Source organism: Myotis daubentonii, chromosome 18 (assembly GCF_963259705.1).
Source record: "Myotis daubentonii chromosome 18, mMyoDau2.1, whole genome shotgun sequence".
NCBI classification, from domain to species: Eukaryota; Metazoa; Chordata; class Mammalia; order Chiroptera; family Vespertilionidae; genus Myotis; species Myotis daubentonii.
In genome coordinates this window covers 19,781,239-19,890,239 of record NC_081857.1, presented here as the reverse complement: position 1 = coordinate 19,890,239, position 109,001 = coordinate 19,781,239, and the positions used below count along the sequence as shown (strand labels likewise).

The following is a 109,001-nucleotide window of genomic DNA, read 5'->3' as shown; positions in this document are numbered from 1 at the left end:
TATGCTACTTCCCCGCCTGGTGCTTGTGCTGGGAGAGGAGAATAATGCCTTGCATGTACTAGTATAAGGAGCTTGGTGGTTCTAAGAGCCTTTCTCATATGCAATTCTCAATTAATACACACATACACTCTCTAAAGTAAGGTACACCCATTTTCAGATGAGGAAAAAGAAGTCCATCATAATAATGAGAGCTATGGGCTCTGCATCCTATTGTCATCATTGCTACTGGATATTGGACACTGACTGTCATAGCCATCAACACTGCTGCCATTAGAATAGCTGCTGCTTCTTTGCCTCACTCTTAACAGTCATAAAGCTCAGCACAAGAGCTTAAATCTCATGTTCATACATTAAGTCTCATGTCAAAATTTCAAGCAAAACAGTATCTGGTATTTTTGTGGCATCTGCTATGGGACGAAGATACCCTCCACCTAACAGGGCTCACAAAATGCTAGATGCCCCAAACATAGGAGGAAATTCAAATTCTGGATAGTAAATATTAGTAGTAGTAGTAGTAGTAGTAGTAGTAGTAGTAGTAGTATTGTCTATCCTATTCATATGCATGATAGCCTATCATCTTTTGAATCTCCTTCCTATATTTGGGGAAATATCCAAATTGTGAGTCATCACCACTCCAACAAAGGAATCAGGATGCAAATTTCCAGCCTCCCTTGCAGCTAGGATTCAGGTACATGCATTAGTTACTGCTGGTCAGGGACGCCATTATAAGATTTTTGATTCAGAAATAAGCAACAAGAGGAAGGAGGCTCTGCATGGACCTTCCATCTTTGCATCTTTGATGTTGAGGGGGAGGCAGAGGTGTGTCATCTTTTGTGGTGGCGGCAGCAATGGTGGCCATTTCCCAGGGGCTGCAATGGTGTATTTCTGATGTAGAAGTAGCATCTCTGGAGCAGGAGCAGTTTTCCATTAGATCTGTGGTCTGGATTGGGGCATCATTCCTCCAGGCATATCCTCAAGCCCAGTTTTCCAGTCCATTCAACAGTTCTGTGATCCACCCAATATTTTTTAAATAAAATGCTTTTCCATCTACTTTCAGCTTCTATTGCTTAGAAAACTCTAGCTAATAAAAAAAAAAACTCTGGCTGATACAATCATTTTCTTTATTTCCCAGCTGTTAAAAACTGAGGCTTTAAGAGGTTAAACTGCTCAAGGTCACAAAGTTAGTCAATGACAGAGCAAGGATTTGAACTGGGGCTATCATAATCCAAAGTCCACCTTGCAAACCAGAAAGTTCTTCGGTTGACCTCTTCCCACACACACAGCCCCACCATCCCTCTGAGATTCTAGTGACTAGTCTGTTCCATGCTTCTATGTCTCTGGATATATTTTGTTCCTCAGTTTATTTTATTCCCTAGATTCCACATATGAGTGAGATCATGTGATACTTGTCTTTCTCTGACCGGCTTATTTTGCTTGGCATAATACTCTCTAGGTCCCTTCATGTTGTTTCAAAGGGTAAGGGATCCTTCTTTTTTACTGCCTCATAGTATTCCATGGGGTAAATATACCACAGCTTTTTTATCCACTCTTCCACTGATGGGCACTTGGGCTGTTTTCAGATCTTACCTATTGTAAATTGTGCTGCTATGATCATAGGGGTGCATATATTCTTTCTGATTGGTGTTTCAGGTTTCTTAGTTCACTCATTCTTGAATGATAGTTCTGTTTGATATAGATCTCTAGGCTGAACATTATTTTTCATCAACACTTTGAAGATACTATTTCACTGTTTTCTAATATCTTTGTGACTGGTAGAAAGTTTGCTATTGATCTACTTGTCCTTCTTTTGTGATTAACATGCTTTTTCCCCCTAGTAGTTTTTAATATTTTATTTTACTTTAATAATCTGCAATATCAACCCAATGTGAGGTTCATTCTTATTTATCTTGCTTGGAATATGCCCTGACTTTCATTCTTAGAACCCTTGCCTTTCATCAGTTCTGAAAGACTCTCATTCATGATCTCCTCTATTATTGCCTCACTACTGTGGGGTAAACAGTTGGTTGCCCTACAATATCCATTTTCCCCTACTTTCTTTGAGAATAGAACTATCCATTTTTTTTCTGGGAACATAGCTAAAACCACTTTCTGCCTCCCTGGTGGTTTTGTGATATAAGAAATGATATGTGTATCTTCTGAATAGTGCTTTTTTGCTTTTTTTTTATGGAACGCTTCACGAATTTGCGTGTCATCCTTGCGCAGGGGCCATGCTAATCTTCTCTGTATCATTCCAATTTTAGTATATGTGCTGCCGAAGCGAGCACTCTGAATAGTGCTTTTAAAGAAAACAGGCGTGCATGTCCCTTTTCCATTCCCTGCAAACTCCCCACACGGCCCAAGATGCAGACCCGAGGGCCAGAGCTCATGAAGCCATGTGGGATCCTGAAACAGAAGCCACAAATTGAAAATAACAGAGCCGCCCAAGCTCTTGACGTCTGGCCTGTTATATGAGAGAGAAAGAAATCTCTATCTTGTTTAGACAAGATATTTTGGGGTCTTATCTTTCAAGCAACTTCTATTATATAGTAACAATTATACCTCTGTCTCTGTACTCTCCCCTTTCCTTACACCTTCCTTAATGTGTGTGTGTGTGTGTACATGACCTTCTTACTCTAACCTCCACCTATCCTATTCATGTTTGTATTTTCTACCTCATTGTTCTCTGTGCTGCATTCAAGATGATCGTCTTTCATCTTCAAGGTGGCTTATCCTCCTCAGATGCCTAATGTGCTAGTTAGCATGTCCCTTTGACTTTCTAAGGTCAACAAGGCTATTTTTAATTGCTACTTGGTTTCTTTTTCCATAAACCTGCTCTCTTTTTTTTTAATAATAAAATGTTCTTTCATTCTATGCTTTCCTTTATGTCTGACATTTAAAAGTTACTTATTTCATAATGTCTTCCAGATCTTTTTAGGTTAACTCCGTTCTCAGATTGCTGATTTTCCTGTTTATCTTTGGTTTCCCCTTCAGGGTGATTCATTTCCTCATTTGACTTGTAATTTTTTATTCAGACTTCATCTTCAGCAGGGCTGGTCATCCCATTAGATACCTGTATGCTTAAATGGTAGGGGTACCCCCACAAAGCTGTTGGTTTGTTTCTGGAGAATTTCTGAGGGTTCAAAGGTCCTGAACCAGCTTTTATGGTAATTTCTCAGGTTGAGGTTTCTATAATCCTTAGGTTGTATAAATCTGAATCTTACATTTACTCACGTTAAGTCATGGGGGGACACACATTTCCCACCTATAGCCCCAGACCAACCCCAACTTTCCTTCCTGCTTCCCCACAATAGTTATCAATATTTTCTCTTGCCGCCCCCTTCATGGGTGAGGTACCCCCTCAGAGCCCCAAGGTGTACTGAGAGAACTCTGTCACAGTTAGGGTTAGACAAAATACAAGACACCCAGTTAAATTGGAATTTTACATAAACATTTTTTTTTTTAGTATAAGTATATCCCATTCATCTTTTGGGCTATACTTATATAAAAACAATGATTCATTGTTTATCTGTAATTCAAATTTAACTGGGCAGCCTGTGCCTTTATTTGATAAGTCTGACAACCCTAGTCACAGTGCTGTGCCTAAGCTTGGCCCGAGGCCACATTTCCTACCTGAGCCTCAACACCACAGCCCCCAGATTCTAGCACCTACATGCAGGTCCAGCAACATTAGCCCAGTGATCACACCGGCTCCAAGTTCCTTTTCCGAACTAGACTGTTTCCTTTACTCTTTGCAAGACTGGTTGTATATAAATATTTTTAATGGCTGCCACATGTTATCTAGCCTTTCCAGGCGACAGCAGTGGGAGGGAAGGCTTGTCCATGACAGCTGCCTGCCATGTGTCAGACATCCTTTCACGACTTTCTCTGTGCCCCTCGCCCTCCAGGTGAGTGCTCCCTACAGCGGAGCACAGAGGGTTAATTCAGCCTCAGGAACTGGAAGACAAGGGAGTAGCAGGGACAAGTCCTCAGGACTTAGGCTTCAGGGATGCTGTCCATCTCAGCAAAAGGACGTTTTCTTTTTTGGATTACAAGGGATGGATTTTTCAAAGAGAGGCAGACATGTCCCAGTTTTAGCTAAGATTTGACTTCCAAAGAACCTGATTATCCAGAGATTTTCTCTGCATTTTGGGGGCACAGGAGAGGAAGAAGAAGTCTTACTGTGCTGCATTTTATTTTCAGTGGGTTAACTGAAAGATGAGAAGCTAGAGGGCGAGGTAAAAATAGAAAATTATTAACTAAAAGGGCTTCAAACATGTATATTTTAAGACCTTAGTCAAAACCTAGAAAACGGAAGACACCGAGTCATAGGATGAGAAAATAATGTGCTTTTGTGTTGAAATGCTTCAAAGAAAGGCCCCTTTCAAAATAGTTCTAAATAAAGTTCTCGGAATAGAAAGCGCGTATTTTGTTTTCACTTTAGACATGGAAAATCCCTGCAGGCCACAAATTCCAAAAGCCTTTCCAGATATTTTCCGATTTTTTTCAATAATTCCACATCCCCCACGTGGTTTCCAGGCAGGGCTTTGGACATAATCTCCAAATGAAGTTTTACCTTCTGTTTTTATATTCTCTGTGTTAAAGCTATTCATTTGTTCAAGATAAGCATTTAAAATACACCACATTTTTAAAGCTATATATATATATATATATATATATATATATATATATACACACACACACACACACACATATATATATATATATATATATATACACACACATACATACATATATGTCTTTGTTTTTCAGCATCCCAAAAGTCTTCAAAAGTGATCCATGCCATGGGCTTTCCGCCCCCTCTGATACAAAACTCATGATTTATAATCCTCTGAGTGTGCATACCTCCCAAACATCTCCTACCTTGATGTGAGTTCACAAAAACAACATATACATTCTGCTAAATAGGAATTATTTCTAATTCAAAGGAAATGGAGCCCTGGCCCATGTGGCTCAGTTGATTGGGCAGCATCCTCACACCAAAAGGTTGCCTGTTCAATACCTGGTCAGGGCCCATGCCTGGCTCTGGGGCTCCATCCCCAGTAGGGGGCATGCAGGAGGCAGCCAGTTGATGTTTTATTCTCACATCAATGTTTCTCTCTCTCCTTCTCCCTTCCTCTCTCTCTAAAAAAAAAAAAAAAAAAAAAAATGAATATAAATATTCTTCTAAAAAATGAAGGAAATAGAATCATACTCCTGGCGCTTGTCTCTTGTCCCAAAACTTCTTTGTTGTGTGAAATCATTGGCTCTAACTGCCTCTACCTCCACCCCATAGGTCTGCAGGAATCTCTCTAAAATAGGTCTGCCCATTTTATGAAAACTCACTGGATGACAAAGTATGACTACCCAAACTTTGAAAACAAATTAAATCAAAGAACCATAGGGTTCTAATACATGTTTTATTAGAGTTAACCATGTAGCCTGGAAAACACTTGGAAATTACACAAAACATAAAGAAGTAGAAATCGTATCTATCTTCACCACTCAGGTACGTTTCTCTGCACAAAACATATTTTTAACAAAAATTGAATCATGTTTTACAAGTTTTAGAATTTGCTTTCTTCAATCATCTATGTATAGTAAACATTTCCCACCATATTAAATATTTTTCTCTAGTAGCATTTTAGTGACTATAGATTCCAGTTTATAAGTATGTGTTAATTTGTTTCATCCATCCTCTGTCTGGGGACTATGTGATATCTACAATTATCCTTGCAGAAAAATTATTCTTGCAGTCAGCCATGATTAGAACCTTGGGATAAATTCCCAGAAGTAAAACTTACCTTCGGTCTGAATAATATACACATATTCAATATCCAAGGTACACACTGCCAAATTACTTCGCAAAACCTTTATTAGTCTCACCAGTGGTATTTAAGAGTCTATTTACCTGCTTTAAGGATCTTTTTATAAAGATAAACTAGTCAGTAATTATCTATCATGCAAAAGTATTCTTCGTTAATGAAAAGGATTTACAACATGATTTCTTTAAACGCTGAACTCTCCTAGTACATGTAAAACATTACTCAATTTCAAATATGATTCTAAGTTCCTGTGGAAATTTTCTGTAACACAATAAATAAAGAAAACGTATTTCCCTATTTAATTTTTGTTTTAAATGGAGCATTCCACCTCTCAAAGAATTCTTTCTCTTTCTGTCCTCATCCCGATGGAGAAGAGATACCACAGTGCAGCACAGTGATTCTGCTCTTAATCTGCCCCCTATTTCATATTCAGTTTCCCATCATGCACTGCTAAATACGGCAGCCTGACATGCTGAGAAGCCTCTCCTGAAGACTGCAGCCCACACTCACCCATCTCTTCACTGAACTCCTATTATACTTATTGTCTGTACCACACAATTAGCACTTTATTATATACTGTCTTATTCTCTAATTGTCTGTACCACACAATTTAGCACTTTATTACATTCTGTCAGATTCTGTAATTGTGTCATGTATTTTTGTCTTGTCTTGCCACCTAGATCACAAGCGCCAAGGTGGCAGGGGCCGTGTCTGGTCCTGCTTTAGCATTTCCCACAGCACCAAACACTGTTCCAGGAACAACAAAGTGGGTCTTCGACAAACACTGGCCTTATTGGTCGGTGGGTGGGTTGGGAGACTGGTTGACTGACATTCTGATGGGCTTTACATAGGCTGAGTTATGTAGAACCTGGAGTAGGAAATAGATATGGTGCTGGGTAATATGAGAGTTGGTCATTCCAGCCACTATCCTTCAGCCCAACCTGCTTTATCACCTAGCAAGCCATTTAGTCTCTCTCTACCTACATTTCTCTGTGAACAAATAACCCAAAACATGTGATCAGACAATACTGGTTTTTAAATCACATGAAAATCATGCTTTTCACATAAAGATTTTACATTATAACATTGTCCACTTGGGCAGGCACTGCCATGGAGGGGAAAGAGATCAGGTTTTAGAATTAAACAGCTGTGTGATCTTCAACAAATTATTTAACCAATACACCACCCCCCTTAAATGAAACTCTCGTTCCTTTTCTCTGAAATTATTCCAAGGACTATAATCATCTGTGATATTGCCAGTGAGTGTCCGTAAGCCTGCTAGGGTATGTATTCTTATTTTTTCCAATTCTGCAAATACCATGCCTTGAAGTAAGTGTTGAGTACTGTTATTATCATAATAAACATAATTAGTACCTCTGTCTCCCACTAGCTGAAGGGTATCTGCCTCAGCTGTGATTCATGGGATTACTTCTCCGAGAATAAAGTCAGGTAACTACACAATTTATCTTTCTTGGTTGAAGAGTTGTTTACTGCTAGTGGTCCATCCCATGACATCAGACTTACTTCTAGTGAATACTAAGAGAAGAAATATTGATACCCAGCATGAACAAATCCACACCCCACTGTCACTTTCCCTCTGCTATAAACATTTAGGTGAAGTGAACACTGAGTTCACCATATTTCTCTGAATTTGGGATGGAGCGAGTAAAATGTTCTGTCCCTGTGTCATCTGCTTGTTCCCCTTCTGATCAATATGTTTTGTCATACTGTTTTGGTTTTCATGTTTCTGTCTTTGTTTTTTCAGTTGGCAGGTACACAATAAAATGTAACTAGTCAAATAGTTGTTCAACATGTTATTCTCTCAAAACAAGATCAGTTTAAGCCTCTCCTGGAAGTTCTGCTCTAACCCTGCATATTCTCCACCCCTGAGGACCACGGGGCCCAGAGAGCTTTGAATGGCTACTTTGTAGGGTGGACGACAGCCTTGAAGAACAGCTCCCTCCCTGTGTGTGTGTCACCTGAGCATCCTTTTGGTAAAGATGGGAGGGGCCTGAGCCTTCCTGTGCCCATCGTTGTATACCTATGCTGAGTGACTGTGTTCGATTATTCTTTCAAAAGGATCGATCAAGGTCTGCCATGTTACAGGCAGGAACAAGGTGCTGGAGACCACATAGAGGAAAACCACACAGTTAGGAACTCATGCTGGAGGAACCCACAGTCTAATGGGGAAGCAGACATGTCAACAGATAATTGCCATGCAGGGAGATAAGTGTGAATAGAAAGTGTGGCCAGGGTGCTAGCCTGGGCCCAGCTGTGCCCACCACTAAGAATGTGACTGATCTAAGGGAACAGCTGACCTGGTGAGAAGCTGATGAGAGTAGAGGGAAGTGACTGCTTGAAGCAATTTCATGGCAGCCTTGAGGTGGAAAGGATGATAGGAAGGGGTAGCCTTGGGGTGGGGAAAGGGAGATGGGAAAGAAAACACGCCTGTCTTGTCCCTGCCTTAACTCCCTAGACTTACACCTGAGCCTATAGAGGAAGATCGTGCAGGTAGAGTGGGAAAGGGCTCATTGAGGCACTGCTTTGGGATTTGGGTGAAAAAAATATGGCAAAGTAGAAGAGAAGGGGTCTCTCTCCAGGTCTTTAGGCCCCGGAGGAGAAGAACAAGCTTGGTTGAGTGTCTGACACTGGTGGAGATGAGACACTGCCCCCCAGTGGCTTCACGGCAGGGGATATCAACAAGGAGCTCAAAGTAGAACAGGAAAGGATAGGAGGGGCCACATTGGTGGTACCACCGTGCCTCCCTGAAAAACTGGGGGAGACTTGGTGGGCAGGGCGGTTGTGTACTAGGCAGTTGGAGGCACAAGCCAATGTAATGTGAGTCAGAGCCACTCAGACAATGGCCAATACCGCTAGTGCTGAGGCCCAGGTAAAACTCAGGGCAACCCAGCTTCTACATACCCAAAGTGTGTGAACACACAAAAGCACTTATTTTATGGCCACAAGATTAAGCAGAGTGACGTCTATACTATAGTTAGTAATGGGACTGAGCTCTGGTAGGTGGAGAGACCAGAGGTCCAAGGTAACAAACGGAGATTCGGAGACCAACGTGGGGACTGGGGGTGGACACGGAGTGACGGTGAGAGGGAGGTGAGCCAGGCTGCTCCTTCCCCATGAGTAGAGGAGTTTAAACAAAGCTCTGATGGAGGCGTTTCCAGCAAGATGGAACTAAAGAAAATGGCCCTGAGGTTTCAGACAGACTGGAGTCAGATGACTCATGGTGAGACAGAAATGTCCAGAACCAAATTCTAAAAATCAGGAATACCACCTGAGCTGAACAGAATGAAATTCAATCTCCCAGCACATGGTTACATGGAATTCAAACAAACAAAACGCATTTCCAGCAGTACTAACGGGAACACTGAAAAATAACTCCCTCAGGCTCTCAATCCCCTTTCCCAGGAGAAATGACTGATAGCTGCTGGCTCAGTAATACAAATGTGGAAGTGGTTAAAGTATGCAACTATTTCCCTGTAGGTTGGTAAACAGCCATTGCTTTAAGCCCCTGGATTGCTGCCCCTCCCCCTGAAATTTCAATCCATCATTAAAGGTTAAAGCTTAGATGTCGGAGGATCTGCATCCCTCAGGCTCACAGCCGGCTCAAGGTCAGCATCCCTGTTAGCCAACGCTAAACCAGCTGTTTAATATTCTGAACATCACTGTTTTCCTTCCAGAAACTATCTATGCATTTCCAGGTGCACTCCTACACAGGCCTCTTTTTTTTTTTCTCTTTCTGTTAATACAAATGGAAGAATTGAAAAAATACTGTTATGTACTTAGTTTTGTTTTTGTGTTTAACCTACTTGGTCCACCTTTAAGTGCATGGCCAAAAACAGAGTGCATATTTTTCTTTCGGAGCTAGCAGAATTTGGCTACAGCTGACACACCTAACCTGAGAAATGGAGGACAGTAGTAAAATGTTGGGGTACTTCACAGGCCAGTAGGCCCAGAAGAACTTGATCAATGGGACCGTGCAAATGACGCCGAAAGATGGAATCTGCGTGAGCTACTCCAGGATAACAAGGCCCTGATGGTTTGGGCAGAAGGAACAAGGAGAAACAAGACCAACAAATTCTCCCCCCGTGCCCCTCCAGAGGCCATCTGGGCCCCCTTCGACCAACTGACGGGAGAGGCCTGAGCCTTCCTGTGCCCAGACTATTGGCACCCAAAGTCAGCTGTTACCCAGAATCTAACCAGCCTTGGGTGGAAGCAAATTCAATTTCAATGGCACTTATCGAATTCTTTCCAGGGAGTTTTCCCTTCATTCAAAAGGAACATAAAGTAAAAGTTCTTCATAAAAGAGATAAAAACATATTTCTCCCAATCACCCCATTTTTACCTCAAATGCTAAAAGGAAGCAGAGTTATATTCACGAGGGAGAAAATACTAAATTAAACTTGAACCAGATTTTTAAGTATCCTCTACATATCAAAAAGTTAAGACCACTGAGCATACTCTTTTTATAGCCATATTTATGTTCAAAACTCAAAGAACCAGTATTGGGCGGGGGGGGGGGGGGGGAGGATTAATTTTCCATGTCTAATTTCTGTGTTTCTAAACATCACTTTTTCATTATTTTAATATTAAGAGACAGATTAAAGGAGAATGTTAAAATTGAGATTGTCAACTGCACAGATCTGGGGGGAAAGGAGGACAGGGAAGTGGGATCAGGAAAAGATTACCTAATATTTGTATTGTTACTGATGTTCCCAGAAACTTCCAGTTTGAGTCATTAAAAGAGAAAGCAATTTCTGCGGATAGACTGTCACCTAGTGGTGAGTTTTTTACCTTATTCATAACGTGAGCAGCTAGAGTTTGGGGATGCTCTTAGAGGACACTGCACATTCCTCTTTGAGATCCTTGGGGAACGTTTAGTGTATTGTCCCAGTAGAATAGACTCACTTGTGTGTTTCTGGAAGGCCTAGTGTTCATGTGGCCAATAGCTAACACACAATGAACCTCCTTCAAAAGGAGTTTTGCCTCTGTCATTACTTAAATTATATTGTCAGAGACCCTGACAAGCAAAATTAGTATTAACTTTCTCTCCTGTTTTCAACCAATGGCACCTTCACAATTCTCTCTTTCTAGTAGTCATACTAGGCCCGAATTTTCTAATTAATAGGAAATGACAAATGAATGTGCTTAACCCATTGGCACATCAGTCCAAAGGTACAATTCAGAAAGAGGGTCTCCAAGTCAGCAAGGAGGCAACAATGTCCAGGTTTAACCCACACCCAGAATTCCTCCCTTCTTGTCCTCTAAGAGGCACGACACTCCTCTTCCTCCAGCTCCCGTGCCTGCCGAGCTCCCTAACTTCCTGCTCTCTGTGCTGACACCAATCCTCCTGGCCACAAGGGCCCCTACTATTGCATCAGCACCCGCCAACAAGGAGGCGCCAACCTCCCCTCACTGCTAAAGTCTATGTTCGGTCCACGGAGGTAGCATTCTGTTCTCAGTTACCAACATTCGTTCTGCATTTGATACTAATTCAACTATTTCTTGAGTGCCTGCCATGTAGCAGGCACTATGGGTGTCCCAGGGAACAGAACAGACACACACAGTCCTCAGGAAACTTAACAACTAACGGGGAGAACTAAACACTACATCCCCAAGCTATTTCCTCTTCATCACTGGGTTTCAAGCTTGAATTGTGGTGGGAGAAAAAGATGATGTGGAATAAATAAATATTTATTTATTTATTTATTTATTTATTACAAAACAAGAGAGTTGAAGGGAGCAAATTTCTCCAATCCCACCCTCCCTGCACTGCACTGTGGGAAAACAAAGAAGCAGGACATGCTGCCAGCCTCGATTACCTCCCAGTGGAGTTAGAGGTCAAGAAATAAAAGGATGGCCCTAACTGGTTTGGCTCAGTGGACAGAGAGTTGGTCTGCGGACTCAAGGGTCCCAGGTTCGATTCCAGTCAAGGGCATGTACCTTGGTTGTGAACACATACCCAGTAAGGGGTGTGCAGGAGGCAGCTGATCAATGTTTCTAACTCTCTATCCCTCTCCCTTCCTCTCTGTAAAAAATCAATAAAATATATTTTAAAAAAGAAATAAAAAGATGAAAAGTTAAGTGGTGATGATGATAAAATACTGGACAATACAAGAAAGGTCATAGAGCCCTTGCCACTTATCAACAAAGTGTTAGAGGCTAGTACTCAGCATTTTGTTGCTTCTTCCCTTCTTCTAGGGCGGCCCTACTCTTGTCTGACTTAGCTCAGTTGTTACCTCCCCCAGGAAGAATTTCTGAAATAGTTTCCTGCCTCGCCATGTACACACACACACACACACACACTCACTCACTCACACACACAGTCACCTCTCAGCCCCGATTAGTCTCCCCTCCATGTTTCTTAATATCTTTGCAGAGGTCTATTGCTGCGCTTACCATGTTTTTAAAGTTAAATGTCTTTCCCACAATTCACAGTAGAGGCTGTGGGTTTCTTAAGGCCAGATAGTGGATTCTCTGATGTGCCCTCCTTCAAACCTCCTCATCAAGGGTGCAGTGTGGAACCTCTGTCCTGGGAAGATGGGCACCCTCTCTCCTTCCACAGGGTCAGCCCTGCATAACAACCTGAAGGCCCTCCCTGCCTTCTATAGCTCCCTCCTCAAGGAAGTGCTGCACATCAACCCCATTTTAGCATCTGCTTCTTAGTGACCTAACACATTATTATAAGGAATTGCTTTGGCTGCCATATTGATATAAACAGGAGTTTAAACATTTAGAATATTGGTTATTTGGCTGATGATGTTAAACTCATTGACCCATACCTTTGGGCATTGAAATACTTAATTTTGCATATATTAAAAATATGACTGAAAAAAATTTGCAAACATTGTCTCATTAGGATACAATGTTTTTGTTAACATTACAAAACAGACAGATATAACTAGGACACTTCCTCCCTTCCTCTCCTTCCTTCCTTCCTTCCTTCCTTCCTACCTTTCTTCCTTCCTCCCTTCCTTCCTCCCTCCCTTCCTTCCTTCCTTCATTGAAGGATAACATAACAGAGTAGTGGTTAAAATATCAGCTCTCAGACTATCTGAAAACAAATCAAATCACAACTCAACCATTCAGTGGCTCTATGGCCTTTGGCAAATCACTTAAGCCCTTTAAACCTCTGTTTCTAATCTGTAAAGTAGGATGGTGCTTCTTCATCTGTAAAATGTGAATTTAAAATATAATGCTCATGCCCAGGCAGTTTGGCTCGGTGGTTGAGCACTGACCTATGAACCAGGAGGTCACAGTTCCATTCCCAGTCAGGGTTGGTTCCATGCTTTGGTTGCAGGCTCAGGGATCGGTGCAGGAGGCAGCCAATCAACGATTCTCTCTCATCATTGATGTTTCTCTTTCTCTCTCTCCTTCTCCTTCCTGTCCGAAATCAATTTTTAAAAAATTAAATAAAATAAGTAATAAAAAATAATGCCTGCCACATAGGCTTGTTTTGTGAATTGGTGAATTAATTACTGGTGCTTTGTGTAGTGAAATAACGGTTATCATGGATTTAGAAGCACTTTGGAAACTAGAAAGCCTTGGGGGTGGGGGGGGTCTTTTCTCTGAGTGAAATAATAAGCATCAGCCCTTGGTTTGTTTGGAAAACGGAGGTTCCCTCACATCAGCGAGAAAGCAGGGGGCCTACTTATGGCGGCGTTTCTGATTTATCGGCACAGGACATGATGCTAGAAAATAAACGTGCCACTCCTGCAAGCGGAGGTATTTTGGTTAAAATTATGTTTCCCTTTCAAAACTCTTTTTAATTATTCTCAAGAATGAACCAGAAAAGCTGCTGCCTTAGCACCCAGCCCATCTTGTATCAGGTCACCCCTCTTTCTACCGGGAGCGTGTGCGGGGTTGGGACAGCGACCTGTGGGGTTCAAAGCCCACAACCTCCAAATACCTGTGGCTGCAGGGCCCGGGGAGAGGGGTGGCAGGAGGAAGGGCGCCCCGGGGCGTCCGCCAGCGGGAGGCGCACGGGCGACAGGCGACCCGCGCTGCGGCCCGGAGGTGCCGGCGGGCTGCATGCCGCCCGCGGGGAGCCGGCGCCGCGCCGGTGACCGCTCAGCCCGCCGGGTCCGGCGAGACCCCGGGAAGCGCACGCTCCACCCGCGCGATGCGGGGCGCGCGACTCTGCGCGACTCTGCGCGACTCCGCGTGTCCCGCCGCCCGGCGCGCGTGCAGGAAGCGCCGCCGAACTACAGCCCCCAGGGGCCTGGGCGTGGCGGGCGCGGTGCGGGCGGGCGGCCCGCGGGGATAAAGAGCGGGGCGGGGCGGCGGCGGCCACGGAGAGGGAGGCGGACCCGGCGTCTCGGGTGAGCGCGGCCGGCGTGGGCGCGGGCGGACGGGCGGGGACGGGGAGGCCCCGGGATGCGGGGAGAAGGGCGCAGGGGACGGGCTCCAGGGCGGGCGAGGAGGTGCGGGCCCAGGGAAAGGAGGAGGCGGGTGACGGGGAAGCGGGGCCAGAGGAAGGGGGACGGCGACCCCCCGGGGCCTGAAGCAAGTCAGGAGATGGGGGCTGGGGACCCCTGGGTTCCTGCCAGGTCCTTTCGTCAAAATGACCAGGATCGGCGATGGAGCAGAAGAGAGTTGAGCTATTGAACTTGATACAATCTCTTCATTTTGGGGGAAGTTGGTCGTATTTCTGTGCTTTGGTTTTAGTTTTGTTTCTCTATTTCTGTTTCTTCCTCTCCAAGTATTTGTCTGTCAAGTCATTCTTCTTACCCAGAGTTGCCCTTTCTCTCTTTCTCTCTTTCTCGCTTTCTCTTTCCCTCTCTCTCTCTTTCTCTCTTTCTGGTTGTTTTTCTTTCCCTCCCCCCCTTCCTTCCTTCATTACCTTTTTTTATTTTTTTTAACTTCGCCCTCTTCAGAGAATTTGACTAAGGTCACCTGAATTATTTGCGCTAAGAATTCTTGTCTGTGGATAGTGTTTTGAGTCATAATATTCTAAATTCACATTAAACCTTAAGCCGGTGAACATTCTAACCATTTGCGTTGGATACAAGCTATAAAGAATTTCAAAGCATAACATTACCAAGTTTATTTAAAACTCAAATTGACAAAATTTCCATGCTTCTCCAGTTACAGCTGCTGTGATCTTTTACCTTTTAAGGTAAGAAACATTCAAACCTGTGAAGACTTTTGGTGAGTTTATTTGAGCCAAACTGTTGACAATTGCCAGGAAGCAGAATCTCAACGGATTGAGATAATGCTCTGGAGAATGGCAGTTTTGCACTTTGTTTGATACGTTACAGTCAAAAGAGGAGGAGACATAAGTGGGTTACATGGAATCCATTGGTGATAGATTAGGGAGGTGGGAGAAAGCAAAGTGGGGAGACCTCTGGGATTGGATAAAAAGTACAGTGATAGACACAAACTTCTTTTATTTAGGTGGTTAACAGTCAACAATTAGCAGTAACATATGGGGATCTGTGGTCTCCCAAGAGCATTATCTGTGGTTTGAGGGGTCTGGAAAAAGGAAAATTACTTTGACATTCCAGTGATACGCTATCATAGCTGCAAAAAGACAATAGGTCCAATTAAAGTAAAGATTGACCTTTGTCAGGGAAGATACCAACCAATGACACCATAAACTAACTGCTTTTAAAAAGTTTTAATTTCAGACCAACTTTAGGTCTCTGAGTTTGCAAGGCCGCCCTGAGCTAGTCAGGTTAGCACGTGGCCCCTTTTTATCCACAACCCCATCCCTTCCTGTAGGAGTGTCACGGTTCACAAAGTCAGCAAACTTTGCTCATTTATTTAGCATGTTACTCTGTACAAAGATACATTCCTGCTCCCAGATGGCTTACAGATTAGAAGGGAAGCCCAAACTACCCTGCTAATAACTCTGACATAAGGCTCTTAATAAAAAGCCAGTGTTTGGGGGGAAATTCTAAGGGGTACAAAATTATTTTCATCTTGGGGGAATCAGGGAATGTTCCCTAGCTTTTAAAAAGTTGACTAGACTGAAGGGGCTGAAATGGGAGGTAATGGCATTCCAGGTAGGAGAACCACGGGAGAAAGGCAAGCAGCCAGACGAGTGAAGGTAGGTAGCAAGAGGAACCAGCTGGGCTAGCGTACTTGGAAGCATAAAGAGATCATCACAGAGATCCGGGCCAGGGAGTTTAATATTTATTTTGTGAAAGCCAGGGTAGAACATTATTGGCAAAGGCCAGGTCAGAAATGTCCATGCTACTGGGAGATTAATCTGGCAGCCTGTGTGGATTGAAAGAAGATAAAGAGAGCGGGGGTTAAGACAGTGGTTCCCAACTCTCATCTCATTCCCGCATGCTTTGAAAGTTTTAACCCATCATTTGTGCGTGTGTGTGTGTGTGTGTGTGTATGTATTGCCAGTCTGAGCTTCTGACCACCGTAAGAGTATCTGACCCTAAGCATGAAATAAATGCAGCCCAAAGCCCAAGAACATGGAAGTGCAGTGTGAACAGCCTAGTGCTGTTTGATTTAGGAGACTCTCTGTGCTGAACCCAGCTCTTGGGACACTTATCACTTGAACTTTCTTGAGCCCCCATGGGCCTCTTGGGACCTGGGTTGGGCCCATTGGTGTAGATAAGAGGTAGCAAAGGGTAAGTTATGAGAGGGGCAGTAAGGGGAGAGGGAAGGAATGCAGGAAAGACGATAACAGAATTGAAATGACTTAGCCCCTGAATTGGCAAGAGTAGCTAGGGCTGGGGAGGAGGTACCAGTAGAGCTGGGATGACAGGAAAGAGCTGGTGAGGGAATAATGATAGTACTTGCTAATGTCCTATAGCCATCAGACAAGACTTCATGGAGGAGGCTGAACTTGTACTTACTGTGTGTCTGGCACTCTTGGAAGTCATCATTCAGCTACAACCTGAACACTTCATTCAATCAACCAGAAAGTCATCAATTTTTCATTGGACACAGGTGTCTGCAGAACACTCAGTGAAGGAAAAGCAAAGCAAATGAAATGTATTCCTTGTCCTGGGGAGCGGGGTCTAGAGGGGGAGAGGTGAATAAATACTTGTGATGTGGTTTACTAGAACTAGGAAAGCAGGACAAAATGGTCAAGATTAGAATCTGAAAGGAAGATGAGCTGCAGAGATTACACTGAAGGCTTCAGACTGGAAGAGCTGATTCTTGCTTAACAGAATGAAGATACAGAAAGATAGGAATGTCCCAGTTCTCCTGACCATATTCCAACTTAAATAATAGTAATTCTTCATATATCTGAGCTCCCTGAGTTAGGATCATGTTCTTTAATCTCTTGTTTTTTATCCCTGCTCTTTGAGGTTTGACATTTTCTCAATCATCTAGATCAGTGGTCGCCAACCGGTGGTCTGTGGACCACTGGTGGTCCGTGAGGTCTGAAAGGTTGGCGACCGCTGATCTAGATAAAGTTGGAGGCCTTTCCAATGGTATGTTGCCAGGCCACTGTTCTCCTGACTTTAAAAACATAGTTTCCTCTCCTTTCGAATTAAGCCCTGAAATTCTACATTCTCAAACTTGCTTGCTGTGTTTGCATACTTGCAAGCATTTTTTTTCACAGTTCTAAATGGTGAACAGACTTTGCCCAGGAGTTTTATCATTAATTGACATTCCTTGAAGAAGAGAGTAATTCTGTTGTATTTTTTTTTTTTTTTCTGCAGCTCAATGGCCTCCCGGAAGAAGAACCTTCAAGGTCTGGTTGCTGCAACCATCACGCCGATGACCGAGCATGGGTAACTACTATTTGGGACCTTGAAGGGATCTGTTCTCCACCAAAATGGACTGATGTTCTCTGCGTAACAGTCACTTAATCTGTGCACTTCTGTGGTACCGTTGTCTCTGGCCCTAAGTCAGAGACGAGGTCTCTATATCTCAAACAGAAAGAGAGAAAAGATACAGCAGCTCTCCTTTCTCCCAGGGTCTGTAGCTCCACAGTGCAAATTCTCCTTGGATTTTATCACAGCTTTGGCTTCCCAAAGAAGGCCAGTGGAATTGGATGAGACTTTCATTTTAGCAGGATTTGACCTCACACCCTGACCTGGCTCCTCTAGATCCTGTCTCTAGACATCTGCATGATTCCACCTCAGGCTGGTCATAGACAGGATGAAAGTGGAGAAGGTAGCTGTAAGAGGGACCCCTTAGGCATGTTTGCAGTCTCATTTCAACATCGGTTACATGTTGGGGAGCCTGCAGGAGTGGGAGGTAGCAACAGATGCTGAGAAGTCATTGGCCAAACAAGTATTTTGACTTCCACATGAATAATATGGCCATCCATACTGTTTTGCTTAGACTGTCAGATAATGGTCATGTGCCGTACATGTCCATACGTGAAATATAACTTCTCCCTGGGACGTTGCCACTTAGGAAAAGGAGATTCATCCACCTCTTGCATCTAAATGTTTTTGACATTTTAGAGAAGTCAGTCTGCCAAAACCATCAGAATTCTGGTTTCTTTAAGCTTCTTTCTTCCTCTACAAGATATAAATGATCATGGAGTTATGTGTGCTAAGTGAGATTATCCATAGAATAGTGCTTAGCTTAGGATCAATATGCACTTAGATCCATAAGTTTGAACTGCTTTTGTGGCATAAGAGCGGGGGTAAAAGGAAGATGAGGAATTTAAGATATCTTTAAATAAGGCTCTTACTTATTTTTGGTCTTCTGTTGCTGAATTTGTAAACATTAATCCTACCCCTTTAAAGTAGATGAAATTTCTTTAACTTTTATTGTTATCAAAGTTGGCCATATTCCAGTTTTCCTTTTAGATCATTGTGAATTCAAGAATTCCAGCTTCTAGGATTCATGAAAATTCACATCTTTGCTAGTTCTAAATAAAACTCTTGCTGAGATGCCATTTAGATTACTCAATGGTTAGTAGCATTATTTTTTTTCCTGTTGCTTCTCTTTTTCCCCAAGTTCTAAGAAAGACTGAAGTCAGCTCCTTCTTGTTGTGTCAGCCACTTGCCGGACAGATAAAACAGAGGACATGTGATTGCATGAGCAGGCAGAATTTATTTCCTGTTTGCAAACTCAAAACACTACATCTGGTCTATGCTACTTTAATCTTTTCAATCAGACCCCTGTTAGCCTAGAAGTGGCTTTAAAAGTCTCGTTTATTCATCTGGGACCCATTGAGAGTGTCAGTGTGTTCTTCCTCCCTATTCTGCTGTTTTCCTGTGGCCGCATGTATAGGAGCTTACTAACATAACTTTGCTCTGCTGGCTCCTTCGTTTCTCAAATACTTCTGGCCCTCCTGCCTCCACTTCACTGTTTCCTCTTTTTTCATCAATTCAAATCAAAATAAGAATGTATTTTTTGTAAGAAACTTGTAAGAATTAAATTAGTACATTAAAAATGTATATAGCAGCCCAGCCAGTGTGGGTCAGTGGTTGAGCCAGGAGGTCACAGTCCCATCCCAGGTCAAGGTCCATGTCCAGGTTGCAGCCTCAACCCCCAGTGGGGGGCAGACAGGAGGAAGCCAATTGATGATTCCCTCTCATCATTTACGTGTTTTTTTTTTCCCTCTCAACCTCTCCCTTCCTCTCTCTGAAATCAATAAAAACACATTTAGAAAATAAAATATAAATAGGGCATAGTAGGCACATGAGCTGTGTTGGTTCCCTGTTCTCCCACCAGCTGCTCCATCCAAACAGTCCCCTACATACAAGTCAGGTTTGGAGCACCTATGAGGAGTAGCTGGCTTTTAACTTACTTGCCCACAAGGGAATCTGCACTCCTGACATGTTTCTAAGAGATAGGACAAAAAAAAGGGTCACATGGAATCTCACACTGAACATTCTGCCTCGTGACCTGCCATTGTGGGGTTCTTATACGTGGCTCATACTGTATACCATGGCCTCCATAATTCTTGGCTGAACAAGAACTATTTATTCCCGTCTCCTTTTTCTTCATGATTCTAAGGCATTCTTATTACCAAACCAACTCTCTGAATATAATTTGATGTCTTTAACTGGGGAAATTGGCAAAAAGAACATGTTAAATGGATTGTCTGAGTTGTTAACCTCCAGCTTTGCCACCAGCTAGCTGTCTGACCCTGGGGCCGCCCTGTCACCTTTTAAAAGTTCCCTTTCATATTCTGTAAAGAGAGGAAGTCCAACCACATTCTCTCGAAAGGCCATTCTAATTCTGGGAGTCTGCAGTCCTCCGATGCTATGTCATCGGGGATATCTTGGTGATCCCCATTAAGTAAGAATGAATAAAATACCTGCAACTCCGGTTTCTCCTCCACACTATAGCCCAGTGAGCTTCCTCGTAAACCAAAATGCAATGATGTCACTCTCCTCTTTAAGAATCTCTGTTGAATCTAAGCCTTGCAACTCATTTTATGATCTGTGGACCATTTTCTCTAACATCACATAGGAACTTGCTAGAAATGCAGAATTTCAGGTCCTACTGCATAGGATCTGAATGAGCTGGGTGAAAGGTGAAAGCCTAGCCCTAGACCCTCTGGGATGACAGCGGAAGTCCTGTACAGTCTAACCATCCTGCTACACTTCCATTTCCCCCAAGCACTTCATACCCTCCCTTCCTCTGTGCCTTTTCACATTCTGTTCCCTCTGCCTGTTTCTACCGCATCCTCTCCTTTCTCTGCTCCACTTGAACACTTCTTTCCATCTGTCAAAACCATCCTTTGGTGATTCTTTCCCATTTTCCCTAAAAAAGAGTAAGAGGATCTCTCCCATGTGCACACCATTTTCCATTAGAATTACTTGTTTATAGTAAGTGTTAGAGTAAGCTGTTTGTTACATGCCTGTCTCTTCCAGGAGGCTCTGAGTGACTTCACCGTATTCAATAGACATTTCTCAAGTACCAGGCAGTACACAAGGATGGAGCATGTATCTTATTTATCTTGGACTCTTCAGCATCTAGCACAGTGTGTGGTGAATTTTGGTTTTTCATGAGAGAATATATTACAGGGATGATTAATGCTGATGGTCAGGCAAACAGAGGGAAGGAAGCTAACACTGATTGGCTAAACACCGTGTGTCCATCATGCTGGGTATTTCAATGTACATGTTCCAATTTAATCTTCACAACAAGTCTGTGACAGCTACCATCCCTATTTTTACAATGAATGAAACCAAGATCCCAAAGACCTTGCCCCCAGCCACATAGCCGGAAAGGAAAGTCTCTACCCAGTCCAATCCCTGTCTGTTTCTACACTGGAGTAAAAGATGTTTGCTTTCCTTCATTGTTTCAGTAAGTCACTTTTTCCTTCAGGCAAGCACAGTCATTAGAACAGAAAGTCCATTTCAGATTGGTTACAATGTCAAGAAAAAAAAGTTGTGTTTTCTCCCTCGACTGCCCTTGGCTTCACCATGGGAATCTTCACCACATTCTCTAGTAAAACAAAACCCATTACCCCAGTCAGAAAGGGCCTGGCCTGCTGGCGTCGGAGTTGTACAGATTACCATCTTTTTACCTGTGTTTGGGAGACTGTGACCCATATTCCCAGAACATGCCCTGGCACGGTGGGGCTGACATAATCCCTGCCCGTGTCTCTGCTGAAGGAGCTTCAAAGTAATCAAGTAGTTACTTTGCCAAAAGCACACATAACTTCCATTGATTTCAAAGGCTGAAAAATGTAGGGGAAAGGCAAAAAACTTGGAATGTCAGATTCCCCGATATGCACGCCCAATCAAGCCCATTGTGAAAAGAGCCTGCCTGTCCTCTTGATTCTGTATACACAGAGCCTTTCCTGTGTACTGTGTGCCAGGAGAGGAAATACACAGTAATAGGGATTTTTCTCTGAAAAGACACTTCAGAAAACTCTATTATCCTTATACTGTAAGAGAAGAGATCGGTATAGTCTACGTGTGGTTTCCTAGTTCACCACTCAGGGCCTCGATTTATGGTTAGAAATAACGTGATTAAAGATCTCTCTTCTTACAGAGTTTGTAAATAAATGAAATGTCTAAGAATAGAGCATTAGCTAAATTAATTATGTGTATTTATACAATGAGATGCTGTGTAGCCAGTATAGTAACAGAATATCTGAAGAGGTGGGGGAAATAGTCAATTTAGAAATGCTGTGAAAAAAAATATTACAATACTGTATAATATGCCTATATTTACTTAAGAAAATACTATATTGTGTATTTATGAACAGAAAACTATCAAACTAATAAGAGTAATCATCTCCAGGGAGATCCTGAGTGGTTTATTTTTTTCCTTTCTTATTGTGTGGACTTTCTAAAATACATGATGTAGCTTCTGTAATAAGAGAAAAAAAGTTAAATACTTTTATTTAAAATACAATCATGGACCTAAGGCAAAGAATCTGAACCCATGGGAACTGAAATTAAGATATTAAATTGGAGTTCAGACTGAGAATGACTCCAGGAAGCATGGGGTTGGTTCAGGCCAGTCTCCCCCGAGATTACTGGTGAGCTGTGTTCTTGGGGCTCCTGGAGGAAGGGAAGGTGCAGTAAAAAGCCGGTCCCGCTTTTTCAAGTGGCCTGGCTGGTGCCCCCTCTCACCTCCATGAGCACCGAGCCCCAAACAGCTAGTGAGGAGAAGAATAATTCATTCTTACTGTTTCCTTCTCTCCAGTGACTTCTTGGTAACTGACAGAGTGCCTGCAGCAATGGACATGAACCCAGATACCGAGGGGAGGTGGAGTAGGTGGGAAAGCAGGGAAGGGAGTAAAGTCCCCAGAGAGAATTATCATCCTGTTACCTCCCGAGCCCTGCTATTTGGGTGCCCTTGTGACAAATACGGTAGCAGCTCGAGGCGGTTTCACTGGGCTCTCTTGTGGCTGGGGCCACAGCATCCTGCCAAGGGCCTCCGCCTTGCATCTGCGGTCAGACAGGGACCCGAAGTCCCTGCGGTGGACGGGGGCTTCTGTGCCTCCATGGGGGCAGCCACTGCGCCCCCAGCCATTGGTGCCGTATGGAAATGCAGGCCTGGCCTTGTTAGATCTTCTGACTTTTCAAATAAAATCATTTTTCTTTTAACATAGTGAAAGTCAACAAAACACATTGGGGGACCATCCCTTTTCAACCTCTGACCTCTGTAAGGGGATTTAAAAGTTCCAAAAGGCCATACGTCTCAGAATGTTGGGTCACTCTGCCACTGCCCCAGAAATCTCACCATTAGTATCACTCCTGTAGGCAAGAAGCATTTTATAAGAAGCAGCAAACTTTCTTGGAGGGTTAGGTCATCTGTCACCCATTGGCAGCCCTAACCTGAGTGAAACTGCTGTAGCCTGTCAGTCATCCAGGCCTAAAAGAGTGGGGGAGGTGGTGGGAGACAAGTGTAGATGTTGAGCATTTATGCCAGGGGTCCTCAAACGTTTTAAACTGGGGGCCAGTTCACTGTCCCTCAGACCGTTGGAGGGCCGGACTATAGTTTAAAAGAAAACTATGAACAAATTCCTATGCACACTGCACATATCTTATTTTGAAGTAAAAAAACAAAACGGGAACAAATACAATATTTGTATTTGCATGTGGCCCGCGGGCCGAAGTTTGAGGACCCCTGATCTATGCTGTGCCTGGTGCTGACCAGGGGTTGCAAGGTATAAAAGACACTGTCAGGAAGTTCTTGCTGCAGCATACATAATTGATATTTATAATAAAGGAGACTGTGGGCTTGGCTGAAGGTGTGGGGTACTTTTAGTTTTCGTCACTGTGGAGCAGTAACAGCAGTAATGCTTGAGCATTTCATTGGAGCCTGAAACAGTGCCAAGCATTTGTGCTGGCCTGGCCGTTTAAGGCCCCCGTGGTGGAGGTCTCTGCTGAGTTTAGGAGTCCACTTTGGGGGGACACACATGCACACTAACAGATGGAGTAAGTCAGTTTCTCTCTGTAAGGATTTCTGAGAATGTAAACAAGCTCTCCAGCTCCCTTTCCCAGATGAGAAGGTATTAGATGAAAGGGAAAGAATGCACAGTGCCTACCAGGCCTGGACCAGAGCTCTAGCTTCTCCTTGGTGACAACCACAGTGCCTCTGTCAGGGTCCTTGAGTTAGTGGTGAGACTGGGGAGGTGGTAACACTTCGGTGAAAGGGTACAGGAGCCACTGTGTTTGAACCTGTAACTCCAGCACAGGCTATCACCCAGCCAGGTTCTTCCCAGTTTTTGCTCCGTGACTCAGAGCTGTTCTGTGACTGTTTGCATGAGTAGATGGACATCACTGGTCAAAACCAGAGTTCATGTCACACAAACAAAGCCCCTACTGATTGCTCCTGCGTCTCAGAGCTTATCCCAAGTGGGGAAAAACTGATGGAAGCAGTAAGGAGCTGGGATATTGTAAAGATACGGTTATAAGTGGTCAGAAATGCCCAAGGTGCAGAGAGATTTCAAGAAGTTGAGCAGGTCAAGCTGACCTACTAACTAGTAAATGAGGGTCCTGAGATGGACTGTCTAGGCCAGCGGTTCTCAACCTGTGGTCGCGACCCCTTTGGCGGTCGAATGACCCTTTCACAGGGGTCGCCTAAGACCATCCTGCATATCAGATGGTTACATGACAATTCATAACAGTAGCAACATTACAGTTGTGAAGTAGCAACGAAAATAATTTTATGGTTGGGTCACAACATGAGGAACTGTATTGAAAGGGCCAGAAGGTTGAGAACCACTGGTCTAGGCAGATAACACATCCATCTTATCTTTCAGTAAGAGCAACCTAAATTCGTCCCTGTCTCCAGGGAGCCTCCCTGCTTAGCAAATCTGAGGGGCCAGGATTTGGCATGTAAGCAAGTGGGCAGGGAGGGTTAAGGTAGTGATACCTGTACACTCGCCATTATGGAGGGAGTCTGCTCCCCTTGGCGGCACACCTGCTCCCAAGGGCAAGCAGGGGGCTGGCTGTCATTTGCATGTTGTGGGCAGTGATTGTGAATTCCTTGTTTTGGTCTCTGGTTCCCATTCCATTTGACAATACCCTTTGATGTCTTTGTTTTCTCTATGCATCAGATTTTTTTTTTTGTTTGGAACACAAAGTACTAGCTGGCTGTCATTTGCGTTTTTGTCAGTGGGGCCAGAGAATCCTAATTTAATTTTAACTTCGTTAGCATTTTCATAACATTTAACACAGACTTGCCCCACACTTCTTTCTCCTTTGTATTTTCGCTCTCTGGCCACCATCTGCCCCGCCTCTATTTTGACTGAGAACAGGTGGTTTTATATGGCTTGTGTTTGAGTCAGTTTGTAGATTTCACAGTCAACATGATTTTGAGGAGAAGAGCTCTTACTGCCTTAAGCATCAGATGCTCACAAGGTCAGTACGCTGCAGAGCGCCTGCAGATGACAGGGGATCTTGTTACAATGCAGATTCTGACTGGGTAGGGCTGTGTGGGGCCTGGGACTCTGCATTTCTAAGACTCCCTCAGGTGCTGCTGCTCCACTGACTGCACTTTGAGAGGCAAAGTTCCTTTCCAACTGGTAATCCTCTCTGACTTAAAACTCGCAAATGCATATGGAGTTATGCTTTCATTTGTTGTCACAACTATTAAGTGCTAAAATTCTTAAATTTAGTAAGATTGAATTTTCCTATTTAATAAGCCTAAGAAATTATTGCTTCTCACCAAGTAGAAAATGTTCTCATTTAACCATGCCCCCAAACGTCACTCTTCCCAAAAAGAACAAAAGATGATTCCGTAACTTCCTTTTGAACATTATTTTTTCAAGATGCTTTTTTAATAATTAAATGTAAAGTCTTTGTTGACTAATAGTGTTTTGCTCACATAAGTGAGGAACATGTGGCTGAGCAGAGAAACCACCAGACAGAAGAAAACAAAACAAGAAAACAGGAATTATGCAGAGGAGGCTAGGAATTTCACAACTTACTAGGTGGATTTTAAAAACTATTAACAACAGCCTGGCTAGCATGGCTCAGTGGTTGAGCGTCGATATGAACCAGGAGATGATGGTTTGATTCCCGGTCAGGGCACATGCCTGCCTGGGTTGCAGGCTAGATCCCCACTGGGGGGCATGCAGCAGGCAACTGATCAATGATTCTCTCTCATCATTGATGTGTCTCTCTCTCTCTCTCTCTCTCTCTCTCTCTCTCTCTCTCTCTCTTTCTCCCTCTCTCTCTCTCTGTCTCCCCCTTCCTCTCTGAAATAAATAAAAATATATTTTTTAAAAAACTATTACTAACAGAGAGCAGGTGATAGACTTGGGGACTGATTGAATAATATTCTAAAAAAGACTAAATATACATTTTTTCCTATATTTTTTCTTGTGTCTTTTAGAGAAATCAACCTTTCAGTCATTGGTCAGTACGTGGATTATCTTGTGGAAAAACAGGGAGTGAAGAATATTTTTGGTAAGTCACCTTTAGAGATTTTTCTACATAACTAGCTCTGTCCATAACTCTAGCTCAGTCCATAACTCTAGCTCAGTCCTTAGAAAGTAGCCAGGAGGTCACAGTGTCATTGTGTCATAGGTCATGAGTGAGCCTGGCTAAGCTATGTCAGATTTGTGAATTTGTAGACGCATTAATTTTAGACCTAAAAAGCCCCTCGAAAGATTATCTAATTTAGTGGTGTGCCTTCACAACCGAAAAGGTATTGTTTTTACCCCCACTGGAAGAAAATCATGGTTCAGGTATATTATTTAGGTTGCCCAAGTCTATTCTGTCAAGAAGTGCTAGAGGAATAACAAAACGCAGATTTCTCTTTCGCTCTCTTTTTAAAAAAAAATTTATTGATTGACTTTAGAGAGAAAGAGAAAGGGAGAAAGAGGGCGAGAGACATCAATGTTTGTTGTTCCACGTGTTTATGCGTTCACTGCTTGATTTTTGTACATGCCCCGTGGGGATCGAAACCCCACATTGGTGGACTGGGACGACGCTCTAACCAACTGAGCCACCTGGCTAGGCCCAGGCTTCTCTTTCTTAAGAATGGGCTTTACTCTCCCTGCTCCCAGACCTTTCCTGTTGTATGTGTAAGAAAGACTCTAACTGCAGCACATAAAGGAATTGCAGGTCGAGCAGTTATCCTCATTTATTCATACAGTAGAAATGAGAAAAATCAGACCTTGAACATTTTAAGCCTGACAACTACTAGTATACTTACCTGTGATTACCCGGCCCCTTGTGTTGTGTTCTGGGCCTCAGCCCCTTGGATAGAACACTACACCTTGGCCCCGAGCTGCGGCTCTACCAACAGGGTCCCTTTCAAAATTGGAGGCACCGTGGTCATAATCAGAGCAGGTTAAACTTCTGTGAAAAGGTCACCAGGCCACTTGTCACAACCAAAACCTGAATCCAGAACCACTCAGGGTCCCCCTCCAGCTGGAAGCCATAGTGGGGAAGACAGATTCTTCCTCCTCAGAAGGCTCTAGGGAGCATGCTTAAAGTGTCTCAAAACACCAAGAGTGATACCACTTCCCAAACTTCCCCTGGCCTCCCACCCACCTGTCCCAGCTGATGCTGGCGTTTGGAGAGCCAACGTGCTGCCATATGCATTAGGCGCAGTGATGGATCCTGTGTCATTTCCATACTTTCTGTGACCCATTAAGGGATGACTTTGCTAGAAGGGAACGTTTTGGAATGACAGAGATCTGGATTTAAACTTGGATTAGTTAGTGATTCAGAGCCTCACTTTTTCATCTGTAAATGGGAAGAATGATTTGTACTTGGCAGGGCTATTGTGAGAAGTGAACATATAAGAGTGCTTGCTACAGGAAATAGTAACATCCTGGTGCTTTCTTTTGAATTATCATAAAAAAGTTGTCCTAGCCCGGCTGATATGGTTCAGTGGTTAAGCATCAACCTAAGAACCAGAAGGTCACAGTTTGATTCCCAGTCAAGGGCACATGCCTGGGTTGTGGGCTCAATCCCCAATATGGGACGTGCAGGAGGGAGCCAATCAATGATTCTCTCTCATCATCGATGTTTCTATCTCTCTCTACCTCTCCCTTCCTCTTTGAAATCAATACAAATATATTTTAAAAAGTAAGTTGTCCTAGAGTGCTCCCATGCCAAACTGCGGACAGCGGTCATGACCCGACATCCCAGGACTGGAGGGTGTTGACTGCCCCGCCATTCAAGCCCAAATATCGAACTGGGTGGTGTGTTGGAGATTTGCCGAACACACGGGCAGTTATCCTTACCTTTGCCCTCTATCCGATTGCAGAGGCAAATTTGTAATTTAAGTCAGAATTCACCTTCCTGCTACTTTCGACAAGGTGAAGAAAATAATACTGAGTCTGAGGAGAAAATGGAAAATGGCGGTTTCCCTCCCTGAGTGGATCCTCTGCTGTTTCTCCCTATTACTCCCTCCTAAGCAGGGATTTCTGATCTTTCCCTCCCCACCCCCATTGTTGATGTTGGATGAGTGAAAGGTATTGGTTGGTCCCACTGACTGCCTCTTTATTTGGAACAGTGAATGGCACCACGGGAGAAGGCCTGTCTCTGAGCATCTCAGAGCGCCGCCGGGTCGCAGAGGAGTGGGTGACAAAAGGAAGGAACAAGTGAGTGGCTCCACCCCAGTAAAAACACTCATCTGTCAGAGCTGTATCGCCAGCGGCTCTTCCTCGATGACACAGCCTCCCTGTCTTTCAGTCACAAGTCAGGCTCAAGGTCAGCTTGTGGGACAATGAACAGGGACCCGAGGATCCTAGCACATGGATGAGGAACCCAGGCAGAGGGGCCCCCTTCTTTGTATGGAAGGGCAGCCAGGCTTCAAGACATGCCTGGCTCTAGGAGATCCCACCCGGAAACTGGAACCTGCCTCTCGGCTGTCTACCAATCCCTCCTCTTGGGTTACCTGGCCCTGGACTTGCGGGGAAAGGGAAGGTGCTGGTGCCTGGCTCCCCTGGGCTTCTGGCTCTTCTACAGAGAAATTCATGCTTCTAGGAAGTGAAGACATCTGCCCAGAACAAGGAGTTGGGTGGAATTTAGAGCTTAAGGAGAATAGTGAAGATCTGGAGTAGCCACTGCAGGAAAATTGGAAAGGCAAGTAAGTCAGGTCAACCAGAAGGCCTTTTGGAGCCTCCTTCTCCTGAATCGGAAATGACAAGTTTGTATTCAAGCCATACAGTGGTTTTCTCTAGCAGCATCTAGCACCAGGGTGGAGGGGAGCAGGAAATGGATGATTGTCTTAACTTAAGCCTGTTAACAGGGACAAGGAGGTCATGCAATAAAGTTACAGGTAAGAGTCAAACAGGTCAGTCAGCTTCTTTTCTCCTTTCAAAAGTCTTATCTTTTAACAATGCAAACCCAATCATATCACATACCATTTTACCCAAGACAGAACAACTCGGGAATCAGTGCAGGACGCAGTGATTGGGCCTAAGTGGAAATGCAGCATCTCCATCCCTTGAGCATGGGGTCCGTCTCATTCAGAGTCCCTCAGGAGACGCACTGGGACACCTGGTTTCACTGTGGGATCTTGTTAATTCCTATCCTGAGAAGACCAGTCTCTGTGGCCTCTTCCCCCGGGGCCACATGGAGCACTTCTAAAGATGAACAGTGGCGTCTCAGAGAAAACCTCTTAGGGCCAAATTCTAGGGACTTACAAGATTGGAAAAAGCTTTTTACAGTGACTTCATTTCTCATATGACTGGTTCCTGATTGTACTCTCTGAGAAACCTCTTTATTTCTATCTCCCACAAAAAAAAAAGAAAGAAAATCTAAGTTTTACACCTATCTTTATGTATACAATCACCATCAAATACCGCATCTAAAACAATGCTTTGTCAAAAAAAGTATTCAAGTATTGATTAATCAGTTATTGGTTTCAAAATTCTTCTCAGTTGAACCTTAAAATTTTATTGTCTGGACATTCTTTTTTTAAAGTCCTGAATTAGATTAATTATAAATAGGCCACTGCAGAATTTAATAGTCATGAGACTGAAGTTAATCAGTTATTAGCTAACTGCTAAAACCCGCACAAACCAAAATAGTGCAGCCCCTCTATGTTGTCATAAACTTCAGATGATGCAACTGAAACCAGACAACCGATGGATCCAGGCTGCTTGTCACTATGTGAACCGATTAAACAGAGACAAGGTTGAATTATATATGAGCATTTATTCCAATACTGTTGGCAGTATGGGAAAGCAGCAGGTCATCCACAAAAAAATCTGCTCTGCAGCCCCCCCATAAGCCAGCTGCTTATATTGGGTAGGACAAAGATTACACTGGGAAGTATGAATTACAGGCATGGGGAAGTAGGCAATATGGGCTGAGGAGGGACTCCATTGTTTGGGCAACAAGGTTGCTAATCTTTCTATGATATTAGGCAGTTCTTGAATGAGAATGGACCACATTCCAAGGTTGACTGGCAGGTCCAAGGTTGACTCCCAAGTCCCAGGGGTGTACAACTCCCAGGTTAGAATGTCTTTTCTTTCATCAGAACAGGGCAATCATGGTTAATGGAGCATGATTAATATTTCTTATAACTATACTTAGTCCCCAATATTCTATTTTTGCCCCTAACACAACTGTGCCTTCTCTTTTGCAGGTTGGATCAAGTGGTAATCCATGTAGGAGCCCTGAGCTTGAAGGAGTCCCAAGAGCTGGTATGTACATAGGTCCATCTGGGAGAGTCACTCTAGCAAATCAATCAACCCAAGGATTGGGTAGTTAGAACTTCCAATCTATAGCCAGTGAGTCCAATCTATAGCACAGGTGATAAGATAACCTGGGATGGTGACTGGAATCTGAAGTGGGGGCAGGGGGCTCAGGGACTGAACCCTCAACATCTGGAATCTGACTCTATGTCCAGGTAGGGAGTGTCGGAGTTGAGTTGAATCGTAGGATACCCAGCTAATGTCAGAGGATTGCTTGTGGTGTGGGGAGACCCTCATACCTATTCACATTAGAATTGTGACCAGATCCATAAGGGTCTTCTTTCTTCTCTTAAAGGCCAAACATGCAGCAGAAATTGGGGCCGATGGCATCGCTGTTATTGCACCTTTCTTTCTCAAGCCACAGAACAAAGGTAATTAGGTCTAAATGCACAGCACCTCATGTGGTCTACTTCTTCTTGCCTTCATTCACAATGGTTATATTTAACTCATGAAAGTAAAGTTTTATAGACTAGATGCATGGCACTGTAATGGTACAGCAGTTCTCCAGAATAGTTGGCCTCCCTGGATCGTAAAGAAAAGACTTCATTAAAGGATTTCAGCTCTTTTGCCAAGTAATCTGATTGGGTCATCCACCGAGCTCAGGTGAACCTATAGGTGCCTCTGTTTAGATCAGGTGTCCACTCCTTGTTGTATGAGTTGTGCAGAGTGTCAGAGTCACATGGCAAAGTTTGGGACCATTATTCTCAAAAAAGAGGAATATGAGTACTGAGCTTTTGAGACTACATGTTCTATACAAGGTTGAGAGCGTGACGAATTTGAAATTTTACAGACACATCTAGTGTCTTCCAAAATATCAAGGTATTGTTTTTTCCTCTTCTACACTCTCAATTAAAAACCATTTGTGGTTTCCAAGAACCCTGAGTCTTTGTAATCCTTTTGATCAGAAAAAAAAAGAAATACAAATTTTAAAAGGATTAGAAACAGTTATTTGCATGCATGATTAAATATATCCATACTAAATGTATAATAGGTTGAAATTATCATGAAATATCATCTATTAATGTTAATATAAAGTAATTTAAATACTGCTATTTTGGGAATTTAAAGTGAACAATTTGTAAGGTTTTTTTTTCACATGGCTTTAAATTTTTTTACATGAGTACTTTTCTCAAAAGAGATAAGAGAAAAAGAACAAATTATACATAACACTTCTGTCTGAAATATTCATCATCGATAATATATCATTACAGTATTCAGGTGGAGAATGTAAGATTCTCTCCCATTCTCTAGTGGTATAAAAAGCAATTCTGATGGATTTATTTATTATCTGCAGCAATATTGCAGTTGAAGCTCACATTGGATAATGTAAAATAACAGTTCCTAAGTAAACTAGAGTGAGCTCTCTTCTGATATACCTGGATTTCTCCCCAAAAGGAAAAAGTACCAAACTCTGGTTTGAATTATTGTGGGATGTGCAACTACTCTCATAACTCCCTTTGAGCAGATGTTGCTTATCCTTTTGTTGGAGAATTTCCTCAGTTACAACTTTCTCATTCTGATCCTAATGCAAAGTCTTTGTTGTTCGTTGTTCACTGACCACATTTAGCCCCTCTAGGGTAAGAGGAGAAGAGTCCTACCGGATGGGATTCTCATTTTTGTAAGAGTATTTCATGAGCTTCTCTTAATAGGTGGGAAGGTTCACACCACTGTTTTGTTTTGTTTTTTAAAAAATACATTTTTATTTATTTCAGAGAGGAAGGGAGAAGGAGAAAAAGATAGATACATCAATAATGAGAGAGAGTCATTGATTGGCTGCTACCTGCACACACCCCCTATTCGGATCAAGCACACAACCCAGGCATGTGCCCTGACCTGGAATCCAACCATGATCTCCCAGGTCATAGGCAGACGCTCCACCACTGAGCTACACTGGCTGGGCCATACCAGTATTTTAACAGTACTTTACAATAGTAGGAAAGTGAGCATCTTATTTTGGCCTTTCTACAGAAAGGAAAGTACCACTTCCAGTGAAGTGATTTGCAGACACTGCAGTAAGCAATCACAGGGTTGGTAAGAGGGGCCAAGAATTTCCGGCTTCCGAAAAGGATGGCTGCATTTCGTGAGCTGGTTCATCTACCAGGGAAAGCCAGTGTTTTACACATGTTCACACCCGGACTCTTCCTGCTTTCTTTCAGATGACCTCACTGCTTTCCTAAAGGAGGTGGCTGCTGCTGCCCCGGCGCTGCCATTCTATTACTATCACATCCCTGCCTTGACAGGGGTAAAGAGTAAGTGCTGCTTCTTTCCATGTTGCTCTCTCCCCGCCCTCACATCTTACCCTATTGCACTAAGAGCCCACTCCTTCCCACCCACCCCATGTCATAAAAGCATAACGCTGTTGACTAGACCGTTCCAATTGCTCCAAAATAAATCACTCTTATCAAAAATGAAGTCAGCCCTTTTCAATCATCGACACCACCCGATAACGGAGGTTGTGAGAGAGGAGTTGACCCCTGGGCACTCCCAGCAGACACCCTGTGTCTATCACCCACACCCCTCCTCCTTATACAGGAAGACACAGCCTGGAAGCCCCACTAGGACAGGACTGTCTACCTTGTGTCCTATTGTATTCTCAGTGCCTGGCACATAGGAAGGTCCTCGGACCTTTTCTTGCTTCTAGCTGTCTTTGATTGTTACTATCCTTATCTAGTAATAAGACTGTTACAATTCAATGAAATATTTTAGATTATTTTTTGAATTCCATTTCTTTCTTTCTTAAACATAAAAATAGAAGTTGTGCTCTACAGATACCCAGTGATAGTCTTCAAGGAATGGGAGACTTGGAGCTATAATGTGACAATACATAGGACCTGCTGGGCGAGGGCCAGTGGCCCTGTCCAACCTGCGGTCAGTTAAGGCGGGGCAAAGCTCCTGGAAGCTCCGTGCAGATGGGAAGGGCTCCATGGGATGGTATTTGACATTTACTGGAGGTGTGAAGACCCATGAGGCATTCATTGTTTCGAGCAGTTCGTGCTGAGGAGCTGCTGGATGGGATTCAGGAGAAGATCCCCACCTTCCAAGGGCTGAAATTTAGCGACACAGATCTCCTAGACTTCGGACAGTGCGTTGATCAGAATCGCCAGCGGCAGTTTGCTTTCCTTTTCGGGGTGGATGAGGTAAGGCACCCTTTGGCACATCTCACAGGTTAGTTTCCCTCCAAAACAATTTATGGAGCTGCTTATACAGGAGCATCTTCTCTTTTTCATAAAAATAAATACTCTTTGTCTGTTTCTGATTAGCAACTGCTGAGTGCTCTGGTGATGGGAGCAACGGGAGCAGTGGGCAGGTAAGCAGGTCTGATTTTCCCCTAGTGGTTACACACGTACAAATGTATAAATGTCAAGTCCCCCCACAGAGGCATTCATCTCCTAAGTAGTAGTACTTCCTGCATGTACACCTTTTCTATGGAAATTGCCTTTCTTCTCCACCATCTTTCAGTGAGAGGGAATTCAGTAGGACTGAGCAACTCCATCGTTACTAGAAGCCTCTGTTGCAGTGAGAGGTTAGGCACAGGAGCTGAGAGCAATGCACAGAATTTCTTGGTCAGAAATTATTTGGTTACAAATAACAGAAACCCATTGGAACTATCTTATGTGAACTAAGTTGTTATTATAAAATACTAGGAAATTATATAAAACTCAAGAGGAGAAAGTATAGCCAAGCCTAAGAACATGAGCACCCAGAACTACAAAGCTCTCAACAGCCAAGGCAGCTCATTCTCCATCTGCAGTCCTCTGGAGACGCTCCCCTCTGCCTCTCTCTGCAAAACTCCTTCTTTCCCCCTCCCTTTCTCTCCAAATGGGTTTTCTGTGCTTCCACACACACACGGTCAGTCGTGGCTGTCCACATATGGCATCTCAGGATATGACTAGATAGTCAAGTGTCCGCCCAAGCCCTCGCTAAGCTGCTGCAGGACAGTAGAATCGTGTGGCCCCATGCCTGCTCCGGGAAGGCCGGCAATATGATCAGTTAACTGCACATGTTAAAACCAATTCATTAGAAATGTGTCTGCAGGCAGATGGATTGAAATATTTGCACTAACTGAAAGTGCCTTCCTTCCCTTGCAGGAAAGGTACAGGGGGAGCAAATAATATTCACAGCGTGTCTTGGTGAGCATGGCTTTGGCGAAGAGTAACTGAGTTAGACAGCCTTAATGGCTTGTGAACAAGCCGGGATGGCCTGTATCCTCCAGCATCACCGTAGGGCCATTTCTACCAAGGAAAGCTGAATGCCCACATCTGCTGACTGTGGAATGGTTTTCCCCCTGGAAGTTGTGACTATTTTGACTCTTGTTGTTTTGGCCTTGGTATTAGATATGTTAATTCGGTCAACATAATTTATAAGTAGAGTACATTTGGTTAGACTCCACGTCGTCTTCATTAGAATCACGTTCCTCTCTGAGGACACATCTATGACCCCTGGGATATGACTGTACTATTCTGAACCTCCTCAGACATCCATGTACATTTTGGGACTTAGGAGTGTTTCGTACCTACAAGTGACTTTTTTCGGCTATGGTATTTTATTTTTTTTGCACTTTATTACCGGACGATAATAGGAACTTCAAGTTCTTGGAATTCCTTGCTGTTGACTCTAGTGTCTACACACATGAAAGACATTCTATTCTTGGTACATCAAGATAAGCACGTTCCCTGATACTGACTGACTATACGAGACTTTGTTAACAAATGGGGAAGCATTCTAGTTATAAATTTTTATAACCTATCTTTCTGGTTATAGATGTTCGTGATTTGTCTTTATTGCTAGTTGGAGCTGTTTGTTTTTTTCTAAGTCCACAAGACCATTTTATCAGATCAAATAACTTTTGTTGTTGTTGGATTATATGACAGGGCAGCCTGAAGTGATGGAAACTTTGTGATAACTCTGTAGCGCTTCTTGAGCCATAGTTTCATCACCGTGAAATAGAAACCAGGCCTACCTTGCAGGGCTGAGAGAGAATGAGACATGACTTATGTCAAGCACCTAAAATATCATGGGCACTGAATAAATGGCCTCTCATTTTATTACTGTCATTATTATTTTCTAGAAACTGGTCTCTAGGTTAATATATAAGTTGTCAAGGGATTTAGGTAATCCATTGGGATTTGCCCCTTTTCCTGTGGTGCCTCCTTCATCCACTTCCCCAGCAGAAGGTTTTTAGGACTCACATTTTACCTACAGCTCTTATCTGGCTGTGCCTCTGTGTGTGCCCAGAGACTCAGTGGTTCCTTACTAAACACACCTCCATCTATTTTTCTTTCTTTCTGTTCTTTCTTTCTTTCTTTTCTCTTTCTTTCTTTCTTTCTTTCTTTCTTTCTTTCTTTCTTTCTTTCTTTCTTTCTTTCTTTCTCTCTCTCTCTCTCTCTTTCTTTCTCTCTCTCTCTCTCTCTCTCTCTCTCTCTCTCTCTCTCTCTTTCTTTCTTTCTTTCTTTCTTCTAATTTTATCCTTTTCCACTCTCCTTCATTTTCTTCATTAGTTTTGGGTGTTCTCTGCCTCCTCCTGGCATTGCTTAGTGCTGCTGGAAAACTTAGAACTGAAGACACCTGACCCGCTGATAGGTTAGGGCCTAAAAATAGACTTTCTGGGAGCTCAGTGTACTTGTGCCTTGCAAGCAGCAGTGGGGTTTGAAGATCTGGACCTTTCCCGCGGGGTTATTGGTTCTACAGTGTGTGCTGTTTTCTTTCAGTACCTATAACTACCTGGGAAAAAAGACAAACCAGATGTTGGAGGCTTATGAGCGGAAGGACTTCTCTTCAGCCCTGAATTATCAGGTTAACTATTTCTTCCCTCTACCTGAACCACAGCCTCTGTTCTTTCCCACTGGAGAATTCCTAGTCCCTCTCATCCTGCCATACCTGCCCTCGTTAAAATTGCCTCCCTGCCTCTCTCTTTCCTTTCCTTCTGTTCCTTGCTTTTTTCTTGATGAAAATCAAACCTGTCCCCATTGTTCGTGCTCCCCACCTGCCTAATCAGGACAGGCCCCATGCAGGAACGACTCCTCTCTGTTCCTCCTAGAAATAACCTTATTTTTACTCTATGTTCAAGATATTTTTGTGGCTGTAAAAGAATAGCAATAGATTTCTGGGGAAAGGACCACATGCCATCCCCTTGAGGACGTCACAGCTGAAGTCATCAGAAGCTGTGAAGCTGGTGACCTTAAATGGGGAGACTCAATTCAAAGTCAGAGCAGGTCAGTCCTCTTCAGCTGGGAAATGTGCTGAGAATGGAAAACATTCAGCAGGCAGGAAACAGGAGCCACCGGCTTTGAAGCAGGGAAAGGAAAGCAGCAGGAGCTCCTGTGTGATGGGGAGGAGCCCAGGGGACATGTGGCTGCCATGAATGTCACACGGAGGACGGCCTACCTGTCCGGGAAACACAGAGCCTTGCTGGGTGGAACCGGTCTCAGCAGCTGGTATGTGTACTTCAGGTAAATGGAATGAGCCGGAAAGAAATAGAGTAGGCACAAGAGAAAGACTTTTGGAGGCCAAGAGGCACAGGGATTTTCAGGATAATGAAAGTGACCCAGAGGACTATCCCAAAAGACTGAGTGGGAATAAAAGGCATAAGCAAGATCAGAGCAGGTGGTCTGTCCTGAGCAAGGAGCCGACCTAAATCTACTTCCTACTTAAAGTTTAAATAGCTCATTTAAATATTTACCTTTGTTTAGCCCCAGACCAGGTGAAGTTGAGAGCAGGAACAGGGTAGGGACTTAGAAAGGTATGCAACTAAATTAAACATTGGCAAGGCTGTGATTTAAATCACAGCAAGTCTGAATTATATGGACACTGCCATCCCTTTGCATTCATGGTTTTCTTTTTCCTCCGTTTCCCGGAATAAGTTACTTCTGAACATTCTAACCTTTTATGAGCTGAAAGACAGGGAAAGCATAGGATGGAGTAAGCTCTGAACCAGCTGAGATATGGACCCTTAGCGGTTCCTTTTTTCTGGCTGATCCAGTTTCTATCTCTTTTTACCCACTCCACCCCTGCTTCAGTCCCACTCAAATAAACCAGCCTACTCCAAACAGTATTGGCAAGGAAATCAGTTTACCGCATTCTCTGTTTCTTCTTATGGAAGGCAAGTGGGTCTCACTAACTCATCTACACGGATGCCAAGGGCCAAGTCCAGTTCTTAATTTCAGTAACGCTCGTCTCTGCCCTAAAGGAGTTTGCAGGCTAGTGAAGAGGCAGGCAAGTAACAAATTAGGGCTAACCTTAGCCATTCTCATGAACTTAAATTCCATTTGTTATAGTTACTTCAGGGAAATGACATGTGTACAAAGATATTCCTTCCAGTATTATTTATAACTGTAAAAAAGTGGAAACTGCCCAAATACCCATCTATAAGGAAATAGTTAAACACATTATGTTTGAGTTACACAATCAAAATACACTTTCAAAGGATGAGATCATTCTATATGTACAGATCCGGAAAGATCTCCATGGTACGTTAAGTGAAAAAAAGCAGCAACATGCAGACTTGAGAATGTGGTGTGCTATAGTTCGGTGTGAGGGGGAGGCTCTGGATATCAAAATTATATTCTGCACTGAATTTTTATTCCAGTATACAATTGATGGAAACAGCATAAAAGTAAAATGTTACTGAAAATGCACCTCTTAGTGAGATGGATGGGAGTCTCTTTTTTTTTTTTTTTATGAATTCGTTCATGAAATCCTGGATGAATCTTACTTTCTGCTAAGACGAGTTAAAGTTCAGCATCAATACTATTTCTGTTTTTTTGTTTTTAGAGAATAAGTGCTCTGAAACCCTGTTCATGTAAATGACTAGATAAGAATGGAAGAAATTTTATCACAGTGCCACTCAATTCTGTCAGCTGACAACAGCAACACTGAAAGCAGTGTTGGAAGCAGAAACTGAAAACCTCTTGTTTTTATAGAGGACTTGTTATCCATTAGTTAGAGGAATCTCTTTCTTTATTGATGCCAATACCAACATTTTGATTTGCTCCTTTATTTGCTTCGCAGAGGTGTCCCAGGGAAGTGATGTGGGAGCTATGTCTTTGTTTTTTCAAAGGTGGGAGAAAAAGGACTGTGAAAGGGGAAATATAACAGGACAGCCCACACCTCCACTGTGTGTGAATTCTTATTCTGACCCATTTTAGAAATTAGCACTTAGAGAAGTTGAGGATCTAGAAATGGATTTCCCTAAATCTTTGCCTTGGCCCATTGCCCCTTAGGTATCTTGGAAAGATATACCCCAGAGGTTAGTGTACCCCAGTTTGGAAACAACTGCTCTCTCTGATAAGTTTACCTGCGTGAGCTTGATGGGTTAAAAGGCTGTCTTCTCTACTTTAACTCTCTATTGCACAATTCTATCATTGGAGCTTCCTATCTGCCCGGGCCCATTTTACAAAGCTTAAATGTATGAAAAGATCCTACCGTATCCTGAATGGATCTCAACCATCCGCACTTGGCTGTTTTTCTCCACTCTGACAGACCTTCAGAAAACTAAGGTGTCTGGACTTTTTGGTTTGGGGTTTCTGTAATTTGACCTCTAAGTTCTTTATATTGTTTTCACAGTTCAGTAATGCTGACTATAGATTTTTTGTTCCTTTTCAGTTTTGTATTCAGAGATTTATCAACTTTGTGATCAAACTAGGTAAGTTTCCTTCTTGTCTGCTTCTGGAGACTATAAAGGAAATGGGCTTTCTCTGAGGATTTCAGAGAAAGTGATATGATGCATTTTGATCCCATTCTCTTGAGGGTTCAACAAAAATATCTTTTAATGCTAATGCTAACCTTCAGGGCCAACCTGATAAAATAGTGAAGTCAACCTAGTTGGAAGGCTTGGGCATCTTCCTTAAACCTTTCTCCTCCACTTTAGCACTTTGTTCACTTCCCTGCTCTACACACACACACACACACACACACACACACCATTTTCTATTCCTTCTCCCCTGCACCTTCAGCACTCCCTCCCTTTACTTGCCTGTGCTCATTAAAATTCCACTACCACACTGTCACTGACTTCAGCCTAAGTGCTTGGAGGAAGGCAGTCTGAATATAGATCGTACTAAATTGTGAATGACTGACAGCTCTCCCAAGAGTATCTGCAACTTAAAAAGAGTTTATAAACACAACTAAGCTTAAATGGATGGAGGATTGGATAATATGACAACGTAGAATCTGAGGGAAATACTGTGAATTTGAGTAAAGAAACCTTTGTAGAGTCTCCTACATCTTATCCTATGATACATGGCAAATGCCACCATTCACTCCACTTCTGCAAGAGACTGGCCCTTCCTGAGAACCTAGGTCAAGTCCAAGAAAAATTTAGGCTGCCCTGACTGGTTTGGCTCAGTGGATAGAGTGTTGGCCTGCGGACTGAAGGGTCCCAGGTTCAATTCTGGTCAAGGGCATGTACCTTGGTTGCGGGCACATCCCCAGTAGGGAGTGTGCAGGAGGCAGCTGATCGATGTTTCTCTCTCATCAATATTTCTAACACTATCCCTCTCCCTTCCTCTCTGTAAAAAATCAATAAAATATATTTTTTAAAAAAGAAAAGTTTAGGCTTATTCTTGGCAAACCTGCTGCACCTCCCTTTCAGAGCCTTTCTGACTCACCCTAGCAACCCCGAAACACCTAGATTGTGTTATTTCCCTCATTCTCACCGGATTTTCAGCTAGCTCTCTTAATCCTTCAAGGACAGTGTTTCCCATTTGCTTTACCACTTCCATTTTTGTCATATTTCTGTGCCACCAGTACTATTAAGGACCTATTGTTATTCCCTTGCCCTAAGCAATACTTTTTTACAGAATTGTGGGTTTGGTATGATAGTTATATGTTCCTAAAGTGCATTGAAGTAGATATTGAACTATTGACTTTTTAAAAGAACCAAAAGTTTATCTGTATATGTGATTGTTTTGCATATCAGCAGTGATACTGTAACAGTTTTACAAAACATAGCTCTAAGATATTACTTTAAGGATTTCACTTTGCCAGAATATTTGCATTTTAAAAGGGGACTCTTGAAGATAGATTTTATTGTGCTTTGTGTTTTTTTTTTGAAGATAGTTATTATGTTCTCAAAGAACACATCTTAAAAAGCTCATTTCAGACTTTCTTGGGAGTTGGAGTTGAGTTTTCCTGGTTTAGTCAAAGAGAAACTTATCTTAATAAACATGTAGTCCTATCATGAAGGTAGCTCCCTATTCCACCATTTATAATAAACATGGGTCATTTTGCACTCATCAAACTATATGCTATTTCTTTAGTCGTTCCCGTATTTTCCTTCCCGATGATAAATTGTTACTCTAACTAAGTTAATTTAGCAAAAGGAAGTTACTTCTTATATTGTACCATGGATCCAAAAGCAATAGCAGGTTAAGAAAACAAATACCTTTTTCTCTATTCTGGATTATTTCCTGAGACCTACCTTCAAAAACACTAATTCTATCTTTAGCTATGTTTAGTTTCACTGATTGTATATTTTTCATTTCCAGTGTTTCTTTTAGGCTGTTGTTTTCAAGTCTTCCTATTCTTTATTTCTATGCCCCTTTCTTAGCCCATGGCTTCTACTTCTTTCTTTTACCTCTGTGAAGTCTCTTTCAGAATTCTGTATCAGTTCGCAGGACGTGAAACTTGCTAATTGTGCCTTTGCTGGCTTTCACACAGCTTCTTTTCCCTTATGTTCTCTGTCATTTTTAACTGAATGCACCTTCAGAGACTCTTGTTTTCAGGGCAACCCACTGAGCGCAGGTTGTGAGGTGTCCCATCAAGCCTCTGCTAGGACACGTAATTTCACCAGTTCTAACTAGTCTTTAGGTTATTTCTTAGAGTCTGGTTCCTACATCAGATGCATAATGCAAATATGGATCTATCATTCATGTATGGCACGGGCTTGGGACTTCTTTCCTGTGATCATTTTCCATCCACAGCCCAGGCAGAAGTCAAGAGCTGTGCCTCCATCCCTAAGTCGGTGGGCCAGGTTTTTTTTCTCTTGCTTTTCATAGAAGGCTGGCTACCACTTTTACACAGAGAATTTGAGTCCAGCTCTTTACTATGCACAGACCCAAGGCTTCCTCGTGCTTTCCTGCCCCAGCCCAGAACAGCAACACTGAGTCACAAACTACCTTAAATAGTGCATCTCTCAGGGACTTCTCAGACATGCTTGAACTAAATTCTGTCCTAGCGATGAAGTCCTATATCATTTGATCAACCACACTATACCCCTGAATCAGATTATTCTCATGGACCATTCGGCTTCAGATCTTCACTACTCTGACCTCTTTATCCCTGATAACTTTGGTGCCTCCTTTTTGCTTTTGAGGTTAACTTTGAGTCTTTCTTCGTTTTATTTTATAGCCTGTCAATTTGTTTAAAACATTCTGCGCCCCCCCCCCAGCATTCCTATGTATTTGAAGCAGGAAGAGGGATTCCCTGTCTTCTCAGTCTGCCACATTGACTAGAAACGTTCCCATCTTTTAGCTCATCTTATGCTGTCGTAGTAGTCACTGTAAAAACGTGATCTCTTCTTGTGGGTGTTTGTGGTGGAGTGGACAGTCCCAGTCACATTGCCTCCTTTATTTTTTTCTGTGTAGGTTTTGGAGTGTCACAGACCAAAGCCATCATGACTCTGGTGTCTGGGATTCCAATGGGCCCACCCCGGCTCCCACTGCAGAGAGCCTCCAAGGAATTTATTGATAATGCAGAAGCTAAACTGAAGAGTCTGGGTTTCCTTTCTTTTACGGATTTAAAGAATGGAAACTTGGAAACCTCTAGCTAATGCCACTCTATCAAGTCAGGGTGTGTACGTTGGGATATAATCCACCTTGAATAGTGCATTCATTTCTCAAGGACTTTATAGACGAGCTTGAACTAAATTCTTTCCCAGCAAATGAAATCTCCCATCAAATCAACAAGTATTTAAGTACCTACTATGATCTTTAAAAAAAATTTTTTTTTTGTGAAGGGACAAAAACTCCAAAAGGGTCCATGAGCCCTGAGTCATTCAGTATTGCACAAAATTTTCATGGAGAAATTTCTGCTTCTGTGGATGAAATGGAATCAAGAGGAAAATTGTAATTAATTCCATTTGCTTTCAGAGCTCCCATTATCTTGAATTCTGGTTCTCAATCCTATCTTCAAGTTTTCTCATCTTAAACCACTTGTAATGTACTTTCATTTCAATAAATATTCATTTGGAATCTAGGAAAACGCGGAGCTACCTTGAATGCCAAATTACAACATGACTTAACAAATACACAGCTATTAACAACCAGCTTCCTTGGCTGCTCAGCATGACTCTAGAACACCTGCTTTCAGATTAATTGTGATGTCACAGATTTCCCCCAAAAGATTGGGTTAGGTGAGAACTTGCTTCAGTTCCTATAATGGAAAGGCCCATTAGGGTGGTTTTCACATAACAAAGGACAGGCCTTCCAAAAAGAATTCAGGTCTCCACATGTTGCTAAATGAGAACTTTAATTAGAGCTCCAAGTTTCAAAGAACCAAAGAGTTGTGCTCTGGCCACCACAAACTTCCCCTTCCTCCCCTGAGAAAAAGTAAAACATCCTATATCCCTATAGAAATGTATGAATAGCAACAAAAGCTGATATAAAGCAGGCAGCAAAATGCTCAAATCTACACCTGCATGGGGAAATAAAGCCCCACTCCTTAATACGGGAACCCTAACAGCCCATGTGAATATGGTGTTTCAATGACCGCAAAAGTAAGAAGCAAGCCAAAGTGTAAACTAATGTTAAAGTAATTTCTATGAAATAAAGGCAGAGAAAACAAAGATAACTCTAAAAGTAGAACAAAGCAAGTTACAAAGTCCAATAAACTTGAGTAAATTTCTGTACAGGAAGTCACAGGGCTTGTAGACAAATGTTTCAATAGAAATTGGTACAGTGGCTACAGAAAAGTAATATCCGTGAATGACCTCCATTGTCATGCTTGCTTATAAAAAAGAATGAATAGAATCATGCCGGACATTTAAGCACAATGAAGTGTCAGTTATTATTAGTTTTTGTAGCTATTCAAGCAATTCAGTGTATGTTCTTTATACAACTGAGAACATGACATCACTGCTAAACCTTTTAACTAAGAGTTGGCAAAATAACATGCACAGCAAGCCATAAAAAAAGAATTCTAAAAGAAATTGGCATTTCAATGAATACCAATAATTTTAAAGTTATCAGATATCTTCTCCATCCTCAAAATCTAGACAATCATTTCTGTTGGAATCCAGATTGTACACTCCACTTGTGACATTCATCACACTAAAAGTCATCAGTCTTAAATATTAAGCCACTAACGCTACCACTATCAATTCCACTTGTAAAAAGGATTTAACTTTTCTCTTGTTGTAATGTATTGTACTTGCTGTGTCTAGACTCTAGAAGCTTTCAGATCTGTCCTTATTTTCTCAAACTGTATTGTTTGCTCAGTTAGTGGGTACAGGACCCCGACTCCCCAAAACGTTCAAAAGGGGCCACTACCGGAAGCGACCTTCGAGGCGCAGCGGATCTCCTAGGTGACGGGATGTTCAGGCTCCGCCTCTTCCGCGCGGCGTCCGCGGCGCCGAGCTCGCTTTCTGCGCCTGCGTAAGCGCGCTGACCACGCCCCCCGTCGTCGCCGCCGCAGCCATTTCGCCGGCGCCTCGGTGCGAGTTGCGGTCCGTTCAGCGGGTTTCTCCGAGAGAGGCCGGAACCGCGGACCGTCCGAAGAGGGCTGTGCTCTCGGGCACCAGGCAGCGGAGGCCGGTAAGGGAAAGGCGTCGTGGCCACCCGCTGTGACGGGCGGCGTGGGGCCCCACCGCTCTGCAGCCGGGCTTTGTTGCTAAGCGCGGGCCGCGGTGGCGGGTGGGGGAAGGGCGAGCCGGCGCACCGCGTGCCGGGATTGCGGGGTGCGTGCTTCTCACCCCGCCGCGCTTGCGCAGCCCTGGGTGCGTCGTGGCCCCCAGCCTTTCTCCCACTAGTCCCAGTCCTGCCTCCCTAGCGGCCAAAACAAATCCCACTTCCTCCTCCAGCCGCGCCTGGGCGTTGTCCGGCCCATCGAAAGGGGGACCTTTGCCTGGGGGCGAGCCCTCCTGACGCCACACACACCCCGGGTCTTCCCGTCGTTCCTTTGTCCCGCAAACACCGGGCGCTGTCCCGCAGGCCCCGGGAATGGGGCCGTAAACAAGTTAGGCACAGTCTTGCCCCTCACTCACCGAGGTGGCGGGGGGGATTGGAGGGGTAAGGGGGCCGGAGGAGAGAGAAAACGTCTGCTGGTTTCGATAAAAAGACCTTGTAACCGGGCAAACAATGGGTCCCTGCTGCCTGTCATTACTCGAGCCAATTAAGCAGAGACAGGGTTACTTATTCCAATATTGCCGGCAGTATGGGAGAGCAGCAGGTTAGCCACAAAAATCTGCTCTGCAGCCCCCATAAGCTAGCTGCTTATATAGGTAGAACTACAAAGGAAAAGCAGGCAAAAGAGCAGTTTACAGATATGCAACAGGACTAGGTGTCTGCAAAGGGCGTAGTGATGTGCAAGGGCTGGGGTTACATGAGGAAACAGCCAAAGGGAATGCCGGATAGGCAATTAACGGGTAAACAGGCTGGAGGTTTGCAAGGGCCTGCAGGTATGCAAACAGCGCTGGGGTACCTTCAAAGGGCTGGCGATTCTCTGGTTTCTGCAGCATCGTTGTTCATCTTGCCATGATAATAGGCAGCTCCAAATGGGGTGGAAGGGCTGCATCTTCAGGTCAGCTCCAGCCTGGGTAGAATGTGCCTTCTTTAATCAGAATAAAACAGTCATGATTAACAGCATGATTAATATTTCTTACAATACGAGCTGGTTCCCCAACATTCTATATCTGCCCCCTTTCAACGTGAGAAATTAAATAGTGTAAAGGGGGAGAGCCGCATAGGGTGGACAGGGAGGAAGGAGATCTTTGAGCTGAGGGATGTGGCTCATTAGCCTTGAGGACAAGGAAAAGCAGAACTGCAGAAGTATCAGGGATTAGTGAGCGCTTGAGGGCAGAGGTTGGGAAGAAACTGAAAAGGTCCTGTGACTGCTGTGTGGTGAGAAGGGTTTATTGATTGATTTATTTTATTGTCTAAAGTTTTATATGTGTCTCCTTTTTCCCCAGTTGACCCCCTCCCCACCATTCCCACCCCAGGCAAGCCCCCACTGCCCCAGTGTCTGTGTCCATTGGTTATGCTAATAATGCATGCAAACAAGTCCTTTGATTGCTCTCTAACCTCCCTTCCCTCCCCTGCCATTTGTCCCTGGATCTATTTTTGTTGATCAAATTATGTTGATGAGTATATCCCACATATGAGTGAGATCATGCGATATTTCTCTTTCCCCGACTGGCTTATTTCGCTTAGCATAATGCTCTCCAGTTCCATCCATGCTGTTGCAAATGGTAAAAAGTTCCTTTTTTTTATAGCAGCATAGAATTCCATTGTGTAGATGTACAATAGTTTTTTAATCCACTCATCTGCTGATGGACACTTAGGTTGTTTCCAAATCTTAGCTGTTCTAAATTGTGCTGCTATGAACATAGGGGTGCATATATCCTTTCTGATTGGTGTTTCTGGCTTCTTGGGATATAGTCCTAGAAGTAGGATTACTGAGTCAAATGGGAGTTCCATTTTTAACTTTTTGTGGAAACTGTACTGTCTTCCACAGTGGCTGTACCAGTCTGCATTCCCAGGAGCAGTGCAGGAGGGTTCCATTTTCTCCACATCCTTGCCAGCACTTGATGTTTGTTGACTTGTTGATGATAGCCATTCTGACAGGTGTAAGATGGTACCTCTTTGTTAAGGTGAAAAGGATTTAAAAGAAAACTGGATTTCAGGGTGGCCAGAGTGAAAAGGGGATCAGTCATTGCAGTCTACCAGGTGCACAGTAGTGGTGGGAGAAGGAGATGGGAAGGTCCAGACCGGTAGAGAATTTTTATGAGTTTATTTGAGCCAAACTGATGACAATTGCTGGGAAGCAAAATCTCAATGGAGTGCTCTGGAGAATGGCAGTCTTGCAGTTTCTACATTAAATCAGAAGAAGAGGTCTAAGGAGAGTGACATGAAATTCATTGGTGGTAGATTAAGGGTGGGGGAAAAGCAAACGGGAAATCTCTGGGATTGGGTAAAAGTAAAACAAACATTTCTCTTACATTTGGGGGTACAGGGCAGTTAATAGTTAACATTTGAAAGGTAGTTAATAATTAACATAGAGATGGTATTGGGAGCAATATAACAATGTGGGCTTCTGCAATAGGTTGTGCCCTAAGGGGTCTGGAGAAGTTTCAGAGGTGTGTTATCTTAGATCCAAAAAGACAGTAGACAGGTTCACTTAAGTTAAAGATTGACCTATGACAAGGAACTCACTGGTCTCTAGGACAGGACTACCCACTATGGCTCACTTCTAGTTAGGCATTTTTATGTTCAGACCCTCCTATGTGGTTAATTCCAGCCTCGATGAGTTTGTGGGGCCTACCATGCTGGCCCCCCACCCCACTCCCGGAACTTGTCAGGTTTAGTATATCCCGTTTTTCATCCACAGAGATAAGTTTTGGAGGCAGAATTGTATAGTAGACTAGGAGTCAGACTATCTGCCTTGGAATTCTTGGTTTCCCAGTTAGGGGCTCAGTTTACTCATCAGTAAAAAGGGAATGCCAATACTTTTTCTATATAGTTGTTGTAAGGGTTAAGTAAAATAGATGACCTATGGATACTGTCCAGCACGTAGTAAAAGGCTCTGCAAGGATAGCTGTGAAGGATCTTGAGTAGATGAATCGCAGTTGGTTGATGACATAAGTAACTTGGTGGATGGTGGTGCCATGTAGGGAGATGGGAACACTGGAATTGGGGCACGGAGAGGGACGAGTTTGGGAAGGAAATTTAAAATTCTGTTTTGACGGAGATGCCAAGTTAGAATTCAAATGAGTATGTTAGTGCTGCAGTTAGATGAACTTGATTTTGTACCTTAGGAGTAAATTTTCTGTGTTTTGGGGCACATTAGCATGTTTTTGATATTTGAACATTATGGAGTTAGATGAGACTACATACCTAGGGAGGAAGAAAATAGATGGCATAGTTTTTCCTATTTTGTTACTTATTGAAGTAACATAAAATAGGAAGGCTTATTTTTTTAAATTAATTATTCAGGGGTGGAATTTATAACTTTAGCTTTAATATTAATAGGATGTCCCCAGGGTTAGTCTGCAGCAACAGAGTGAACAGGTTTATACAAACAGAGTCCAGTTTGATGACAATTAGATACAGTTATTAACAAAATGCACTAAACATTAATTAGCAAAAGACACAAAGGTTTGATGTTAGTTGGGTTTCTTCCCACAGCAAAAAATTCGTAGTTTTTGTTTTGGTTCTAAATTTGGTTTCAAATCCTGCTTATAATTTGCAGCCATGTTTTAGACTCTGGCTTTGTATCTGTTGGTATCTTGCAAATTGGGAAGTAGAGGGGGAGTCCCAAATTGCTATGTTGCACCTCAAGAAAACTTAATATCCTCCAACTGTGATAACAAGGCCTAAAGGAGAGATTGAAGTTAACAGATTACTGTTTTTAGTTCAAGTACAGCATATTTATTGTATATGGACTTACAATATACAGTCTACAGCTAGGAGACATAATCAGAATAAAAATGGACGACCATTTCTTAGTAAATAGTTTGAGTTTGAATTAGGCCTCCACAGCAGGTAACTGAGAAAGGTTACTTAAACTTTGTATGCCCTTGTTTCTTTCTCTGTAAAAAGATAATAGTATTTACCATATAACATTACCTACCATTGTTGTGAGGATTAAATGAGTTAAAGCACATAATGTGCCTAATTGTAAAATGTAGGGCATTACATAAAATTTTTAAAAGTCACCCAAAGATAACCATTTTGGGGGACATTTCTAGTATTGATTTATGCATATATACTTTTATGTAGTTCTAATTGTACAATTTTGTTTCCTTTTTCTTAAAACATGTCATAGACTATGTCATTAAAATTTATTCATAGGCAATTTTAATAGCAATGCTTTAGAACAGCAGTTCTCAACCTGTGGGTTGAGACCCCTTTGGGGGTCGAACAACCCTTTCATAGGGGTTGCCTAAGACCTCGGAAAACACATATATAATTACATATTTTGTGATTAATCACTATGCTTTAATTATGTTCAATTTGTAACAATGAAAATACATCCTGCATATCAGATATTTATATTACAATTCATAACAGTAGCAAAATTACAGTTATGACGTAGCAACGAAAATAATTTTATGGTTGGGGGTCACCAGAACATGAGGAACTGTATTAAAGGGTCTCGGCATTAGGAAGGTTGAGAACCACTGCATTAGAATATCCTGTATTTAACCTAGATTTTTAGTAAATTCCAGTTGTTTGTTTATTTCCAGCTTGGTAATTTCCAAAGTTTATCCTTATAAGTAATGCAGCTTTTAACTAACTTTTGTTTTCTTAGGTCTGAAGACAACACCTGCATCATGGGTGATGTTAAAAACTTTCTATATGCCTGGTGTGGCAAAAGGAAGATGGCCCCAACCTATGAAATAAGAGCAGCGGGAAACAAAAACAGGCAGAAATTCATGTGTGAGGTACTAAAGAATACTGTATATTGATATGATTTTTGGTGTTAAAAGAACATTGTTTTCTATTTGGAAATGGTCATGTGTTACACATCGGATAATGTTCTTGATTGTGACTTGCCTGCTATTATATATCTTTCTAAATCATTTTCAGGTGAGTATTATTTTTAAAACAATATGCTAGGTGAATTATTCTAATTAGAACATGTATCTTCTTCAGCTTCTATAGTACCAGTAGCACAGATTAGGAAAGTTAGAGCAGTTGTTCACTGTTTTGCTAACTCCTGTAGAAAGTAGAGCAATTCTTCATGGCTTTAGATCAAAGTGCTTAAAATAAATACAAATAGAGAGCTTGTTATAAGATTGCATTTTAATGTGGAACATTCTGTTGCATGAAAGGAGAATTTCTGATTCACATAATTTAATATTCTTGTTTTTGGATTAGTTTATCACTGGATATCATGCTTCAAGCTTTTTCATAAGGCAGCCAGTCCATATTCTCTTAAGGTAGATTTGTTATTTTTAGTGTGTTTATGGAGTATATCTCCAATAGTCAACTGTTACCCCTTAATGGATTGTTGAATTATGATTTTTTTTTTTAAGTCCCAGAATTACTAGTACACCCAGGCCAGTCTCTTAGTAAATGTTTTTCTTTACTGTTAAAGGTTCGAGTGGAAGGATATAATTACATTGGCATGGGCAATTCCACTAATAAAAAAGATGCACAGAGCAATGCTGCCAGAGACTTTGTTAATTATTTGGTTCGAATAAACGAAGTGAAGAGTGAAGAAGTCCCAGCTATTTCGGTAAGTACTTATGGCCAAGCACTTGAGGATGTATGTTATAAGCTTATGCTAATCCAATGTGTATGGAGACTTACAGTGACAATTTTTCAATGTTGTTTTCAAATATGTTAATGTGTTCCTTGTATACCTTGGCATTGGATTTTTTCAGAGCTCTGGGGTGAGTTCCTAAAGATTTTACTTCATTATAATGTACCTGATTTGTGGGCTTGGGAAATACCATTTTATATATTACGTTAATTAGTAAACTGATTTTTTTCAGAGCCTGTTGTGTTCTGTGTACTTCCAAAGATAACACGTTAAACAAAACATAAAAATCAGTAACATTTTAAGACACAATGTTGGGTCCCATTAACACTTTGTTATATAGCAGAGAGAAATAGCATTTCATACAATAGAATATCACTGTGGTGTTTTTGCTTTTTGTTTGTTTGGTTTTTTTTAATATATTTTATTGATTTTTTTACAGAGAGAAAGGGAGAGGGATAGAGAGTTAGAAACATCAATGAGAGAGAAACATCGATCAGCTGCTTCCTGCACTCTCCCCACTGGGGATGTGCCCGCAACTAAGGTACATGCCCTTGACCGGAATCAAACCTGCAACCCTGGAGTACACAGGCCGAGGCTCTATCCACAGAGCCAAACCGGTTAGGGCACTGTGGTGTTTTTGATACCATGATTATTTTAATTATATGTAAGTATGCAGCAAAGACCCCTCTCTAGTATTTTTAAGAAATAAACTTTATTTCTCTTAATTAAAAAGAAAGTTGGACTATAAAAAGGTTCACATTATGATTTAAGTAGACCCCTTAAGTAACCGAAATGAAAAATTCAGTTTTATAAAACTTGTAGAAATAATATCTATAAATTTTTACGATTTATTTTCACTGAACTTTTGTGTTCTGACTTATAAAGGTACATGTTTTATTTTCTTCCATTGCTTTTGACTCAGAAGTCAAGAGACTTTCTAGTATATTGTATATAATCATAGGATTTTCAATTACATTGGTTTGCCCATTTGTAAAATGAAGGGATTGGGCAAGATGATCTTGACATTGTTTCTGGCTATGAAAGCAATGTTGTACCTCTTTCAAATATTTGAAACTACTGGCATTTGTGCCACATGTTATGACCTATTCTATATCTTTTAGCCTCTTCCTCTTGTTTGTCTTGCCAACTGCAAATTCTCTTTAATTTTTTTTTTTTTATGTGAAACTGTTTTTATTTTACCTTCTTTGAGTAATAGGATTTTGGGGTGCCTGTTTCCATTTTCCAGTACTTTAAAAATAATTTTTCATTCTCTTCTTACCTCCATTTTTTCTAATAGGAAGTCAACTATAACCAATCATTTCCCTCTATATGTAATGTGTTGTCTTCTTTGGTTGCTTTCATTTGTTTTCTAGAGTTTGGTTATGTTATGACTAGGTATGGTTTTTTGGTTATTGTTTAATTATCTTGCTTGGGGCTTGCTGAGATTCATGAATCTTTAAATTTGTCTTTCACCAAATTTAGAAACTTTTTGGTTATTATTTCTTCTGCCTCATTTTTTTCTCTTCTCTTTCTGAGATTCCTGTGTTCACATGTAAGTTTAAACTTTTGATGTTATCCCAAGGGTCCCAAAGCTGTCTTCTTTTTTCCCCCTACTTTCTCTCTTTTACTCAGATTGGATGATTTCAAATGACTATCTTAAAATTCACTGCTTTTTTTCCTTTGTCATCTCCATTTCCTGGTAAGCCCATCCATTGGATTTTTTATTTCAAATATTGTATTTTCCGTTTCTAGAACTTTTAGCCACACACACACCACCACCCACCCCCTGCCGGTTTGGTGGCATTTCTTACCTTTTCATTCATTATAAGCGTACTAGTGACCCAGTACACAGATTCGTGAACATTGAAAGGAAATTAATTAGAAGGTGGCTGATGGGGAGGGGCTGGACATGCCCTGGAGCCAACCTCCTTCTGTCTCTGTGGAGTGAGCAGGGTCCCTCCAGCAGGTGGGGTCCCTCGGCCTGGCGGGGATCAGGTCGAAACCAGCTCTTCGATATTCCCCCAGGGGTCCTGGAGTGCGAGAGGGCACTCTGCTAAGTTGCTTTTGTACAGGGTGTGGAACGCAAACACAAGTGTGCCATAAACCAGATTCCGGGCTGACAGTGCTCCAGCAACAACATAACCCATGGCTGAAAGTGGAATTGCACGGCCCTGTGAGGAATCAGGCTCCCTCCTCTCTGGTTTCAGGGTGCTTCACCCAAGAACCACTGCTGCCAAGTCATGGCAGCCCTGGTAGTCAGTGCGTGTCATAGTGACTGGTCAAACACAGCATATTAGCCTTTTATATATATAGACTAGAGGCCCCGTGCACAAAATTGTGCAGGGTGGGGGGTCTCCTCAGCCCCACCTACACCCTCTCACAATCTGGGACCCCTTGGGTAGGGTCCCTAGGCCTGGCCCGTGATCTGAGTTTATTGGGGCTTTCCTTCCCCCGGCTGCTGGCAGCTGTTCCCGCCCCTGCCACTGCTTGCCATCTGTGTAGTGCTGCCCCCATTCCCCCTGCCCTGGCACCGGTCGCCTTCCTCTGCAGGCGACAGGCATGGGGTGTGATCACTTTGCTGGCCTGGACCTCCCTCTGTGCTGGCCAGCCCCGCACACCCACCACAGCATCGTTGGCCCGTGGCCTGGGCCTCCTTCTGCAGGGTGATGGCGATGCCCCACCCCCACCCCACCCTCAATCACATTGCACCCGCCTTGGCTGGCCTGGCGCCAGTGCATGTCATAGCGTGGTCGTCCGGATGGTCGTTCTGTTGTTCAGTCGATTTGCATATTGTGCTTTTATTATTGTAGATGTTCATAATATATGAATGTGAATTTCCTTTATGTCATTGAGCATAGTTGTAACAGCTGCTTTTAAGTCCTTGACTACTAATTCTAACATCTGAGTCATCTCAAGGTTTGGCTCTGTTCATTCATTACATTTTCTCTTGAGATCAGATTACCTTTTTCTTTTTTTATGTGAAGTAACTTTGTATGACAGTCTGAGCATTGTGAATATTATATTGTGGAAATCTTATATAATGTTCCTTCAGAGAGTATTGCTTTTACTCTGTTATCAAGCAGGTAAATTGATTGGACTCTATCTGCAAACACTGCCTTTTGACTAACAGCTCAAATCTTACCTCAGTTTTCTGATCCTTTGCTAGGCAGATTGGAATCTGTCCAGTGTATGTGTAGTTCAAGGGTTAGAGATTTGGGCAGGGTTCATGCACAGAATGTAAGGTTCCTCCCTCTTTACTTTCCAGGATTCCTTCCTCACTTTCTATCAGTTTCGGTCCCCAAACTCTTACCATCTGATACTTCAGCCAGAAAGACCGGATTTTCTACTGGAGTTTTATTTGCCTCTCAGAATCTTTGCTCAGACTGAAAACCAAAATAAATAGAAGTTACACTTTCGCTGTCCTTTGGTTTTTCTTATTTTAAGTCCCCTCCAGAGCCTGCTAGCTTTTGTTCACTTTTTAGTGCCTTCATATAGTTGTGGGAGTCTTTGGTATTTGTTTTCCCTGGAGTTCATGTTACCTGTAGGAGTGTAGTCTTCTAGGAGCTTGTTTGGCCACACCAGAAACAAGACCCTATTGTCTTTTCATTGTGTAGTGTTTTAACATGCTCAGATCTTTTCCATTGAATGCTTTGACTATGCATTTTATATTTTCTTCCTCATTTCCTGTTTTCCAGCTATACTGGTCTTGCAGTTCCAGCACCTTTTCTGCATAAAATAATAGAATTTTTTTTAAATAATAGAATCTTTTAATCAGAAAGATTGAAAATAAAGACGTGAATAAAGCTTTATCAGACAAATGAAGTACAAATAAAATGGGAGTAGACATAATATCAGAATAAACTTTTTTTTATTATTATTATTAAGGTATTACAAATGTGTCCTCATCCCCCCCATAAACCCCCAAACCCCCCCCCCCCGAATAAACTTTAAGGAAGAAAGTAGAAAAGACAAAGAAACATCAGTTCATATTGAACCAATCCATTTAGCATTAAAGATGCTAATATTTATTGGTAAAACTAAAATGGTAATATGAGAAGGTAGCAAAGGGACCAAAAAAATCCTAAATATTTGGAAATTTGAACACTTGGTTCTAAATGAAAATTTAAAATTATAGTAATAGACTTTAAATAACAGTGTCTATCAAGACTTTGGAGGGCAGAGGGGTAATCGTTTATTCAAAGGAACTTCAAATGCTTTCATTATTGTACAAGAAATAGTAGATAGTAGTTCTCAGGATAGGAAAGCCCATTTCGTGGAGAATGTAAAAGGCAGAAACTAGATTTGACTATAGAAAATATACTAACAAGTCCCGGGGGCGCTGGCCGCCCCACGGGCTCCCCTCAGCCCGGGCCTCAGGGCCTCAGGGCGGGCGCGGCAAGGCTGCCGGGGTGCTTCTTTCCTGGGTCGGAGCCGCGAGGTGTGCGGCTCCGTGGGGCTCCCGGCGGCGAGAGCTCGGATCTCCTCCCCTTTTATGCCTGAAATGAGAACTTGATAGTTTTATAGTTACTGGAAGCAAGGAGGTTAATATGGGAAGAGGAGGGCCAGCATGTAGGCTCTAAGTAGAAAATAATTTACTAGTCCCTGTGAAGGTGAATTGCTTATACTGCCTTGACTTTTTCACTTGCAGGTAGCACCCCCTGTTCCTCCACCTACCGATACACCTGACACCACAGCAGATAGTGGCGAAGGTTTGCCAACAACCATGGGAGGACCTCTTCCCCCACATTTGGCTCTCTTGGCAGGTAGGGAACTTGAGTGTGTTCGCATGACTGAGAGTAAGTTATACACTATCTTGTTTGGTCATCATTTCTGTTTTTCACTTGGATAGAAAGAAATAACTCGAATAAACTCTTACTGTTGTGAGCGATCCCAAAGCCTTTATAAGTTTGCAAATACCACCAGCTCATTTAACTTTTTTTATAAAGCATGATACAGCTTAAATTCCTTGCTATATAATTAGTATTTACTAATTTCTAATCTATGGATAAATTTTTGCACAGGCTAGAACATTTGGTTAAGGGGTCTTATTTATTGCCCTTTCTTGTTTCTAACTTATCCTACCAAATATATTATAAACTTGTTTACCTATGGATCCAAGCTATTGCTGAATTTCATATATTATTACTTCAACGTTCATTGGTATGTCCACTGTAAAGTAAATGAACTAAGGTGTTTGGTCAAATTACTTAAGTCTCATATCCAGTATTTATGAAATGAGAATAACAGTGGTATTTACTTAAGATTATTGGGTGAGTAATTATCTTAAAGCATGTGATTCGTCAATACTCTGCTTTTTCATTAGGATTCATCACTTACCCTTTTAGCTTCTCATTTTTAATATCCAGCACTAGCAGATAGCTTCCTTCCATGGTCATACTTAGCAAAGAAACAGTTTTATCACTTAATCAGTTATTTCATATGTAGCACCTTGACAGACAACGCTACACTGCTAATGCATGCTAGATTGTCAACCACTTCTGACCATTACTGCTGGCTTAGCCCTGCATACCAGCCTTGGAATTAGCAATTTAGTCCTATCCTGTAGTCACACAACACTTTTTAAGTAAGTCATGGAGATTTCAAGCCCATTTCCAAATAATTGAAACTTGTGCTTCTAATTAGTGGTCTTTAAAATTAGGAATTAGGAATAGTCTTTAAAATATTTAGGATCTTCCTGCAGTTTGATTCATAAAACAAAAAAAAAACACAGCCATTTTCTTTCCTTACTAGAAAATAATTCTGAAATTGGGGCCTCTGGCTATGGTGTTCCTGGGTCCACTTGGGATCGAGGATCCAACTGCAAGGATTATTACTCAAAGGAAGAACAGGAAGTACAAGCGGTAAGACTGTCATCCCCCTGTGTTAGCTCTCTAGGAATGTGAGTTAGGACTTAGTTCATAGCAAGGTTTAAGATATTCACAACTTAATAAGGTGATTGTTCTCAGTGGTTATTTGAGACTACTTGATTATACATGACACCAAAAATCTAGACTACACATTAAATCTGGTTAATAGAATTGCCTGTGAAATAAAACAGTATTTTCCTTGGTTGTAATAAAAGATCTCACCTGCTTTATAGGAAATATAGTTACCTTGCTTGGTACATTTTATGAGCTCTCATTGTAAAAATGCCTTGATAAAACAACTTATCTTCCTACTTAATATATTTAAAGTGGTAAAACTAGCACACACAAAAGAATTGTGAAAGATTTCTTAGTAACAATTTAAATACAATATGTTAATAGCTAATGTATTAGTTAGCTAATAAGGCCATCAGATGCACTATAAACGAATTCCAGCTCAATTTTGACTAGGAATAGAAACTATTAAAAGTAGCTTTAAAAAGCAGCTTTTGCATTATAAAAGATGGTACAAAGAAGTTATTGTTATAAATTTCTCTACTTTAAATATTCATACGTAAAATCAGTGCAGCCAAATTTAATATTCATTGATTCAACAGACTCTAGAATCAGAAGAAGTGGATTTAAATGCTGGGCTTCATGGAAACTGGACCTTGGAAAATGCTAAGGCTCGGCTGAACCAATATTTCCAAAAAGAAAAGATCCAAGGAGAATATAAGTACACCCAAGTGGGCCCTGATCACAACAGGTTTGCTTGTTTCACTCTTTCCTTCTGTAGTAAGTCAGGGTTGTTTTGGATATTCATTGGTCTAGATTATACGTCTGTGTAAGACATTCTGCTGTTTGTATTGCTAGACTTTTAAGGTTCTCATTTGAATTTGAAAGGCAAAAATGATAGCCACAGCTGGTGCTATCAGCCAGAGGCCCTGAGTTTATTCTCTGTGGTATTGTTAGAGGCAGTTACAATGATTAGTTCTTTAATGGGTCAGTTTGGACACCTAAGTTTTAGCATCTCAGGTAGATTGCATTGCACCTTAATCTAGATTTCCTTTTGTTCGGCTTTGAAACTTGCTAGCTCTGAAGAATCCTGTTGAAGTTTTAAGGGTTTAGCCTCAGTCTTTGTATGTGAATTAGCCTCCTTGTAGCCTGTTAACTTGGTAAAACTGAACATAAAGAGGGGTCCTTGTAACAGTGACAGTATGTTTCTCAGCCCGCTTGCTGTTCTTCCTGAGAGCATTCCAGGGTGTAGTAATTATTACTCCCAGGAAGGCTCATATGGATTAGACTCTTCGGGGGGAACGGTATTTTATTGGAAGGGAGGGAAGGTCATAATGAAAACCTGGATGATTAATTTGCTGTTCTTTTTAAGAAATAAATTACTCCAAATACATTAGAAGTATTTTTCTTGAAAATCAAAAGCATTCTTTCTCCCTTGGGTGCATCTAGCAACCCTAAAATAATTATTACTAAAACAAAACTTTGACATTGTGGTCAAAGTGATTTTTAGAGCATTGTTACCTCTGCACCCCACTGTTTTGTTCAATCCTGAATTCTCAAATACTTAATTCTGATGTCAGACTTTAAAACCTTCAGAGGTTGTAAAGGAAAGATGCATTTGTTAATAATTTTTCTTTAATATTTTGTCCTTCTGAACCGATTGGGCTTAGCAGCACTTGGTGACTTTCAGAACAATTGGATAACTTAATTGTGCTGGCAGTACATTGTTGTAAAAAAAATTTTATGTTACAATCTTATCTTTGACTTGTGATACAAAGAATTGAAGAATTCAGGATATGAATATGAGGGAGGCAAAGACAGTTGGGGAAGCTGGGACAGCACTGCTCCTTGTATGTCCTTTATTTAAAGGCATAACAGACAGCAACACCAGAGGTCTGTGTTCATACACACACATGTGCTGCTGCTTAGGCTGAACTAAGCAATCACATGGGAAACGATTGTAAACTGATTTCTGGTGTCGCTGTTCCCCCTAGGTGGAGGAGAATGAGATTGACTTTAAGCCTGGCTGAGAAACATACTGGCATCGGTGTCATTAATGAAAGGGTGGATGTTGTTCCCCTGAAAGTCAGTGGCCTTTGACCCCTGAACCAGCTGTGCCTGAAGGTCAGTTCACAAGATGTATAGGAAGGAGTCTAACATCTTTTTCTTAACCCTCACTTAACCTTTTTATCCGTAGCACAAAGTCAAGGCTAGAAGGTACCTGAGCAGTAGAAGGATCAGAAAGCATAGTTTTCAAAGGGCAATTATTCCCTTGTTGAAACCTAAACCATTCCCTAGAATCTGCCAGCAGTTTTAGCTATAATTTTCAAAAGTTTTTTGCTCTCCAGAATCTGACCTAAGTAAATGTAATATAAATATGCTAAAACATTTTTGTTATTAAGGGCTGTTGTCACCTGTAGACAGATACCAGACAACTGCCTCAGGAGCCACTGATACACGCAGTGTTTGTGTGTCCATGTGCTGTGTGCATGCATACCTATATTTAGCTTATCTTAACAGATTAAAGTCATTAGTGGGTAGCCCATGCAAAGGAGAATCTTAATCACAACTATAATTTAAAGAGTTTTGGTCCTATTTTATTTCTTCGCCCCAAGCTAAGTGGAAAATTCCTTTTCATTGAATGTTTTCTAGCTATTCAGAGTACAACCTTTGGAGTAAGAGTAAGTAAATACAGAATCTAAAACCCTAACATTTTCTTTTCATGAAAAATTGGCTTATTGGCTTTGATTATAGCAGTCTTGTGCCATGTTGTATGTTATTTGAAGTTTATATACTCCATTTGTTCTAGGATTGAACAGAAGCAAATGTTTTATAATGGTTTTCTTTGTTTTGTGTTGTTTTGTTTTTTGGCTGTGATTTGCTTAAGCAGTTGGAAAAGCCTGCCTGATTTAGGAGTCCTGGATTGAGTCATTTCTAATAGTGAAATTCCTAACGTTGTTTGTATATGTCGTTACAGGAGCTTTATTGCAGAAATGACCGTTTATATCAAGATGCTTGGCAGAAGTAAGTGTTACTGATAAGCTGAATCTTACATAGACGAATAGTATTCACAGTGGAGTCTTGAGCTACAAATACGTGGGTTTTATAAATTGAAAAGAGTACATGATATAAGGCAGCATCTAGGGTGTTTTAGGATGTTAGTGATTATATGAGAGGACCCAGTTTCCCAAGTTGCAGGTGTGGAGGGAAATCAGGCTAGTGTTAAAATTTAAAGGGTAAGAGATGGTAGGCTACTTGGGAGTCTGCAAGTGTCAAAGAATTTTTAAAATTTCTACACAAAAGTGTTCTTTCTGTTTGTTTAGGTAAAAGTAGCTAGGTGAAATTCAGAAAAGGAGTATAAATTGGATGATAGGATTAGAAGACGGATGTGTAGCATTTCTTAGTCATAGAGCAGTGATGGCGAACTTTTTGAGCTCGGCGTGTCAGCATTTTGAAAAACCCTAACTTAACTCTGGTGCCGTGTCACATATAGAAATGTTTTGATATTTGCAACCATAGTAAAACAAAGATTTATATTTTTGATATTTATTTAAATGCCATTTAACAAAGAAAAATCAACCAAAAAAATGAGTTTGCGTGTCACCTCTGAACGTGTGTCATAGGTTCGCCATCACTGTCATAGAGTCATGAAGAAAAGTTGAGAAAGTAACCCTGAGAAACAAAGAATAGATAGGGGTTATTGAGAAAGTAAAAAGGCAAACGGATGCTGCATGTATTCTTTGTGCTTAGTAAGTTTGGAATGGGCAGTGTGTTGTGTTTGAAGGCTAAGGAGCTAGCCCTGTTACCTGGCTTTGTTACTCACAGATTTTATGACTTGGAATATCACACCTTACGTCTCTGGGACTCAATTTACTTTATCTGGGAATTGAGAGAAAGGGCCAAAGGTTTTTTTCCAGTTTGAGAATTCTGCAACTGACACTTGTGTTTCAAATTGCCTATATGAAGAACTTTCCTGATAGAATGGAATCTGTGAATAAATCATCAGGAGATGATGTTGAATTTTTTTATCCCAGACTTTATAAGTTATTTTGAGTGGTTAAGGGAAAATAATTTAAGGCAGTCTGACATCTGTAAGCCCATTCATCTGACAACTATCAGAATTAATTTGACTAAGTTGGCTAATTAGATAGGAAGGACCTCTGCCCCTTATTACAGAAGGAGGGGGAAACTTATTACTAGCATTTTCTTTAAGAAAGTTTTATTCAGACACAGCGTTACTCATCTATTTGTGTTGGGATAGCACACTTCTATACAGGGCCAGGTCATAAAAAGTTTTGGGGGTCAATACTTATTTTTGTTGTATTTGTACAGTTCTAAAAACATAACTATTAGTTCTGAGCCTGTAGTTTGTGAAACCCTAGCTAAGTATTGTATGGATGCTTTCCCACTTTAAAGGCTGAGTTGAGTAGTTATGACAAAGATCATGTGGTTTATAAAGCCTAAAATATTTATTAACTGACTTTTTATAGAAGATTGTTAACCCCTGATCTGCATAACCACTTTGAATTCGTTTTCATTTTTTTATTTTGCTTTTTGACCCTTTGTGTTTACATTAAGCTATGGTTTCCCCTTTTTATTTTTATTTATTTATTTATTTTAATATATTTTATTGATTTTTTACAGAGAGGAAGGGAGAGGGATAGAGAGTTAGAAACATTGGATGAGAGAGGAACATCAAGCAGCTGCCTCCTGCACACCACCCACTGGGGATGTGCCCGCAACCAAGGTACATGCCCTTGACCGGAATCGAACCTGGGACCCTTCAGTCCGCAGGCCAACGCTCTATCCACTGAGCCAAACTGGTTTCGGCTTCTTCCCCTTTTTAATATCAAATAATATTAATGACACGTTTTATTGAAATAGGTTATTGCTTTTATAGTGATGATTTGTATGTGTCTTAGTGTCAGCCTATAGTCAAAGATGGTTGGTTACTCAATTGATAAGCTAGTATAGAAATTGCTTTTGGTTAGCAGTTAGAATGAAAAAGAACTTAGAACCCATTGCTTACTCTGTATTTTAGGGTGGGTTTTGTTTGTTTGTTTTGGTTTTTTTTGCTTATGAAACAAGATGTTTCTTTACTTAGTTGAGTTATTCTTCTGTCTTTGGTAATCCTGACCTTAATTTATAGGGATTTTTGCACGTGAACATGGATCAAATAAAAAACTGGCAGCACAGTCCTGTGCCCTGTCTCTTGTCAGACAACTCTACCATCTTGGAGTGGTTGAAGCTTACTCTGGACTTACAAAGAAGAAAGAAGGAGAGACAGTGAGTCTTTAGACTTTGTAGTCTAGAGAGATATTATGAAATATTTAGCTGCTATTTAGGATTTCAGTAAAGTTTAATTTATAGTTAAGAAATGGAAATGGCCCTACCAGTCAACCTGTGCCTGGTGGGTTGCTTGTGTTCACAGTGGGCAATAATCATTGAAGTAATTCTTTCATGGGAGGGAACTGACTCATTGTTGGCTCTAGGAATATTTTAGACCTAGCGTCGGCCACATACTCAGAACCCTGCTATAGTAGATCTACTCAGTAGTGATTGGATGTGATGTGATGTGATTTTCATGGTCATCCTTTTTCTGTAGGTAGAGCCTTACAAAGTTAACCTCTCTCAGGATTTAGAGCATCAGCTGCAAAACATGGTTCAAGAGCTAAATCTTGAAATCATACCTCCAGTAAGTATGCAGCTCTTTAGTTCACCTTTGTAAAGAAATTCTCTAGTCAGATAAGCAACTGGTATTCTTTTTTTGCTTTCCCTTTTTTAATAGCCTGATGATCCTTCTGTGCCCGCTGTTCTCAACCTTGGTAAATTGGCTCAGTTTGAGCCATCTCAGCGACAAAACCAAACGGGAGTAGTTCCTTGGTCACCTCCTCAATCCAACTGGAATCCCTGGACTAGCAGCAACATTGATGAGGGGCCCCTGGCTTACGTGAGTGCATTGTTATTCTTGAGATCAGATTCTTGTATTTTCCTTTTTTTTTTTTTTTTTTTTTTACTTTTGAGTATATTTCATTAAAGTGTCCAGTGGATTCTGTTTGAATATGAGTTATGTGGTTTTGACTGTTGCTCTCCCATTTTACAGGCTACTCCAGAACAAATAAGCATGGATCTCAAGAGTGAATTAATGTACCAGTTGGACCAGGATCATGATTTGCAAGCTGTAAGTCTATGAAGCATAATGGACATGAGCCAAAGCTTCAGAACATTCTAGTTGTGGGCAAAAGGAACAGTAAATAGCATTTTTTACCCTTTCTAGGAAAGTACATCAAGGTATTTACCAAATGGCTCATCTTAAGTTACCATGGAGGGTAGTAGTTGTGAGTTAAGGGCCTGGAATTCTTAGTTAATGTCAGTGGAGAGATTTGGGGTAATAATTCTATTTTGTGTGTTAATGTTAAAATGTTAGAAGAAAGAGAATGTATATGGAATGTTCAGGAAGAAAGGAGGAAAAAAGGGTGTGTGCAAGGCCACTATGTAGATTCTTTAGAAATTTAGTGAGAAGGGACAGTTCTATTAGAGATAGAAATATATACATTCTTTTTTAAAAAATATTTTTTTTATTGATTTCAGAGAGGGAGAGAGAGAAACATTGATGAGAGAATCATTGATCAGCTGCCTCCACGCCCCACTTTGGGGATCAAGCCTACAACCCGTGCATTGGAATTGGTCAGAATTGAACCGTGACCTCCTGGTTCATAGGTTGACGATCAACCACTGAGCCATGCTAACCAGGCAAATATATACATTCCTTTATGAAAAAGTATATTTTGAGTATTAAGCCAGTGGAAAAGAATACGTTTTTATAGAGGTGGCAAATTTTATTCATTTATTTATTTAGTAATAGGACAGTTGCTTTTAATATACATGTGGGTAGAAATTTGAGGTGTAACTTTTCTAAACGCAGATCTTGCAAGAGAGAGAGTTACTGCCTGTGAAGAAATTTGAAGGTGAAATTCTGGAAGCAATTAGTCAAAATTCAGTTGTCATTATCCGAGGAGCTACTGGATGTGGGAAAACTACACAGGTTCCCCAGTTTATTCTTGATGACTTTATCCAGAATGACCGCGCAGCAGAATGTAATATTGTAGTAACTCAGGTAAGTAGCCAGCCAGCTTACTAAGTGTGTGTCTGGTGTGAATAGAAGGATCGTGGAAATGCCTTAGAGGCCAGACTATTTCTAATTCTTTGATCAATTCCCCTTTGTAGCAAGGTATGGATCTGAGAGTGGTAGAGCATAAGGCCCTTTAAATTAAACAAAAACAACAACACAAAAAGAATTAAAGTCTTGTTCTGGTCTCCAGTCCCTTCACTGATAAGCTAAACTGAATTATGTAGGAAATTCTTTTTGTCTGGGCTGAAGGGAGTCTTTGGGCCTAAGAATCAAGGCTGAGCATACTTTCTCCTTAAGTTCACATTCAAATCTTGGTCCTGTCTATCTTACCACCTAATAATTTTCAGTGAAAACCAGTTAGAATAAGAGCAGGCAAGCTAGCAAAACAGAAAATGGTTAATATTTACCAAGCGCTTGATGTAAGCCATCATTTCAGGGTATAACTGTCCCTCATGCAGAATAAACTCCAAAAATAGAACTAGGTATGTTTGTGTTATCTGGTGCCTTAGAAATCATTTTATTGCAGCCCTGTGTTATATCACCATGTATTTATTAAATAGCCAGATGAGAAATGACGTGGCGTTCTAGGACCTGTGCCCTTCAGTTAGACAACTCTTAAGGTTTAGAGAAGTTATTGCAGTTTGGGATAAATGTGGAGAGGGGTACATCAAAGAGGTGGATCCTAGAATCCTGCAAAAAAACAATTCAAATGCCAGTGGTATGGAAAGTGTTACCAAGTGTCTGGCACAAAGGGAATTCAGTGAGTCCTCAGTAAATATAAGCTATTTCGGTTAAAGTGAACACAGATAAACTGTGAAGTAGTAACCACTTAAAAACTACCTACTACTAAGGCTGGACCCCAGGCAAGAGTAATAAGATTCTGTAAAGAAAATGACATCAGCAGTCATGTGCAATGAAAATGTAAAGAAAAGCTTATATTCTGGAGATTAATGGAAGTATTCTATTGAAATGACAAAATTATTCTTGCTTTCATACCACTACTTTCTAAGTAGTTTCACTTAAATTGGTTATTTTGTTATTTTTAGTATATTAAATAATCTAAATACAGCATAAAGCTATGGCAATAAGGCAGAATATTTGGGGAAAGGATTAGATTGGGAATAAAGAAAATGTGTTACATCTAAAGTCATTTGTACGAATTTAGGCAAAATTCTCTGAGGTTTTTTTTTTTTTATTAGAATGAAAAATATCAGCCTTGTTCTGAAGCACAAATGAAATAGTATATGCAACCATAGTATTTACTGTTGTTACACAGATGTTAATTATAATTATTCTAGAGGTCTCCTTTGTCTTGGTTCTTTATATTTATTTGTAGAATACAGAGTATTTCAATATACTATAGAATAGTTAAGAGAGAAGCATCTAAGCCACAGGGGGAAAGGTAGTTCTGCAGGTAGAGATGATATTTGGTGCTCCTTGTTTTTGTTTATTTACTATGGGACAGCATGTAAAACAATTGTTGGAGTACTGAAGATCAAGGGAAAGATAAATTAATTCAAGGGATAAGAAGAGCAAACTTCTTAGGCTATCAGGTGGTATACAGTTTGAGAAGTGTTTCAACAGTCATAAGTAGTCCTTTACATAAAGCAGAATTCTGCACAAAATGCTTATCTTGTGAATATTTATTATGAGAATTAGAAGATTATTTTTAGTTGCTTGTTTTCTGACTATAAAAGGAATATATAGCCATTGGGAAAAAATTAGAAAATAGAGTAAATTTTTTTGTAATTGATTTCAGAGAGGAAGGGAGAGGGAGGTAGAACCATCAATGATGAGAGGGAATCATTGATTGCTTGCCTCCTGCACACAACCCGGGCATGTGCCCTTGACTGGAATCAACAGTGTGACCCTTCAGTCCACAGGCTGATGCTCTATCCACTAAGCCAAACCGGTTAGGGCTAGAAAATAAATTTTAAAGAAAGCAAAGCCCACTCAGGATCCCACCATACAGAAGTAATCATTTTTACTGTTGGTCTGCATCCTTTTAGGCTGTTTTATACACACACACACCTTGTACACCATCCTAACCTGCTTTTTTATATAACAACTAGAGGCCCGGTGCGTGAAATGCATGCACTGGGCAGGGGGTTGGGGGGGGTGGCGCGGTTGGCTCAGGCTGGCCTGTGCCCTTTTGCAGTCCAGGAGCCCTCAGGAAATGTCTGACTGCTGGGAGTGGGCCTAAACCGGCAGTGGAACATCCTTAGTGCTGCCGAGGAGGTGAGAGAGGCTCCCACCACTGCCGGTGCACTCGCCAGCCATGAGTCCAGCTTCTGGCTGAGTGTCTGCTCTCTGGTGGTCAGTGCACATCATAGTGACTGGTCATTCCGCCATCGGGCCGAAACTGGTTCTCCGACATCCCCCAAAGGGTCTCGGATTGCGATGGCACAGGCCAGGCCAAGAGACCCCATCAGAGCACAGTTGGGTCCAGGGAGGGATGCAGGAGGTTGGCCAGCCGGGGAGGGACCACAGGAGGGCTCCAGGGCGTGTCCAGCCTATCTCATTAAGTCCTGATTGCCAGACCCTGCTGCAAGCTAACCTACTGGTTGGTGCATCCATCCCCTGGTAGTCAGTGCATGTCAAAGTGAGCAGTTGAGAGGCCTTAGTATATCATTAGCATATTATGCTTTGATTGGTTAAATGGCCCACTGGACAACCTGACACTTAGCGTATTAGGCTTTTATTATATAGTACTAGAGGCCTGGTGCACGAAATTTGTGCACTCGGGCGGGGGGTGAGGGGGCGTCCCTCAGCCTGGTCTGCACCCTCCCGCAGTCCAGGAGCCCTCGGGGGGTGTCCAACTGACGGCTTAGTGCTGCTGCAGAGGTGGGAGAGGCTACCGCTACTGCGCTCGCCAGCCATGAGCCCACCTTCTGCGTTGCATGTTTTCCCCCTGGTGGTCAGTGCACATCATAGTTACTGGCCGTTCCACTGTTGGGTCAAAACCAGCTCTCTGACATCCCCCGAGGAGTCCCAGATTCTGAGAGGGCTCAGACCAAGCCATGGGACCCCACCGGTGCACAATCAAGACCTGGGAGGAACATGGGAGGTTGGCCAGCTGGGGAGGGACCACAGGAGGGCTCCAGGGAGTGTCCAACCTGTCTCACTCGTCCCAATTGGCTGGACCCCAGCAGCAAGCTCACCTACTGGTTGGAGCATCTGTCCCCCTAGTGGTCAGTGCATGTCATAGCAATTGGTTGACCGGTTGACTCTGCCCCCTGGTGGTCAGTGCATGTCATAGCGAGCAGTTGAGTGGCATTAGCATATTACGCTTTGATTGGTTGAACGGACTGGACAACCGGACACTTAGCATATTAGGCTTTTATTATATAGGATACATTGTTTTAGACAACATTATAATTTTTAATAACTTCATGTCTCATTTTATGCATATGCCCTTACATTACTCTTAAGCGATGGAGGTTTTTTTAAAGATTGTTTCTAATATTTTGCCATATTACATATGCTGGGGTAAATGTACTTGTAATCTTTATATACTTTGTTTCATTGGAATAAATTTCTAGACATGCACTTTGCTATACTCCCCTCGAGAAATATTACACTGATCTCTAAGCAAATCAATTATGAATGAAAAAGTGCTTCTCTCTTTAGTGTGTATTTTAAATAGTTTTTTGTCTGAAAGTCAGGGCTGTTGAAGCGGGAAGTTAAGTCAGAGAAGTATATAAAATATGGGAAGGAGATTGCAGGGTCATTTGTTTGCTGTTTTAATAGTCATCTTAATATTGATGTTTTCTGTTTATACTTAAGTTGATTTAACTGATTGGGCTTCTGAAGATGGTTGTTCTAGAAAGCACCTCTTGACTGGCTGGCGTGGCTCAGTGGTTGAGTGTCAGCCTATGAACCAGGAGGTCTCAGTTCAATTTCCGGTCAGGGCACATGCCTGGATTGTGGGGTTTTTTTAAAGTGCCTCTTGCATTAATTTGTAACACAAATTAATGTCATGGATGACTTTCTTGAGTCTCTGAAGACAGTTATGTTTGAGGGCAGTAGAGTTAACTACAGTATATACTATGTGGGGAATATGCCATCTCCTGCCTGTATTCATTTAGAAGGGTGGAATCTACAAAGCTTGTAGGCATGAAAGAAAGTAGCCCCAAGGTGATAAAAGCAATCTCTGCATACCCAGTAGCATATGAATACATCTCCAAAAGTCAAATATCCTACTGAGTTTTAAGTTCTAGAAGGCAGCTATTTATTTAGGAGAAATGCTAAAAACTATAGGAAAGACAGAAGTAGAGGAAGGGATTAACAGATAGAATATAAGCTCATGAAAATTCAACACAGTATGTTCAAGAAGGCATCTTTTAATCCCTTGTCTTTTGCCGGGGTAAATATGAACCAAGTGATTGTACACTTAAACCTGTATTTATATGAGCTCCATACCCCAATGGATTCTTTTATGAGGGACATAGAAATTAATAAATCATGTTTTTTATTCAAAGTATAGTTCTAGTGAAGTTATGTTGTTTTTTTAAGATTCAGCCTCTGATTCTCTAAATAGTGATAATCTGTGATATCTTAATATAGGTACTTAACTAGATAGGAAACTCAGAAAATTTTCTCAAGCAAGGAACTAAAAAAAATATAAGCTGTCATCAGGAATTTTTTGACAAAATCAAATTCAAGGCATCTTGGAAGCATTCAGTCTTTATAAATCTTTATGTACCTACGTAGCTATACCTTTCGAACATACTACCTAACAAGTAAATACTGTTTTGTGTACTTAAAAGCTATGGAACACTTCAGAAAAGTTCTCAGGGTCCAATACTGAAAACATTAATCAATAGCATTCCTCTTAGGATTCAGCATATTTATTGCTGGAAGCAGTAATATATACTGTTGTCCCCACTGCATAAGCCAGTGATGGCGAACCTATGACACGCTAACTCATTTTTTTTGGTTGATTTTTCTTTGTTAAATGGCATTTAAATATATAAAATAAATATCAAAAATATAAATCTTTGTTTTACCATGGTTGCAAATATCAAAACATTTCTATATGTGACACGGCACCAGAGTTAAGTTAGGGTTTTTCAAAATGCTGACACGCCGAGCTCAAAAGGTTCGCCATCACTGGCATAAGCTCATCAGAAGTGACAGGAGTGATTTCATTCAGTGTGGCACCTGATGCAGAATGTAACAAATGCTTCCTTTATGAGTTAATAGATTAATGAAAGGTGACGATAGTGGATATGGCAAAGGAGATTGCTCACCTTCCTAATTAAATTTTTAAGAATGCCTTCGCTGTGGTTGGCAGTTACAGGCAAGCTCCTTAATTGTGTGTGCTGTCCCCTTCCTTCCCTGCTATAAAATCACTCTGAATATCTTTAACAGTTTAGGCCAATTGTGAATAAATTGTTTTTTTACATAAAAATCTTGGAATCACTTTATATACAAGTTGAAAAACAGCATGTTTCAGTATTTGACATTGAATTAAGTAGTAATTTCTTTTGTGTCCTGAATTAAATAAATTTGGAACTTCCTTAAGATAAAAATTATTATTATTGTTTCTGTTGATTACTGAGCTGGCAGTGGAACAGATTGACTATGATAATTTAGTAATCCCAATAAACATGTGTAACTGATTTTGTTGTTTTTAAATCACTTTTCTTTTTGGTCTCAGCCCAGGAGAATCAGTGCAGTGTCTGTAGCAGAGCGCGTGGCATATGAGAGAGGAGAAGAGCCTGGAAAAAGCTGTGGCTACAGTGTGCGATTTGAATCTGTACTTCCCCGACCTCATGCCAGTATAATGTTTTGTACTGTAGGTCAGTAATGTGTTTAATTTTGGTCTTTCATTTGGGGTTTGCATTGTGCTATTTTTGAAGAAAGCTTGGTAATAGCACAGAATGGCTGGAAATTATAAATCAAGAAGCCAGTCTCAAAATTATTGTTTAAATAGAACTTTGAGCAATTTTTTTTCTTTATGGACAGCATGATTTATCTGCTGGACATTGTAGTTTGAAAAAAATGAAATCCTTAGGTTACTAGAATTATATCTTTTAATTTAGAGTTCACCATCACTTTTTAAATAATTTTAAATATGCAGGTGATTGTTTCTTTTTTAAAATGATGCTTGGGTTATTTAGTTGAAGCATAATTGTCTAGAAACATGTTTCTTTGAACTTTTCTATCCTCCCTACTTTAATCAACATAGAAACACATCTCCATTTTTTGCTGTGATTTTTTTTTTCCTCAAGGTGTGCTCCTGAGAAAATTAGAAGCAGGCATTCGAGGAATCAGTCATGTAATTGTAGATGAAATACATGAAAGAGACATAAATGTAAGTAGCTGAATATTATGATAAGGTAACTGCTAATATTCTGAATAAAAAGAAATCAAAATAAAATCTCTGCTTTGCTTTTTCTTTTCCCACTATTTACATCTTCTACCCAAACCATGAACTTTTGTCACTAAGATGTTGAACATCTCTTTCTAGTGACGCCATTAAACCCTTTTTTTTTCTTTGAATGTTCACAGTAGCAAAAGTTCACAGTAGTAAAATTCTGGAAACAGCCCAGATAACTGCAATATGTACCACCAGATACCTGCTGGTGAGTCAGTTGGTATATTCACATATTGGGATATAAAGTCATTAGAAAGAATAACTGTAATAACATGTGGATGAAGCTTAGCAGTGATATGGTATGTGAGAGGAAATCCCAAAGATTATATAACATACTCATAAAGTTAAGAATATATATAGGTGTCTTTATAAATATCTATAGATGAGGTGAAAGCTGTATACATAAAAAGAAATATAAAAAGATTTCTATGGTGGTTTTTTATATTTGGGAAAGGCAAAGTGATAGTGAGAGACCACGCAGCTAGAGAAAAGTTATGTCAAAGTTCTAGCTTTCATGTTTGTTGGTGGGTCAATGGATACTTTACACGATTAAGTGTCTTAGATATTATTTAGTTTGAATGAATCAGCTAGGATCTTTTCAACATTTTTAAGATTTACTTTACATGTGATTGGATAACTGATTTTTTAAAATTATATTTTTTATTGATTTCAGAGAGTAAGGGGGAGAGCGAGAGAGAGATGATGATGATGATGATGATGGAATCATTGATTAGCTGCCTCCTGCATGCCCCTCACTGGGAATCCAGTCCACAACCCAGGCATATGCCTTGACTGGGAATAGAACCTTGACCTTCTGGATTTATATGTTGACATTCAGTCACTGAGCCACAAAAACCAGGCTATATAACTGATTTTTGACTTATGATAGGTTTCCTTTTTTTTCTAGTTAAAGTTGGTGTACCTACAAATATAATTTCACTGAAAAATTTGAGATGAATTCTTTGCTCATTAATTTTTTTTTCTCCCCTACCTGAATAGTACTCCTTTCAATCCCCACAACTATTAGCATATGACTGTTCTTTTAAAATACTGTTTGTAACTACATCTCCCTGTAACCCTTTATTTAAGCCTCCTAGGAACCTAAAATCTATTGGGTGTATCTCATTAGCACTGACTTTTTAATGCAATTTTGTTATGTTTGTGTTTGTTTGAATAGACTGACTTCCTTTTGGTAGTGCTGCGAGATGTGGTTCAGGCTTATCCTGAAGTTCGAATTGTTCTCATGTCTGCTACTATCGATACCAGCATGTTCTGTGAATATTTCTTCAATTGCCCCATCATTGAAGTTTATGGGAGGACTTTCCCAGTTCAAGGTAAATACTGCGCAGGGGGTGGGGGTGAATATCTCTTGTGCTCCTCAGGAGCATGATTGATCAATCTCTTAATTCTGGAGATTAAGAAAATTTCCTTTGTAGGTTAAAGCAGCGGTCACTAACCTTTCGGACCTCGTGGACCACCTGTTGTTGACCGCTGCGTTAAAGGACATTTAAAATCCTAGCAAATTAGAGTACCAAATGCATCATACCATTCGTGGGGTTTTAGTTAAGCAGGAGTGAGTACAGTCTGAGGAGTGAGAACAAGTTTTGTTCACTACATGCAGAGTGTGCATATTTAGTAGCCAAACTTAACTTTGAAAATTATTATAGTCGGGTAAATCAATATGATGGTCATGGGAATTACTGTTAAAGTTTAAACAGCCAGGGTCAAATTAACAAGATAATTTTGCTTAGAGCCAGAGCAGGCAGACTTTTGAAATGACATTAAGGTGAATATTTCAAGGTAAAGTATTTCTGATGGCTAAGATTCTGATAGTTAGAAGTACAGTAATTCTTTACTTTAAAAGGTTTTGTCATCACCATTTTTAATAGCTTGGGTTAAAAAAGAATGAATTATGGCACAGTCGAATTGAGGGCATGAAAATAAGCTAAATAGTTTGCAGTGTAAGTATGAAATAATGAATGGATATATCGGGGCTATTTTTTGAAATTTTAAAGTAAGAGTAGCTCTGAAATAAAAGCCAGTGTAGTTGTATCTCACAAGAGAACTAAAACTGCTTTGAAAGTATACTGAGATTGAAAAAAACAAATACATGGATGTCAAATGGTAGGAGTGAGAGGTTTTATAGGTAGGAGGGAAGGGAGCCATGGGTTACATTTGAGGACATCAGGAAGAACTGTATAGATACAAATGGATAGATAAATTTGTATAGGTACAAATGGTTGCATATATGTGTATCCATACAAGTGGGTGGATACACAAATAGAATGAATTAGTACATGGGCTAATATCCATACATGTATTTTCTAGCTTTGTCTGCTGAGCAGTCCTAGTAACAATGATATCCCACTATCAAGGGACATGCCACCACCCAGATGGTATTTCTAGTACCATTTTCCAGTTAAAGAACCAGTTCTTAAGAGAAATGGCTGATTCTAAGGTTAAAGCAGGGGATATCTGAGATGAGCCTGGGGTATTTTGTAGTGCCAGAAAATGAGAAAGTGTTAAACAAAACAACAAAAACACCCCAAAGTGATGAAGATAAAGGGACTTAGGAGCCAACCTGAGAAAGCTCTTAATGACCAAAGCTGCACTAATTGGAACAAAAAAAATACAGTAGTGGTTTATATAAGTATAAAATAAATATTCATGAATCTGTGGATGGTAGCTAAATTAGTAAATAGGTAATAAAGACAAATCTCTGATACAGAAGAGTTCAAAAAATGTATGTAGATAATCAAAAAAGAGAATTAACTCCCTGTCCTGTGAGTGCTGTGCTTAGTGATTTGTTTCCAAAGAAGAGTATGGAAAGGGGGAAGCAGGTGTGACTTTGCAGTGTGGTAACTTGGCAAAAACTATCTCAGGTGATCAAGTTTAACATCATCAGGGATAAGTCCTGTTGATGGTATGTGCCTTGGATATGATGTGATGAGAATGACACTTTGTGCTTTTAGGGCTTAGGGGACAAATGTTTAGATTATGAGACACTTAGGGCCCAACATAGAACTTCAGGAGATAATGGATCAGCAGGTTTTCCGACCTTTGCTTTGAGGTCCTTCAGAGTATTAACTAAAAGGAACCCATTTATGTGTACATCCTGGACTATGGAATGTTACTGTATTGATGTTACTTCTTTTTATATATAACTCTCACACCGGGGCAGTGTATAACATAGTGCATGTACATAGTGGGCATTTTGTGAATGTTTGGTTGAACATTGTATATAGATACCATGACTGGCTTTGTGGGAACATGTATAAGATACCTCTCTCTCCTTCAAGGGTCAAGAAATAGGAACACTGAATTAGATTGGGAAAAGAGATTATTGCCACTGGAATTTCTTGGCAGTTGTGAAGAATCAGGTTGAGGGATATTAAGTAATTTTTAATTATGAATTTGCAAATGAGTTTTAAAGACTTCTCCATTCTGCAAGTTGATGGTACTTATCTGATTCGATTGTCCCGGCAGAATATTTTTTGGAAGACTGTATTCAGATGACCCACTTTATTCCTCCACCAAAGGACAAGAAGAAGAAGGATAAGGATGATGATTGTGGTGAGGAGGAGGATGTAAGTGAATTTCATGGAGACTTCATTATGGGCAGATTGTTGTTACAGAGAAGAGAATGGATTTTAGTAAATATCTACAGTTAAGTTAGCATTACACAAAACTTTATAAACTGACCATGATGTCTATCTTTGAGTTGATACATGGCACTCCAGAAAGGTTCATGTTCAGTGAGTGACAAGTTCTTTTCATACCATGAGTTAAATAATCTGTGACAAAAAGGTCAAAAGAAAAAGAAGAGAAACAGTAAGATGTTTAAAGGTCACAGCATGTGGGTCACTAACTGGTAGAAAGGCTTAATCTTGTGCCCCACCCCAGATCTGCTGAGTCAGAATCTCCATTTTCACCAGATGTCCAGGTGACCCAGAAACCAAGGAGTAACCAAGGCAAACAAAAATGAGTTGTAACAGCTTTGTTTCTCATTACTGAAGGTTTGTTATTGATTGATTCTAAGGCAGACTTTTTGGAAAAGACTGACCACATTATTTGAGAAATAGATGAAAGTAATCAAATCCCTGCCTGCAGGACACTCACTCATTTAAGAATTAAAGAACTTCCTATTTGGTATGCAGTGAACTTGGGAATTACACAGGGAAGCATTGTATCTGTATAAAGTAGTTATATGGGCCCAACTGGCGTGGCTCAGGGGTTGAGCATCTATATGATGAACCAGGAGGTCACAGCTTGATTCCCGGTCAGGGCACATGCCTGAGTTACAGGTTCAGTCCCCAGTGTGGGGCCTGCAGGAGGCAGCCGATTAATGATTCTCTCCCATCATTGATGTTTCTATCTCTCTCTACCTCTTCCTTCCTCTCTGAAATCAGTGTTTAAAAAATGTATTTTTAAAACAGTAGTTAATACGGTAATTGAGTCAGAGAATCGTGAGCAGTTCATTAATCAGTAGGAAAAATATTGTAGAAAAACCAAGAGTTTATAGTTAGTCATAAGAAAGAAATATGCTTAGTGGATTAGCCATTAGAATTTCAGAGTCAAATGTAAGAGTTTATACTTGAATTTTAGTCATGTCCTATGGGAAATACTGATTAGCAGATAAATCAACATGCCACAGGTTCTCTTTTGGAAATTAAATTTCTTCTGTATACCAGAAAGGACTAATCAGCTAAAATTAATAAGGAGATTAGGTGTCATTTGAATATTAAGAGCAGACATAGGAGACTTGCCTCATGAGCTGTGGTAATGGAGACAGTCCCAAATATGTCTCTTTCTTTTGCAGGCAAATTGCAACCTGATCTGTGGTGATGAATATGGTCCAGAAACAAGGATGAGCATGGCTCAACTGAATGAAAAGGAAACTTCTTTCGAGCTCATTGAGGCTTTGCTTAAGTACATCGAGACCCTCAATGTTCCTGGAGCCGTGTTGGTCTTTCTGCCTGGCTGGAATTTAATTTACACTATGCAGAAACATTTGGAAATGAATGCACATTTTGGTATGAGTCTTTGAATTCTTGCATATATGAGAGTGAAAATGAATCTTTTTGCTTATGCCCTAGGCAGTATGTAAAAACAAAATTTAGTGTGTCCATTTTTATATAACAACTATATAAGAGGCCCAGTGCACGAAATTAATGCGGGGGATGGGCCCTTAGCCCAGCCTGCACCCTCTCCAATCTGGGACCCCTTGGGGGGTGTCGGATTAGGTCCAGTCTCCTAACTGCCCCCGCCCCCCACCGCCGCCAGCCTGGTCACCCCCAAATGCCCCTGCCTGCTGGCCTGGTTGCCCCACGCAGCCTGCTGTTCAGTCACTTGGTTGTCCCTCACTAATCCCCCTGCCGGCCTGGTTGCCCACGCAGCCTGCTGTTTGGTCATTACTGTTATTATGATGGTGTCCCGGACAATTTGCATATTCCTCTATTATTAGTATAGATATGCATAATGTATAGCAGTTTTAAACTAGGCTCCTATTTTTAGACCTTAACTTCTGTATTATAGGAAGCCATAGGTATCAGATTCTGCCTCTGCATTCTCAGATTCCTCGAGAAGAACAGCGCAAAGTATTTGACCCAGTACCAGTTGGCGTAACCAAGGTAAACAATGAACATTACAGTTATGGGATTGTGAATGTCATAGATATTAAATGTTACCGGTCTTCAAAGAGCTATAAAAAATAATAATCTGTCTAAATTAAGTGAAAAGGGGATATTCTGTCCAAGTTTAGTAAGCTTTTCATTAGTCAATGGCTGAGTGAATAAATTCCTGAAGTGTAATTTTTCTTAATGTCATTTCTTCACAGGTTATTTTGTCCACAAATATTGCTGAGACAAGCATTACCATAAATGATGTTGTTTATGTCATTGACTCCTGCAAGTAAGTTCACAAGGGACCTATTTGCCTGGAATAAATCTTTAGAATGTATTTTAAGTTCCTGTGTTCTTATACCATCAAAATCATTATGCTTTTATATATACTGGGCAGTAGGGTAATTAATAATTTCACTTGTTGTTTTTTTTTTTTTTTAATGATTTTTTACAGAGAGGAAGGGAGAGAGATACAGAGTTAGAAACATCGATGAGAGAGAAACATCGATCAGCTGCCTCCTGCACATCTCCCACTGGGGATATGCCCGCAACCCAGGTACATGCCCTTGACCGGAATCGAACCTGGGACCTTTCAGTCCGCAGGCCGACGCTCTATCCACTGAGCCAAACCGGTTTTGGCTTCACTTGGTTTTTGATCATCACAAATCACTTATGGGAGATTGTGACAAAGCTTAGCACTCTTAATTTCTGACTGATTCCCACTGCTCTTATCTGTGGGTATTTTTTTCATTTTCCTGGTGTTTCCATTGTCAGCTTCCAGGAAAATGAACATGCTGTTCTGTGTATAAGGACGATCAATATTTAGCACATAACAAACATACTACCTGTAGGACACTCATTTTAGAATTAAATGACTTCATATTTAGCGTGAAATGGGTCTGAGAGATACACAGGGTGGCATTGTGTATAGATTAAGTACTTAACGGTAATTGACACACAAGACAAAAAAGTCAAAGTTTGGTTATATCTGGCCAGCTTGTGCCCAAATCTTCTTTATATAGTCTCTCCACCTACCTGACAATTGAAAAAGATTTGCCAATGCCCAGTTTAGGGATTGGTGAGTAGTATGCAGCTCCTCTGTGCCAATCCCAATCATTTAGTGCTAGTCACCTGTATGTAACAATGAAAGGTTTGGGGTTGCATAGGATTTAGAAGGACACTGCTGGTGAGGGCATGAGAAGTGCCCCATATTCCAGTTTAGCACATGATCTTTAGATCATAGAGAGTGTAGATCATCTAATTGTCCACTTACATTTATATAACAGATCTACTTAAATGCTTTACATTAATTAATTCACTTAATATTTATATATAAAAACCCTATGAGATAGGTGGTGATATTACACTCATTTTTAGATGAGGAAAATGAGGCACAGTATAGGTTAGTCATTTAGCCAAGGTCATCCAGCTGGTAGTGGCACATATGTGTTACATTGCCTTTTAGTAAGTTGACAGGAGATGTAGTCAAATTCTTACTGGTACTGTTCACAAATAGACACCACATGTAGGTGTGACCATCTGGAACTCATCCCCTACATAGTAGAATAATGATAGTCATGTATTGGTAGTTCACACGAGTCTTAGAATTAACTACCCTGTGCTATGTAGGCAGAAGGTGAAGCTGTTCACTGCTCACAACAATATGACAAACTATGCAACAGTGTGGGCGTCCAAAACAAACCTGGAGCAACGGAAAGGACGAGCTGGCCGAGTACGCCCGGGGTTCTGCTTTCACCTCTGTAGCCGAGCTCGTTTTGAGAGGTGAGACCAATTACAGAATTAAGATGGGGGTGTTGTTTTTAACCCTTTATATACTTCTTTCCTCCTCTCCCCCACCCCTCTCTTTTTCTCTCTCCCTGCCATGAATTTAATGAAATCAGTGCATAAATGCCTCCAGTTAACTATATTGGAGGAAACTTAACTTGGATGACAAGATTGCAGTAAATGAAAGAAATCACAAATTGTCAATGGTGACATGTTAGCTACTGGTTTACTTATAAGCATTAAAAAGAAGAATATATGGACATTTTGGTTCTGCATAGCTTTATCACTTTGGGATTATTGATGTTTTTGGAATGATTAACTTTCTGAAAAAATGTTAAAGTAATTTTTTGTCTTTATAGAACTTTTTTTCTCTCACTGTTAGTACATCACCTGTCTCATGATCTCCTCATCTGTCTAAGAAATAGAGGCCATTATTTAGATATAGAAACTAAAGCTTAAAAAGTTTAGCTGACTGCTTCAGGGCCAAAGTCCAAGTCTGTTTATACTTTGTGCATTTCCATTTGTAGTACACTAGTGGCCCTGTGCACGGATTCATGCACATTGAAAGGAAATTAATTAGAAGGTTGCCAGTGGGGCAGGACTGGGCAAGATGGGCTGGACACGCCCTCCCGTGGTCCCTCACACGCCAGCTGCACTTGGGGCAGCACTGCAGCTCAAAGGGAGAGAGTGTGGGGTGAGTGGGGTCCCTCAGGCTTAGCCTGCTGGGATCAGGCCAAAACCTGCTCTTTGACATCCCCTGAAGGGTCCTGGGCTAGGAAAGGGCACTCTGTAAAGTTGCTGTCGCTCGACAGCTCCTGCGATGAGCGTCTGCTCCCTGGTGGTCAGTGTACGTCATACCTACCTGCCAGTTATATCTAAGATAGCCTTTTATATCTAAGATAGATAGATGATAGGTAGGTAGGTAGGTAGATAGGTAGGTAGGTAGGTAGGTAGGTAGGTAGGTAGATAGATAGATAGATAGATAGATAGATAGATAGATAGATAGAGATGGCCTTTTTGGGGAATGTTTGTGAATGGTACCTATTAGTTAAAAATATCCTTATAGCTCTGAATTACAGACTTAACACATTGCAGGCGGATTCTTGTGTATTCATATTATAGTGTTTTACATAAATGTTAAAGGCATGCCTTAAAATTAAATACCCATTGCATTTTGAAGTTATTTATTACATGTTGGTACAAGCTAATGTCTTTTTAAAGTCTGATGCTTTGTAAAACTTTTTGTACTCATTCAATAGAAACTTACCTGGCCACTGGGAAAAGCTAGCAATAAAACTACTGGTGTGCAATGTGTTAAGACATGTATTTAGTTGTATGTTTCTTGAGATCCATGTGGTGTGTATTAGCTATAACCAGGGGATTTGTGTGCATATATTTATGATAATAAAATATTATGAGACAGATAAATTTAGGTGACCGGATAGATGTACATAATGCACTGAAGAAAAATTAGAGAGGCTTTAGTTTGCCTTTATACTGGTACCATGTGGCTTTCCAGTAATTAGAATGTGGCATCAGAAGTTAGCGTCAGAAGTTAACTCAGGAGACTGCCTATGATATTTGGATGATAAGTTCTTTTAAAAGGTTAGATTACCCCTTGAACTGAAACAAGTGCTGTACTCTAACATCTTAAAGTAAAGCAACTACTAATTAGTAATGCATGAATAGACCTATAATGAGGGATTTTTGTTCTTTTCCCTGTAGGATGAGGAATGAATATACTATATATGCATTTGTGTGAACTTAATTTAAGCTGTCTTCCCAGTAGAATTGGAATCATCTGTAATGGTTCCCATTGATCTTTATCATGAACAGTTCATAGGGAATAAGCCTGGATTAGAAGTGTGGAGACCTGGATTTTAATACTATTTGTGCCTAATATATTTCATGAATTTAAGCATTTACTCTCTTTAAGCCTCTCTTTTTATAAAATAAAATTAAGTTACTTGACCCTTTTGTGTCTGTTTCCTCAGTTGTTAAGGGAAGATAGTATACTACCTAGCCCGGGGGTGGGGGGGCAAACTTTTTGACTCGAGGGCCACAATGGGTTCTTAAACTGGACCGGAGGGCCGGAACAAAAGCATGGATGGAGTGTTTGTGTGAACTAATATAAATTCAAAGTAAACATCATTACATAAAAGGGTACGGTCTCTCTTTTTTTTTTAGTTTTATTCATTTCAAACGGGCCAGATCCAGCCCGCGGGCCGTAGTTTGCCCACGGCTGACCTAGCCCATAAGATTTGTTCAAGAATAAAATTAGTTAATAATGTAAAATACTGAGAACAATGCTTGGCACATAGTAAGCTCTTAGTAGATGTTAGCTATTGTTATTAATTTGTAATAATGACTTATTATTTACATTTTAAAGGTTAAAATGATCTTTAAGATCTTCTCAGTGGCACTAATATTGTATAGACTAGGAGGAGGTTGTGAGAAAATGTCAGTATTAGCCCACATCATCACAAAAGGTCTTGCTACCATTTTTAGCCTATGTTTGTCAGCAGGCGGGAACTGAAATGCCATAGGTGGAGGTAATAACATTAGGAGTTTGGGATAATTTTTTTCATTCTCCTTAATTCCCAGCTGAAAAAGCTATTGGACCTGTAAGTATAGTCATAAGTCCCTCCTCAACCAGTTTAGAGGGTCTTATCCAGAGACAGTTTTTGCAGTAAATATAAAACATTCTTGGATGATTGAAGTGCAGTTCTATATTCTTGATTATCTCTGCAAAGATTTTATTATATAAATTTATGTATATGCAAAGGAGGATGGCTATTTTATGTTTGTTTTCTCTTAGACTCGAAACCCACATGACACCAGAGATGTTCCGAACACCATTACATGAAATTGCTTTGAGCATAAAACTTCTGCGTCTGGGAGGAATTGGCCAATTCTTGGCCAAGGCAATTGAGCCTCCACCTTTGGATGCTGTGATTGAAGCAGAGCACACTCTTAGAGGTACTATAAACAGACCTATCTGGCACATGTGAATTATACCACCTGTCTTGTTCTCGCAAGTAACACCTAACAATGAATCAAGAAGAAAATACAGTCCACAGGACTCTGGTGCTAAGGCTTCCAGTGTTGTCTTATGTGCTTACTATTATCAGGATTAAAAATGAGTAACATGAGGTAAAACAGAACTCATGTCTTATTTGGGGGAGAAAATGGAGAAAAGGCAAGATGTCACCTCTTAACCAATATTTAACAATCAGAACATCAATTACTCATGATACTCAATGTTTTATGTACATCTTTTAGAACACTTATTTTTTCTAATCAGACTTCTGATTGAAGCAGTTGTAGTATAGTGGAAAAAATAAGGGTGTTGGAGCTGAGTCTAGTACTCATCTGCTGTGTAAACTTCAGACTTGTTCTCAAGATATTTTTCTCAGAATTATCAATAGACTAGAGGCCCAATACACAAAGATTAGTGCAAGAATAGGCCTTCCTTCCCCCTGCTGCTGGCACCAGCTTCCCTCCGGGATTTGGGTTTTTACTCTGGCCACTGCCTTCCACCTTCGCTCCAAGCAGGAGCCGCCTCCCACCTTTGCTCCAGTCTGGAGCCACCTCCCGCCTGCTCTGGCCGGCTCTATGGCTCCAGCCAGTGCTGCCATCTTTGTGGCTATGGGTGTCGCCATCTTTGTCGCAGGGTGATGGTTAATTTGCATATTACCCTTTTATTAGTATAGATGATATCAGACTTTGGTATGTAGGTACTTTTAATATTTATTACTATATTTATAGACTTCTCATGGACTGTATTCAGCTTTACAACCTACAAGGCCTAATTCTAGTACATCTTCATATTAGGTGCTCCAGAATTTTTGAGTGAAAAAATTGTTGGCTGGTTCTGGCAGCTGGCTTGACAAGTGATAAAAGCTCAAGTGCACTTTCCTAATCTTAATCTATAAAGAAATGTTTGATCTTTGTCTAGGTTAAAGGGTGTTCGTTACTGTTTCTGCTCACAAAGAAATTTCTTCCCACAGAGCTTGATGCATTAGATATCAATGATGAGTTGACTCCTCTGGGCCGAATCCTGGCTAAACTCCCCATTGAGCCTCGTTTTGGCAAAATGATGATAATGGGGTGTATTTTCTAGTAAGTGCTTTGTTTTATTGTTGATAGTTAAATAAAATGGCAGGATAGTTTCAAAATCTTATTCCCCTCCCCTTAAAAACAGGATGGGCTCAGATAGAAGCAAAACTGACCATTTTTAAGTAGGCAAGTGGCATACTTAAGACACTGAAAGAAGTATGAAATGAGAACAGGTGGTAGATGGACACCTGGACACAACTCACTGGGGGAAAGAGCGCTGGTTTCTTAGAAGGCACAGCTCGGGTGGTGGGTTAACTGTAACTGTCCCTGACAGAAAGAGCATTAGGAAAAGGGTATATTTTATCAGAAGTATTAAAGATGAAGAGATTTGGTAAAATGAGTAGAGAGAGAATATGGGTAAGAGAATAGGAAAGGAAAACTATACACTGACTACTTAGTCATCATTTATGATAAATATGCATCCATTAATATCAGCGCTCATTATTCTTTCCTGTTCTGCTTCGGGAGGGAGCAGCTGTAAAGTTCTTTGTTAAGCCAATTTCAGTGCTAATAAAGCAGTGTCATAGCTCGTCAAGATGCTGACCCACAGTATACTGTCCGAGGTGCTGGAACAAGAACGAATGAGACTGACTTTTCCTGTCTGTTTCAGTGTGGGAGATGCTATCTGTACCATCTCCGCTGCCACCTGCTTTCCTGAGCCTTTCATCAGTGAAGGAAAGCGACTGGGCTATGTCCATCGAAATTTTGCTGGAACCAGATTTTCTGATCATGTGGCCCTTTTATCAGTATTCCAAGCTTGGGATGATGCTAGGTAAGGATTTGAAAGAGGATAGTTGTAAGGTTTGGGTGAACTGTCTCTGGTTTCTATTCTGTATCTAATCCCTGGGATTTGAATATGACTCTTATACTTATTTTAGAATGGGTGGAGAAGAAGCAGAGATACGTTTTTGTGAGCACAAAAGGCTAAATATGGCTACACTAAGAATGACCTGGGAAGCCAAAGTTCAGCTCAAAGAGATTCTGATCAATTCTGGATTTCCAGAAGGTAAGACTCTTATAGTCTTAAGACACATCTGGGGGGAATTTATGTAGTACACACTAACAGTGCAGTCTGTCTCAGCTTCTGACTTTGACCCTGTGCTTTCTGTGTTCCAGCTATTTGAACTATGGTGGGAATCAGTTTTTCACATTAGTTCAGTCATTTTATTTTTATTTTATATTATTTTGTTGTTGTTAATCCTCACCCAAGGATATTTTCCCACTGTTTTTTGTTTTTATTTTTTAGAAAGTGAGAGGGAGGAGGGGGTGGGGGACAGAAACATCTATGTGAGAGAGACACATCGACTGGTTGCCTCCCACACATGCCCTGACTAGGTTTGGGATCAAGCCTGCAACCTAGGTACATGTTCTTGACCAGAATCGAACCCAGAACCTTTTAGTCCATGGGCTCTATCCACTGAGCCAAACCGGCCAGGGCAGTTCAGTCATTTTAAAAAGGAAACAAAAGGTTATGATGCTCAAATAACAATGTAAAAGATAGATGCTTTAAAAATTGTAATAGTTTGGGGAGTTTTAAATCTTATTTTGTGAAGAACATTGGTCTACCTTTCAGTACTCTTAGAATGAGTGGTGTGCTGAATAACCTCAAATAGTGGCTTATGAAGTGATTCATCAATGTGCCTGTGTCTTTATTCTTAGACATGAAGTAAACTCTACCATGTTACATTTTAAGTGGCTTTAATTAAGGCTTTTAGTGTGTAGACAGTTACAGAGGACTTTGTGATGTAGAAACAGTAATCCAGCTGTCTTCTCTTGATAGGAAGTTGAGCTGTTATACTTTTCTCCCCCAGCTAGATTAATAGACAAAATTATTTCTTAAATCATTGAGAACTAGAACATAAACCAAAAGTAGGACCAGCTAGAACCTGATGGGCAAGATGGCAAATTTTAAAAGGATATGATCTAAACTAACCAAAGTAGTTCTCTTCTAATGTAAGCTGACTAAATTTGTAATTTTTTAAATTGAAATAAAATGAAAGAGGGAAAGCCTTTTTCATATGATAGAATCTTCACATCAGTCTTGTATGCAGATATCATTACCCTACTTTATCAATGAAGAAATGGCACAGAAGTTTCTACTACTTTTTCAAATTCATTCAGTTAGGAGGTTTTAAGACCGGAAATCAGGTTTTTCTAGAACAAACTATGCTGTGTGCCCTTCTGATGGTGGTGAAGTCCTCATAGAGCAGCGGTTCTCAACCTGTGGGTCGCGACCCCTTTGGGGGTCGAACGACCCTTTCACAGGGATCACCTAAGACCATCCTGCATATCAGATATTTACATTACGATTCATAACAGTAGCAACATTACAGTTATGAAGTAGCAACGAAAATAATTTTCGGTTGGGTCACAACATGAGGAACTATATTTAAAGGGCCAGAAGGTTGAGAACCACTATCATAGAGTATAGTCTGGAGTGGGGAACATCCTTCTCATTCCAGTGGGTTCCCTTGGATCATCACTTGTCTGTCTGTCCAGAAGAAACAGCTGTTTTAGACCATCAGAAGAAATACTTTGGTCCTGCCAGTCTCTTATTCTGAGAGTAGAGAATAGTTTTGGGGTGGGTGTGTGGGTGTGGGTGTGTGGGTGTGTGTGTGTGTGTTTAATCACCCCAAGCTTATCTTATGGTTGAGTGTATAAGACACATAAGACATTTTAGTTTTCTTAATGTGGATTCTCAGCAGAATTTCTTCTTGAACTTAATCTGGTTATAAGCATGCTGAGGAGAGAAGTTAGGCAGGTTGTTTGAAAAAAGGCCTGAGGAGTCATTTCTCATAACCCTCTTAAAGAGTTTATATGCAATGTGCGGATTAGCCAAGTATCTGATTTTTTTTTTTTTTTTTTACTCCATTCCTCTTAACAGATTGTTTGTTGACACAAGTGTTTACTAACACTGGACCAGATAATAACTTAGATGTTGTTATCTCTCTTCTGGCTTTTGGCGTGTACCCTAACGTGTGCTATCATAAGGAAAAGAGAAAGATTCTCACCACTGAAGGGCGTAATGCACTTATCCACAAGTCATCTGTTAATTGTCCTTTTAGTAGCCAAGACGTGAAGTACCCATCTCCCTTCTTTGTATTTGGTGAAAAGGTAAGAAAAGATTAGTTAGAAAAGTTTAGGTTGAAAATTCAAATTGTCTTTACTTATTAATGTGAAGTGGGAACATGAGTTTTAATTTTTAAAGCATTGTGCATTATCACTACATAGCAGTTGATATGCAATTGGCATGTCAACTCTTACTTCGTGTCTCTTTCTCCATCTGCAGATTCGAACCCGGGCTATCTCTGCTAAAGGCATGACCTTAGTCACCCCCCTGCAGCTGCTGCTCTTTGCCTCCAAGAAAGTCCAGTCTGATGGGCAGATTGTGCTTGTAGATGACTGGTATGGATTTTCAAATATCAACTCCAAAGTCAGTTTTGAGAATTGTGAGATGTGATAAAATTAGTTGCTGATCTAACTTAATTTGTAGAACAAATAATGGCAAAACTTGGTGGCACCAAAGGTTCTTTATAACTTTGTCATTCTCTTCATTCCCTTTATATCTTGATAGTACAGCTTATACTTGGTAGTAAGTCTTAAATCGACTATAGCAGTAGGAGGAGCAGATGCATTAGGCATCTATCACCAAAAATACTACACTAAGGAATTAGAATCACACCGGAACATGGGCACCTCTTTCATGTACTCTCTATATATTTTGGTTAGAGACTAAGGGTAAGCAAATAGTATGCACTTGGCAAAAAATGAGATAAAGCTTAATGAACAGTTAGTAGGCTCAGTCATATCCTTGACAACTTAAAAAAGTTCACAGTCTGAATCTCTGATTTCTTTCATTGGAGGCTGAGTGCTCTGTATTGCTAACCGAAATTTGCCTGATAGACTTGATGATTTACAACTCCTGCCAACAGCTAGTGATGAATTTTAAGACGTTATGTAGACTTTTATTCTTTTTCATACCTGTGTTTGCCTAAATTGCTGGGGTGGGGGTGGGGGTGGGGGGTTGGACATTACAGTAATTGAAAGTATTGGTACTTGGTAAGAAGTTAAATTTATTTCATCACTTGCTGTGTGAGAAATTGAGAGATGATAGTCTTTTTCTATGTATCCCCTTTCATTTTTCTCTACTTTAGGATCAGGCTGCAAATATCTCATGAAGCTGCTGCCTGTATCACTGCTCTCCGAGCAGCTATGGAGGCTCTGGTTGTCGAGGTGACCCAGAAGCCCAGTATCATCAGCCAGCTGGACCCCGTAAATGAACGTATGCTGAACACGATCCGCCAGATCTCTCGGCCCTCGGCTGCTGGTATCAACCTTATGATTGGCGGTCCACGGTGAGTCCCACCATAACTTCTCTGTGAACTAAGCAGAGGACAGTAATCTTGCACTGGCCTAAAAGCCCCACAGTTGGTTGATAGAGGCCTTGTTATTAAAGTTCTAGACATATGCTGAATACAGAATTTAGTTTTGATTAACACACTCAGAATAAGGATATTTACTTTTGTCTCTGTCAGTGCATGGTAGAGTTCCTAAGGGACCTTGAAGTACATATACAGGCACATTGTTGGCTCAGTTCCAGACCTCCACAGTAAAGGGTGTTACATGAGGTTTTTGTTTCCCAGTGCATATAAAAGTTAATGCTTCTACTATATTGTAGTCTTTTAAGTGTGCAATAGCATTAGGTCTGAACAAGCAATGTATATACCTTAGTTAAAAATATATACTTTATTGCTAAAAATGCTAACCATCATCTGAGTCTTCAGTGAGTCATAATCTTTATGCTGGTGGAGCGTCTTACCTTTGTTGTGTAAAAATGCATCATCTGTGAAACGCAATCCAACAAGGTATGCCTTCTGTGTAAGTCCATGGTGGCTCACATGATAAAGTGATAGGACCCAGTCACTTTCCATAGTATTGTTTTGCCATCTCCAAAGGAAAAAAATGATGGTGCTGGGTTAAATTGCTGCTGCTTCAAATGAAAAGCATCAGGTTTATCTTGCGGAAATAGAAGAACATGGTATCTTAAAGAAGTGTGGGATTTCTTTTAAATGTTTCATATCCTTTTCATCTTTTGAATATTTCTTTGCCTACAGCTTTTTATTTGAAAACAGCTGATGTCTACAGAAAAGAATAGTATAGTGAACACCCATATAGTCTCTTAATTTAGGGTCACTAATTGTCAGAATTGTGTGCCACTTGCTTTCGTGTATGTATTACTTCTTTAGCTTACGTAATCATTTGTGATTAAGTTGCAAGCATTATGACATTTTACAGCAGTAAACTCCATATAACTTTTAAGAACATAACTACAGTACCACAATCATACCACAAAATTTTAAGTTACAATAACAGTAATACACAAACTAACATTTTATAAAATGAAATGTTTTCTAGTTATAAGCTATGATATTTTTGCTGTACAAAACTGCTATGTGCTTTATGGATTCTGGTTCCCCATTCTGACTATAACTGAGTTCATTTTTTAAATTTATTGATCAAACACATAGTATGTGTTAAGCATTATGCTAAGTGCTTTTCTGATATGTTCTAATATTTGACCTACCTATGATGTACATAGATTATTCCCTTTAATGTGTATAAGAAAAGTAAAGACCCAGAATTGCACAGGTAATGAATGGTAAAGCTGGGTTCAAAGGCCACATGGCTCCTGAAACAGTGCTCTCATTTATGATGCTGTACAGTTGACTCTTGAACAGCGTGGGTTTAAACTATGTGGTTCCACTTATACACAGATTTTTAAAAATGAATATATAGTCAGCCTTCCAGATCCCCAGGTTTTATATCTAAGGATTCAACCAATAGCAATCGAAAACAGTATTTCCTATCTACAGTTGGGGATCCGCAGATGCAAAGGGCCGACTGTATTCATTGTTCTGTGCTATTTTATATATATAAGGGACTTGAGCATCTGCAAATTTGGGTACCTTTTGTGGGGGGTCCTGAAACAAATCCCCCACAGATACTGAGGGACAGTTGAAGTTTGCGGGGCCGGGGGTTAAAAGTTACATGTGCTTTGACTGGGGTGTCAATACCCCTCACCCCCACATTCTTCAAGGGTCAGTTATACTGTGGTCCTCCCAGTAGGTCACATGTATAGAAGAGTTATTGAGGAGACGCTTCAAAAATAAATCTGCAAAATGTCATATGCAGATACAAATGCAGTTATCATAGATGTTTAGAAGAGGAGTGATTACTTTTGGCAGGAAGGGTTGGTGATCAAGGGTGCTTCACATATAATCTGCTCTGTGAAGGACAAAAGTCCAGAAACTAGAAAGGATGGGATAAATGTAAGACCGAGTTTAGGATGTATTAATACAATGGAGCCTGAATTATAATAGGGAGGATTGAAATGGGAGAATAGATTAGACAGCTGTGCAGAAAAATCAATAGGAATTGGTGATGGATTGAAATAGGGAGATGGCAGTGCAGCGAGAGCATGATGACAGATCCTGGCCACTTCCTGACTTGGCCCACTGCTGAATTGGTAGTGCTAGTCTCAAAGCTGCACGGGAGGAATAGCTGTTTGGGGTGTTGTTGGCTAGGCATGAGTTCTGCAATTTGCCATTACCCCTCATTTTCTTTGTTTGCCACATGAAACATTTAGGCATAAACACATTTCCCAGACATTTTCAGAAACATATTTCAAAGTTAACGCAGGAAAATATTTGGTGATAAAAATCAAATAATTTATTGCCAACTGCAGGAACCTCTTCCTAACATATTATTGTGTATTAGAATCCTCTATAGTTGAACTGAGTGAAAATGAACTGTCTTAAAGTTGCAAGGATATACTGCCAAAATTGAAGACCTTTGAGAATGAACTAGAAAGAGTTTTAGAAAAACGGATGGTTACAGTTGATGCCTCCTCCTGTATCAGTTTTGGAGTAGCAGATGTATTTCATCTCAGTTTACTTGTGCAATTGGTTTTATTCCCTTTATGCGTTACTTAACATTTTCAAATATGACTAAATGTTTATATTTTGTGACTAATTGAGAAGTATTAAGGATCCTTTGCTAAAGTGGTGGCTTTTTGCTTTTCGTAGGTATGGAGATGGTCCACGTCCCCCCAAGATGGCCCGATATGACAATGGAAGTGGATATAGAAGGGGAGGCTCTAGTTATGGCGGTGGAGGCTATGGCACCGGAGGCTATGGCACCGGAGGTTACAGAGGTGGAGGCTATGGCCGTGGCTATGGTGGTGGCTCCAACTCTTATCGGGGAGGCTATGGTGGAGGTGGAGGCTATAGAGGAGGTTCCCGAGGGGGCTATAGAGGTGGTGCGGGAGGAGACTACGGTGGTGGAGGGGGCTACCGAGGATCTGGGGGATTCCAGCGAGGAGGGGGCAGAGGGGGCTATGGGAGTGACTACTTTGGGCAAACAAGGGGGGGTGGTGGCTATTAAAGCTTGGTTATGTTGGGGCCTATGCATAGACAGTAAACAAAAAATGCATGCTACCTGTTTTCCCAAGTTGTTTATTTGCTGTTAATAAGTAAACCCATTTTTCACCTATTCCTGTGGTTCATTGTAGTTTAAGGAGACCAAGCATATAGACACATTAGTGATTTTGTTTATATTATGTAAAATATAATGATCTATTATAAAAGTACCGGTTTGTATTTTTTTTTTTAAGGAGTAAAGATTTGCCTTACAATTAACTTGATATTTTCTTGGCTTTCGTTTAATACAAGAGAAAATAAAATATTACACCAAATATAGGCAATGTAATTATTGATCTTACACAATAATTTTACAATGCCAGTTACATCTGTTAGTTTAAAACATTAGAGGAAAAACTACTGTTTCAAAAGTACACCAAGTGATATTGTTATTTGTAGTAGAATAATTAGCCTTGGAGTGGAGTTGTTACTCTTGCAACAAATACTGGCCAGTACACAATTCACATAGACCTCTGCGTCTGAGTAAGACGACTAACCTAGGCCTGAGCGTTTTGGCTTTTTCCCAGGCTTCAATGTTGAAAAATCTAAGGCCAACCAACAGTCAGCGTTATCCTTTCTAAGTTAGTTTCCAGTGTAAAAATTAATTTAAAAATAATTTTAATTAGGATTTAAAACCCACAAAACTCTTTGAATAAGTTTCACCAATGCATGAAGTTTATATACCTGACAGTTAACTCTGTCTATGTTAACATACATGTAGTTCAGAGGATATTTTTTTAAGCCAGTTTATTTTAGTTGAGATGTTTATTCATTTGTAGCACTTTAAAGTTCCAAAGATTTTTATATATTCCTCATTTGAGAAATAGAGTACAATAGAGATTACAAATGCTTTGGATTAGACAGAACTAGGCTGCTTTCTTACATGTGGGTGGTATTGGGCCAGTTATTTTGCTTTCATGCTCTTTTCAGAATCCTCTTCTCCATCACCTTCAGTAGTTATTGTCGATAAGCCCTAATGGCTCCAATATATTTGTAGATTCAAATCTGAATCGCCAACTCAGATTTCTTTTCTGAGCAGACTATTATCTATAGTAGTGGTATAAGCAGCTGCTTATTGGTTATACATTTCTGCTTAGAAATTCCACTGGAATTTTTTTTTTAAAAAAAAAATACGTATAGCTGACCCTTGAACAGCACAGGGGTCGGGCACCAACCTGTCACACAGTCAGAAATTCACAACTTTTTTTTTTTTTTTTAATATATTTTATTGATTTTTTACAGAGAGGAAGGGAGAGAGATAGAGAGTTAGAAACATCGATGAGAGAGAAACATCGATCAGCTGCCTCCTGCACATCTCCTACTGGGGATATGCCCGCAACCCAGGTACATGCCCTTGACCGGAATCGAACCTGGGACCTCTCAGTCCGCAGGCCGACGCTCTATCCACTGAGCCAAACCGGTTTCGGCGAGAAATTCACAACTTTTGACTCCAAAAACTTCAGTTGTCCCTCAGTATGCACAGGGAATTGGTTCTATGACTTCCTGCCCCTGCAGATACCAAAATCTGAAGATGCCCAAGTCCCTTAAACAAAATGGCACAGAGTGCATTCAGTCAACCGTCTGCATCCCTGGAAATACTGTTTGACCGTGGTTAGTTGAATTTGTTAATGTAAAACCTGGAGATACAGATGGACGACTATTGCAAAATTGCATATATGAAGACCCACGCAGTTCAAACCTGTTGTTCAAGGTCAGCTGTACTTCCAAACTGAAGAACACACTAACTCACTCTATGCCTTCTACTCTGTTCCCTGTTCAACTGTTACTGTTTTTTGTTTTTTTTAAAATATAGCTTATTCTTTTTTTTTTTTTTTTTTTTTTTTTACAGAGAGGAAGGGAGAGGGATCTATCAGCTGTCTCCTGCACACCCCCTACTGAGGATGTGCCCACAACCAAGGTACATGCCTTTGACCGGAATTGAACCTGGGACCCTTGAGTCTGCAGGCCGACGCTCTATCCACTGAGCCAAACCGGTTAGGGCAGCTGTTTTTTTATCACAGAAGTTTCAACTACATAATTGCTAAAACCATATATATTATCAAGTCACTTTTACTTCCAATTCAGTCGCGCTTTTATAAAGCAACAGCCTATTCTATCCTGGATATTAATTTGGGTGTACAATGATGCAACACCCTCTTAACTGATCTTTGCTGCCTGCAGTCTGTCTGCAGTGCATTCTCCACACTCAGCTGGAGTAAACATCCCATACAAATCTATTATCACCCCTCCCATTCCTGCCTTAAATCACGGGCTCCTTCAGGGTCAGGGCTAAACACCTTATCCCTACTCCTACTCTGCACTCTGTTCCACCCACCAGCCACATTGCACTTAGGGACTTACCAATGAAAGCTCCTGCCCTTTGTACATGTGAAAACATGTCTTAAGTGGACTAAGAGGTTCCTGAGAATATGATGGATGCTCTGGACTCTCCACAAAGGCAAGTAACATTTTTTAATTAAAATTTAAGGTAGTTCATAGTCTTGGAACTTGTAACGCCTGATTTGGTTCAATCACTGAAAGTATAAGTTTATTTATTTTCCACCTTAATACTTTAGAAAAAGACATGTTCTCAAATTTTTTGCTTTCTGGTCTAACCATTAAATTAATATACATGCAATTCCCGACTTGGGTGTCTCAACTTGTTCCTCTAATCATATCATCTCCTGTACCTTGTGCTGCTGAGGACTGCCTTTCAGTCTGGGGTTGTAGTCACTTACCACTAACTGCTTCTATTTCATAAACTGAAAAAAGGTTCTAGCATTATGGCTTCCATTCTTCTCTTCAAATGAGGCTGTACCCTCGCTGCTGCTGGCAAGGCAATGAAGGAGATCTCCACTCCACTGCCCGTCCCTCACAGAAGGCAAAGAGGTTCTAATTTTTCCCTTTTTATCCACACCAAGGTCACTCCTAATCTCAATCTCTAGATCCTAGCATTTTTATCCCCAGCAAGTTACTAGTTGGCAATGCACAGTACATCATAGGAAGTAATGACTACTAAGACCCAGTACCTATATTCTAAGAAATTTATAGTGGGAAAGCCAGATGTGTGCACACATGGGAAGGACAGCAGAAATATGAAACCATCTCTCTCCTTTAGGTACTAAATTAGAATTCCTTTTAAATGTACAGAAGAAATGGCATTGGATATCTGGTTCTCGTGGAGGAAACTTCTTAAATCTCATTTGAGGAGTAGAATTGGGATTTTTCTTACCTTAGCCTGGAATATTGGTGAAGGTAGGTGGTAGGCAGAATACCACCACCACCATCCAAGATGTCCACATCTTAGGTTTCACAAGGGACATTACAGATGTGATTAAAGTTAAGGAACTTGAGTGTGAGAAAGTTATCCTGGATTATCCAGGTTCGTGTAAATTCTTAAAAGTGGAAGCGGGAGATGAGACTGACGAGGCAGGTGAAATTCAAAATATGAAAGGGATGCAATCCATTGTTGCTGCTTTGAAGATGGAAGGAGGAGGCCATGATCCAAGGAATGCAGTTGCTCACTGGAGACTGGGAACAGCCCTTGGCTGGCAACTGTCAAGGAAACATTTCAATCCTAAAACCCTCAAATGAGCAAGAAAACATTCTCCCTTAGAGCTCCAGAAAGGAATGCAGCCCCAAAACACTGATTTTAGCCCAGTAGGATCCATGTCAGACCTCAACCTACAGAACTGTAAGATGAGTGTTGCTTGACCATTTAAATTTGTGGTAATTTGTTACAATGGAGGGGAAAAGGGTAGGAAGGTCAAGGAGGGAGATAAAAATATTTATGAAAGATCAAATTCAGAGAAAATCTTAGGCTTTGTGCATGCTTTAGGAATGTGAGAATAGGAAAAAACTTTCTAAGTGGGACTGGGAAAAGACTAGTTGGCAGCCAACAGGAAGGAGGCAGATGACCAATGAGTGACAAGTTTGCTCACACAAGGCTATTGTTTTCTGCTCACAAAAGATCCTGTCTTTGTCTATGACCTACTCTTCCTAAAGCCAAAAACAGAGGTGGAGGAAGAGGCCTGGAAAGGGAAATCCCCACTCTCAGCATTCATTATTGAAAGATTGTTTAGGCTCCATGGGCAATCCCTGGAATTATATGGCAAAAGACTATTCAACAAAGCATTGAAGAAAAGCTGCTTTATTCAACGCAGCCTCAAGAGAGTCTCTGTGGCAACACAGTCACTTGCTAGGAGGTTACAGATAACACAGTGAAAAGCAAATTGAGGAAACTTAAGTATTTGAGCCTGAGTGCTTATTTCCTTTTATATCCTAAGTCAGTATGTTTTGCTTTGTATAAAATACTTAGAAATAAACCCCTTCTTTTAGAGAACACAAAGATTTCTTGCCTTCATTTGCAGTTAGGTATAGCCATATTAGATTCAGCGAAGAATCCAGTTGGAACAATGTATGCAGCTTTATTAGGCACTGTCCCTTCTACTTAGCTGGAACTTCGGCATAATGGCTTGAGCAACCATTGCTATGTTGGACCATTTGATTTTGAATGGAAACACCATATGATGGTAAAACAATAGAAGAAACTTGAATTTATAGCATGAAACACCTACAGCCCTACGCTAAGTAGCCTGTACCTCTGGACTTACTATGAGGGAGAAATACATCATTATAGTGTTTATCTCTCTTATTTTGAATTTGTTTCCTGCAGTTGAACCTGATCTATGGGGCTATCTTAATTTTATTCCAGTTACTAACACATAAATGGGAACGCATCAGGAATTAACTAAAATTAACGTAATACTCTCCACATAGAACACAAAATGCTGATTATTGGACTAAGGGTATTAAAAGCAACATTTAAAACCACATTTGCTTTTGGAATTAGCAATGATGGTGGTACCATATACCTGGTACTAAGAATATACTATGTACCACTGAATTGTATACCCAAAAGGATGAATTTTATGATTTGTGAGTTATATTTCAAAACTTATTTTAAAAATTCTTTTACTTACATATATTTTTTAAATTGATTTCAGAGAGGGAGGGATGAGAGAGAATCATCAATCAGCTGCCTTCTGCCCATACCGGGGCTTGCCCACAACCCTGGCATATGCCCTGACTGGGAATTGAACTGTAACCTCCTGGTTCATAGGTCAGTGCTCAACCCATGTACCACACCAGCCGGGCTAAAAAAATCTTACAATGAATCCTTCAATGAAGACATTAACATGTTTAAATGTTTTTAATTAAGTTGAATTTAATTAGAACTACCATTTCTGTGGGAGATGAAATTTATTAAACTCTCTGAAATATAAAACTTGAACATAAACCCAGTGCTTTAATTTGTGGCTATTCTGATATCCCCCTTTAAGTTTGCTTCTATTTTATTATCATTCATTTCCAGATTCATATTTTGCATTACTTTGGAGAGCCTATTTTCGTCTTTTTTGTCTCCTGAAGCAGCCCCTTTGTTGCAAGTTTCTGCTACAATAAAAAACTGTTCTGTTGGTGGAAGAATGCTTATTCCATAGCCATTGTTGTAAATATGATTATTAGTCATCTTCAATTTGGGTGCAGGAAGAACCTGTGAAAGTATTCAAAGAAATTAGTTTTTCAATAATGTCTATAAAAATATGAACTAATGAACATGTCATAAACTTGTTCATAAACTCTAGAACTTATTCTTGCGAGTACACATTTCTTTTAGACAACAGAATCTCAGTTTTGAACAAGTTATTTTCCTCACACTGGGTTAATGGAATGTTAACTACAAAAATGTTTACTGAGGAAACATTAAATGAGGTTTTTTACTTATTTCTTTATCAGTTATTGGTAGAGATAAATGATTCTAGATGGGGTTACAGCAATACCATGAAGCTTGCTTTTAATATAAATAGGAAAATAATTTCAAAAATAATGAAAATGATAAACATGAAAATTTCAATTAATATGTAAACTAGATTTCTATGGAAAAACTTCATTAGCTACACAAGTCTAGAGAGGTATCTAGAAAGGTAGAATTTATAGAAATAGAAAGGAATGGGAAGGCATTTCACTATTATAAACTATTGCCATTAATGTTTTACTTGATTTAAATTATTTTACAAAGTTTGAAAGTAATATAAAATATTTCTTAATATATTTATTAGTCTCTTAACTTGCTTTACTTTCCTAAATGTATTGTGCATCTGCTCACTGAAAAATTGAAAACATTTTTATAAGAGCAAACTTTCTCATATTTGAAGTTATTTGCTAATATTCAAGTTGAAATTATTAAATTATAAGACTAAAATTGTTTCCTACCAGCCATCACTTAAGCCATATCTTAATTATTTATATTATTATTTTCCAAATCAGTAATAACGTTTAGACTAAATTTTAAGCCTAAAAGTAATATTTTAGTAGCTTTCTAATTATTCTCAGAACAATTCTATATTAAGGAATATAAGAATACCTTCATATTAACACCACCTAAGATGCTTTTTGAACTGTCATTGGTTCTGAAGTTATTACAGTGATGAATTTCATTCCTTTCTAAAGTGGCTGTGCTGCCAGGATACAGTTCAACACCAGCACCCTGTTAATGCAAAGCAAATACAACAGTCAGTAAAACACATTTCTCTCCAAAATTTCCTTTAGATTTCAAAATTGTAATCCCATATTAGCAATTTAACATACTAAGTTACATGAAAATACACAATAGTGCAAGCAACAATTTATTGTGTAGATGGTTTTTTTTAAACAGTATATTTGTGAATGTTCCATAGTTTTTTTGTTGTTGTATTTTCATATTATTGATTTTTTTTTTACAGAGAGGAAAGGAGAGGGATAGTTAGAAACATCAGTGAGAGAGAAATATCGATCAGCTGCCTCCTGCACATCCCCCACTGGGGATGTGCCCGCAAACAAGGTACATGCCCTTGACCAGAATCGAACCCGGGACCCTTCAGTCCTTACACCAACACTCTATCCACTGAGCCAAACCAGTTAGGGCTGTAGATGTTTTTAAAATGGGGGAAACTGTTATCTGTGCTAAGAAAATCTTAGGCCTAGAAAAAAGGTTGGTTGAAGTCATACAGTCTATTATGTTGCTCTCCGACTCAAATGAAGTCTCTAAAAGGGAGTCTTTAAGCAATTCTTTTCAGTTGTAAAAATTTACTTACATATACTCTACTAAATCCCTCAAAATGCTACTAAAGTCTGTTACTCATTTTAATGGAAAAGTCCTCTTAGATTTCTGCTTCCTTTAATCTTGTTTCTTGTTAAATTTTCTGTTACTTGGACTCAAGCTGTTACAACTAACTACATACCTTACAGCAATGTCTGATAGTTTATGAGTATTGTTTTTTTAAAATAAACTATCAGATAACTGATTCATAATCTATTTTATAGCCACTGATTTCTACATTTTAAAAAGAAATCACACTTAACACAAAGTAATAATTCCTTACTTTGGACTTAGGCAGTTCACTTTTAAGTATACTATGACACCCTTGTACTGGTCTTCATTTTATTTCATCAGCTTCTAAGCTTACTAATTCAAAGATGAAGTAACTGTTACCCTTTCTTTGCATACTAAGATCATTCAAAGTTACAGCTATAGTATAGAAAGCAACAGTTTTAAAATGAAATACCTGGGCACCGATTATTTCACTGTCCTTAATTGTCAAAGAAGCCCCTGTAAGAACACACACTCCTGTTCCTTCACATTTTAATACACAGTTCTCCAGAGTCATGTGACCAGCCTCCACCACCACAATGCCATCCACTGTCCCTTGTTGTATCAAAGACAGGTGCATTAGTTTCACATTAGCAGCTTTGGACACCACAAAACTGTCATGGGAAGGTTCAGAAGTAATCATAATTTCCTCTCTCTTTCCAACTCCTGAATCATTGGAACAAAGACATAATTAAATTAGTAGTACCAAAGTCAAAAGCCCTTTGTTATTCAATAATACTTGCTACTTGCTATTACTAAGTTTTTCACATTTTTAATAATATATGTAATTCAGTTATTAAATAATTAGATACTTACCTATAATGTAATCTGGGTTTAAAATCAATCTAAATCTACCTATGGTATTTCTTTAACATACTCATTCCACTACATATTTCCCTAAATTATATAATCAGTAATCATCTACAAATGTCTAAGCCTCAAAATGTATCTTACCATAACCTATTTTTAAAACCACAATAAATTATATTAAAAAGGACTGGCAGAGACTCTTGAATTAGGTTATAAGATTAATCATATCTATAATTTTGCTCTGGGGTAGTCAAAGCAATTTAAATTTAACATCAATCCAAAAATAAGGGTTGGATCTTCAAGAAGGCTACAAATTTTTTAAAAATTACAAATATGATCATTATTATCCAGTAGTACTTTTCAGCAAAATACTACTGATTACAATCATCAAAATCTAGTGAAAATTTTATGTAGATAGGCAACTTTTAAGTCACCTGTTCTTTTCTTTTGGCCAGACAGTGGGAATATGCATGCTTCAATATAAAAGGGCAGAATAGTTACTAAATATATTCAGACCCTTAAGAAAAAGCTCTGCTTTTCTACTATTTTAGTAAGTTTGCATGTGAATTAACTTTTTAAAGAAAATGCTGAATATACTTTAATATAGCCTTATATTTGGACTTTCCCACAAAAGTGACATTAAGTGCAGTGGAGATAGATGAAAATAAAGTTTAGTAAAAATATAGATGGTCCTAATAGAATATACTGTCAATAGGTTTTCATTAGAATGGGAAGAAGCAGTCTTCATTGATTTGCTCTGGTACAGTATATCCAGACAAGGTCACCTGTACAGGCAATATACACATGACAGGTGAGAAAAATCTTAATTGTAAAAAGGCACATAAGGGATTTTTGTGAAAAATAAACCTGTGTTCTAATTCCTAAGAATTTCATTAACCATGCTTATAATATACAATTTGCCTAGTACACATTGCTATAAAAATGCAAAGGATGCCCTGCTAACCCTTTATAATGATGTCATCAGTCAATAAAGCAAGATTGACAGCTTGATATTCTCCTGGGAAAATAACTACTGTATCTCCACTATAACAACTATCCAAAGCCAAATCCAAATCATCATGCTGTTGGAGAAATGTGTCTGAAGATAAGTCCTTTACCTGAAAATAAATAAAGCAGCACACCTTCAACAACAGGTTAAATTGAGAGAGGTCATTTTAATCAGTTAACTTACTGGTAACGTGCTTTTCCCAAGACTTTCCTTGTATAGGAAATACATTAAATTATTATATGTATTTATGTTTGTTAAATGCTCAAAGTGTTAGTCCATCATTTAAAAGAGTGATAGTTAGATTTTCTTTATGATCACTAATAATTTTACAGCTACTAAATAATGTGTATTATAAGTCATATTTTGAATTTTACCTGTTACCTCCTAAACTTCACAATAGTTCTTTGAGGTGTACTATTATGCCTTTAAAAAGTGCAGGAAGTGGAAACTCAGTGAGATTAAATGGTTTGCCCAAGGACATACTGGTAGAGTTAGTAAGAAGTAAATCTAAGCTTTAGATCCAGGTCTTTATGACACCGGATACCTTTCCAATATACTTCTTTGTTTTCTAACTCGAACTGACCCTACAATTTTGATAAACCCACAAAGTCTTAAATATAAAAGATTGTAGAAATAAAAAAAGTACTAGGAATTTTTACTTGGGGTAGAAAAGGGTAGAGGGATTCATTATTAGCACCTTTTAGAGTGAGGACATTTAAAATAAAATTTGGAAGCTGGAAATATACTCAGAAAATACCTATTCTTTTCCCAATAGAAATGACAGTATCATTCATATATCTTCTTATAGGAGTAGGTTAGGACTCACCATGACGGCCTCATTTTTTTAATTTAAAATTGAAATTTTTGGTTAATCTGCAATTTTTTTTCCCATTGGTTTTTAGAAAGAGTGAAAGGGAGGCAGGGGCTAGAGAGAAAGAGAAAGAGAAAGAAACATCAATGTGAGAGTCACATTGACTGGTTGCCTCCCACACATGTCCAGACCAGGGCCTGGGGTTGAGCCTGCAACCCAGGTACATGCCCTTTAGGAATATATCTCATAATCCTTCGGTGTGCAGGCCAATGCTCTAACCACTGAGCACACTGGCCAAGGCTATGGCCTTATTTTTACCTAATGACTTCACTTTTTCTCATACACACCATACTCTGTCAGACATGCACTCATTTATTTAACCAAAACAGTTGAGCACCATGTACCAAGCATGATGTGAGGTGGGGGATGTATGGTAAATATATACCATTTGCTCTCAAGAAGCTCATATTCTAATAAGAGACAGACACTCAATAGATACCAACAAGTATTAAACACAGTCGTGATAAGGGGAAGGGCAGGGTGCTGTGAAAGTACACAGCTGTCTAATGTATCCTGGAAGGATGCGAAAGGTGGACATGTTTATGTTGAGGGTTGAAGGATGTGCAGCGACTCTGAAAGAATGTTATATACACCAAAATGGACACATGGAGGTGAAGAGGGATAGGATAACTCTCAGAAAATTATAACTAGCAACTGGGTAGGTGGTGGAACCATCTACTGGAACAGGGAACTCTAGAATATTAACAAGTCAGTGAAGGAGGTCATGTATTTAATTGTGGACAGTTGAGTTGAAGTACTTTTGAGATAGAGTGGTGATGAGCAATGGGCAGTGGACACTTTTAGTTATCAGTATATATTAACTGATCAGATAGAGATCAATTAGGGATAATATCGTGCAGCAAAAGTACCAAGCATTTAATGGATAGGAGGAGGAGGGGGAAGCATCTAGAAAGAATGAGAACCAGGGGAGTATAGTAACAAGACAACAAAAAAATATTTCCAGGAGAGAACTGTGAAATGCTACTGAGAGGTTGAGATGGAAATATTTACTTTTAGACTTAGAACATTTTCCCCTCTTGGGCTGCTTAAATTTATAGTCTTCCTTTAGGTTTCAACTGAGTTATTTCTCCCAGCCAGCACTGCCAGTCTTGCTAATTCAGGCTTATGTGCTCATTCTATATGCATCCTGTACATACCCGTATCATAGCATGTATCATTCTTTGTTGTAATTGCCTACTTATTCATATCTCCACCATATTCAAACTTGTACAATGTGTGATGTGTGGGTCTGGTTCAACATTGTATCTTCCTCACATGCAGGCTTTCTCATATTTATTTCCCATCCTTTCTATTCTACTAGCATAGTGCCTGACAACAAAGGTTAGTACTCAGCAAATAATTGTTGACATTGATTCATTTAGTACTTACTATATGCCAATCACTAAGCTGGATGAAATGGGGGAAATATGGCATTTCTGAGCCAGGCAAGAACCCTACCTTCAAAGTGCTGCTTTTCTGATTATACACAGCTAAACTTAAATTTAAGAACAAGTAAGAATGAAGTGTATTTCTTACCATGTCAGTAGTCATCACTTTTGCTACAATATGTGTTATAGTCTTTCCAAAATCTCTTTTTCCTTTCCTACGCCTCAGAATTCTTGGAAAAAAAGGTCCATGGACTCTAGAGTTAAAAACATGTATGATTAAATTAACAATGAAAAAAGATTCAACCTACACTTGCTTAGAAAATAAAAACTTGGCACTAAGCATCTTTGAGAAAAAGGTTTCACAAATTTTAAGCTCAAGAGCAATGAGCAACTTGAGAATAAAATATTCATTATATAACTGTTTAAACCCTTGAACTCTAAAATCTTTTCATTTTAATGGTTTGTACTTGAAACCTGCATGCAACCCTCTATAGTTAATACCTCACTCCCCTCAATTTCTCAATACAGTAGACACTTTTCCTGATTGTACTGTCATAATCCACTGCACAGAGCAGAGATGGGTTATGCCTGTAATACTGAGGCATAAGAATGTTTTAAGATGTGTCTAATTTCAGATATAATGTTCAATTAACAGACTGTTTTGTTTCAGAGGCTAGGGTCTCCATAGAAATAGTTGGCTGTTGGCCTCCCAGAAGAACAATTTTAGCTTTTCTCTTAGTTGTTTTTATATTGTTTCCTACTCAGCACTTCTCATTACTTTTGTTCTTTCTCTTCTTACTCCTTTTCTTTACAGTTCCTGTGTTCTATCTCTTCATTTCATTTAAGTGTTATCAAAAGAAAGAAAAAAAATTTTTGAATGTAACTTTTATCATTCCTGTCAGCCAAAGGGACACTCCTTTTCCAATAGATGTTGATTTGCCATTAATCTCATTAGGTGAAAACGTTTGGGTTTTCTGTAGCACTTTATTGCTTGATGCTAAATGGGATGCAGCTTTAGTACCAGTATCTTTCAGGTTTATTAAAATGATCAAATATTTTTGTGAAAAATTTTCAGGAAACTGGTTTTAAGAAGTTGCCATGCAAGTTATTAAAATTTGAATTCCAACATATTAGCAATATACTCTAAAGCAAAAGTTTCATTTAAGATCTCAAAATCAAACACTCAGCATTTTTATAAATACTTAAGCAAGTGGTTTAGATATTGAGAAAGGGAACTACTCATACATTTTTGCACCATATACCCGATTACTAGTTGCTCAAGGAGTAAAGCATCCTACACTCAGGATATATGTCATACAATCCTAGTTGTAACAAATGTATATATCAGTGATTTTAAATTGAATTAGGGTATAATTACACAACACTCATTTTAAATGAATCATTTCATGCGGTTTCATAGGTGATTACACACATTTAACTCAATCAATAATCAAGATATAGAACATTCCTGTCATACTCAGTGTTGTATCTAAAAACATTGCCAAACCCAAGGTCATCTGGGTTTCTGCCTGTGTTTTATTATGAAAGTCTTTATAGTATTGTTTTATGTGTAGGCCTATGGATCATTTTGAGTTAATTGTGTGAAATCCTTTTTCTTGTTATGAGCATGGTAACATGTCCAAGCTGAATCTGGAGATCCTTGGTTCTCTTATATAGTTTCCATCTCTGTTGAGATTTTCCATGTACTTATTAACACCATATTTTCCTCTCATTCTGTAATCATGTTTCCCTTTAATTCTTTAAATGTATTTATAATAGCTGCTTTGAAGTCTTTGATAAATCCAACATCTGGGTCCCCTCAAAATCAGTTTCTATTAACTGTCTCCCCCTCCCCCCCCCCCCCCGAGTATGAGTTAACATTCTGGTTCCATTGCATGTCTATTAATTTTTGATTGAACTAGAGATTTGGGATAATATATTTCAGTAACTCTGGATTGTGTTGTTTTTCTGAGGATTGTTAGTCTTGTATTCTATGTATGAGGCAGTTTTAACTTGCCTGGTCCCAGAATGCAAACTTTTTCCTTTGAGGTATACAGCAACTGGCATCTCTGCTTAGTTTTCTCAATTTCCAGTTTCCTTTTTTTAGCATTTCTCTGCCTCACCAATGCTAGCATAGTTTAGAGGTCAACCAAGAATTTGAAATGGCAGAGTTTATGCTCGATTTGTGGATCCCCTTTGGCACCTCTTTTATTTTCTGGGTACCCCACCTGAGTTTCCAGGTGCTCTGCTAGCCTTCAAACTCTGTCCTTTGTCATTTTCAAACACAGTGCACTTTTTGCTGCCAGAGCTATGAGAATTGGTGATTACCCTCAGACCAAAAAGCCACAAATTTCAATTTTTTACCCATTCCAAGGATAAATCCATTTCAAGGATAAACTTTTCTGGTTGCTGCCTGCTTTTGGTCATTTCATAGTGCCTTAAAATAGTTGAATGCCTTTAATAAATTTTGTCCTGATTTTATAATTATCTATGGAAGGATTTGATCAATTAACTCATTCCACCACTCAGAGAATTAGATTCTATGTGATTATATAATTTTTCAGATGAGAGAACTCTGTGTTGCCCTATGGCCTTGGAATCTAAAGTCTAGTGATGATAACTTGTATTCAAATTCAACTTTTGTTAAAGCTGCTTTTCTAGATAAGTGGATTTCAAAAATCATATCCATATTGCTTCCCCAAAGTAACCCCAAGGTTTTTTTACACAGGAATCCTAATAACAAGGAAACATCAAAAATAAACACTGGGATGGGATTCTTAGTGATTATAAAACAGGTCAAATTTGAGAGAAAATACAAAAGGAAAGATTTAGGCTCACAGTTCACAGTTAGATAAGTAAAATGTTGCTCAGAATTCCTAAGGCAAAGAATGAGTAAAGGTAGAACACAAAAAAGGGGTTTAACAATTTTGTATGAAATAGAAGTTCTTTGACTCCATTCAAGATTTTCTATGAATTTGGAGACTATGAGCAAGAATTCCTGTTTCCCCTCTTTTAAAAACAAAGACAGAAAAGATAAAAATATATATTTTGCTGCATAACAATGTAAAAATATTTAAACACATTTGGAAGTATTCTAGAGGAGAATGGCGCTGGTTAAATCTGCATTGTTTTATTTATCATCAAAAACAACTTATCAACTTACGTTGGTTAGAAAAGCAGAAATTATGAGGCAGCCAAATTGTTTCCATTTAAAATACAGCAAACTGCCTGGCCAGTGTGGCTCAGTGGTTGAATATCAACCTATGAACCAGGAGATCAGGGTTCGATTCCTGGTCAGGCACATGCCCACGTTTCGGGCTCGCTCTCCCCAATAGGGAGTGTACAGGATGACAGAGTGATTCTGTCATCACCGATGGCTCTCTTTCCCTCTCCCTTCCTCTCTCTCAAATAAAAAACATTAAAATAGAATAAAATAAAATAGAGCAAAGTATTACCGGAGGCGTAAATCTTCCCACATTTTCAATAATTCACAGAGCATTACTATCTCGTAGTATTTTTTCCAGCATTCAACAGCCTCTGCTGCAGAGGGATCCTCTTTAATATTGTTCTGATACTCAATGAGCTCGACACGCTTGTTTTTATATTTCTCCAAAGTTTTTTTGAAACGTTGTGCGATAGGACCAGGTATTGTTCCATCTTGTATATCACACCACCTGAAAAGCATCAGTATAATTACAATGCTTATCTTATATAATGTGCTGGACAAGTTGTTTTTTAGATATTTTTTATAATATATTTTTATTGATTTCAGAGAGAAAGGGAGAGGGAGAGAGATATACAAACATCAATGATGAGAGAGAATCATTGATCAGCTGCCTCCTGCTCGCCCCCTACTGGGGATTGAGCCCACAACCCAGGCATGTGCCCTTGACCAGAAGAGAACTCTGGACCCTTCAGTCCGAAGGCCAATGTTCTATCCACTGAGCCAAGCCGCCTAGGGCCTGAACAAGTATACTTACAAATTAATTCTTTCTTCAATCAAGGCAGTATAATCGTCACAACGTTCTTCATCATCCCAGTCTCTCCAGAGAAAGTCATAAAAAAACCTAAGATAAATCAAGATGAAAGTGATCAAAAACAGTGAGTACCACATTTAGAATTAAGGCATTCTGATATAAAAATTCTTTACATGAATTTTATCTGTTAAGAAAAAAATATATTTTTCCTCATTCAAGGACATGCTTTTTATTGATTTTAGAGAAAGGAAGGGGAGGGGGAGAGAGGAACGGGGAGAGAGAGATAGGAAGGGGGTAGAGGGAAGAGAGAGAGAGAGAGAGAGAGAGAGAGAGAGAGAAACATACATCAATTGGTGTATTAGGCATGTGCCCTGATAGGGAATTGAACCTGACACCCTTAAGTACACAGGAGGATGCTCCAACCAAGTGAGCCACACTGCCAGGGCAGAAAAATATTTTTAAATGACCTTTCAATGAACTACTATTAAAGGTAAACTTTAAAAATTTGATTATCTGGATTCTATTTTAGGTTACTACAGATAAGATAATGTTGCTTGAAATGGAATTATAAATTTCAGGTTTCAGATTTCATAGATTTGGGTTATTTTATTCACCAAAAAAAAGTAACACTTAAGATATCATCAGATTTGTATATTGAAAGCAGGAAAGCATTAGAAAAACAGAAACATGCCCCCATCTATAGTAAGTTTATGGAATGCTTCTCTCAAATTGTAGCAGACTTGAAAGAAGCAATCATAATGGGAATGACATCAAGTATTTGTAATGCCCTTAAATGTGAAAAAATGAAATCTGATGTATTTAAGATGTTTAAATATGAACAAAAATTATTACTTATTTGCCAGAATTCTTTAATTCAATTTTTGTAAAATGCAAAGTTGAAAATAGCAAACGTTTATTGTCCGTATATAATACTTCAAAAGAGAATGTTTTAACTAAGAGTTACAAATATGTTCATTAAAAATAGATAAATTGAATTAAGTAAAATTAAATCAATAAATATTCACAAAGTGCTTGTATGAACAAAATTTACATGTTAAACTAAAATGCTGGATATGATCATTTTAACTTTAAGAAGTAAAAAACTCTAATACCTTACAACTTCCAAGGCCAAAGCAATATCATGTATTTCAGAATCTTGTCCTTCCACAGGGTACACTTCCAAGAGAGGCACACTATGCTCTAGTTCTTCTAAAACCTCATTAACCAAATTCCTTGGAATATTTGCAATATTTGAAGAAAAAGGCTCAGCAACAGAAACAGTCACTCTGAAACAAGATGATGAGCTCTGGCGTGGTGTACAAGTTGCCTAAAATAAATATTTTAAAATTTTAGTTTTTATTTCTTAAATCAGTATTATACATGCATATATTTTAGAATCAAATGGCTGTACTAGGTTTGTTATTAAAAATACAATTTCTTTATAATCTCCCATCACCCTCTAATTTAGCGGTTCTCAACCTGTGGGTCGCGACCCTTTAGGGGTCGAACGACCCTTTCACAGGGGTTGCCTAAGACCATCGGAAAACACATATATAATTACATATTGTTTTTGTGATTAATCACTATGCTTTAATTATGTTCAGTTTGTAACAATGAAAATACATCCTGCATATCAGATATTTACATTACAATTCATAACAGTAGCAAAATTACAGTTATGAAGTATCAACAAAATAATTTTATGGTTGGGGGGGTCACCACAACATGAAGAACTGTATTAAAGGCATTAGGAAGGTTGAGAACTACTGCTCTAATTCTTATTCCTTAGAGACAAACACTTGTAATTCTTTTAGCTGATTACTTAAACATTTACCTCTTTTTAAAAAAATATCCTTATATTGCCACTTACATTTTGTTTTGTTTCAGTTTTTATATATTGACCCCTGACTCTAAAAGAATTTAGTCATCTTTTTTTTAACATATTTTTATTGATTTCAGAAAAGGAAGAGGGAGAGAAAGAAACATCAATGATGAGAGAGAATCATTGATCTGCTGCTTCCTGCACACCCCCTGGGAATCAAGCCTGTAACCCAAGCATGTGTCCTGACTAGAAATCGAACCGTAACCTCCTGGTTCATAGGTTGACACTTAACCACTGAGTCATGCTGACTGGGCTTATTAGTCTCATTCATTTTCCCCCACCCCCGTCACATATACCCACACTCTCCTGGTCCTCCATCTATCAATGTTGTTAAAGCTTAGTACTCAGTATTTACCTTAAGTTTGAAAATGCCATTCACAGGTGAACTATACAGTGTAAACTGATTCATTTTCCTTTCCTGAGCAAACTTGGTTTCTCAGGAGTCAATAATAGTTTTTTGTGGTTTTTTTTTTTTGCTGTTTTCTGTGAGCCTTTCATTAATTTAACCCCAAATTCCCTGAGTTGTATATATCTCCTTTCAATATGTTCAAAATAACAACAGGTTGTGTGTCAAATGAAATACCAGTTTCATTTTCTTGAAGCACTCTTTCCCAGAGTTCTTTGACCAGTTCCAATCGGAACTGGCTCTCAGACCTGCTACATGCATAGCTGTTACCTCTTCGCCATCATCCTGGGAATTCCCTTTGCTTCTCTCTTATGTTGACCTCTCTGTATTTTGGATCAGATGTCTTCATATTTCTTGATTACTTCCTTGACTGAACATCCATTAACTTCCTGAGGGGTACATTGGACATAACTTTTGAGAGATCTCACATAATTGAAAATATCTTTTTCCTACTCTTAGGTTCTACCCAGGCTTCTTTCCATGGGAACTCCATATATCCGTATCTTTACTTTTGAGCTGATTCATAGAAAAATCTTGTGGTTTTCCTGCCTGGAGGGATATGCCTTACTGCCTGTATTCGAGAAGCAGAGTCAGGGTATCTTTCATTTGTTTGCAGAGACTTTGTTTCTTTGCTGAGATTGGTATTTCATTTGTTTCATGTGCATTCAGAATCACTCACTGAAGCCTACTTTGATGGCTACTTTAAATCCTTGTCAGAAAATTCTAACTAACATCTGCATCATCTGGGTGTTGGTGCTTGTTGTTTATCCTAGTTAAGATCTCCCTGGTTCTTACAAGTGATGACACATGATTTTCTATTGAAACCTGGACGTTTTGGGTACTATGCTAGTAGATTCTTGATCTTATTTAAATCTTTCATCAGTCCTCTTCTGACATCAACCTGGCACAAAAAGGGGGTTGCCACCTGGGTACTGCCTAGTGGGGATGGAAGTCCAGATTCTTCAGTTGGGGTGGGGAGGGGGGTGTTCTTTGTTACTGCTGTTCAGAGGTGGGAGTTCAGGTTCCCCATCAGGCCTCCACTGATACCAGCACTCAGGCTGGAAGAGGGAAGAGCACCTCGTTACTGCTCCCCCCATGCCTCCCCCGACAGCACTGGGAGGAGTGGGGAGAAAGTCCTGATTCTCCACTAGACCTTTTCTGACACCACCTTGCAGGGATGACAGGAGTCTCTCCTTACTGGCAAGGTGGCAGTCCAGGTTCCCCATGTAGTCTACACTGACACTGCGGAGGGGGCGGGGAGGGGAAGTTTCGCACAGCACTCTGGTGGTGTGGTTAGTCTGCCTTGATACAACTTGGCAAGGGTAGTCTCTGTTTGAAAATATGGTGTTCTTTATCTGTAAAAACACCAGTAACTTACTTTTCCATAGAACACACAATTGTTTTCAGGTAGTATGCAATGCTATGAGTTGCAAACACAAGTTTTTTTCATGATTAAAACTACAGATTTGAAATGTCTAATCTGAGGCAGGAGTACCATTTGTGATTGTAAATGTTAATTTACATACAGGGATATTGATCTTTAAGGGAATCAAATATATGACATCAAATATGCCACAATATTTAACCTATAGGCATAGAAAAGCAAAATATTATCAGATGAAGGCTTGAAAGTTGATATATTATATTAAAAGGTACTTTCATAAGAAAAAATTTCAAATTATAACAGTAGTTTTCTGACCCATTTGTTTTTTCTTATCTATCTATCTATCTGTCTATCTACCTATCATATTTGAGATAAATAAAGAAGGGAAATGATGGGGAAAGCCCCAAATTTGTGAAAGCCTAAATTACTAATTTTTAAGAAATGGGTTTTTATTATTTTTACATTATTTGAGCTGTTAAAACTAGGCTAAATACTATCTAGTATTGTAAATTAGGTTATACTTAATGATAACTTTCTATAAGGTAATGGTGCTAACATTCCCTCTTACCTTCTTTTTATACTAATTTGCTTAGAAATTTAAAATACAAGTAAACTTTTGCCAACTTCTGTTTAAATTTCAAAGCTCCAAGTTAATAAGGTCATATTTTGATCTTAAAAAGAACTGATAATTTCACTCAAAAGAACAAAGATTAGGTAAAAATTATTTACCTCAACTAGTATACCAACAAAAGGGATAGAAGCTTCTTCATATTTCAGAAAGAATAACTCAGGGTTAGTCTTCCAGACTCCAAGCCATTTGTCTTTCAACTTTAATTTTTCTGATAGGTAGTTACTCATAGCCTCATCAGCATCTTCTGCCTAGCAAAAGAAAAAAGTACATATTTAAGTAAAATTATATATAGGTAAGATTTATATATATTTTTACTGATTTCTATTTTAAAAATGGACTCAATATACTCTTAAATAATGAAAAACCTGGGAAATAATAGATTTGAACTGAATCTACATTTAATGGAAAATATAAACACAGTAATTATCATATGTAAAAACAGTTATTTTTTCTGAATTTTAATGATGTAATGACAACTATTTAAAATATGTTCAGTACATAAAAATTTAAAATAGCACTCCATTCTGTATAGCAAATGAGTATATTAAACACTCAATAAATACTTTACCATTTGGTTTTTTTAAAATTAAATTCAGCTACTTCAAGGATGATAATCTAAGCTAAAATGAAACTCAGTCATTTGACCATGTTTAATTAATGACAATAATTTATATAAACATCTTTCAATGCCTTTAAGAGACATACCCTTCTCCAACACTCAGTATTAAAGTTGATCATTAATACTGTCCTAATTTTACAGGTGTTTTTAAAAATAATTTTTTTTTCAAATTATAAAATATGGTTAAGATACAGAGAAATTTGAAAAATACAGAAAATATAAGGGGGAAAAAATCACCCCTAATCTTGGCAGCCACAATATAACCATTGTTGATATTTTAGTGTATTTCCTTTCAGTCTTTTTTCTATGTATATATTCATCATACAGATGAATCAGTGTTTTTTCTCCTGATTTTTTTTGCTTAACATTATAGCATAAGCCTATTTATAGTTCTTGAAAACATAATTTTTACATGTGCATGGTTTTCCATTACATATGAAGACACAAGTTCTTTATTGACCCCCTAGTTGGAAATTAGTTTCTAATTAAATAAATGTGTGTGTGTGTGTGTGTGTGTATGCATATATATATAATTTTAGAGAGAAAAGGAGAGGGAGAGAAAGAGAAACATAGATCTGCTGCTTCTTGCACACCCTCAATTAGGGATTGAGCCAGAAATGCAGGCATGTGCCCTGACAGAATGGAATTGGCGGTCTCGATGGGACAACC

At 39.9% G+C, this 109,001-nt stretch overlaps 3 protein-coding genes and 1 non-coding gene across 16 annotated transcripts in view; 2 read left to right on the top strand and 2 right to left on the bottom strand.

Moving 5' to 3' along the window:
• Positions 1-2,178: 2,178 nt before the first annotated feature.
• Positions 2,179-2,285, bottom strand: LOC132221492 (U6 spliceosomal RNA). Its single transcript, XR_009450021.1, has one exon. It is a non-coding gene; the product is annotated as a U6 spliceosomal RNA (small nuclear RNA).
• An 11,553-nt stretch (positions 2,286-13,838) lies between these two features.
• Positions 13,839-43,890, top strand: NPL (N-acetylneuraminate pyruvate lyase). Of its 8 annotated transcripts, none has more exons than XM_059673485.1 (13): positions 14,140-14,158; positions 14,925-14,955; positions 17,471-17,542; positions 26,025-26,098; positions 28,161-28,248; positions 30,243-30,300; positions 30,647-30,722; positions 32,508-32,600; positions 33,340-33,488; positions 33,612-33,658; positions 36,060-36,144; positions 38,953-38,992; positions 41,934-42,549. In XM_059673485.1, the coding sequence occupies exons 3-13, from the start codon at positions 17,475-17,477 to the stop codon at positions 42,116-42,118; spliced, it is 963 nt and encodes a 320-aa protein (XP_059529468.1). In that variant the 5' UTR covers positions 14,140-14,158; positions 14,925-14,955; positions 17,471-17,474; the 3' UTR covers positions 42,119-42,549. The 8 variants fall into 8 exon arrangements, with proteins under 8 accessions (XP_059529462.1, XP_059529461.1, XP_059529463.1 ...); XM_059673483.1 differs by lacking the exon at positions 14,140-14,158 and adding an exon at positions 14,330-14,431; XM_059673479.1 differs by lacking the exons at positions 14,925-14,955; positions 41,934-42,549 and adding an exon at positions 43,785-43,890 and having other exon boundaries at positions 13,839-14,158.
• Positions 43,891-43,967: 77 nt separating this feature from the next.
• DHX9 (DExH-box helicase 9) lies at positions 43,968-88,385 on the top strand. Of its 4 annotated transcripts, none has more exons than XM_059673472.1 (28): positions 43,968-44,099; positions 48,814-48,946; positions 49,603-49,743; positions 54,419-54,533; positions 55,522-55,631; positions 56,252-56,400; positions 58,627-58,673; positions 60,799-60,935; positions 61,255-61,344; positions 61,438-61,599; positions 61,753-61,830; positions 62,575-62,766; positions 68,444-68,585; positions 69,018-69,100; positions 70,341-70,497; positions 72,650-72,750; positions 73,983-74,196; positions 74,699-74,793; positions 75,000-75,073; positions 76,414-76,566; positions 79,388-79,548; positions 80,580-80,691; positions 81,299-81,460; positions 81,567-81,694; positions 83,573-83,802; positions 83,978-84,093; positions 84,843-85,043; positions 87,774-88,385. In XM_059673472.1, exons 2-28 carry the CDS (start codon positions 48,836-48,838, stop codon positions 88,129-88,131), a joined length of 3,819 nt encoding a protein of 1,272 aa, XP_059529455.1. In that variant the 5' UTR covers positions 43,968-44,099; positions 48,814-48,835; the 3' UTR covers positions 88,132-88,385. The 4 variants fall into 4 exon arrangements, with proteins under 4 accessions (XP_059529455.1, XP_059529454.1, XP_059529453.1 ...); XM_059673471.1 differs by having other exon boundaries at positions 54,419-54,566; XM_059673470.1 differs by having other exon boundaries at positions 54,419-54,566; positions 60,799-60,939; positions 61,259-61,344.
• A 4,993-nt stretch (positions 88,386-93,378) lies between these two features.
• Positions 93,379-109,001, bottom strand: part of SHCBP1L (SHC binding and spindle associated 1 like) — a 16,942-nt gene continuing 1,319 nt past the window's right edge. The window contains exons 2-10 of one of the 3 annotated variants that reach the window (XM_059673474.1): positions 107,812-107,961; positions 104,523-104,737; positions 103,414-103,500; positions 102,889-103,107; positions 99,582-99,687; positions 97,130-97,283; positions 95,771-96,021; positions 94,591-94,713; positions 93,379-93,720 (exon numbers count right to left, since the gene is read on the bottom strand). In XM_059673474.1, the coding sequence (XP_059529457.1) occupies positions 93,475-93,720; positions 94,591-94,713; positions 95,771-96,021; positions 97,130-97,283; positions 99,582-99,687; positions 102,889-103,107; positions 103,414-103,500; positions 104,523-104,737; positions 107,812-107,961 (1,551 nt within the window). In that variant the 3' untranslated portion in view covers positions 93,379-93,474. The remainder of the gene's footprint in view (positions 93,721-94,590; positions 94,714-95,770; positions 96,022-97,129; positions 97,284-99,581; positions 99,688-102,888; positions 103,108-103,413; positions 103,501-104,522; positions 104,738-107,811; positions 107,962-109,001) is intronic. The other 2 variants (XM_059673476.1, XM_059673477.1) reach the window with 2 other exon arrangements.

Bases quoted from the DNA above. Each gene is read 5' to 3' on its own strand.
- NPL (XM_059673478.1), top strand. From the start codon at position 13,869: ATGCCGCCCGCGGGGAGCCGGCGCCGCGCCGGTGACCGCTCAGCCCGC. The intron at 14,159-17,470 runs GTGAGCGCGGCC...TTTTTTCTGCAG, and splicing joins AGGCGGACCCGGCGTCTCGG to CTCAATGGCCTCCCGGAAGA. The intron at 30,301-30,646 runs GTATGTACATAG...CTTCTCTTAAAG, and splicing joins TGAAGGAGTCCCAAGAGCTG to GCCAAACATGCAGCAGAAAT.
- DHX9 (XM_059673471.1), top strand. From the start codon at position 48,836: ATGGGTGATGTTAAAAACTTTCTATATGCCTGGTGTGGCAAAAGGAAG. The intron at 49,744-54,418 runs GTAAGTACTTAT...TTTCACTTGCAG, and splicing joins AAGAAGTCCCAGCTATTTCG to GTAGCACCCCCTGTTCCTCC. The intron at 81,461-81,566 runs GTAAGGATTTGA...TACTTATTTTAG, and splicing joins CAAGCTTGGGATGATGCTAG to AATGGGTGGAGAAGAAGCAG.